Genomic DNA, 126,561 nt, shown 5'->3' on the forward strand with positions numbered 1-126,561 from the left:
TGTGGAATGTTACCTGCCGTATTCTAGCAGTGTAGAGTGAACCCTAGACTCTTCGTCCAGCAGATGTCCCGAATCCTTCTGCCTCCTGTACTTTCTCTGTGGTTTGTACACTTCCTGGAAACAACACCAGTGTTCCTTCAACTTTTTAATTTATATTCAGTACCGAAAAAACATACAATTGTCAGAAAATGGTTACTGTAGTTGAATAATACAAAGTAATCCTAATATTTTATATAATTGATTTTTAACCTTTAATGATGGAGTAGGTGTGGCTTCAGAAATGAGTCACTCCCCTTCATGTTTAAAACAAATCAATAAAAATGATCGGCGAGGTAACTTTCATTGGACAAAAGTGACATTTTTCTGCATCAAATAATTCACTCTTACATTGTGTGTGAGTCTTTCACAGCGAAACACTTGCACATTTGTTTGGTTCTTGCCTAGGGGTCCACACTGGGTATTAGCTGATCTTGCCTTGACAAAAATCTGAACCCTCGCCTTCCACACCAAGGTCTGTGGACTATACCACTGAGCTATCCCAGCTAATTAACTATCGCATTAAATGAAAAAAAAATAAATAAATAAAAAAAGTGTTATTTATTGCAGTGTGGTTGACTGCATGCCTAAGGTTGACTGGTGTTGAACAGATTTGCTATGAACAGGTGTAATACGTATTTAACGCATTTGCAGTTAGTAGTTGTCCTGATGACAGGATTTTTGGCAACTCTTCCCATGAGGAGAATAATTCCTAAATATTTATACCAGGTATTTAATGTTACCTGATTTGAGGGGAGTAGATGACGTTTTAAAGTCAGAGTTGCAGATGATTTCGAAATCTGCATTTATGAGTGAGATTGGACGATAACTGGATTGTAGTATTTGCTGCGTTTGGGGGAAGAATGTCCATTTTCCGATTCCCATTAGCATTTTATACAATATGGGTGCCAGTAGGGATGCAAAGGTATTCTGTATTTTACCGAACTGTTTGGTAAACCCTGTTCGGTTCAATACGCAACGGTAAACAATGGTATTTCGGTACGTTTCAGTTCGTCAAAATGTATTAAAATAGACAATGCTGCGTGATAAGATCCACTCAGGAGCAGAGACATGAGCGCAGCTGGGCACTCAGCACTGCTCATGCCGCCTTCAGCGTCGATCAGAAAAAATCTCTGAAAAAAGGAAGTTTGAAGCGGCACCGTCTTCGTATAAGTCCGCTGTGTGAGATCATTTAGGATTCAGCGTAGACTACGATGAGAATGAGAGAATGAATGTCAACAAACAAACCACGGTGTGCAAGCATCCGTTATGGAGCGCAGAGAAGTTGGTCTGAAGTTGGATATTGGACAGACACTCGCTCTACAGCGCCACCCAGAGCAAGCGTCATCACCCGTCTCTTTCATTTGGAGCAGCATGGTGTATTTGTAGTTGTAGTTTCTGTGAGTGGGTTAAAATGTTGTTTATTTATGTTGGATAGCACTAAACTTTATTTATTTTTAATCTGTGTGGTTTCACATTTGCTGTTTCATTTGATCTGATAGTGCACTATTGTTTAAATAAAGTTTGTGGTGTGATTATATCTATGCTTTTAACTATTTTTACAATGTAATGTAGTTTTATATTAAGATATCGAAACCGTACCGAACCGAAACTGAACCGTTGCATCCCTAGGTGCCAGTATAGACCATCATTTTTTGTAGAATTACACTGGAATCCATCTGGTCCCGGGGCTTTTGTATCAATTTCATTGGCTGAGTGATGCCGCAATTTATCTGCATCTCTCCTCTAGGATATGAAAATGCATTCATATAATGGGATAACTTGAGGTGTGCACTAGTTTGTTGTACAAACTCACCAGTACATTCAGAAATGCCTTCACAGCCTTGTCTTTCCCCTGTAGAAATGTTTCATCCTGCAAAACAAGGGTTTCATGTGAACACAATGCTTGGGATACTTACGATAACATGATTCATATGTGAAATAATGGTGAAAACAATGGCGAAAGACGGTTCCAATCTTCTGTTGCCATATTTTGGTTAGCCAGTGCAAAAACTTATTTGTAGGCTTCAATACATTTGTGGCTCCGTGCTCTACCTTTTTTCTTACCTCTGGGAACGTGTGGGTCTTCTGGAACTGAGATATAGAGTAGATTCTCACAAAGTCACCCATCTCTTCCCTCGTTTCTATGGCACGTTTCACTAGCCACTTGCAGGAGACACGACACAGCTGATTAGTTACAAGCTATCATGGCAGACAGCAACAACTGTGGAAAACCCTCATCTTATTCTTGACAAAAATCATGATTCCTTTGATGCTAAATAAGTGATATTTCATGTTTTTTAGGTAGTGTCACAGTCAGCAGTGCCTGAGCTGTGCAATCTGCTGGCCCTCTGCACCAAAAACCAAAATATGTATTATATTATAATATATATAATATATAATATATAATATATAATATATAATATATAATATATAATATATATATTATATTATATACCAAAATAACTTGATGCTCGCCAGCCGCTCGCTCCTTCAGCAGTGCGGTACTAAAAAAAAGAACCAGGTACTATTACTAATGTAAAAGCGACATTATACAGTCTCAACTCAAAAAATCTGAACTGTCCCTCTTTTAAATTGTGTGTGTGTGATATATTGTTTTACTTGTATCACTGGAAAAATGTGGATAAAATCCAGTCCTTGGATTTGATGGGGTTCCAGGCGATGAGGACACTTCATCTTGGGCAGCACAGAAACTATTTTCTCCGTCAGGGCTCTGCAACGAGACAGAACATTCTTGAACTGGGCCTTAAACAGTTGAGAACACTGAACATTACAAACTTGACAGCAAAGGGGATCTGATGTTGAACCAATAATGTCAAAGAATGTGGTTTAAGTTAACTTATTTTTGTGTGTTAGTGTGGTGTCAGTGACTTTTATCTGGTTAAATAAAGGCTAAATAAATAAAAATATTTTTTTATCACCATTTGGTTAAAGTGGAAATATGCAGGATTTTTACCCTAATGTAGGAGCTTCAGAGTCTTTGTGCTGGTTAATTGGAATAGAATAGAATATAATGCCTTTCTTATTGTCATTGCATTAGATACAACGAAATTGAAGCGCTGCTCCAGTAAAGTGCTTACGCCATATATTCATAGATAAAAACAACTGCAGTAAAAAGCATAAACATAAATATGTCACTCAATTAAACACACATGATATAAATAAATAGTGGCAATGGTAAGAAGATAAATAACCAATAATAAAATAATAAAAGTGCAGTGCCTTTGATTAGCGTGTTTTCACATTATTTTTATGACTGTTTATGACAGTCACTGCTGCTGGAAAAAAACTGTTTCTGAATCTGCTTGTTCTTGTTTTAAAGGGGAAGTAAGTAGTTTATAGTGACATCTAGAGGAGAGGCTGAAATTTACAACAGAGACCTGCTCCTCTGCTCACCCCCTCCCTTCCCTGAGCGCTACGGTATCCTCAGCTGGTCAAATGTCGTCCTCGTCGTCTTTCTCCGTGTCAGCAGATGAGGTTCGTGAGGCGAGGGAGAGGGCGGAGCTACCGCGGCCGTAGCAGACGAAGCGGAGAAAGTGGAGGCGGGACTTCCGCTACAAGTAAAGAGTCGCTTGATTTGTTCTCTTGCGTTTGTTCTTACAGGCTCCGGTAGAAACATGGCGTCTCGCTGCTAACAGTGGCTATGCAACCGCGGTCCGCGACCATGTTATTTTACATTACTTTTTGAAACACTACGAAAATGAAACACAAACTATTATACAGCGACTAGACAATGCAGGAGCACATATGTATAAAAAAGTGGATTTTGGGTAATATAAACCCATAAATACTACATATTGTCCCTTTAAGACATCTGTAATGCTTCTTCCGCAAACTTTATGATGGTGTTGCTGGGGAGGGACGAGGTGCAGTCATAGGTGTATATAATTGGCTTGTTTCAGGGAGATTGGGTGCTGTCTCCATTCCCCCCATCCCATGTTTTCATTATTATATAAAGTACTGTGTAAGCTTTGTTTTTATGTCTGTCAGATTCTCTGATCATTGATATTTGAATTGAAGTGAAGTGACAGAAAGGTTGTCTTAAGTATTAGCAAACTGTCAATATGTTATTTATTAGGTTATGCTATTGTTAGGTGGCTAAAATCAGTTTTTCCGATTGACCCCACCGACAGTCATGTTTTTTACTGAGAACATTACAGCAGGTCTCCTGCAGGTTCTAAGGGGGTGCAATCAGCACAGTCAGCTAAATGTAAGGCACAGTATCATTGGTTGAACAGGGCTCCAATAGACATCTCAAAGTGCCTTTGAAATGATGACTGAACACAAATAGGACAATTCAACTATCGCAACGCATTACTGAGCCTTAACAAACAGCCTGGCAGCAAACATCCACTTACATTTTCTGGCCAATGGTTGCGTTTTCTTGGAAAAGAAGATCCACATCAATGTCAAAGTTACACGTGGTAATGCACCAGGTCATACCGCCCACCACCTGACGTGAGGAAGAGGAGATAAAGTGAATGAGGGTGGAGGTTATGCTACACCACCTTCTATGAGAACATGTGTGCGCCAACCAAAATCTTCTGCACATACAACAACAATAAACCTTGGTTCACTACCAAACTCCTGAAGAAAGGATGCTTTGTCACTTTATATTTATATTCCTGTTACTAGGACAATTCAAATCATCACTGTAAATACACTCATATATTCATAATAGACCAGACCTCTGTACACTCCCCATATTCATTTTTATATCACTCTTTCTTAAGTGATATAAGAAAGAGTTATTGTCCTTGTTCTTTTGAGTTGAGTTTGTCATGTTATGTTTAATGTACAGCGTGTGCAAAAAAAAAAGCTGATTCTGATTCTTCTGATTCTGGGAGAAAAAAAAAGTGTAATTTGTGATAATTTTACTTATTATTGGTATCAGTGTTTTATTTTATTTTGATGGTGACTAATATTAATAAGTGATTACCAAGTGGCTCTGTTACATGGAGTCTCTTAGTGCTAATTATAGTATCTTTCCAAACTTGGAGAGATGTAAGAAGTGTTAAGTACTGATAAACACAAAAAGCATGTTAACAGTTTCGTGTTAGGGTTTGTAAAATTCAAACTTAACTATAAATGCAGTAATCAGCCATTACTAGTCTAAAAATCTATACCAGTTGCCCCCTGGCTATGACTGTCATTGTGATACAACTATGACCGTAATAAAATGAATGAGGTTCTTTGTACCTTATCAAAAGGTGAGAGTCCTTTGATTCTGGCTCTGAAGTAACCAGCTGCCAGCAGGAGCTCAAGGATCTCTGCCAACTTGATGATCTGCTCTTCATCTTCTCTGGTTTCCACCTGAGAAGCCAGACAATCATTATCATCATTATCATCATCAGCAATGTCAACATTCACTCAAACATGCACACGTTTAATCCATCTCACACTCAAATGCAGGCACATACACACGTCTTATTTTTCTTTGTTATGTGGAGCAAAGAAACGAAGAAAACATTCACATTTAAGAAGCTAAAACAATCAGAAATCTTGTTTTAATCATGAAAAAAGCTTCAAACCGATTATCGATATTCAAAATAGTTGCCGATTAATTTAGTAATCGATTAATAATCGATTAATCGATTAATCGTTTCACCTCTAGTTATATTAGAGACTCGTTTTAACGATCAGGAGTCACGTAAACATGGCGTAACGCGTGTATTTTTCCGGTCAGTCGTCATGGAAACGAGTCATGCGTTAACGCTGTTCATGGCCCAGCACTAATTTTACGTTAAATGTTTAAAAGTTGTTCTTATTTACTGTTTGGGAAAAGCCATGGTACTACGTTTACTTACCTGGTGGCTAGACTGGCTGTTTCATGTGCTCAGTGTGGAGCTAAAAAAGTAACTGTTCAGAACAGGCCACTTGATGCACTTTTTAAAGCGGAACTAGACCGGAAGTTCCTATTAACACTGTTTTTTTGGTGTGTATCTGCGTCATTACCTTGTTTATGAAGCCCTGAAGTTTCGAAACAAACAGTTCAGCCATTGCTGAGAACGCTGTGTTTTATTGTAATCTCGGGGCTCAACGAGATCTCTGAAAATCCCGTTATAGTTACGTAGACCGCGGTTCTCCGGAACAGCCGATCGTCCTGCTCCGGGCACTAGTCCGGGCACATCCGGTTGCGTACATTGAACCGCAGAAGAAGAATAACGTCCGTTGTGGAGGTGTTTCACGAGCAACAGTGTCTTCTGACTCTGGGTCTGACTCCGGGTCAAAGTCATAAAAGGGACTGCGACGGGGAGTCGTGACGAAGCTATTTTTAAACACTGTTAAAACAATGTTTTGATAATGAGGAGCAGTGCATCCACCGTTCCAGAAGGGGGAGCTGCGCTTCCGAGAGCGGGTGTGCCGAATGTCACTTCCTGGCCAATTCATATTATGTGCAACAGGACCACTCTATGTGACCTTTAACTCTCCATTGTTAATTGCAATACTGAACTTTGTTTACTTTTCAAGCTTGTAAGCTACAGTTTGCACTGTTTCAATAAAGGGAACAAATTTTTCTCATCACATTAAACACATCTTTAATTCATTTTGTCCAGCATTTGAAGATGTCACCAAAATCACTTTGTCCCCTTTAAATCTTTCAGAAAATGATGTAAGAGTATCGAATTATATCGAATTGTATCGAATCGTATTGTTGGCTGAATATCGTGATATATATCGTATCGTGAGCTGAATATCGTGTATCGCATCGTATCGTATCGTGAGATTAGTGTATCGCTACAGCCCTAGTTCACAAGTCCAGAATAAATGGAAGACCAGTTCCCACAAGTTATTAACGCATGACCAGGACATAAGTTATTTGTTCCCATGTCTTAGTAATGCATGGCCATTACATAAGTATGTTATTATATGTATATTATATTAAGTGTATCTTAAGTGTCTTTTTAATTAATCAATCAATTACATTGTATATTGTATATTATACATATACATACAAAGTTATTCAAGATAACTTTTAAAATGTGAAAATAACAATAACAATAAATATATATGCATTTATTAAAAGTATTTTACGTGTTCATTTGTCAAAACTCGGTAGATGGCGGTAATGAGGCTTAAGCACTCGGCGTCACCCGCCATTCAAACAGTAGAACAAGGAAGTACGCTGCTGTTAAAATTGCAATAATCGTACTTGTGTACTCCCGTACTTGGAGAGTATGTACTCCATACGTACTTCCCAATACTTGGGTATTGAGAAACGGTCCGGGTTCTCCCTTGGTTCGCGTTGCTAAGCAGGCTCTCTAAGCTAGCTGTTCGCGTTCAACAGTTGAATGATGAGTTTCAGGAGCGCTAACCCCCGCAGTAGCTTTCCACAGTTAGCTTAGCAAACCAGCCACATTATTCGCAGTACGAAAAGCTGTTGTTTACCTGAATAAGGTTGCCTTCTTGGTCATACTGGGCGCCTATTTTCGATCCAGTTCTCACTCTGTGGAAGACAGACGTCGACGCCGCCATGTTGAACGGAACTGTTGTGGATGATAACAAGTGGTCACATGACCGATCTGTCACGTGTGCACATGTGACATGTGACGTATGGACAGCACATTACTCATTATTACTCATCACTCATTACTGATACAGAAATTGAACGCATTGTTTTATATATTTTTGTTGTTGTTATCTTTGCCACCTGACAAAAGCAACACTTAAAGGGACACTGTGTAGTATTTATGGGTTTATATAACCCAAAATCCACTTTTTTTTATACATATTATGTGCTGCTGCATTGTCTAGTCGCTGTATAATAGTTTTTGTTTCATTTTCGTAGTGTTTCAAAAAGTCATGTAAAATAACATGGTCGCGGGCCGCGGTTGCATAGCCACTGTTAGCAGAGAGACGCCATGTTTCTACCGGAGCCTGTAAGGACAAACGCGAGAGAACAAATCAAGTGTCTCTTTACTTGTAGCAGGAAGTCCCGCCTCCACTCTCTCCGCTTCGTCTGCTACGGCCGCGGTAGCTCCGCCCTCTCCCTCGCCTCACGAACCTCATCTGCTGACACGGAGAAAGACGGCGAGGACGACATTTGACCGGCTGGGGACACCGTAGCGCTCAGGGAAGGGAGGGGGTGAGCAGAGGAGCAGTTCTTTGTTGTAAATGTCAGCCTCTCCTCTAGATGGCACTATAAACTACTTACTTCACCTTTAAGGCCAATATTTTACAGTCATTATTTAAAAAGGGGATTGGGTACCAATTGTCAAAAGAGAGAGGGTCTTTTGGGGGTTTAGGGATAAGGGTAATTAAACCTTGATTTAAACTATTGTAGGGTTAATGATCCTCTGCCAATGCTTTCTGCAAATGCTTCTCTTAAAAATGGTAATAACCTCTCACAACCATTTTTTTTTAATATATATATATAAAATTTGCTAGGAAAGCCATGGCATTTTATGGCAGTGATCCACCTATGCTGTCTCTCAGGATCACCGGTGAAGAAAGAAAGTAAGGTCAAGTCAAATTTGAAGAGAGAATCAGAATCAGAATCAGAATCAGAATCAGAATACTTTATTAATCCCTGGGGGGGAATTGTTTTTGTTCCAGATGCTCTGTGCAAAGTAAGAAGAAATACAGCACGAGGAAACAAGAGCTAGATATACAGATGTAAATAAAATAAATATGCAAATAAAATAAAATAAAATAAAATAATAAAATAAGACAGTGAAATAGACAATAAGCGAAATGAAATAAAATAAACAATACAATAAACAATAAAATAAACAAAAATAAAATACAACAATAAGTGGGTTAGGGTTAGAAAAGAAAGAAAGAAAGAAAGAAAGAAAGAAAGAAAGAAAGAAAGAAAGAAAGAAAGAAAGAAAGAAAGAAAGAGACCATGTTCATGTTTACTTTTTACATGTGGTAACAGTTTAATCCCTGTAGGTGGCAGCACTGCGCAAAACACTCACTGCCTTGAAAATACAGGCAGAAGAAGAAGAACGTTTTACGCCACGTCGTAAAGCTAGTCGTTTACGTCTGCGGCTCCATTCGAGGCACACGTGTGACGGTGCAGCGGTTGTTGTCGTGGTGGTGTGTGTATTCGAAACATGGCGAAAGTCTCTAAGAAGAACGCGAAGAAGGGGAAGAGTGTTAAAAAAGTCCCCGCTGTGACGGAGAGCAGCGCGGCGGCGACGGAGCATCGCGTTGTTTACGACGACGGAGCCGACGACGAAGATTTACTTTTACACGAGGTAAACATCAGCAGCGAGGAAGACGAGGAGGGCGAGAACGGAGTCAGCGATGAACGCAAACGACAGAAGCTGCTCGAGGCCATCAGCGCCCTCGGGGGTAAGAGGAAGAACACGCTGGGGGAGAGATCCGAGGCAGCCGTGCACATGTCCGAGTTCACCGTCAACGCGGACGGAGGACGCGTCAAAGTCGACCTGTCAGACCTGATAGGGAACATGGACAAAACCCACGCGGTTCCGACCAAGACCAAGAACCAGCTGAAGACCTTGCAGCAGAACGAGAAAACCATAGAAACGCCCCTGAGCAAGCAGGAGAACGAGAGGATCCAGAGGAACGTCGCTTTCCACAAGGCGGCCACAGAAGTCGCCCAGTGGAAGGGGATCATCCAACAGAACCAGCGAGTGGAGCAGCTCGTGTTCCCGCTCAACCAGGAGCCCTCTGGCCCCAGAGCCATGGAGACGGTGGTCACCGGCTGGAAGGCTCAAACCCCGCTGGAGCAGGAAATCTTTTCCCTCCTCTCTGCCAACAAGCAGCCCGTCCACAACCCCGTTCTGACCCCCGTCGAGGAAGCTTCGCTTAAGGCCATGAGCTTTGAGGAGGCCAAGATCCGCCGCGCTGAGCTGCAGAAGGCCAGAGCTCTGCAGTCCTACTACGAGGCCAAGTCCCGCAGAGAGAGGAAGATCAAGAGTAAGAAGTACCACAGAGTGCTCAACAAGGCCAAGCGCAAAGACTTCCTCAAGAAGTTTGAGGAGATGGTGAAGACCGACGCCGCCGCGGCCTTAGAGGAGCTGAACAAGATAGAGCTGGCTCGGATGAAAGAGAGGATGTCGCTGAAACACCAGAACAGTGGCAAGTGGGCCAAATCCAAGGCCATCATGGCCAAATATGACGAGGGCGCTCGCAAAGCAATGCAGCAGCAGCTGGAGGTGAACAAAGACCTGACCCAGAAGCTGGTGACGTCACTGAACACTGAGCAGGAGGAAGAGGAGGAGGAGGAAGGAGGAGGCAATCCAGAGGTGATGCCTGATTTTGTGAACGATGCAGAGCGAGGTGTAGATTCTTCAAATCCCTGGATGAGAGCAAAGCTCTTTGAATCTCCCGCAGAGGGGGAGGCGAGTGAAACGGTGGATCTTACAGAAGAGGGGGCTGGAATCGTGGTAAATACAGCTGTAGCAGAAGAAGACGACGACGATGAGGAGGAGGGAACAGAGGAGGAAAGGATGCTCCGAGAGTTTGACCACAGGAGGAGACGGCGTCGGGCAGAGGAGGACGACATGGTAGCTGTTGTGACTGTGCAGCATGAGGAGGAAAATAAAGCTGCAGGAACTTGTGTTTCGGTCCTGGAGGAAGAGGTGGAGGAGTATAAAGCTGCACCATGTGTTTCAGTCCGGGAGGAAGAGGTGGAGGAGTATAAAGCTGCACCATGTGTTTCAGTCCTGGAGGAGGAGGTGGAACAGGAGCTAGCCAAGTTGAAAAGTTTTTCCCAGGGAATAGCAAACACCCATCTGGATGCCGAAGTAGATAAGGCTGAGGCAATAGCTGACGCAAACCACGTGGACACTCGGCTGGAAGAAGGGCTGATGAGAATCAGAACTCTTGAGGATGTGGAGCTCCTCAGTCATATGGAATTATCCGCAGATCAAACACCCGTTCAGCACCTGGAACCCCTCACCACAGAAAACATGCCATCTACAACTAAGATGGCAGGAAAAAACAGGAAAAGGAAAAGAGGGATTGAGCTGAAACAAGTACTCACCAAAGGGTCAAAAGTCATTCAAGTTCCACTCGCTCCGACAGTGGAGGATAAGGAGGACTCGGATGAAATAGTGGATCAGAGAAGTCTCATCAAAGAGGCCTTCGCTGGAGACAATGTCATCTCTGACTTTCTTAAGGACAAGAGGAAGCACGAAGATGTAGGCAAGCCCAAGATGGTGGACCTGACCCTGCCGGGATGGGGAGAGTGGGGGGGAATGGGCCCCAAGCCGTCCCGCAACAAACGCAGGAAGTTCAGGGTCAGGTCTGCGCCGCGTCCTCCCAGGAAAGATCAGCATCTACCGGGTGTCATCATCTCGGAGAAGAGGAACGGCTCCATCAGCTTGCACCAGGTGAACTCTTTGCCCTCTCCGTTTGTGAACCACACGCAGTTCGAGAGCATCATCCGCTCTCCCGTCGGTCGCATGTGGAACACGGAGCAGACTGTCAACAAGATCACTAATCCTAAGGTGGTCACTCAGCTGGGGGCCATAATAGAGCCCATGGCTAAAGAGGAGCTTATGAAGAGCAAGAAGCAAGTATCCACTGGGAACAACAGTCGTGTGGAACCAATAAAAACAAAACAAACGAAACGAAACTGAAGAAAATGATATAAGTATTTCTGCCTTATATTATATGAGGACATGTGTGTGTGATGGTAATCAGAATAGTTATGGAGCGTAAAGTAATTTTGACAAATTCTGTATCTCATTTGATCTTTACTTTTTCTAATTAGTAAATAGTTAATTCCTTGTTTGAAGACCAGGAGCTGTAAATCTGTGACATTGTAAGCTCAAGCTTTTATTTGTTCATCTTGTAATTTACCGTCTTATATAGTGTATTGTTGCCACATCAGCAAACGCAAAACCGATCAGAATTACGTTATAACGCGATAGGTTTGTTGTTAAAACAATATACGTTTCACGTTTGTAACACACGTTCTTACTGTAAACCTGTGTTGTAAGAACAATATACGTATTCTGTTCTAACAATAAACTATCACATTACAAAGTTTATTATTTGTCGGTGTGGCAGCAATAAACGATATGTAGTCTCACACTGTGATAAAGACTCGTTTATTTTTGTAGTCCACACTACATATGCCACATTTATTCCCCGTTTTAAAATGGTTGAGTGCTCAACTCCCATGATTGGTCAATAACTTAATTTTCTGCAAAGGTCACATCTTAACAGCTCTTTATTTGATAACTATTAGTCAAATAAATCAAAAACATTCATAAATTGAAGTTGGAACTGTGTTGATATATTGAAGTTCTCATTCTTAAACTTGCATTAGAATATACTGTAGATTTGTTCAGTATGTGGGATTTAGGGAAATTGATCAGAGGTGTGGTGTTTACTCCCTAAAAGATTTTGGGTGTTCCCAGTATATCACATATACTCACAATGCATTCATAATGTATTTAGAGTATAAAAAATAAAGCTGTAGTTTGTGCAGAATGACTGATTTTCATGTTTTAATCATCACAATTGCATTTAATGTGTTTTTAAAGAGCATTTTAAGGCAGGGGTCTCAAACTCGTATGACCTGGGGGCCACTGTTCGCAATATTGCATCATGATATCACACATATACTTAATAATACTATTTATGATGCAACATGAATGTGTTAATATCAAAAACAGACATTCATATTAAATTATATAAATAATAGTGTGGACAACTGTAATTAAAATTCGTACCATGATACATTTTATAATGGGATAATTATGACCAAATGTCTTATTATTACTGTTATAAAAAACATTTCTAGCAAACATATATTATATTCTATCACCTCGCTGGCAGCTGTGCCTCAGTTACACACTATGTTTAAAAGACGAGGTCGTGGGTTACCGTTTTCACTATAACATGATATTAAGTGGGGGGATGCATTACATTAGTTTGAGTTGTTTTGCTGGTAGAGGTGTGAATTGCCGGTTTATATAATTTAGTGAACTGTAAAAAGATGCCCAGTAATATATGGACATATATATATATATATATATATACACACACATATTTAGTAATACAATGGCCATATTATGTCCATTCTTCCTTGTTGAAAATCTCTTCAGTCAGAAATCGACTTCTAACATCGCTAATATATTTTATAAACCACAAAAAGAAAAACTGTAGCTATACTTAATAATATGTAGATAAATTCATTTTAACAAACCAGTAACACTATCCCTTATAGCAGGGGTTTGCAACCTGCGGCTCTAGAGCCACATGTGGCTCCTCAAGCCTTCTGTTGTGGCTCCTTTGTATAGTCACTTTGAATAAAAAAGTTGATTTTTATTTAATTCAAGTGAACACCTAATATTTAGAAATCAAGGTGATAAAATGTGCATTTTGTGCATCACATCCAATGTCCAGTCCATCTTTGGACCCACATATTTACTGCATATGTACTGTACTCCAAATATTACATTATCTATTTCAAAGGGTGTTACTTTTAATTGAAATTTTTATTTACACGAACAATGGAATTCTGTATTTTTTTTCCTCCACTTTATAAAATGTTGGCTATATACAGCAATGCAATGTGAACAGTTTTATTTTTGTAGTTCTTAATGCAACAAACTCATTATTTTGTATGTAGTATATCTGTATAAAAAAGTTATATGTGATATAATCTTAATTTTATGGGTCAAATGGGTTTTGCAACTCCAGATTAATTTTATTTGGTTGGAGAGGGGACAAAAATGGCTCTTTTCATAATAAAGGTTGCAGACCCCTGCCTTATAGTGTTAGTTTTTGAAGTTGGAAATGAGCAAAAGTGTATTTGTGATGTGTGGTGAATGTTGAACATAAAGTACCTGTTAAGATGAAGATATTTCATTCATATTTCATTTCTAGTCCTGTTTTATTGATGAGGTAAATTGTTTCAGATATTGTTTGTTCAACAAGCCAATGCTTGTTATTTAGCGCCCTCAATGGGTGGTGTACCAGATCACATCTGTGGAGCACAATGCCACTTGAGGCTGGTATGCAAGCTGATCAGATGTCAGACCCCGTTTAAGCCTTAAAGTGGAGACATTGTGTCCGATTTAGAGCTGCAACTAACGATTATTCTCGTAATCGATTAATCTGTCGATTAGTTTCTCGATTAATCGATGAATCGTTTGGTCCATAAAATGTCAGAAAATGCTATAAAAAAAAAAGTTGGAGCTGGAAATGACGATGTTCTCGAACGTCTTGTTTTGTCCACAAACCAAAATGATTCAGTCTTAATGATTTCTTTGTTTATGTGGAGCAAAGAAACAAAGAAAATATTCACATTTAAGAAGCTGAAACAATCAGAAATCTTGTTTTAATCATGAAAAAAGCTTCAAACCGATTAATCGATTATCAAAATAGTTGGTGATTTATTTAGTAATCGATTAATCGATTAATCGTTTCAGCTCTAGTCCGATTATTTTTCCTTTATGCTAGAAAAATAAATTCACAGCATAATTTTACCTGCTGTAGAGTTCTCTCACTGCTCTGTACAGTATTATAAACTAAAGTTTATTCTCATTTAATGTGAATTATGTGATGTAAAAAATATATATATATATATAAGATGTAATATAGTAGAAGAGGGTTATGTTATCATCATGCAGATGAAAAAGTGATCGATAAAGAGTTGAATGTCTACACTCAGCCCCCCGCTTCACTGCAGTCGGAGGTTTGCGCATTGAAACCAACTGAAAAGAAAGACTCTTTCTTTTCTATTTCCTCCCGCAATCCAACGCTCAACACCATACCCTCCTGACAGGTGTAAGATTAACTTAGTTAGGCGGAGAGCTGCTCATGAGTGCCAAATTAAATTAATGGAACAAATTTACCCCCTAATTAAGATGAAAATACGTGTCAGTTGTAACCTTGCTGGGCCCTAATTATGTACAAATGATTTATCATCCGTTTCGTCCTGAATAGCAATGGGCTCACCTCTCCGATAGCCCCGGCTGACTGTTAAGAGATGGCCACTGATTAACAGTGACAGGTTGTTCTGTGGGGAAGCTGCACATTGCCGAACAGCCAATCAGAGCGGGGGCTTCAACGGAGACTCTCCTCGCTTCCATTAACTTACATGGAGTGTGCAGCTGAGCATCACTGTGCCTCAGCTTTCCTTGTTTTCACATTGCAAAATAAAGTGCATTCAAAAGGAGACACTATAGTGTGTGGTGTGTATGTGTATATATATATATATATATATATATATATATATATATATCAGTAAGTCTCTAGGGAATTAATGCAAATCAATGTAAACTCCCACCCCCACCCTCCGTGCTTTCACACTGGGATTAGCTCATGTCTGCATGATCAGACAGAGGGAGATGCGGCTTTTTTAAGACCCTTTCTACCTCGAAGAACACATTGAATACTGCACAATACAGTCAAATTCATACATCAATATTTGGCAGCAGAAATCGCTTCACAGTGCCCTGGAACTAAACCAAACGGTAACAATCCTGGTACCAGTTTACAACCAGCAGGTGGTGCAATAGGTTAGGATGCAAGAACACATATATTTCAATAGGCAGCAGCAGCATTGATTAGCATTAGAATCAGAGTCCCCTGTGTTGCTGAGGACACACTCACCAATCTGTAATCATTGTTCCGCAGGCTTGCTCACAAGGGATAGAGCCCACTTTGTCATTATCATTCAACGTGCCGCACACACATGCCGGCAAAGCTTTTCATAAGTGCTACAAGCAACGGGGCATTTGCATTTACATTTTGCTCAGACATTGAAGCAACACAAATAACTCCTCTCTCTCTTTCCACTGCCTGAAGATGAGAGATGCTTTTCTTCCTCGGCGGCTGCGAGACACACAGACACACTCCCTCATTCTATGTCTCATTTTCTCGTTGGTGGTTTATTCCTCAATTGTTGTTGTTGCTGTTGTTGTTCAAAATGACATTATGTACAAGTGCAAGCTCCAGCCAATAAGGACCATTTAAAGGTGAAGTAAGTAGTTTATAGTGCCATCTAGAGGAGAGGCTGAAATTTACAATAAAGAACTGCTCCTCTGCTCACCCCCCTCCCTTCCCTGAGCGCTACGGTATCCGCAGCCGGTCAAATGTCGTCCTCGTCGTCTTTCTCCGTGTCAGCAGATGAGGTTCGTGAGGCGAGGGAGAGGGCGGAGATACCGCGGCCGTAGCAGACGAAGCGGAGAGATTGGAGGCGGGACTTCCTGCTACAAGTAAAGAGACGCTTGATTTGTTCTCTCGCGTTTGTCCTTACAGGCTCCGGTAGAAACATGGCGTCTCGCTGCTAACAGTGGCTATGCAACCGCGGCCCGCGACCATGTTATTTTACATGACTTTTTGAAACACTACGAAAATGAAACAAAAACTATTATACAGCGACTAGACCAGGGGTTCTCAAAGTTTTGATACCTGAGGGCCAATTTAGGAACCCAACGTTGGACTGAGGGCCGCCAAAGGAAAAAAAAAAGGACAAAAAAACAGTAAGAAATCCCATTTGTAATAATTTTAATGACCAGATTGCAGTTTAGCGTTAAGTAATATAAGTATTAATATAATGTAATTTAAGCATTCATATAATAACGCTTTATAATTTATTGGGTAATTACCCAGTATTTTGGCCATTGTTCTTACCTTCTAATTACAGGTTAATACCAAGTAACACATTTCTGTTACCATATATTTATTGGGTAAATAGCTAGTAATTGGGGGCTGTAGCTACCTGCTTATTACCAGCTTATAACCCAATAATACACTAAAATTCACCATATAGACACCAGGTAAATACCCAGAATTTTGTTTACACTTATTGGTCTGTATCCAGTAATGTCCAATAAACATTTAACAAGCTTAGTAGCTCCTGGATTAAAACTATCAACTGTAATTCATTGCGGGGCCGCCAGAAATGTTTCTGCGGGCCGCCATTGGCCCCCCGGCCGCACTTTGAGAACCAATGGACTAGACAATGCAGGAGCACATAATATGTATAAAAAAGTGGATTTTGGGTTATATAAACCCATAAATACTAGTAGGTACTAGTGTACCTTTAACTCTCCATAGCATTTAACCAACACCTACCGCTGCCACAATTTGCTGGCTGGATTGAACATTGTTTTGTAAAATGTCAGTTCCAGCTCATTTCTCTCTTTCTTTAAAAACATTTTTTTTTTTTAAGATTGAAGCACACCTTGCCTGTCCAAACATAGCTATTCCCTTGCCACTGGACAAATGGCAGAGCTATTGCTACAGATTCAGAAAACACATTGTACAAGAGCTCTACATTTATCTTTTGTGCTGTGCACAACTGAATATAACAATGTATATTTTTTGAGAATATTGTAAATTTACCACTTTACGTGTCATCTAGTGAACTGGGCAGGTGTGTGGTGATAAGCAAACGTGTTTTAAATGTCAACAGTTTGGAAATACTTAGAGATAAACAATGATGACAACAGTAAAGCAGATTAGCCGTATTATTCATTTCAACCTAATTCAAGACTATCTGTTCCTATACTTTTGCTCACCTAACAATGTAGTGTTCCATTACAAATGAGAATTGACATATCTTGGAATACCTGGAAATAGAAGCTGATGCTGTTTAAAAATGTTGTATTTTGTTCACAGTCAAAGTGAGCCAAATAGAATTAGTTTTTAAAATATATATACAGTTTATCTTGGTCTTAACCATTGTCCACCACTGCTCTCTATCCCATTGTTGCGTTCAATCCATTCCCTTCAAATAATTTCTAGCAAGCGACTCATTTGCTCTTTTGTTGCTTTTTTTTATGCTTTTGCTTGTACAGAGAATGCATGCAGGGTGGAAGGTTTGAGCGGCTTGAGCGGAAAACGGCATCTCCCACATCTGCAGTCCGGGGATTGGTGGATAAGGCAGAGAAGAGCAAGGTTAGAGGTTAATTATAGACAACAGAGGGGTCGTGGGGGACTATTATGTTGGAGCCCGGGACCTGCAATGGTCCAATGGGGATGACATTTATGATGAGATCCTGGCCCCACCCCTCACCATCCACACACACACGCACACACAGCCCAACCTATGTATGCCATCACTCACATTTATACTGAAGGAAGCGACAGTAGGACTCATTCATCTGTAATGAAAAGGCCCAGAGGCAGGATGATGAACTGTACCCCTGGCTGTGCTCGGGTTGTGTCAGGGGGCTTCCAAGTGGCTCTTGACAGCTAATTGAAAGCCCTCATACCCTCCTGTTACCGACCAGACTTCCTTTATCACTCTAATTATTGGGGTTAAGTGAATATCCCATGGGACTGTAAATAGTATAGGTTGGAGATAAAAACATATATAATGAAACCTTAAATCATTGGTTCTCAAAGTGCGGCCCGGGGGCCAATGGCGGCCCGCAGAAACATTTCTGGCGGCCCGCAGGGAATTACAGTTGATAGTTGATATATATTGAGGTACTAAGCTTGTTAAATGTTTATTGGACAAAAATAAACAAAAATACTGGGTATTTACCTGGTTTCTATATGGTGAATTTTAGTGTATTATTGGGTTATAAGCTGGTAATAAGCAGGTAGCTACAGCCCCCAATTACTAGCTATTTACCCAGTAAATATATGGTAACAGAAATGTGTTACTTGGTATTAACCTGTAATTAGAAGGTAAGAACAATGGCCAAAATACTGGGTAATTGCCCGGTAAATTATAAAGCGTTATTATATTAATGCTTAAATTACATTATATTAACTCTTATGCAATCTGGTCATTAAAATGATTACAAATGGTATTTCTTTTTTCGTTTTTTTTTCCTTTGGCGGCCCTCAGTCCAATGTTGGGTTCCTAAATTGGCCCTCAGGTATCAAAACTTTGAGAACCCCAGCTTTAGACTCTTTATTTTTCTTGCTCTTTTTAGATTATTGTTCCAGGCAAAAACAGCAGCTTGCTTTGAGCTTTTTCAGCGAGGATTTCAAATCATAACTACGTTAACGAATGGTTTGACTACCGTTAACTGAGATAAATTAATACTGAGTTATAGTGGAGTGGGACTGTGGCAGTCCACTGATGTTCAAACCATTGTCTAGCAAGATATAATCCATGAAAGCCCATCGGGCAGCAGGCCTCACTATGCTGAATTCAATTTGGTTATAAATAAGGGAAATGATTAGGAGTGAACTGCTGTGCACTGTGATTTCTCACCTCTGCATCTCTGTGAGCTTATTTGACCACAAGCGCATATCAAATATGCCGAGGGGAAGGAGAAGAAAAATGTATGTGTATATGAACAATGGTTATCACTCCTGTGGGTGAAAGCTCAAATGCACTGTACAGTTATATCAATTACAGCAAAATGTGTGAGAAATAAATAAATAAATACATAATTGTTACTCTTTAAAGGTTAAAAGAATTCAAAAGTTTTGGAATATTATAAAAAGAATGAATGGGATTAAGGGATAATAGGGATATCCAGTTTTAACTGAAGGTGAAACAACAGGCATATGATAAGTAAATAAATAATTGTCAGCCTCTCCTCTAGATGGCACTATAAACTACTTACTTCACCTTTAAATTACTGAAATAAATTAACTTTTCCACGATATTCTAATTGCACCTGTATGTACATGTATGCATATACATGTATTTTATTATTATTATTATTATTATTATTATTATTATTATTATTATCATTATATTATAATAACACACACATACAGTACATGGCGTATTACTCCATACCAGATGGCGGCGGTAATGCACCAAATCGTTGTTTGCCAACCGCCATGAAACTTCAAAATGGAAGAAGAAGAAGAAGAACGCATGGACCGTAATCTCCGATCACGTGACACGTCACGGCTTTAGGCGCTGATTGGCTGTTCATTCAGCATACCCGGAAGTAGACCGGGGAAGGTGGGAGCAGATATTTTCGTAATATCAGGGAGCGAGTAAAATAACGTGTTGAGACGAGATGTATAATTGCAATTGCGGAAGGTCTTGACACCATGAGGTAAGACCTCTGCCGATGTGCTCCAAATGAGTCTGGTGTTATCACAGGCCTTTAGCTATTACGAGTAATCAGACTAAACAACTTACTGTAAGCTAGGTTAGCATAACCGCTACAGTTTATTGTTTACGTGTTGGTGAAGAGCAGAAGGCGCTGTTCGTGACGTGATTGATTTCCAGTTTTGAATGACGATGGAAATTATACTGTAATTGAGTGTTAAATCAACAAAGTGAGTGACATAATAATCTGATTCCTAGCCTGTATAACTGTGTTTCCCTCAATTACTAAAATAGCCAAACGAATACAATCCTATGAGTTGTATTTTTCTCTTGTTGTTAATAACCTTGTCTGCCCTTGTTTTTCCAGCTTGGTTTAGGATGTCAAGGGAGGACACTGAATGAATTAGTGGATAAAGGCATCTCACAACATCCCATATTTCCTGCTTACGAATGTCCTTGTCATAGACAGCGATGAGTGACAGCGGAGTGGCCAGCATACAGCAGCAGTGGTTGGGGTCTGGGCAACCGCAACCGTCCTCCATCTCCAAAGGCCCCTACATTTCAGCCATCACCAACAGGTCAGCTCTGTAACTGCTCCACACTACTTCACTTTAAGGCATTGGTTCTCAAAGTGCGGCCGGCGGGCCAATGGCGGCCCGCAGAAACATTTCTGGCGGCCCGCAATGAATTACAGTTGATAGTTTTAATCCAGGAGCTACTAAGCTTGTTAAATGTTTATTGGACATTACTGGATACAGACCGATAAGTGTAAACTGTACAACTGTATTTACTATGTCATCAAACGTTTGATGACATAGTGACACTATGTGACACTTTGTCAAAGTTTGGCATTTAAATTTTTTCCCCAAAAATGTTCACATTTTGGACGACACAGTAAAGTATGACGTTTTTGTCAAATTTTGGGCCGAATTTTTTTTTGAAAAAAATTGTCAAATTTGGGACGGCATATATGTCATTTTATTCAAATTTTGGAACAAATTTTGTTTTGAAAAAAATTGTCAAATTTGCGACGGCATAGTATTGCACAACGTTTTTGTCAAATTTTGGACCAAAAACTTTTTTCCCCAAAAATTTTAAAATTTTAAAATTTAAAAAAAAAACGACATAGTACAGTATGATGTTTTTGTCAAATTTTGGACCAAAATTTTTTTTTCAAAAAAATTGTCACATTTTGGACAACGTAGTATAGTATGTCCGTTTTGTCAAGTTTTGGACACCATAATTATTACAAATGGGATTTCTTTCAGTTTTTTTTTCTTTTTTTTCCCTTTGGCGGCCCTCAGTCTAATGTTGGGTTCCTAAATTGGCCCTCAGGTATCAAAACTTTGAGAACCCCTGCTTTAAGGAGACCACGTTATTCATCCAGTCTAGAAGTATTAGGACAGGTTCAATTATTTCGGTTCAGCATCTGATGTGGCACTCAAATATCATATTTGTGTGCCACACATTATTTTTGTGGTACACCACCATATTAAACTAATTATCAGTGATGTTGATGGATTGTGTAGTGAGTCCCGGAACCTACAGGTGATTTTTATCGGCTCATTTACAGCAACTAGGAGGTTTTTGACCATAAAACAGCCGTTTTCCCCTCCGCAAATAACATTAACGTGAAGCTTAACCATGGACAACCGAGCTGGTGTAGGGTCATACTATTTTCATACTCGAGGTAGTTCTCACAATCTGACAACAACCCTGCTTTCTTCTTGTGTCACTGTGGTCTAATGCTTGCACATGCACTCTATTTTAGAACCACCAACGTGGTAATACGAGGGGCCATGCTGTTCTCTGTGGGTGTCTTCCTGGCTCTGGTGCTGAACTTACTTCAAGTGCAGAGGAATGTCACCCTCTTTCCCCCTGATGTCATCAGCAGTATCTTCTCCTCAGCATGGTGGGTGCCCCCTTGCTGCGGCACAGCCTCAGGTATGTGAGCATGTGCTATAACGATAAAAAAAAAATATTACTTTAATGTTGCACAGAATTTATTTAATCTTTAAGTTAATCTCTTACAGTTGAAATGTTCTGTAAGTCTTAGGTTTCATAGAGCATGCGTCCTTAACACACAGCTGTGCCATGAAGCAACAACACCATCAGATCTTTTGTGACTATATATTTTAATCATACATTTTTTTCTATTATTAAGTGCCAACTCTTTGTAGATCCATATGAAATTGTTGCTCTGCTGTAGTATGACACACTTGACTAAATCAATCAAAGGCAGTTTCTGGTGGCACATATTTCAGCCCATACGATTCCCGGCTCCACTCGTCTACATGTCGTAGTCTTGGGCAAGACACTTAAGCCCAATTTATACTTCTGCGTAAAGTCTGTCGAAGAGCCTCTGCGTCATCTCCGACTGCACAAAATATTTTTTAAGTGTCCGTCACTCCGTCAAGGGACAACGGAGACTGGCTCTGTGCCGGCTCGCAGTGAGCACCGAGCGTCCACAGACGCGGAGCTGATCCCCGCCGATAACGTCGCTGCCAAACTATAAATACGTCATATCTTAACACACACGGCACATGTTTAGACTCTAAATGGCCAATTTCTCGCCTCAAATTATCTTAAAACTGCGTTCCGTCACACAGAAAAGTAAGAAACGGCCATTGTTTCAACAACAACAGTCTTTCTCTCTCTTTGTCTCTTGGACACCATTGCTCACTGTAGCCAGAAGCACAACAACCTTGCGCAGCGACACCTACTGAATCGGGCGGGAAATTGCAGCGCGTGTCCGTCACCACGACGCAGAAGTATAAAGGCTCGAGGCGTCTCCGTGGTGACGCAGACGGATAACGCATTACGCAGTCGGAGAAGTATAATGTGGCCTTTAGTCACTCCTGATAGCTGTGCTGGCAGCGTGTGAATGGGTATGGAAGATGAGTGATAGAAAATGCGCTGCACATAGATGTGCTGTATGAAAGTGTGAGTGAATGGTTGAATTGTAAAACTGTACTGTAAAGCAGCTTGGAGTGGTCATCAAGACTCGAAAAGCTCTATGTAAACACAAACCATTTACATGTCCGTATTGCAACGTGGTATGCAATTGCAAGTTTTATTTTACACTTATTATACCTGATCTTTTCCATTATTATCCTTATTGCTATCTGGAAGTGAAAACAAATTTTTGCAAACAAATTAAACATTGTTTTTCAACAAAACAAATTAGTCTCAGACTTTAAATAAACCCTATGACCCAGGAGTGGTGTGCCAACTCAGTGGGATGGGTGCCTATGCTTATCAGAACAATACCAGCTGACACATGGATGGTGGCACTACAGCAGTGAATGCTGCCTATGCCTTTTGTTTTTCCTGCTCTATTTTCATTTTTTTTCCCTTCTTCCCTCCTGCAGCAATGATCGGGCTATTGTACCCCTGCATTGACAGACGACTGGGTGAGCCACACAACTTCAAGCGGGAATGGTCCAGTGTGATGCGTTGTGTGGCTGTGTTCGTGGGCATCAACCATGCAAGTGCTGTATCCTTGTTCTGTCTAATACTTGGGCATTGGTGGGTAACATCCAGTCTGTCTGAGTCTGTCTCGGTTTTACAGATTACAACAATTCCTTTATTAAAGGTAGGGTTGGAGATCCTGGGAAAAACTGTTTGAGCAGGCTACATTTTGAATTCCAAAGTCCAAGCCCCTTTCTTCGGACTTCCCTCCGAACGAAACGGAGATTCACGAGCTCCTTGACGCATGTGTAACTTTCTGTACTTTTTGGTGACGCTGAAGTTTTTTGGATAGTTTTTCCTTTCGTTTCATTTCAATTGTAGCTATTTTAACTGGCAACCCATGGTTGCGCAGCAGCTGAGACTCTACTGACTGCTATGATTGGTAGACGGCGGTAGATGGCGCCTCGTGCCAAAACATAATTTTAAAACACAAACGTAACTTTGCGGTCCGAAAAAACATTTTTTTAATGCAAATATTTTTGTTGGTGAGTTCAGTTTGTTATATGAACATTATTCCTGGTCCTCTGTGACATATTAGGATAAACATTTTGTTCGTCATGTGGGAGTGTGCCTCCTGAACCCTTATATCCATATCTATATGTGTTCCTTGACCCTCCTCTGTCAGAAAGTGGATTTTGCCAACAACATTCAGCTGTCTCTGACTTTGGCAGCGCTCTCCATCGGACTCTGGTGGACGTTCGACCGCTCACGCAGTGGCTTTGGCCTGGGGGTTGCCATTGCTCTGCTGGCAACGATGGCCGCTCAACTCCTGGTTTACAATGGATTATATCAGTAAGTTGTTGACACATTGTTGAACAAATGGTGTTAAACGTGCAGGGTGAAAAACAGGAAGCCTTATACTGCCTGTCGGTGTGCTCTTCTTTCATGTGTTCTACATAAAAACTCACATTCTCTCGTCTTTCCTCGAACACATGACATCAGTGTTTCCTACAGGATTTTAGGAGACTGTGGTTGGAGAGTCTCTGACCCTCGTGTGTGTGTGTGTATATTTTGAGACCACTGAATTTAACACGTAACATCCATAAGGACTTTTAAAGGAATATCGGGAATCTTTCAGATTTAATCATGAAAAAACACACTTTCATTCATTCATTCAATTTCAATAGTTAATTTGTTCATTAATTTTCACTTGTTCTTGTTCATTTAAATCATTTAAAACTTGTAAAACTTAACATCGATCATGTGAACAAAATGTCAATCAAAAATGATGAACAAAGAACACTTGCATTTGCTGTCCACGCCCTTGGCACATGCATGCTGCACTAATCGTCAGCCAAGACTCAGGCAGCTTGACACTGACACCACTACTTTTCTAGGCTTGGTGAAAAACACTTCCAGAGTTCTCCCAAAGATGAACTCTTCAGGGCTTGGCCCATTGATTGAATAAATGTATTTAATGTGATATACAGTAAATAAGCACGTTATTTAAATAGGCGTATTGCTCCCTCACGTGATCGGATCATGATAGGTTATCAGTTTATTTAAACTCTTCAATCAGTGATCAGTAATCCTGATCATGTAAAGCAGTGTAAATTAGCCTAGGCTGTATTTGATTGTTACTGGGACCTACAGCTTCTTACTAATGAAACACTGGAATTCTGAGCATTTATTGTTTTCATACAATATTCATAAGCTGATTGAGAGAGAGAGAGAGAGATGGCACATCAAAAAACACAAATGCAAATCAAAAAAGAAAAAGCACATTTTGTTTTTTTGTTTTGCGTTTGTGATTTGCGTTTGTGTTTTCTTTTGTTTTGCACCTCAGGGCTACCATAGTTATTGGCTGAAGAACAACAGGAAATAGAATCAAGCTGCTGTGTGGCAGCACAGTCTTCAGCTCACACCTGTTACCCATACATTAAACAGCTACATCCTTTTCTAACCAACAATACTTGGCCAATACTTTCAAGATAATACACTGGATTTCTTTAGGTTAAGAGAAATCAAAAGATTTTGGGTTTTAAATTTCAGATTGACTTTTTTAACATACTAGTTTGTAGGTCTTTCTAGGTATTTCTGGTGTATTTTACTCTTTATTTAATCGTCAGCCAAACCTCGATTGAACAAACTGTGTTGAAAGTTAAGTGTGGGTGTGTATTTAAAAAAATAAAGATAAGATGCTGTCATGTGCTTCTGTTGTGCACAGGTATACTTCCCCAGATTTCCTGTACATTCGCTCCTGGTTACCTTGCATCTTCTTCGCAGGGGTCATAACTATGGGAAACATAGGACGGCAGCTGGCCTTGGTAAGTGATTTGTAAAGAGGAACGATATTACAATTAGTGCCGTCAAATTATAAAAAATATTAAGTTACGACTAATCGCATTAATGTCATAGTTAAAGCAGAACTAGACCGGAAGTTCCTATTAACGCTGTTCTTTTGGTGTGTATCTGCGTCATTACCTTGTTTATGAAGCCCTGCCGGTTCGAAACAAACAGTTCAGCCATAAAAACGCTGTGTTTATTGTAATCTCGGGCTCAACTAGATCTCTGAAAATCCCGTAATAGTTACGTAAGCAGCGGTTCTCCTGAACAACCGATCGTCCTGCTCCGGGCACTAGTCCGGGCACATCCAGTTGCGTACATTGAACCGCAGAAGAAGAATAACATCCGTTGTGGAGGTGTTTCACGAGCAACAGTGTCTTCTGACTCTGGGTCTGACTCCGGTTTAAAGTCATAAAAGGGACTGCGGCGGGGAGTCGTGAAGAAGCTATTTTTGGGGGTGAAAGTTCACTCTGAAATCTCGCAGCAGAAAAACACCGTCAGAAAAGAGGATTTCTATCAGCTCGTTTACAGCAACTAGGAGGTTTTTGACCATAAAAACAAGTTAATATATGTAAGTAGACCTCCATAACTAACATTTATGTGCAGCAGGACCACTCTATGTGACCTTTAATCTCTAAAATGGGTTTGTGTTAACGCATTTAATAATGGGTTAAATTGACGGCACTAATAACAATCTATGCATTAGTGTCCTCGACAGAAGTGCACTGAAATTAGATTCAGCTCTTTGTCTCTAATGTTTCTTCTCCTCATGCTTTTTTTTTCTCTCAGTATGAATATAAACTAAATCAAGAAAAGACCCATCAGGACTGAAGAAACGTTTGGCTCCATCAGGTCTCTGCTCAAAATGATATCGTCTTTGTACCATCCTCAAACCAGAGATCAGAGAATATCTGCGTGCAGCACAACGTAGACCAGACCAGGCTAAGCTAAGCTAGACCAGACCAGACCAGGACCCTGGACAAGTCGAGGCGTGTCGGCTACAGCTGAGCCATGAGCTTCTCATTAGCTGCCTGGTATTTGTCCACTGGACCAATCAAGTGTTTTGATGTTGGCTCTAATCAGGCCATGTGGATATGGAAGATCTTGCTGTTCTGCATTATTCTTCTAACTTGAGCTGAGGTGAAGCCTGAGAACGGAGTTGTTTTGGTGCAGTTTATCTCTACTTGCCTGCAAAGGGATTAGCAAGTGAAGTGTCTGTTGTTTTTAAAATCAGCTCAGGTATTTGAAGTCTTTCACTCCACGGTGCCAAAGCGAACAGGTGTCAGTTTGAAACTTTCTTTCACATCCTTCACGTATCATTGGAGAACATGTAGCCTAGTTAATGTAGAACGATGTGCATTTATACCCCAACTTTTTACTGTGTGCAAGTAGTTTATTTCTACACTTTTTTGTGATAAGGAAGTGATGTGTGTACTCTATATGCAGTGTTCACCTGCCGTGGGGTTTTATAATGACACACTGATGTATAGTTTCGCTGCATCCAAATGAGAGGATTGATTAGTAAAGACTCTGTAAAGCCTAAGTTGGAGGTTTCTTTTATACATGAATACTGATGTAAAATCTAAATACATTAGGACATTTTCTCTTGGAATTGCATATACAATTTTAAAAGAGCGGAGCCTTTTCACTTGCTTGTTGAAAGTGGTCCAAACCCAACATTCGTGAAATGTTTCTAATTTCTTCTTCTTTTTTCTGAAAGTATTGTACTGTACATAGTATTAATGGCACTGGACCATTTAATGGTATTTTTTGTACTCCTTTTGTAATCATCTGGTACGGAGCCCCTAAAGGGACATGGAGTAAAAAAAAAGAGAGAAAAAGAAATGTTTAGAGTGCTCACAAGATAGTTTCGCGTGCGAACGTGATCGTTTTGCGTGCTCACCAGATACTTCTGCGTGCTCACCAGATACTTTCGTGTGCGCACATGATCGTTTCGTGTGCGCACATGATCGTTTCGTGTGCTCACCAGATACTTTCGTGTGCGCACGTGATCGTTTTGAGTGCTCACCAGATACTTTCGTGTGCGCACGTGATCGTTTTGCGTGCTCACCAGATACTTTCCTGTGCGCACGTGATCGTTTCGCGCGCTCACCAGGTACTTTTGGGTGCGCACATGATTGTTTCGCGTGCTCACCAGATACTATATAGGCTATAGGCTAAGCCTTTTCTGCCACTAACACTATGGCAAATACTTTGAGACAACTGGGAAAGTCGGCGCGTTGGATTGCTTACTGCAGCATGTAGAAACTTCCGGTTTTCAATATAATACGTGGGTATTGAATGTATGAAAATAATAATAATAATTTTTTTTTTTTTCAAATAAAGAGGTGTGTGTCTTGTTAAGCAAGTGTGATCATGCATTGATTTGCTAATATTTACATAAAACATAGGAGTAGAACTAAAATTAGGGCTAGGCGATATTTTTCGAAAATGTGTCATTATCGACCTTTACGACGATAATCCACGTCATTTTGCCCATGTCGATATATATTTGACAATTTATAAAATAAATAAATAAATGTTGTTTTTGGCTGTGTGTGTAGGCAGGCTACGGTAAGTTCATGTCCCTTTAAAGGTGAAGTAAGTAGTTTATAGTGCCATCTAGAGGAGAGGCTGAAATTTACAACAAAGAACTGCTCCTCTGCTCACCCCCCCTCCCTTCCCTGAGCGCTACGGTATCCTCAGCCGGTCAAATGTCGTCCTCGTCGTCTTTCTCCGTGTCAGCAGATGAGGTTCGTGAGGCGAGGGAGAGGGCGGAGCTACCGCGGCCGTAGCAGACGAAGCGGAGAGAGTGGAGGCGGGACTTCCTGCTACAAGTAAAGAGACGCTTGATTTGTTCTCTCGCGTTTGTCCTTACAGGCTCCGGTAGAAACGTGGCGTCTCTCTGCTAACAGTGGCTATGCAACCGCGGTCCGCGGTCATGTTATTTTACATGACTTTTTGAAACACTACGAAAATGAAACAAAAACTATTATACAGCGACTAGACAATGCAGGAGCACATAATATGTATAAAAAAGTGGATTTTGGGTTATATAAACCCATAAATACTACACAGTGTCCCTTTAAGGGCTTTTTTTTCCTGTAAGATTGTCATGTGAATAGAGTAACATCGATCAGCTGTGTTGCCTACTGCAGAGCCATGTTATAGATTTTGTCCACACAGTAACAGAATTTACTTATACTAATTACTTAGAATATTTTTCTTTCTGGAAACACAAGAAAGACGAAGATTAGCGACAGTGAATGCATCATCATTTTCGCAAGTAGTGTAGTGGTTGTATACATGAGGGTGGTGATGTGGCCAGAAAATCTTAATAGACACGATGCAGCTGTTCTGCAGTGACACAATTTTGCATAATGCAGAAAGGAGTTTCTGTTGAGGGAAAAAAATCAAGGTCACAGTAAAACACCATCTATCGTATGCATTTTGTAGAAGTATTGTAGACCGAGGTGTGGACTCATTAGATCAGATCAGATGCCAGAAGTGAAGACACTGCAGCATGACAAATCTACAAAATGACTGTGCCCTTCCCTTTTGAGTCCATATACAGTGATGCAGGTTTTTTGAATATCAGCTTCCATATCTACAATGAATAAATTCATTTCAAATTCAACAGATAAATGGGGCCTTGGATTTCGGGGAGGCCATCAGACCCCTCGCCGTGTTTCTCATCCAAACCCATTTAGATGTGTGACTGGGAACGAATTAGGAAGAATTACTTCTACTCAGCGGAATAGCTATCTTGGATTTACACACAACGCACACCGATGCACAAATGGCACACAGCCAAGTGTGTCCACAAACATGAGTACATTGTGCGCTGATTTTCTAACTTATTCAGTCTCTGCTCGTTTTTAAATGATTGACGTCTCGTCTCAAATCATTTTACGCTATTCCTATTATATAACTGTTTAGAGATAATATAACTAAAATGGTGCTCATTTGCCTTCATCCTGGCCATGATTATCAAAAATAATTAGATCTGGTGGTTTGCAATTTAATACGTTATGACGTTTCAAATAATTCATCATAGCTGGAAGCTTTTATTGGTTTTGAAATACTGCTGAACTGAAATAGACCACAGGTACAGATCTGGTAAAAGGCAAACTGTAGAAAGTATTGAGCGTTTGGTTCAAGTCAAAGAAAAGGTCATAAAATGTTGTTTTTGGTCCGAACACATTTGTGATGTTTTTTACATCATGAACTCTAAGGATGGTACTTGATTTGTTGATCTTTTAAGACCTTTTAAGACCTTTTCTGGTATAAACATGGACGACGGTAGATCAGTGGTGAGTGTTGTGAGTTTGACAGGAAAACGCCGTTAGTCTTCGTGCTGGTGTGTCCCTGGCCAAGACACTTAACCCCATGTTACTCCTGTATGGAATGAGATTTGTGTTAAAGTGGAACTAGACCGGAAGTTCCTATTATCGCTGTTTTTTTGGTGTGTATCTGCGTCATTACCTTGTTTATGAAGCCCTGACGGTTCGAAACAAACAGTTCAGCCATTGCTGAGAACGTTGTGTTTTATTGTAATCTCGGGGCTCAACGAGATCACTGAAAATCCCGTAATAGTTACGTAAGCAGCGTTTCTCCTGAACAACCGATCGTCCTGCTCCGGGCACTAGTCCGGGCACATCCGGTTGCGTACATTGAACCGCAGAAGAAGAATAACGTCCGTTGTGGAGGTGTTTCACGAGCAACAATGTCTTCTGACTCTGGGTCTGACTCCGGTTTAAAGTCATAAAAGGGACTGAGGTGGGGAGTCGTGAAGAAGCTATTTTTAAACACTGTTAAAACAATGTTTTGATAATGAGTAGCAGTGCATCCACCGCTCCAGAGGGGGGCGCTGCGCTTCTGAGAGCTGATGTGATAGATTACGTCACTTCCAGATACCTGGCCAATCACAACACAGGTGGGAAGGCTCTACGCTGGCTGGCCAATCACAACACACTCTGTCTTCTCGGGCGAGATTTATGGCTGAAATAGCGCGACTGACAAGCGCTTCTAAAAGGAGAGATTTCAATCGGCTCGTTTACATCAACTAGGAGGATTTTGACCATAAAAACAACTTAATATATGTAAGTAGACCTCCATAACTCACATGTGCAACAGGACCACTCTATGTGACCTTTAACACTTTTCACGATTCAAACAACATTTTTCCAGAAGCAAAAAAAACCATTATATTATATTAATATTTTCGCACACCCTGAAGTGTTATTTGCCCTCACTGAAAGTGTTGCTCTGTGGTTTTTCTTTTGTGAGCAGGCCTTAGGGAGCTGCCCGCTGATTTTTGAGTGACAGCTCAATCGACCGGAAGTCGTCACAGGCTCAGAGTCACATATTTACTAGATTAAAAGTGGTAGAGGTAGCACGCACAGTCTGGGCTCTGGAACCCAACTCCTTGAGAGAGGCTGGACTCTCTCTACTACTCTGGAGTCGCCCAAGGTGAGAGGCGGGCGAGCTGGTGTGGGCTTGCTTATAGCTCCCCAAAAATTTTGCACCACTTTTTCAAACATTGTTTGAAGCTAAATGTGACAGAAGCGGCATGCAATGTGACAGCATGAGCCGCTTTACAGCACCCAACAGTTAGGTTAAGGTTAGTCATTAAGTGGTTATATATATAAAGTTTAAAGGTGACAAGGAGTGGTCCTGTTGCACATAAATGTTAGTTATGGAGGTCTACTTACATATATTAACTTGTTTTTATGGTCAAAAACCTCCTAGTTGCTGTAAACGAGCCGATAGAAATCCTCTTTTCTGACGCTGTTTTTCTGCTGCGAGATTTCAGAGTGAACTTTCACCCCCAGAAGACAGAGTCTTTGTGATTGGCCAGTACTATCCAGCACATCCGTTCTCAGAAGCGCAGCGCCCCCCTCTGGAACGGTGGATGCACTGCTCCTCATTATCAAAACATTGTTTTAACAGTGTTTAAAAATAGCTTCTTCACGACTCCCCGCCGCAGTCCCTTTGATGACTTTAAACCGGAGTCAGAAGACACTGTTGCTCGTGAAACACCTCCACAACGGACGTTATTCTTCTTCTGCGGTTCAATGTACGCAGCCGGATGTGCCCGGACTAGTGCCCGGAGCAGGGCGATCGGTTGTTCAGGAGAACCGCTGCTTACGTAACTATTAAGGGATTTTCAGTGATCTCGTTGAGCCCCGAGATTACAGTAAAACACAACGTTCTCAGCAATGGCTGAACTGTTTGTTTCGAACCGTCAGGGCTTCATAAACAAGGTAATGACGCAGATACACACCAAAAAAACAGCGTTAATAGGAACTTCCGGTCTAGTTCCGCTTTAAACACTTTATTTAGGCTGTCCAAATGAATAGAAGTAGGTGTGTGTGTGCCCGTGTGTATATGTGTATGAGTGTGTGCCATGCTGCTACAGTACGTTCCCTGCATTGTTGTTACAACCCAGCCAGGGCCCTCAGTGCCTAACGAGCTGTATGCCTGACAGGTGTGTTGACATTAGGGGGCAGGCTCTTCTCTGACACCCCCCTCTAACACACCCACCCACCAAATTGCCTTCATCCCTTGCAGTAAAGCATCCCCCCATCAGACTTGCCTTCCCACTCTGGGGAGTAAAGGAGAGAGTGAGAGTGTTTGACATAATTAATTGGCTCTTTCTATAAAATGAGTCAAAAAAGATGAAAAGGGTTACTGGGCTGAAATAATTAATTTGGAACTGAATTCGCTGACAGTTGGGTTCTTTCAACAACCTTTTTTTTTTCCTCTCTCTCTCATCAGCGCCTCTTGAATGATGACGGCCTGAGAGTGTTTCAATGAAATATGGCTGAAAAGGAATTCAATTAATTTTCAACCCTACAAAGGAGGTCTTGCTCTTTTAACACTTTTGTAGATTATTGCCTTTCACGAGGAGGCTAATGTAGCAAGCGTTTTTATTCCAATTAATTTGAAATGAAAGACGAAATTATGTGAATTAATAACGGCGGGGTGGTTCCACACGTCTCCGTATCTTACATCACGGTAATTAACAGTTTTCAGGCAGACTGCTGTTAGTCAATGTTAGTCAATGAAAAGAAATGACTATTGCTGCCCCGTACAGAGAAGCATTACTGGTATCAGTTGCAAGCTGAATGAAAGGCGGTGACCGGGATCAGTAAGGTTACTGATTGTACTCACAGAGGTTCATTAAGGCAGCGTCTTAAGACTGAGAAGAATGACAGCGCTTGCAAATCCAACCTGTTGTCGCTGTATATTCAACAGTGTAACAGGGTTTTAATGATGTTAAGACTCGATTTTAAATGTGTGTGTAAAATGGCACGGTGTATGTGTACTTGTAACCTATTTAAAGGGACAATGTGTAGTATTTATGGGTTTATATGACCCAAAATCCACTATTTTATACATATTATGTGCTCCTGCATTGTCTAGTCGCTGTATAATAGTTTTTGTTTCATTTTCGTAGTGTTTCAAAAAGTCATGTAAAATAACATGGTGTGGGCCCTCGGTTGCATAGCCACTGTTAGCAGAGAGATGCCATGTTTCTACCGGAGCCTGTAAGGACAAACGCGATGGAGAACGAATCAAGCGTCTCTTTACTTGTAGCAGGAAGTCCCGCCTCCTCTCTCTCCGCTTCGTCTGCTACGGCCGCGGTAGCTCCGCCCTCTCCCTCGCCTCACGAACCTCATCTGCTGACACGGAGAAAGACGACGAGGACGACATTTGACCGGCTGAGGACACCGTAGCGCTCAGGGAAGGGAGGGGCTGAGCAGAGGAGCAGTTCTTTGTTGTAAATTTCAGCCTCTCCTCTAGATGGCACTATAAACTACTTACTTCACCTTTAAATGGTTTGTATTTATATAGCACTTTCCTAATCTCGACGAAGCTTTCATACAGAGCATCTATGTGGAGCGCATTTTCTGTCACTCGTCTTTCACACACACTGGCCGGGAGTTGAACCCACAACCCCTCGAGTTGTACCGGTCTCCCCTGAAAAATCCTTTTGAACCTTTAAAACCTAATTTCTAAGTTGCTTTCCTTTCTATTCCCTCTCATTACAGACATGAATAAAAAATACATTTCCTGAATTGGAAGTGATTTCACCTCTGACCTTGGAGTTGCCACCGTGGTTATGAGTCAATGATTTGTGTTATTCAAGAACCCCCCGCTGCTGTGCGCTCACAGCCGGGATGTTAAACTGTGGGAGAGCTTGTGTTTCTACATGGAGCCCCAGCAAAGAGAGGTGAGAAGGGTGAAGGTTTTAAATGTACCCCCTGCTGCCACAGCACTTGACCCCAGCTGCCCCTCTGAAATCATAGCTCGTGGCTAACGTCATCCACGTTTTCACTGCTGTGAGTATTTAAGGGAGGGTTTTTGGAGAGTTTTAATACGCTGAGCTTGCATTAATTACAACCTTATTGTCTGCCTTGCGTTCTTACATCGTAAATCTTAAGCAAATGATTGCACTGAGCTAAAATAGCTACCTATTTACTGTTCCCAGGAAGGTTTGTTTATGTTTGAGTATTAACATCTGTGACTATGTACGGTGGCCGACAGGGGCAAACGCACTGCAAACCCCGAAACACAAACAAAGTAAGAAAACACCAGCAAGTAACAAAACGGAAGTGCTCCGGGTCTGTGGGGGGCGCTGTCTTGCAGGTCTTCGACCAACCTGCAACTTTTTTTTAAATAAACTTTATTTAAACTTTTCCAGTACACCATATACACATATCACAAACCGCAAAGGGAATATGAAATTACATCTCGTCGATCTATTCATCAACAATAAAATAATATAAATAAAATCTACGAGGCTTTGTTGAGAATAAATACAACAGTGAAAAGAAATCAATCGCAACAAGGCAACAAAGGCAAGGTTACAAGGTATCCAGGTCTCCTTTCTAAATGACGAGATGCAATTTTATATTCCATTTGAGGTCTTTTGTATATGTGTATATGTGAACTGGAAAAGTTTAAATAAAGTTTATTTAAAAAAAAGTTTTGGCCAACACTGCGAGTCAACGGGTCGGTCGAAGACCTGCACGACAGCGCCCCCACAGGCCTGGAGCACTTCCGTTTTGTTACTTGCTGGCGTTTTGTTACTTGCTGGTGTTTTGTTACTTGCTGGCGTTTTGTTACTTGCTGGCGTTTTGTTACTTGCTGGCGTTTTGTTATTTGCTGGCGTTTTGTTACTTGCTGGTGTTTTGTTACTTGCTGGCGTTTTGTTACTTGCTGGTGTTTTGTTATTTGCTGGCGTTTTGTTACTTGCTGGCGTTTTGTTACTTGCTGGCGTTTTGTTACTTGCTGGCGTTTTGTTATTTGCTGGCGTTTTGTTATTTGCTGGCGTTTTGTTACTTGCTGGCGTTTTGTTACTTGCTGGCGTTTTGTTATTTGCTGGCGTTTTGTTATTTGCTGGCGTTTTGTTACTTGCTGGCGTTTTGTTACTTGCTGGCGTTTTGTTATTTGCTGGTGTTTTGTTACTTGCTGGTGTTTTGTTACTTGCTGGCGTTTTGTTATTTGCTGGCGTTTTGTTACTTGCTGGTGTTTTGTTATTTTCTGGCGTTTTGTTATTTGCTGGTGTTTTGTTACTTGCTGGCGTTTTGTTACTTGCTGGCGTTTTGTTATTTGCTGGTGTTTTGTTACTTGCTGGCGTTTTGTTACTTGCTGGCGTTTTGTTATTTGCTGGCGTTTTGTTACTTGCTGGTGTTTTGTTATTTGCTGGCGTTTTGTTACTTGCTGGCGTTTTCTTGTTTGCCGGTGTTTTCTTATTTGCTGGTGTTTTGGTATTTGCTGGCGTTTTGTTACTTGCTGGCGTTTTCTTGTTTGCCGGTGTTTTCTTATTTGCTGGTGTTTTGGGGTTTGCAGTGCGTTTGACCCTGTCGGCCACCGTAGCTATGGGTTTAAGAGACATTCAGAAGTCTGACACTGACTATATCATAGTTAGACCTCTAATCCCTGACAGAGCCAAGTCTAGATCCCCCAGTACACCAGGAAGGCACCGTTACATCTGCTGTGAAAGTGTTGAAATGTCTCACGAGAGCTTGTTGACCTTGAACTGTGAACCGTGACACCACCCCCCCTTGTCAAAAACCTCCTCCTGCAAGGAAATGAGACCGAGAGCGATCAACTGGGATAAGCAATAGAATTTAGCAGGTGTGAAGGACAGACATCGAATAAGAGATAGACCCCAGAAAAAAAGCAGGACGAGTCAGAGTCATGTATAATTGAGCTCATGTTTATCTCTCACCAATAGACCCTGAACACAAACGTTGGCCTTTTTTCATGTGATGAAACAGAGGACAGCTTGGTCCATATGGGACCCTGAGGTGTGCGTTTGAGTGTATGACCAGACAACAGAACACAGGAGACCCTGGACACTGATAGGAACTCAGGAAGCCTCTTCAGCAGGTTAGTGGCAACATAATTAAAAAAGATAAACCTTATGAGCAGGGCACAGAGATAAGGATTGTAATGAGAGCAAGGAAGGAGATCGCCCAATGAGAGGAGACGAGGAGGCTTAGGAGGAGGGTCTCAGGGGAAATAAACGCCGACCTGTCAATCATTCGACAGAGATAAGTGCAGATATGGAGCCCTGGAGCAGATCTCTTAGAGCATGATACGTAGCTTAATGTAGTCAGTCTTCTTCTCGAATTGTGTTTTTATTATTAATGTTATTATTATGAGACGGATCAAATAGTGGTATCAAGTACGGAATCTATTGCTGACATATTATGTGTACAGTAAGGATTTCTTCCTCGCACCGTGTGAGACATGCGATTAGGAATTCTCCCCACAGTGCAGAGCTGTGGCCGTGGGAGAGGTTGTCGGGTACGACAGCGTGAAGTCTGCCTCGAGGATGAATGGGGCCATCGTATTGTGTCTGGACAGCAAGGCTAAGGTTAGCGATGTGGCTGAGAGAGGAGCGGTCACCAAAGACACTTTTACTCCCGTCTACCCTCTCGTTAACCCGGCCACAAAAATCATGATTTTAAACCAAGAGAGTGGAGGCGGGACTTCCTGCTACAAGTAAAGAGACGCTTGATTTGTTCTCTCGCGTTTGTCCTTACAGGCTCCGGTAGAAACGTGGCGTCTCGCTGCTAACAGTGGCTATGCAACCGCGGCCCGCGACCGTGTTATTTTACATGACTTTTCTGAAACACTACGAAAATGAAACAAAAAACTATTATACAGCGACTAGACAATGCAGGAGCACATAATATGTATAAAAAAGTGGATTTTGGGTTAAATAAACCCATAAATACTACATATTGTCCCTTTAAGCTGTAAGTGCTTTAAAAAAGAATAAGAAAAACAACAGCCTCCTGCTCTACTTCATACTACTTCCTACTGTATCTTCTCAATGCATGCATCATTTTATTTTCCTTAAAATAGCTATTTATGCATCTCTTTATATCTCAATGTACATCCATGTCTTACCCAATATACACTTTGTATATTAACACTACATCTCTTTCTACATCCAATCTTCCCATACAGCCTCATTTGGCCATAACTAAAATATTTTCTTCAGCTCCCACTATAGGAATACATCCTTCCTACGGGCACTGCACTAGTGTATATATACATATATATATATGTATATATACACACACACACAACATTTTACTGTGTTGATTGAAAGATGCCTCGTGTCTTAAATTACACAGACATGCGCGCGTATGTCCAATTACAAGTCCTATTAAATAAGTGGGCTACTTTTATTCGTTTTCAATTATTTATTTTAATTGTACTTCACGTTTTTCTCAAACAAAATTTAGGGAATAAGTCTGTGGTCGAAAAACAGGGGAGTCAGATTTCTAACCTGAAAGAAGAGAGAGCCACCTTTTAAAATTCGCTCTCAACCACAATCACAACCACAGCCTCTTTTCAAATATCCTGCCGCCTTTTCCTTGCATATTTGACAATGAAGTGCACAGCCTGTCTGGCGTGATATCGGAGGTGAATTGGTATAGGTGGGGTGTATAGTGTGTGGGGGAGGGAGGGGGATAATTGATTTGACTCTGGCGTTAGCAAAACCCCTGTGAGATTTGAGATGGAACAGAGGAGGAGCATCACAGAGTGTGTAATCACTGAGTATCCATGACGCCACAGACAATAAGTCCCCTTAATAAGCCTAATCTCCATCATTGGGATAGAGGAAGAGGCAAAGCCTTTGATGGCACTTAAATTGTTTTTTTTTTTCTAAGGGCTTGTAGCAAGGCTTGTGCAGATTGTTAAATCATTGAATACCTTAATATTCATGAAAGCTGTTAGAAGCTGCAGCTTTGTGTATGTTTGAGATTGTGCCCCGTGAGTTTGTGCGAGAGTGCGCTTGTGAGTCTTCCTCGCAGGCTGCGTGGACTTCCCGGTTTTCCCGCTTCTCACTTCCACACACCACTTCTGCTGATATTGGGTATAATCACCACCTTCACCACCTGCAGTATATCTTCCATCAGAGACCCAACATATTCACGTCTGACACCTCCGAGCTCCGCTACATGGTAGGATTTGCTCCTGGGAAAAGCACCTTTCCTGGGCAAAGGAGGTAATTGCAAGACAAGGTACGTTTTCTGTCTCCTACCGAGACGTTGAGCCAATTCCAATTCCTATCTTAACCCTCAAGCTCAACCCTTAATTTTAACTGGCCCTCGAAACCAAGTGTTGAGGGTTATTTTGTCACTTAGAAATGGGACACCCCTTAAATGCAGATACGTCTCCAGACTGTAGGGGGCAGAATAACGAGAAAGCTGCGTCCAGTCTGTCAACTCCAAAAAAGAAGAAGAAGAAGAACACATTTACGTCACGATTATTTATTACATTTGTCAGTCAAGTTATTAGGTTGTCAGTTAGTTATAAGATGATACTCATACAAATACCACAACCACGGACATATTCAGCTGACAGTTACCACACACCACGACACCAGCCGGCTATTGACAAAAGATCGTAAAATAAAAATAAATGTTACGCAACAATGACGTCAGTAATCCATAATATGGGTCTAAACTAAGATAATACAATGGTTTTCATCATTTTATATCTCTATTAACAAAGAAAATAGTTAATTTGTACTTGCACTCGATTCGCTGCTTTCGACGCCGTCTTTCTTATGTGAAAACACGCAATGCATTCTGGGTAGCCCTTGCTCCCAAGGGTGGTCTCGGAAAATCTCAATAATGAGGGCGATACAGCCCTTAAATTCGCCCCTCAACTTATTTTTTCTGAGAATCGGGTCAGCACTTGCACTAGAGGGAGCGCGCATTTTTGAGATTGAGGGTTAAGATTGAGGGTTGAAGCCCAATTTATACTCCTGCGTAAAGTGCTCTGCGTAGGCTACGTAGAGTCCTCTGCGTTGACGCAGAACCTGTCGAAGAGCCTCTGCGTCGTCTCCGACTGCACGGAATATTTTTTAAGTGTCCGTCACTCCGTCAAGGGACAACGGAGACGGCAAGAGCTGCGATTGGTCCTCAGGACAGGCCGAGCGAAGCTGCTCTGTGCCGGCTCACAGTGAGCACCGAGCGTCCACAGAGGGCGGAGCTGATCACCGCCGACTTCGTCACTGCCGAACTATAAATACGTCATATCTTAACACACACAGCACATGTTTAGACTCTAAATGGCCAATTTCTCGCCTCAAATTATCTTAAAACTGCGTTCCGTGACACAGAAAAGTGAGAAATGGCCACTGTTTCAACAACAACAGTCTTTCTCCCTCGGACGCCATTGCTCACTGTAGCCAAAAGCACGACAACCTTGCGCAGCAACCCCTACTGATCGGGCGGGAAATTGCAGTGCCTATCCGTCACCACGATGCAGAAGTATAAAGGCTTGAGTGGTCTACGTGGTGACGCAGACGGATAACGCATTACGCAGTCGGAGAAGTATAATGTGGCCTTAAGCAAGGAATTGGAATTCACCCTTTGATTCCAACTGAAATTTTGTGAAATTCAAAGGCCAAATTTGGGCCAAAAACTGAAAAAAAATGTGCCAAACAAGGTTATTCTCGAGCACGAGTGAATGTTTACGCCACACAATAATACGCAATATATTAACGTTCACGAGAATGAGAGGTCACTGTGACCTTGACCATGAGCCAGCCACATTCTGATCAGTTCACTCTCGAGTCCAAGTGAACACTTGGGCCAAATTTCAATAAATTCCTTTGAGGCGTTCTTGATATGTTGTTCACAAGAACTGCTTGGACACAAGGACAGATTGCAAACATAACACCTTTGTGCATTACATGTTGTTACCAAGTATGCATGGAGTCATAATATTGCAAGAATATCTAGTATACTGAAATAGTCTCTGTGATTGCTCTTCCTCTAGTTATAAAATTCAACTTGTAAAATTACCAGAAATAAAATGTCCTTTCCTTCTTCAATCACTGCCAAATAATGTATTCCTTCATTCACTTTGTCCTTTGTCTGCAGTCAGTGCTCTGTGGCTGTAACAGTAGACTGAGCAGAGTATAATGAAAAACCAATTAGCAGCATTTGGCACCAACCCTGCCCCCCCACCACCCCCCCCCCCCCAACACACTTGTCCCACCTGGGACCAGCCTCGCATTCATTCTCCTCAGCACTCGCAGCCCAAGGCCTCGTCCAAACTTTAACTGCTTTTCACGGCCATTTTGTCTTATTAAAAGACGTGCTGACCTGGCAAAGCATCTATTGCTCTGACTTGAAATATGACTGTGGGGCAGACCCCTACTCCTGCTGCTGCTGCTGCTGCTGCTGCTGCTGCTGCTGCTAAGCCACAAAAACTCCATTATTACGTCTATTCCAGCTCCCTGTTACAGAGCCGAGGAGAGCAGAGACACCGGTGAAGTAGGTGGCTGATTGTGATTGATGGCTTCCCATTAGCGAGTCTGTTATCTCTCCAGCTGGGGGGGAACGACCACTGACTTGTAACACAATGCATTACCAGAATCTCTCTCCCTGGCCCAAGCTGAGCGCTGCCTAAATACGATATAAACGCTCTCGCCAAGGATCCTCGTTCCCTGCTCAAGGAAATCCAACTGTTATCCAGTCAGCTTTGATTTGCTGAGCATTCCCACTCAATAAACACATCATTAGTATTCATAGTAACTGAAACCAGTGTTGGGAGATATTTGCACTCCTCTCTTTCTCTGTAAAACCCGACTGTGAGTCTATCTGCTCTAGCTTCACCGCGGTTTGATTTTCTTTCCTCCTCCTTCTTCCTCTCCTCTTTGGGGTACCCTGTCAAAGTGATTGATTGGGACCGGGCCACCGAGTGTCCTGGATTACCCCCAAACAAATGATCGGGTCCATGCTCGCAGACCTTGGGCCAGAAAGAAATCAATAATTCACCATTAAAATCTATCAAAGGAGAGTTAGGGCAATGGCTTTCAGAGGCGACACTATCACGCCACTGCAACATTAAACCCGACACCTTCCAGCACATGAGTAATCAATATCTGGTGATTCACAGATCATTTGTGGTCACCTTTTAAAGCGAGAGATGGATGTCTTCTGGGACAGTGATTCATGTTGTGACAGCATTTAACAGGGTTTTTATTCCGGTTTAGATGGCCGTCCTTCAGAGATGCGCTGTAAATTAAGTGCCGTAGCTCATAGCGCTAATTTTATAGCATTTGGTCTGTCCTCAGCAATTACTGCATGTCTTTTAATAGGCTGTGTGTCTTGTTACAGGCTCAAAACAACACAAACTCACCACACGTGAGGTCAAAGTTTAGGAGTAAGTGCCAATAGAGGAGCCAGCTTTTTGTCAAAATTAAGGCTGCGACAATTAACAAATTCATACATTATTATTCATTTACTAAATTAAATAAATAAATAAATGTTTTTTTTCAGCTTTTTCTTAAAGGTGACATAGAGTGGTCCTGTTGCACATATATGTTAGTTATGGAGGTCTACTTACATATATTAACTTGTTTTTATGGTCAAAAACCTCCTAGTTGCTGTAAACGAGCCGATAGAAATCCTCTTTTCTGACACTCTTAGTCAGCCGCGATATTTCAGAGTGAACTTTCACCCCCAGAAGACAGAGGCTTGTGATTGGCCAGTACTATCCAGCACATCCGTTCTCAGAAGCGCAGCGCCCCCCTCTGGAATGGCGGATGCACTGCTCCTCAAAACATTGTTTTAACAGTGTTTTAAAATAGCTTCTTCACGACTCCCGCCACAGTCCCTTTTATGACTTTGACCCGGAGTCAGAGGACACTGTTGCTCGTGAAACACCTCCACAACGGACGTTATTCTTCTTCTGCGGTTCAATGTGCGCAACCGGATGTGCCCGGACTAGTGCCCGGAGCAGGACGATCGGTTGTTCAGGAGAACCGCTGCTTACGTAACTATTACGGGATTTTCAGAGATCTCGTTGAGCCCCGAGATTACAATAAAACACAACGTTCTCAGCAATGGCTGAACTGTTTGTTTCGAACCGTCAGGGCTTCATAAACAAGGTAATGACGCAGATACACACCAAAAAAAACAGCGATAATATGAACTTCCGGTCTAGTTCCGCTTTAAATGTCAACGTGTTCTAGTTTCACTGCTCCATTAAAGAAATAATCAAAAACTATTAAATTGAGATTGGGGACCAAAAAATACATTTGGGAACCTCACTTCCGGTCGCTGCTCGTGTGGTCGACCAGTTTATCTTTTACGCGGGTGCGTGTGTTTTGTCTGCACCGCGTCTGTTTTTGTTTTGAATCGCTTATCGGGTTGAGGACGGAAATAAGGAATAAGCCGTTCCCATTCGTTCACGGGCAGTCTGCATTGGACCCTGTGTTTACCTGGACGAACGAATAACCAATAAGATAGACTCAGAAGAGTCATTGTACTTTCCTGGATTGATATTCGCGCAATCATACAGACTCTTCATCTATTGTGGATTAAGCGTCTGCAAATTGGAATAATGTGCCCGAAGGCAAAATCACCTACGCAAGAGATGTTCTGCTACAGCTCGGACTCACTTCACCCCCATTTCCGCTACAGATACTTTCCCAGAAGAATTACTTCGCAAGGATTCATCCAGCACAGAAAACAGCGCTCACAATGAAAAAGAAGGCAACTAGAAGGGGAAAGAAAAAAAAGGCAGCATCAAAGCCGGACTATAAAACAGGAGACAGGTAAACTAGGGGCGCTTCCGTCTATCATCCTGGCTAATGTGCGCTCCCTCCGCAGAAAAACAGATGAGTTACAAGCCAATGTCAACTAGGGATGGGGCCGATCCGATCCAGTATCGGTATCGGGTTCCGATACAGACATAATCGACGAATCGAAAATCTGTACAGTTGTATCGGAAATTTTCCGATCCGTCTGTGTGTGTGTGTCTGCTGAAATGTCTCCACAAGTGATTCCCTGACTTCTCTGCTAGCTGGCTGCTAAAAAGTGGAATGGGTTTCCTGAACCGAGGCGTGTCTCGATGAGACGCGGAGTAATGATGCACGACTCAGGAACGTTCAGGAAATCCATTCCACAGTTTACAGCCAGCTAGCAGGCGACCAGGAGTTAACCAGGAAGTTCAGCTCCGCAAACCTGCAGCCGAGCCGACGTAATCCCAGCCGATCACAGTTTTTAAACGCCTGCTCGCTGAGGAGAACGATACTGACAGCGGCATAAAAACAATGAAAATCACACTCCTCCAAGCCAGGGTTCACGTTAGCCGGTATATATGCAGGTTTTTGGCTAAACACGCTGGTGCTCCACAGTCATAGTGAGAGAAAAATGATGCCCCCCCCCCCCCCCCCCCGCCATCCACACACACACACCGGTGTGAACGCATGATGGGTATGATGGCTAAAGCACTGTCCGTGGTGCTGAAACAACGCCGGATCAATACAACGTTGGCTACGTCGCATTTACATATCAGACAAGCACTTACACACTTCAGCTATTCGTTTTTATTTAGAAACACTTTTGGATTTTTTGAAAAACATACAGCAGCATCAAGAGGGTAACTTTTCACGCGAGTAATAGAACGACAATTGTCGCTACATCCCATCGTATTGCTGGTAGTTGAGCCGGCCCAACCGCTCGTCGTCATTCTAACGTCTGATCGGACGGTGCATTAATTTAGATTTTTTTAAAAATGATTTTTTTTTAAATATTTTTCCAAAATGATTTGGTGACCCCCAGAAATCATCTCGCGACCCCAATTGGAGTCGGGACCCCAAGGTTGAGAATGGCTGATGTAGATAATCAAATCAACATCTGCTTTTGGATGAACATTTAAAAAAAAAAAAAGAAAATCAAAACATGAAAATATCACGTTTCTGAGGACAGCAGTGAGCGACTAGATCCTGTTTTATGTCTCTTCTTCAGAAAATATGCAAGAGTTTTGCGCCTTATCTCCTCACCCTGGGTAAGGAGATAAGATAGGAGGAGATAATTGCTTGTCAGGAATAAATAGAGAGATTAATTAATAAATGAATGTTGAGGAGTTTACCTTTTTGGAGAAGCGCTTACCGCTATGTCACATCGCGCCTGTTGTTTAAGAAGCTAGTTAGCCTTGAACAATAACATTCACACAGCAAATTGCCTTAAACACGTTGAGTGAAACTGGATACAAACAAAGGCTCTAAATCCAGAGTATTCATCTTCATTACTTTTGTGTATAATAGTATGTGTCTGTGAGAGCATGAACAGGACAGTGAACATTAATCCACATTAGTCTTCACTTAGTTGATGTGTGTGTGTGTGTAGCTTTTTTTAGTCAGGTATATAGAATTTCCACTAAATTTGATTTTGAATGCATCCTAGAGCTAATCATCTTTCATATTCATGTTATTATGGACAAACATACTGAACCCGAGTCGTGATGATTTTCATTCATACTTACGTTTCTTCTTATTGATTGAAATTTGTTCCAATTGTTGTTGTTTTTGTTAATTTAAAGATTGTATATGTATATACCTTTTCTGGAGTGCAGGATTAAAAAGAAGGCTTTATTCCTATATTGTATATTTTATACACCCAATTTTTATCCCCCCCATAGCAACTCAAAACGGTGTAGTATATATGCCAGGACTGTAAGTTACACTGTAACCGAAAACAGAGAAGAAGACATTGTACACATTAAAGATATACTGTAAAAACAGAAATGGCGAGGTCCAGATCTTTGATTTCCTTGGCTCTGTCTTCAGGAGAAAAGGCGTTCATCACCTCCACTCTGTTGGAGGCGATTTTGTGGAGACGCAGATTAGAGAGAGCGAAACTTTTTTGAGCTCTCTGCAGGACATTGACAGCCTCAGATTCAGTTGGAAAGGATTTCAGGGCATCATCAATATAGCCGGCTCACAGCCGATACCTGCCACTCACAGCTCTCAGGGCAAATAAGGTCCAAGAAGTGTATTCTGCAGGGTTCCTATGTATGGAATTTAATTTGAGTAAGGATGGAAAAGAGGGGAAAAGAGTATGGAAAAATGTTTGTGTTGTTTCCAGACTATTATCTTACTTTCTAAAATATTGTGAACTGTATTTACTATGTCATCAAATGTTGGATGACATAGTGACACAGTATAGTATGACGTTTTTGTCAAAGTTTGGCATTTAAATATTTTCCCAAAAAATTTTCACATTTTGGACGACATAGTATAGTATGACGTTTTTGTCAAATTTTGGACCAAATTTTTTTTTGAAAAAAATTGTCAAATTTGGGACAGCATATATGTCATTTTTGTAAAATTTTGGACGGAAATTTTGTCTGAAAAAAATTGTCAAATTTGGGACGGCATATATGTCATTTTTGTCAAATTTTGGACCGCAATTTTTTGGGGAAAAAAATTGCCAAATTTGGGACGGCATAGTATTGTATATCGTTTTTGTCAAACTTTGGACCAAAAACTTTTTTCCCCAAAATTTTTAAAATTTTTAACGACATAGTATAGTATGACGTTTTTGTCAAATTTTGGACCAAACATTTTTTTTCAAAAAAATTGTCACATTTTGGACAACGTAGTATAGTATGTCCATTTTTGTCAAATTTTGGACCAAATTTTTTTTGAAAAAAAATGTCAAATTTGGGACGGCATATATGTAATTTTTGTCAAATTTCGGACCTAAATTTTGTCTGAAAAAAATTGTCAAATTTGGGACAGCATATATGTCATTTTTGTCAAATTTTGGACCAAATTTTTTTTTGAAAAAAAAATTTCAAATTTGGGATGGCATAGTATTGTACAACGTTTTTGTCAAATTTTGGACCAAAAACTTTTTTCCCCAAAAAATTTTAAATTTTTAACGACAGTATAGTATGACGTTTTTGTCAAATTTTGGACCAAACATTTTTTTTCAAAAAAATTGTCACATTTTGGACAACGTAGTATAGTATGTCCGTTTTGTCAAATTTTGGACCAAATTTTTTTTTAAAAAAAATGTCAAATTTGGGACGGCATATATGTAATTTTTGTCAAATTTCGGACCTAAATTTTGTCTGAAAAAAATTGTCAAATTTGGGACAGCATATATGTCATTTTTGTCAAATTTTGGACCAAATTTTTTTTGAAAAAAAAGTTTCAAATTTGTGACGGCATAGTATTGTACAACGTTTTTGTCAAATTTTGGACCAAAAACTTTTTTCCCCCAAAAATTTTAAATTTTTAACGACATAGTATAGTATGACGTTTTTGTCAAATTTTGGACCAAACATTTTTTTTCACAAAAATTGTCACATTTTGGACAACGTAGAATAGTATGTCCGTTTTGTCAAATTTTGGACGCCATAATTATTACAAATGGTATTTCTTTCAGTTTTTTTTATTTTTTTTCCCTTTGGCGGCCTTCAGTCTAATGTTGGGTTCCTAAATTGGCCCTCAGGTATCAACACTTTGAGAACCCCTGGCCTAATGGGTCCTTGTACAATTTTACACTGCTTTTTGAGTATCTGCATTTCAAAAAAAATTAATTGGATTTTCCCAAATGTCTCATATAGATTTCATATCAAACTGTTCGCAAGAGTAATTTCAAGTGATATGGAATACAGTATAAACAAAATGTGTTTATTTTAGGTGTGTAGTAGAACAGTATATAGTAGAAGATAACAGAACTTACACAGTAGTGATAACGTCACTTACACAGTAGTGAACTATATATGATGATTCTTAAAAAGTCTAAAAGAAAACATGTAAATCACTGAAAGTAATAGTTTGCACATTTTTCGATGACAGATAGGACTATGATATGAATGAGAGAGCTCCAAAATCACTCAACTGATGCACCATATCAGACGGTCATTAATCTCAGGGGTTATTGTGCTGAGTGAAGTGTGTTTTGAATGACCAGTTGTACTACTTGAGTATTTTCCAGTTGACAACACCTACCTGTTTTTGCCATGACGCCTGTCTCACCAGACTTAATGCAAAAGGATAACTGATTAACACTACTAATAAATAACTTGCTCTCAGGCAAATTCCTTTTCAATATCCTCATAATTTCAATTCAAGTGTTTTTCAAATTTTCATAAGCTAGTTTTGAGTGGGCAATTTGTGCTCGACTAATCACAAGTGCATTCCCTCTAATTGTACAAGTTGAAATGGGATTTGACAGGATTCTTTTTTTTCAAGCCGTTGAATATTATAGCCACCAGCACCAGGCCTTCAGCACTGACAGCAATAAAAGCCCCCATTACATGGTGCACAAATAAAAGTGTGTCGTTTAATTAAGGTTAATGTTTCCTCTCATAATGAGGCAGTGCATTGGAAGACCGTGGCTGACGTATCAAGAGATTTGTTTATACATTGCTGCATATAATTAATAAGACGGCAATATCGCACAGTGCCTGTGGCTCTGAATTGGAACGGAGGTTCTATCAAACACAAAGCGACTAATCATAAACAATATGGAAATGAGACTCCCTAATGACCTTTCATGACCAGTAAGTTTGTCAGTTTTTTTTTTTTTTTTTTTTTTTAATGAAAAACAGTGAAACGTGAATGGGGCGAATCAAAGTATCTGGAATCTGCCATTACAGATGGCAGGCCAATGTGTGTGAGAGGGGGAGTGAATCAATCACACACATTCACATACAGCGATAGAAAATATGCATAATTTCTTTCTGATTAGTACGTATCAGGATTTTACCAGAGTCTGAAGAATAAAAGTGTGAATAAAAGTGTGGTGAAAAAACGTTTTTTTGTGAGGAATGGCTGCATGAGTTTACCTGGCTATGGTACCCCAAGTAGACTAAATTCATGAGCTGAAAATTACAGTGGCCCTGAAGCTTGAAACACAAACGCAAATGACAAAACACAAACGCAATTACAAACACAAATCAAAAAACACAGAAACAGATCACAAAACAAACGCAAATCAAAATACACAAACGCAAATCAAAAAACACAAACGCAAATCAAAAAACACAAACATAAATCCCAAACGCACACAAAACTACAGATACTATTTTGTGAGCTACACTGCTACACTCGCGGGCCAATGGCGGCCCCCGCAGAAACATTTCTGGCGGCCCCGCAATGAATTACAGTTGATAGTTTTAATCCAGGAGCTACTAAGCTTGTTAAATGTTTATTGGACATTACTGGATACAGACCAATAAGTGTAAACTGTACAACTGTATTTACTATGTCATCAAATGTTGGATGACATAGTGACACAGTATAGTATGACGTTTTTGTCAAATTTTGGACCAAATTTTTTTTTGAAAAAAATTGTCAAATTTGGGACGACATATATGTAATTTTTGTAAAATTTTGTCTGAAAAAATTTGACGAATTTGGGACAGCATATATTGTCAAATTTTGGACCAAATCTATTTTTGAAAAAAATGTGTCAAATTTGGGACGGCATAGTATTGTACAACGTTTTTGTTAAATTTTGGACCAAAAACTTTTTTCCCCAAAAATTTCTAATTTTTTAACAACATAGTATAGTATGACGTTTTTGTCAGATTTTAGACCAAACATTTTTTTTTCAAAAAAATTGTCACATTTTTCAAATTTGGGACTGCATATGTAATTTTTGTCCAATTTTGGACTGAAATTTTGTCTAAAAAAAAAATGTCAAATTTGGGACAGCATATATGTCATTTTTGTCAAATTTTGTACCAAATTTTTTTTTGATAAAAATTGTCAAATTTGGGACGGCATAGTATTGTACATCGTTTTTGTCAAATTTTGGATCAAAAACTTTTTTCCCAATTTTTTTTTAGAAATAACTGCTCCTCTGCTCACCCCCTCCCTTCCCTGAGCGCTACGGTATCCTCCGCCGGTCAAATGTCGTCCTCGTCGTCTTTCTCCGTGTCAGCAGTTGAGGTTCGTGAGGCGAGGGAGAGGGCGGAGCTACCGCGGCCGTAGCAGACGAAGCGAAGAGAGTGGAGGCGGGACTTCCTGCTACAAGTAAAGAGACGCTTGATTGGTTCTCTCGCGTTTGTCCTTACAGGCTCCGGTAGAAACATGGCGTCTCACTGCTAACAGTGGCTATGCAACCGCGGCCCACGACCGTGTTATTTTACATGACTTTTTGAAACACTACGAAAATGAAACAAAAACTATTATACAGCGCCTAGACAATGCAGGAGCACATAATATGTATAAAAAAGTGGATTTTGGGTCATATAAACCCATAAATACTACACAGTGTCCCTTTAATGCACACATGTTATTTGTTTTGGTGAGGTTGGGGTAGGATGGAGGAGACCAGAAACAGATGGTACACTCCCACTCATTTGAATGTGAAAGTATTCTTTAGATATGTAGGTGCCCGAGCTCCCTCAGTGCCGCCTGGCCTCAGTCTGTCTCACTTGGCTCTATGACCCTTCCAATTACAGCCGGGGTCAGGGGTTCAATCTGGGACAACACCTCCAATCACATTTGGTGTCACTCATGATGTGACATTCCTCCCTTAGCCGCACGAGCGACATCAGCCCGAACAATAATCTAATTTGCTATCAATGAGCTTCATAGCCCCTTGATTTAATTGGCTTTTCATGAGCAGGTTAAATCAGGAGAAGTGGGCGGCGGGGTTTAGCGAGCATGCAGCTGGTGACAGTAAATCAGACTGAATGCAGCCTCATAAATGTTAACCTGCACTGACATACAAGTGATATGCATACATATGTACATACATACAAACATTTACAAAGTGCCATGATGTGGATTTAGTCTCTCGGCTGTTTTATAGGCTGATAACAGAAGATTGTCACGTAAACCGGAGGTGTACTGTACTCACTTAGATGATTGACTTGATAATATGATAATACAAACTGCTTTAACAACTGCACTTATCTTTCATGCTGCACAGCAGCTGAGTGGCTGTCACTGGTACACTTCAATCTTGGATAATGTTAAAACAAACAATGAGTGTTTTGCGAAGGTCCCCTTTGTCCCTTCATGTAGTGATGTACAAAAAAAAAATATTTGTCTTGATGATGTAAACAAAAACAATAAGGAAAGCGGTTTTCATGCTATGAAAAACCCCAAACTGCTACATAGAGGATGATTTATACATGGCTGTAAAACTGGTTATCATGTTCCCAGAAGAATAGTGAATCAGTAGACATTGAAATGATCTTAAAGGGACACTGTGTAGTATTTATGGGTTTATATAACCCAAAATCCACTTTTTTATACATATTATGTGCTCCTGCATTGTCTAGTCGCTGTATAATAGTTTTTGTTTCATTGTTCGTAGTGTTTCAAAAAGTCATGTAAAATAACATGGTCGCGGGCCGCGGTTGCATAGCCACTGTTAGCAGAGAGACGCCATGTTTCTACCGGAGCCTGTAAGGACAAACGCGAGAGAACAAATCAAGCGTCGCTTTTACTTGTAGCGGAAGTCCCGCCTCCACTCTCTCCACTTCGTCTGCTACGGCCGCGGTAGCTCCGCCCTCTCCCTCGCCTCACAAACCTCATCTGCTGACACGGAGAAAGACGACGAGGACGACATTTGACCGGCTGAGGACACCGTAGCGCTCAGGGAAGGGAGGGGGTGAGCAGAGGAGCAGTTCTTTTTTGTAAATTTCAGCCTATCCTCTAGATGGCACTATAAACTACTTACTTCACATTATCATCGATGTAAAATTTGCAATTTGCAGTGTATATTTGGCCTGCATCTGTTTTGACTGTAGAGCTGTGTATGTCCATGATTGAGCTCATGGTTTGATTAGAGCTTGGTGTTACTACAAAACAATGTGACTAAAGAGTGATTACTGCCTTATAATTTTGTATATTATGTATGTATGCATTAATTCTGCAAGCTAGGTCACGGAGGGGGTCGTACCTATGTTCCCCGGGTCCTATCTTACCCGTTTTTCCCAAAAAAGGTCCACTTTGTATGTGACAGGGGAACATAGGACCCTTTTTAGGCGTTGTAGGGTTAGGATTAGGGTTAGAAAAAGGGTCCTATGTTCCCCCGGTCACATACAAAGCGGGGAACATGTAAAACCCTGTCATCGGATCACTGACATCAAGTTGTATCAGCAAGGTCAATCTCTAGTTCTTGGATGAGTAAATCTGACCTCCAAAACACAGAGCCGCCTTCCTTTCCCACCCTGAAAAGGGGAACAAGAGTTTTTCAAAATCATATTAAAATAGGCTCAGGATCTCCTGTGAAGTGTTGATGTCTAGACAGCTCCTCTACCATGAAAAGCTCAGGGGCCTCATCCTTCACACTCATCCTCTCCTCCCTTTGTCTTGTTTTCAGAGTCCCTGTTCCTTCCCTGCTGGCAACGAACAATTACCAGCCAGCACTACTTCCTAAACATGTCATCAGGGGCCAAACATTTCCCCACTGGACCCCGTCAGCCAGGGTTCCGATGGCAGGACCCCCATGATCAACCATGCAGAGCCTCCAACACAAGAGAACTGCTGGGTGCTCTCCCTGGCCTTGGCGGATGCAGGTGTCAATCATGGAAGGAGACGAGGACAGAGGGGAAAAATGACCCCTGACGATGACAGTATAGACTAAATTTTAATCTGTCACTAATACTATGGACAATATTCATGTGTCTGAGGTCCCAGTGATACAAAGTTTAACCTCGAGTCTTCATGTAAGAGGAACATAGGTTAAAAAACTCACATGATCTGCCTTCACACAACTTTCCCTCCCAAAGTGAATCTTGAAAGCCATATGCATACGCTTCCTCCCAGGGCTTATCACTGGCTAATGACTATGTCGACACACCAGTGAGGGGGAGGTTCAACATTGTGTCTAGGTCTTTTCATGCAAGAAGGGCCTCTGCGACAAAAGGATGTCCACAAAAGACCCTCTGTTATTCTCTCATTATTGACAACCTTAATTGTTTGTGCTGTCTGATAATGGCTCTCAAAGCTTCACATATAAGCAATAAGCTTCTGTCTTGATTGTATGGGTATATGGGGGTTGGGTGTGTGTGTGTGTACTTGTGTTACCTCTTTAGGTGTCATGATTACACACTGGCAGACACAGATTAAAGCCCAATTTATACTTCTGCGTAAAGTGCTCTCCGTAGGTTACGTCGTCTCCGACTGCACAAAATATTTTTTAAGTGTCCGTCACTCCGTCAAGGGACAACGGAGACGGCAAGAGCTGCGATTGGTCCTCAGGACAGGCCGAGCGAAGCTGCTCTGTGCCGGCTCACAGTGAGCACCCGAGCGTCCACAGAGGTGGAGCTGATCCCCGCCGATAACGCAGCTGCCAAACTATAAATACGTCATATCTTAACACACACAGCACATGTTTAGACTCTAAATGGCCAATTTCTCGCCTCAAATTATCTTAAAACTGCGTTCCGTCACACAGAAAAGTGAGAAACGGCCACTGTTTCAACAACAACAGTCTTTCTCTCTCTTTCTCTCTCGGACGCCATTGCTCACTGTAGCCAGAAGCAGAACAACCTTGCGCAGCGACCCCTACTGATCGGGCGGGAAATTGCAGCGCATGTCCGCAGTCGGATAACGCATTACGCAGTCGGAGAAGTATAATGTGGCCTTAAGAATTTGACTTTTAACTCACAAAATGTGTTTTAATAACTCAAACTGAGTTCATGGTTTGGGAGACATGTAGTGGAGTCTTGAGGGTGGAGGGCTGCATGAAGCAAAGTGTAGGCACGAGGCTGGAGAAGTAGTTGGAATGCATCCCGGCTGGCTTGCAGATGAAGACTGTCCAGAACGACAGAAGTTCACTGGTCCTCATTTATTAAACTTACTGGTGGAGATTCAGAAACACCACCTGTGTCTGAGCCGGATAACGGTGAAAATGTAAAGGTGCCATAGCCACACCTTTTCAAACTGTTGAAAATGTTGTATTTATTATCAACACAGATCCTTAAAGGGTATAGCACCGTGTAGACCATTGGTTCGCAAAGTGCGGCCCGCGGGCCAATGGCGGCCCACATAAACATTTCTGGCGGCCCGCAATGAATTACAGTTTTAATCCAGGAGCTACTAAGCTTGTTAAATGTTGTTAAATGGACATTACTGGATACAGACCTGTATTGAACTGTATTTACTATGTCATCAAATGTTGGAAGACATAGTAAATACAGTGTAGTATGACGTTTTTGTAAAATTTTGGCATTTAAATATTTTCCCAAAAAAATTTCACATTTTGGACGACACAGTATAGTATGACGTTTTTGTCAAATTTTGGACCAAATTTTTTTTTGAAAAAAATTGTCAAATTTGGGACGGCATATATGTCATTTTTGTCAAATTTTGGACGACACAGTATAGTATGACGTTTTTGTCAAATTCTGGACCAAACATTTTTTTTCAAAAAAATTGTCACAATTTGGACAAAGTAGTATAGTATGTCCGTTTTGTCAAATTCTGGACGCCATAATTATTACAAATGGGATTTATTTCAGTTTTTTTCTTTTTTTTCCCTTTGGCGGCCCTCAGTCCAATGTTGGGTTCCTAAATTGGCCCTCAGGTATCAACACTTTGAGAACCCCTGGTGTAGACTGTAGACTTGATTGATGAAATGTTGTGCGCTCAGTAACTGGCCTTGAGCTCCACAGAGCCAGGTGACCACCAGCTGAGAGACGGGTTTATGTCTTTCACCTACACATCCAAGACCCTGGATTCTCACTGCAGAAGTCCTTGAAAATCAGGCAGAAATGTGGCAGTCAATTACCAATATAAATTGCTCTCTGTTTGCAATAGATGGCCAATTAAAAGAGGTCAATAAATAAAATTGAATATGAATTTGAAAGAGATTTAAAAAATGGTGGGGAAAAAGTTTTTGGTCCAAAATTTGACAAAAACGTCATACTATACTATGTCGTTAAAAATGTAAAGAAATTTGGGGGAAAAGTTTTTGGTCCAAAATTTGACAAAAATGACAAACTACACTATGTCGTTAAAAATTGTAAAAATTTTGGGGGAAAAAGTTTTTGGTCCAAAATTTGACAAAAATGACATTCTATACTATGACGTTAAAAAGTTTAAAAAAAATTGGGGAAAAAGTTTTTGGTCCAAAATTTGACAAAAACGTCATACTATACTATGTCGTTAAAAATGTAAAAAAATTTGGGGGAAAAGTTTTTGGTCCAAAATTTGACAAAAATGACATACTACACTATGTCGTTAAAAATTTTAAAATTTTTTGGGGGAAAAGTTTTTGGTCCAAAATTTGACAAAAATGACATATTATACTATGACGTTAAAAATTTAAAAAAAATTTGGGGAAAAAGTTTTTGGTCCAAAATTTGACAAAAATGACATACTATACTATGTCGTTAAAAATTTTAACATTTTTGGGGGAAAAAGTTTTTGGTCCAAAATTTGACAAAAACATCATACTATACTATGTCGTTAAAATTGTTTAAATTTTTGGGGGAAAAATTTTTGGTCCAAAATTTTACAAAAATGACATACTATACTATGACGTTAAAAATGTAAAAAAAATTTGGGGAAAAAGTTTTTGGTCCAAAATTTGACAAAAATGACATACTATACTATGTCGTTAAAAATTTTAACATTTTTGGGGGAAAAAGTTTTTGGTCCAAAATTTGACAAAAACATCATACTATACTATGTCGTTAAAATTGTTTAAATTTTTGGGGGAAAAATTTTTGGTCCAAAATTTTACAAAAATGACATACTATACTATGACGTTAAAAATGTAAAAAAAATTTGGGGAAAAAGTTTTTGGTCCAAAATTTGACAAAAATGACATACTATACTATGTCGATAAAAATTTTATAAAAATTTGGGGAAAAAGTTTTTGGTCCAAAATTTGACAAAAACGTCATACTATACTATGTCGTTAAAAATGTAAAAAAAATTTGGGGAAAAGTTTTTGGTCCAAAATTTGACAAAAATGACATACTACACTATGTCGTTAAAAATTGTAAAAATTTTTGGGGGAAAAGTTTTTGGTCCAAAATTTGACAAAAATGACATACTATACTATGTCGTTAAAAATGTAAAAAAATTTGGGGGAAAAGTTTTTGGTCCAAAATTTGACAAAAATGACATACTATACTATGTCGTTAAAAATTTTAAAATTTTTTGGGGAAAAAGTTTTTGGTCCAAAATTTGACAAAAATGACATACTATACTATGTCGTTAAAAATGTAAAAAATTTTGGGGGAAAAGTTTTTGGTCCAAAATTTTACAAAAATGCCATACTATACTATGTCTTTAAAATTGTTTAAATTTTTTGGGGAAAAAGTTTTTGGTCCAAAATTTGACAAAAATGACATACTATACTATGTCGTTAAAAATTTAAAGAAAATTTGGGGAAAAAGTTTTTGGTCCAAAATTTGACAAAAACGTCATACTATACTATGTCGTTAAAAATGTAAAAAAAATTTGGGGAAAAAGTTTTTGGTCCAAAATTTGACAAAAATGACATACTATACTATGACGTTAAAAATTTAAAAAAAAATTTGGGGAAAAAGTTTTTGGTCCAAAATTTGACAAAAATGACATGCTATACTATGTCGTAAAAAAAATTAAAATTTTTGGGGGAAAAAGTTTTTGGTCCAAAATTTGACAAAAATGACATACTACACTATGTCGTTAAAATTGTTTAAAATTTTTTGGGAAAAAGTTTTTGGTCCAAAATTTGACAAAAATGACATACTATACTATGACGTTAAAAATTTAAAAAAAATTTGGGGAAAAAGTTTTTGGTCCAAAATTTGACAAAAATGACATACTATACTATGTCGTTAAAAATTTTAAAATTTTTAGGGGAAAAAGTTTTTGGTCCAAAATTTGACAAAAATGACATACTATACTATGTCGTTAAAAATTTTAAAATTTTTGGGGGAAAAAGTTTTTGGTCCAAAATTTGACAAAAATGACATACTATACTATGTCGTTAAAAATGTAAAAAATTTTGGGGGAAAAGTTTTTGGTCCAAAATTTTACAAAAATGACATACTATACTATGTCTTTAAAATTGTTTAAATTTTTTGGGGAAAAAGTTTTTGGTCCAAAATTTGACAAAAATGACATACTATACTATGACGTTAAAAATTTAAAAAAAATTTGGGGAAAAAGTTTTTGGTCCAAAATTTGACAAAAACGTCATACTATACTATGTCGTTAAAAATGTAAAAAAAATTTGGGGAAAAAGTTTTTGGTCCAAAATTTGACAAAAATGACATACTATACTATGACGTTAAAAATTTAAAAAAAAATTTGGGGAAAAGTTTTTGGTCCAAAATTTGACAAAAATGACATGCTATACTATGTCGTAAAAAAAATTAAAATTTTTGGGGGAAAAAGTTTTTGGTCCAAAATTTGACAAAAACGTCATACTATACTATGTCGTTAAAATTGTTAAAATTTTGGGGGAAAAAGTTTTTGGTCCAAAATTTGACAAAAATGACATACTATACTATGTCGTTAAAAATGTAAAAAATTTTGGGGGAAAAGTTTTTGGTCCAAAATTTGACAAAAATGACATACTATACTATGTCTTTAAAATTGTTTAAATTTTTTGGGGAAAAAGTTTTTGGTCCAAAATTTGACAAAAATGACATACTATACTATGACGTTAAAAATTTAAAAAAAATTTGGGGAAAAAGTTTTTGGTCCAAAATTTGACAAAAACGTCATACTATACTATGTCGTTAAAAATGTAAAAAAAATTTGGGGAAAAAGTTTTTGGTCCAAAATTTGACAAAAATTACATACTATACTATGACGTTAAAAATTTAAAAAAAAAATTGGGAAAAAGTTTTTGGTCCAAAATTTGACAAAAACGTCATACTATACTATGTCGTTAAAAATTTTGAAATTTTTTTGGGGAAAAGTTTTTGGTCCAAAATTTGACAAAAATGATATATATGCTGTCCCAAATTTGACAATTTTTTTCAGACAAAAATTCGGTCCAAAATTTGACAAAAATGACATATATGCCGTCTTAAATTTGACAATTTTTTCCAAAAAAAAATTCCGTCCAAAATTTGACAAAAACATCATACTATACTGTGTCGTCCAAAATGTGAAACATTTTTGGGAAAATATTTAAATGCCAAACTTTGAAAAAACGTCATACGATACTGTGTCACTATGTCATCCAACATTTGATGACATAGTAAATACAGTTCAATACAGGTCTGTATCCAGTAATGTCCAATAAACATTTAACAAGCTTAGTAGCTCCTGGATTAAAACTATCAACTGTAATTCATTGCGGGCCGCCAGAAATGTTTCTGCGGGCCGCCATTGGCCCGCGGGCCGCACTTTGAGAACCAATGCTTTAAATACATACTCATTCCATGATCAGAGGAATAATGTCACTACCTGGGCAGCTGTCTGTTACATACATATATTGACAATGGCATTATAATGCAATAAATTATTATGACAGTCATAGCTATTATTCCGTTGTCTAATTGTGAGGACCATCATGCATTCTTACTGTCACATCATCATCTGCACAGACGTCAGGTCACTGATAGAATCAGCTTTTCTGACAGAGCTGATCTTCACAGGGTGATTTATGGCAAACAAACAAAAAAATTGGCCTTGCCAGACTGTAGACAGCAACAGGCGTCTGCTTCTGTCTGGGAGGATAAAGGGAGGAGGATGCTGAGCCTCGCTGTGACCGTCCCTAACACGAAAGAAAGTATATGAACGAAAGGAAGGAAGGAGTCAAGTCCTTTATGAAGGAGGAGTGGAAGCCCTGTCATTAGTAAAGGTACCAGGAAGACATTACCTGCCCCTAGTGACCCACACAGATACTGTTCAGATAAGAGATGAAGAATCACTTCTCTGTCCCTGGAAGCCTGTTTTTTTTTTAACTGGGGGGGGGGGGGGGTTGCTGCTGCATTTTCTTCTCAGTTTGTGCTGCACTATCATTATTAAGTAGCATTTTTCACTCGTTCATGATGAAACAAGAGCCAGCACCAGAACAATTTATATCTTAAAGCCATCTTAAAGCGGAACTAGACCGGAAGTTCCTATTATCGCTGTTTTTTTTGGTGTGTATCTGCGTCATTACCTTGTTTATGAAGCCCTGACGGTTCTAAACAAACAGTTCAGCCACTGCTGAGAACGTTGTGTTTTATTGTAATCTCGGGGCTCAACGAGATCTCTGAAAATCCCGTAATAGTTACGTAAACAGCGGTTCTCCTGAACAACCGATCGTTCTGCTCCGGGCACTAGTCCGGGCACATCCGGTTGCGTACATTGAACCGCAGAAGAAGAATAACGTCCGTTGTGGAGGTGTTTCACGAGCAACAGTGTCTTCTGACTCTGGGTCTGACTCCGGTTTAAAGTCATAAAAGGGACTGCGGCGGGGAGTCGTGAAGAAGCTATTTTTAAACACTGTTAAAACAATGTTTTGATAATGAGGAGCAGTGCATCCACCCTTCCAGAGGGGGGAGCTACGCTTCTGAGAGCTGGTGTGCTGAATAGTACTGGCCAATCACAAGACTCTGTCTTCTGGGGGTTAAAGTTCACTCTGAAATCTCGCAGCAGAAAAACACCGTCAGAAAAGAGGATTTCTATCGGCTCGTTGACAGAAACTAGGAGGTTTTTGACCATAAAAACAAGTTAATATATGTAAGTAGACCTCCATAACTAACATTTATGTGCAACAGGACCACTCTATGTGACCTTTAACAATAATTAGATGATAATTAGATGGAACAATCTTGAATTATATTAGGAAAAGGTGCAGGTGAGTAAAAATTCAGCTCCAAATCATTTTGAGCACAACAGCAGAACATGTGACATCTATGTGGGCAATTCTGTTGCAGGAGGAGAGTGAGAAATACATAAAATTGTGGGGCTTATTTTCTTGCTCATCGTTCATCCACAAGCAATTGGTTATATGCTTTTTTTAGCAAGAGTGAATGACCGGCTTTGTTGATCCCAATTTATCATCTGCCTGGATCAGGCAGTGACACTGACTGAGACAATGACTGATTAACTTACTGCAGGTGCATTTGCCAGCATGCACAAGCTCCCACTCAGCAGCAGTTGCTCTTCATCATCAGTGTCTGAGAGTTTCTCAAAAGTGTTTATTCTGATATATGAAGGAGCACATAATCCGTCAGAGATAAAATGTTAAACAAGTATAAATGTTTAGGGCATTTGTTGCAGAGGTTTATTATTATCCTGGCATCATGTCTTATATGTGTTTTGTATTTATTTTGTATGTTGTATTTTCTGATCATAAACAGCTTACATCACCAGTAGTCCTCTGTAGCTTACGTTTATATAGGATTAATATTTACATGTTGTTAGGTTAAAGTTAGGCATTAACTGGTAATGGATAAGGTTAGCGATATGGCTTTGTTTAGGCCAGGGGTTCTCAAAGTGTTGATACCTGAGGGCCAATTTAGGAACTCAACATTAGACTGAGGGAAAAAAAAGAAAAAAAACTGAAAGAAATCTCATTTGTAATAATTATGGCGTCCAAAATTTGACAAAACGGACATACTATACTACGTCGTCCAAAATGTGACAATTTTTCTGAAAAAAAATGGTTGGTCCAAAATTTTACAAAAACGTCATACTATACTATGTCGTTAAAAATTAAAAAAAAATTGGGGAAAAAAGTTTTTGGTCCAAAATTTGACAAAAACGTTGTACAGTACTATGCCGTCCCAAATTTGACACATTTAAAAAAAAAAAAATTTGGTCCAAAATTTGACAAAAATTACATATATGACGTCCCAAATTTAAAAAAAATTTCAAAAAAAAATTTGGTCCAAAATTTGACAAAAACGTCATACTATACTATGTCGTTAAAAAAATTTTAATTTTGGGGGGAAAAAGTTTTTGGTCCAAAATTTGACAAAAACGTTGTACAATATTATGCCGTCCCAAATTTGACAATTTAAAAAAAAAAAAAAAAAATTGGTCCAAAATTTGACAAAAGTTACATATATGCCGTCCCAAATTTGACAATTTTTTTCAGACAAAATTTCGGTCCAAAATTTGACAAAAATGACATATATGCCGTCCCAAATGTGACAAATTTTTTCAGAAAAAAATTCGGTCCAAAATTTGACAAAAACGTCATACTATACTATGTCGTTAGAAAAATTTAAATTTTGGGGGGAAAAAGTTTTTGGTCCAAAATTTGACAAAAACGTTGTACAATACTATGCTGTCCCAAATTTGACAATTTTTTTCAAAAAAAAATTTGGTCCAAAATTTGACAAAAATTACATATATGCTGTCCCAAATTTGACAATTTTTTTCAGACAAAATTTCGGTCCAAAATTTGACAAAAATGACATATATGCCGTCCCAAATTTGACAATTTTTTTCAAAAAAAAATTTGGTCCAAAATTTGACAGTAACGTCATACTATACTGTCATCCAAAATGGGAAAACTTTTTGGGAAAAAATTTAAATGCCAAACTTTGACAAAAACATCATACTATACTGTGTCACTATGTCATCCAACATTTGATGACATAGTAAATACAGTTCAATACAGGTCTGTATCCAGTAATGTCCAATAAATATACAAGCTTAGGAGCTCCTGGATTAAAACTATCAACTGTAATTCATTGCTTTGAGAACCAATGGTTTAGGCTGTCTAAATAAATTAAAGTTTTTAAAAGGACACAAACCTCTGTGTTTGTATGTGAGCAATGTAATATTTAACAGCATTTCTAATTCTGAACATGCTTTCTTTTGTCTGCCAGCTCCTAATCTTTCAAGGGGTTGGGTAAATGGTGATAAAAGCAATACCAGTGTCTTGTGATCACCACTTGTTCACCGGGCTGAACTCTAGAAACTGCTGGATGTGCACCTCAAATGTTTATAGACTCTCTTCGTGGTAGGAGTCCCATATGGAACTGATTACACTGTTGCAAATAAAACAGATTTACTTTCAGCTCTACTTTAGTATGGAGGAAAAAGAGGTAACTCATGTGTTTCCATTAGTAATATAAAAAATGCAAATGAGTGTTTTAAGATAGTTCTGTAGTACACATACTGATAGAGAGTTTGTGATTGTGACTTAAGATGATGATGTAGCATAAATCAATTAAAGCGGACCTAGACCGGAAGTTCCTATTAACGTTGTTTTTTGGTGTGTATCTGCGTCATTATGAAGCCCTGAAGTTTCGAAACAAACAGTTCAGCCACTGCTGAGAACGTTGTGTTTTATTGTAATCTCGGGGCTCAACGAGATCACTGAAAAAACCCGTAATAGTTACGTAAGCAGCGGTTCTCCTGAACAACCGATCCTCCTGCTCCGGGCACTAGTCCGGGCACATCCAGTTGCGTACATTGAACCGCAGAAGAAGAATAACGTCTGTTGTGGAGGTGTTTCACGAGCAACAGTGTCTTCTGACTCTGGGTCTGACTCCGGTTTAAAGTCATCAAAGGGACTGCGGCGGGGAGTCGTGAAGAAGCTATTTTTAAACACTGTTAAAACAATGTTTTGATAATGAGGAGCAGTGCATCAGGCCACAATAATGAACACACAAACATCAAATGGAAATCAACTAATCATGCATGATGTTGCAGGCTACATAAAAGAGTAATTGAAATTGCTTGACATACGTTTGCAATATTTTAATATATTATATAAGCAAAGCCCCACTGAACTGCACATGGAAGTTCATATACGTCCCAAACGGTTAAAAAACAGTGGACACTGTCAAAACCATTAACAATGTTGTAATGGTACAGCATAGGCAGATTTACATATGTTTGTGCGACATGTGCAGGCATGGATCATGCCAGGAACTCCTCCTGTGAAATGTCATTGGAATTTCATAGGCCTATTGACACAGTTTTACTCTCACGTCAGATCTAATCGTCAAACTCAATATTTATACAGTGGGTAAAATAGTGAGAACCATTGAGTTTCAAACTGAGAAGCGATGTTCCTTTCAACACATAATTCATAACAACATGCAAACCGAGGCCGAGAAAAACACCTCCAATCACAGCAAGCACCGACATGCTATAGTTAACAAAACTGTGGACCTGATGTACAGCTGGTGAAGAGGATCTCGCCATGGCTCAGCTCTGACTTCACCTCAAGGGATTGAACATTCCTGTACAATCAGTCACAGTAAGGCAGGAGTTCAACTTTACCTGTATGTCTCAATCCAGTCACTCTGACAAAAACCACCACCAGCTCATAATTAATCAAACACACAAGTGGATACTTGAGGCAACAACAATGCAGTCAAGTAAGAAATCTTTATGAATGTGGCATCTGGAATACATCTCTGTGTCTTTTAATTTCTATTTTTAAGTTTCATCAATACACTTTTTTTGTAAGAGAACAGTTTTCTCCATGTAATGTTTTAGTTTTAAAGCGGAACTAGACCGGAAGTTCCTATTAACGCTGTTTTTTTGGTGTGTATCTGCGTCATTACCTTGTTTATGAAGCCCTGACGGTTCGAAACAAACAGTTCAGCCACTGCTGAGAACGTTGTGTTTTATTGTAATCTCGGGGCTCAACGAGATCTCTGAAAATCCCGTAATAGTTACGTAAACAGCGGTTCTCCTGAACAACCGATCGTCCTGCTCCGGGCACTAGTCCGGTCACATCCGGTTACGTACATTGAACCGCAGAAGAAGAATAACGTCCGTTGTGGAGGTGTTTCACGAGCAACAGTGTCTTCTGACTCTGGGTCTGACTCCGGGTCAAAGGTCGTCAAAGGGACTGAGGCGGGGAGTCGTGAAGAAGCTATTTTTAAACACTGTTAAAACAATGTTTTGATAATGAGGAGCAGTGCATCCACCGTTCCAGAGGGGGGCGCTGTGCTTCTGAGAGCGGATGTGCTGGATAGTACTGGCCAATCACAAGACTCTGTCTTCTGGGGGTGAAAGTTCACTCTGAAATCTCGCAGCAGAAAAACACCGTCAGAAAAGAGGATTTCTATCGGCTTGTTTACAGCAACTAGGAGGTTTTTGACCATAAAAACAAGTTAATATATGTAAGTAGACCTCCATAACTAACATTTATGTGCAACAGGACCACTCTATGTCACCTTTAATATTAAATATTAAATACAAGCAGACAAATACGTATCACAATCATCAGAGACAGAGACAGAGACAGAGACAGAGAAACCCCACCCCAGGTGGAGTATACTCTGGAAAGGTCACCAGTCCATCGCAGATCAAACACAAACGGAGACAAACAACCGTTCATTCTGGGTGAAGGTGAATACAAACACATTTAAGCATCAGATGGTGCGAAACCAAATAACATAGATCTTCTTGAAAATGCTTTTGTCTGTGAACTTGCTAATTCCTTTGCATGGTTTGTCTGGGAGAAAACGAGGCCTAAGAGGAGGTGGACTCCTGGTCAAGTATGCGTGTTTGTTGCACACATGGAGCACTAAAATTCAATGGGCAATTTTAAATTGACTCTAGTCATATTTTTATTAATGTAGCCCAACATCACAAATACAAGGGATATATCAGATTCCTTCAAAACATGATATTGAATAAAAGATGCGCCAGATCTGCTGTAATGTAATCACTGTTCCTTGAATGCAGGTATAGCTTGGTGACACACACACACACACGCACACACACACACACACACTTTGTTAAGCAGCAGAGGAGGCGTTTACATCTCAATGCCACGTTTGTTACTCAGCCATGATAAAACAAAGGTGAACATGTGTTGCCACAACTGCTCTGCTGCCCTCACAGCTCACTTGTTGACAGGCTGTGAGACCAAGGGAGGCATGTGGAGTTTGCCTCCTCCCTCCACCACCCACCACTACCAACCAGTGTGTGTGTGCGTGTGTGTGCGTGTGTGCGTGTATTTATGTGCCTTATTATCTAATTTTCTGTCTGACATATCTGTGGGTGTTGCTGGGACAGACATAATTTTTGGGTGCATTATTGGGTTTGTAATAATTATGGCGTCCAAAATTTGACAAAACGGACATACTATACTACGTTGTCCAAAATGTGAAAAAAAAATTGAAAAAAAATGTTTGGTCCAAAATTTGACAAAAACGTCAAACTATACTATGTCATTAAAAAATTTAAAATTTTGGGGGAAAAAAGTTTTTGGTCCAAAATTTGACAAAAACGTTGTACAATACTATGCCGTCCCAAATTGTAAAAAAATTTCCCAAAAGAAATTTGGTCCCAAATTTGAAAAAAAAATTCAGACAAAATTTCTGTCCAAAATTTGATTAAAAATTACATATATGCCGTCCCAAATTTGAAAATGTTTTTCAAAAAAAAATTTGGTCCAAAATTTGACAAAAACGTCATACTATACTGTGTCACTATGTCATCCAACATTTGATGACATTGTAAATACAGTTGTACAGTTTACACTTATTGGTCTGTATCCAGTAATGTCCAATAAACATTTAACAAGCTTAGTAGCTCCTGGATTAAAACTATCAACTGTAATTCATTGCGGGGCCGCCAGAAATGTTTCTGCGGGCCGCCATTGGCCCCCGGGCCGCACTTTGAGAACCAATGGTCTAGTCGCTGTATAATAGTTTTTGTTTCATTTTCGTAGTGTTTCAAAAAGTCATGTAAAATAACATGGTCGCGGGCCGCGGTTGCATAGCCACTGTTAGCAGCGAGACGCCATGTTTCTACCGGAGCCTGTAAGGACAAATGCGAGAGAACAAATCAAGCGTCTCTTTACTTGTAGCAGGAAGTCCCGCCTCCTCTCTCTCCGCTTCGTCTGCTACGGCCGCGGTAGCTCCGCCCTCTCCCTCGCCTCACGAACCTCATCTGCTGACACGGAGAAAGACGACGAGGACGACATTTGACCGGCTGAGGACACCGTAGCGATCAGGGAAGCGAGGGGGTGAGCAGAGGAGCAGTTCTTTGTTGTAAATTTCAGCCTCTCCTCTAGATGGCACTATAAACTACTTACTTCACCTTTAAGTGAAAAAAGAACAGTTGCAACTTCTTGGTGAAGTTGACAAAACACACTGCTCCTATACAGGAGAGTAGGATCACAATGCTCTATTCTTTCAAATTAAAATATAATGGATCCACGCAGACAGTTATATGTTGAATTGAGGTGCCCTTTTTTATTCTATACCCACACATTTCTTCATCAGCGGGGAGGAAGAACAGCAGTAGTGTTGTCTCTCTGTTTATTACCTTCATTTGCATGTAAATTAAATATGATTTGTAGCTGAGAGAGAGAGAGAGAGAGAGAGAGAGAGAGAGAGAGAGAGAGAGAGAGAGAGAGAGAGAGAGAGAGAGAGAGAGAGAGAGACCTGCATAGTTGTATGGAAATTAATTAATTCCTCAACATGTTTTGAATCACACTCTGCATTGACACATACACACACGTGTGTGCACGATGCTTTAATCATGCAATTGCACATGCATGGAATGATAAATCAGGAGTGATGCAAATAAACTGTAAAATCCTCTAACTGTTTCTGCTGTATAATCAGAGACGAAGCAAACCTCCACTTCTCTTCCACACTGATCCGAGGCCAGCAGCATCAGCAGAGTGGAATAAAACAGGTAGAGGCAAAAAAATCCAGTCAGTCTGTCACAACATTACCTTTGAATTTGACAAATTGATCTTGGCCAATTGCAAGCTTCTGTTTTCTTTCTTATTTAAGAGGACTAGGAGGGGACATGTTCTTTGGACAGGCTCAAGAGTGATTATAGAAGAGGCAAACTCTTGCTTTTAGAGAAGCATGAAGCTCCGGATGACAGATGACCTGTAGGCTGAAGGAAAATAGGGTTTTATCAGGAAGATGCTTACTCGATAAGTAATTTGGTCCAAAATAATTACATAGTGCAACAGCAGCAACATAGCTTTACCATCTGAGACTCCCTGAGCAGCTTTAACACTACACATAACATTAAAAAATTATCTAGAACAGGGGTTCTCAAAGTGTTGATACCTGAGGGCCAATTTAGGAACCCAACATTAGACTGAGGGCCGCCAAAGGGACAAAAAAAGAAAAAAAAACTGAAAGAAATCCCATTTGTAATAATTATGGCGTCCAAAATTTGACAAAACGGACATACTATACTACGTTGTCCAAAATGTGACAATTTTTTTGAAAACAAATGTTTGATCCAAAATTTGACAAAAACGTCATACTATACTATGTCGTTAAAAAATTGTACATTGTTTTTTGTACATTTTATGCCGTCCCAAATTTGAAAAAAAAATTTGGTCCAAAATTTGACAAAAATGACATATATGCTGTCCTAAATTTGACACATTTTTTCAGACAAAATTTAGGTCCAAAATTTGACAAAAATGACATATGCCGTTCCAAATTTGAAAAAAAAAATCAAAAAAAAATTTGGTCCAAAATTTGACAAAAATGACATATATGCTGTCCTAAATTTGACACATTTTTTCAGACAAAATTTAGGTCCAAAATTTGACAAAAATTACATATATGCCGTCCCAAATTTGAAAAAAAATTTCCATAAAAAATTTGGTCCAAAATTTCACAAAAACGTCATACTATACTGTGTCGTCCAAAATGTGAAAAAAAATTTGGGAAAAAATTTAAATGCCAAACTTTGACAAAAACGTCATACTATACTGTGTCACTATGTCATCCAACATTGGATGACATAGTAAATACAGTTGTACAGTTTACACTTATTGGTCTGTATCCAGTAATGTCCAATAAACATTTAACAAGCTTAGTAGCTCCTGGATTAAAACTATCAACTGTAATTCATTGCGGGGCCGCCAGAAATGTTTCTGCGGCCCACCATTGGCCCGCGGGCCGCACTTTGAGAACCAATGATCTAGAACATCTAGAACACAAACTGCTTGATTCAATTCATGATCTATCTATCTATCTATCTATCTATCTATCTATCTATCTATCTATCTATCTATCTATCTATCTATCTATCTATCTATCTATCTATCTATCTATCTATAAAACTGGTTTTATTTGAGAACAATTGCTGCAGAATAAACAAAGTAGGATCGAAAACGAATCTCAAGTACAGTACTTGAGATTCGTTTTTCCTACTCATGGTCACTTTATTTCCATCTCATATAAATATGACGGGTTTGTTAATGGTTGCAAGTGATGATTGATTTCATTTCTCAAAGTAACCATCACACATTTCACTGTTCACTGTGTACTTTTTCCTTATTGGCTTATTAGATTCAGAGATGTGTCACTAAATGATGATCTACTCAGGGTTGAGGATGTGTCAGAAATGTATACAGAAATTAAACTTTCTTATTATAATATTAAACAATATAAAATAAAAAATCTAAAAACTATAATTAATAGAAAAGTAAAAATACGTTGTTCTTTCTTATTTTGTTATTTTACTGGAGGTTGCTGTTGTCTTTTTCGATTTTTTTTTTCGAACAATCAAGTGTCTTCTTTTTTTCTTTCTTTTTTAAAAAAAAAGACAGATGAAAGACAGTGAACAATTCAAATGTCAAATTTTTCGTTTCACCTGCATAAATACTTCAGATGACGTGTAAAGTTTTAGATACTTCTTTGTAAACGATGTTAAGATAAGGAATAATTTCATATTCATATATTTCATATTTTCACCAAAATGAGACATAAATACATGTACATGTTTTTGTTTTTTTTCATAAGGCCTTGTTTTAGACACTTTTCTTTATTTTATTGTTCTAAGGAAAATGTAAGATGTTGGAACCTGCAGGGCGCGTAATGTGTGGCCTTGACCTGACTGAGTTTCGTGCGGGTTAGAGACAGTTTCCTTCTCCAGAAGCTCCATCTCTTCTGTTTACAGCCTGCAAAGAGCTGCCATGATGACACGAGTGAGCACAGAGAGCTGGAGCAATTTCATGCTCTGCAACGCTTTGAACAGCATTGATATCACAGCCGTAAATCCACCTGGTTTCTGGAGACCGAAGAATATATAGATTCATATGTCCCTCTGCACGTGCACACAATAACTCAATTTAGTAATTGGATATCAGGCCTTTGTATAAGAAAAATGGTCAAAGTGCTTCCTGAGGATTCTTTTCATTTATTTTTTTCGATATAAAAGTGTTTATGTGGCAACATGGTTTAAATGTACATTATGCATATGCATCCGCTCCGTCTATTTGACGCGTGTCTGTAGTTTCACCTGCCGAAATAAACCACAATCTATGCAGCTTAGAAAGTGACCCATATGTAAAATGCGTGTAAATGTAAGAATGAAAAACACAGAAGAAACACGTTCAGCATTATCGTGAAGATGTCATATAGAGAGACTTAGACAGAGAATGACTTTTAAAATTAACTCGTCATTTTTTGAGAATGCGAAGAATAAAATGAACTGTCCCAGTTTGGTGGACAAGGCGGGGGGAGGATAAGGAGGAATTAAAAAAAAAAAAGGAATATGAATGATTGATTCCGGAATCAATCAAAGAATAACTCCAAGACATTCAACTACTTCATTTTCCCACGTACTTAAATGTATTTTATTTACTGTAACATGTATTTATCTGAATTTGATTCGTGGTCAAATGAATTCTAATTTGTCTCCACAATTCCAGGAGTTTAAAAGAGAGACCGATCTTCTTTCTTTCTTTCTTTCTTTCTTTCTAGATTTAAAAAAAAGCGAATATTTCTGTTGTTTGGGCATTTATCTCCCCTCCCGCAAAATAAATAAAAACAAAATGCATAATAATAATAATAATAATAATAGGTCTTGACTAAACGGTGTCTCTATAATATTCCTATGATATTCCTGAAAGCATTTTACAGACACGGTCATAGTTATTCTACGTAACTGTTGTTTCCTTCAAGGACTTCACCGTTGTAGTAGTAACTGTGTCAAACTGACCGTATATAGGATTATTACAGTTCTTAGAACTCTGTTGCTCCTTGAAACCTGTTATTAAAACGGCCATGTGTGGTGTTGATGGGGCTGCAGTAGCGACGACGGCGGCGGCGGCGGCTGCAGCAGATGCAGCAGCTGCAGTATAGTGTCATCCACAAACAAAGCAAACACATTAAGCTGCAAGTGAAGTGCAGTTAACCTGGCCAACATCATCATCATTATCACAGGATGAAATGTTGCCTTTGTCGTTGTTGTTATTATTATCATGTGTACGTGTCCAGGCTCTGGTTTCCAATCAAATCTTTGGTTTTTGCGCGGCAGATCACCCGAGTCTGTAATTAAGGAGCGATGGATCCGTCCAAATATTCCACCCACTGTCTTCATTATCTGTATTTACAGTGTGCAGAGTGTCTGAATAGGAGCAGTCAGTCAGTCAGTCAGTCAGTCAGTCGCTGTCCTCCTTGTCCTCTTGGATGGTGGTGGTGGAGTGGTTGTACAGTCCCTGCGCCATCAGCTGCAACGCCAGGCCGTTCTTGAAGCCGCTGGCCTTTTTGATCTTGGCCCGCTTGTTCTGGAACCAGATTTTAATCTGGGACTCGTTGAGGTTGAGCTCCTGCGCCAGAGACTGGCGCCGCTGCTCCGTTATGTAACGATTCACCTGGAACTCCGTCTTCAGCCGCTGCAGCTGCTCGGCCGTGAAGGCCGTGCGAGGCCGCTTGTCCTCTTTGCCGCTTTTCGACTTTTTTAGTTTCCGTGTCCTTGGGCCTGCAGTATGAGCGAAAGGAGAGTGGAGACATGAATATTCAGCTAGTCATCAACAGGAAAAAACAACAAGCACCGGCCGCGAATGTAATATTGACATTGTTATTATTATTATTGCTGTTATTACTATTATAATTATTATTATATAATATATTGTAATAATAATAATAATAATAATAATAATAATAATAACAATAATAATAATAATAGTAATATCAGCAATAATAATAATAATATTAAATAATAATAATAATTATTGCGGCTATTACTATTATTACTATTATAATTATTATTATTATAATAATAATAATAATAGTAATATCAGCAATAATAATAATAATTGCTGTTATTACTATTATTATTATTATTAGAACCCTCACACTGAACTCAAGCTGTGCATCAGCCGTGAACACACACCGACTTGCTGTGCGCGCACACAGAGCACAGCGTGTAGTCACGCAGCAGCAACAATTTAGTGACGGTAGAAGAAAACACGGTGATAAATCAAACATCTATTCTACAGGAATCAACACAGTATAAAGCCGCAGAAATGGTATTGCGCGAAACGTTCACACGTGTATCGTTGTTGTATTTTCCTCAGTTGTACAACGTGTAACTGTATAAAGAGAAGAACGGGGTTCATAAAAAAAAACACACAAGCTTTGATTAACATGTATTTACTTTATACTGAAATAATTCATCAAAGCAATCATAAAAATATACCATAAGTAGCAGTTTCTAACTTTTCTAACCAACTAGATTAATAGTTTCGACTCAGTAAAAAAGGTTATCATTGTTTTATTTATATATATATATATATATATATATATTACAAGCAATTAAAACCATTACCTGCAGCAAATGATATAATGTATTGTATATTGTTTTAATTCATAAAATATATATATTTTTTAAAATTAAACCCTGATTTTCGTTTCCTCTTGTTAATAATTAAGTTACATATGCTTCCCTGACTCCTTTTCGTGTTAATATGTCGTGGTTTGGTTCAATACTATCAAAGTAATAATAATACTAATAATAATAATAATAATAAAACAATGTTTTGTACATCCCTATTTAGTAAATGCTGGTCAAACGGAGATTCCACATCTTGTATTGAGTCTCCAAATCTTCATTCTCAGCTGTCTCAATATAAATGCATGCTAAATACATGTAACCTTTTATTAAAAAAAATAAAATAATAATAATAATAATAATAATGTTTGATTGCAGAATTAAAATGGCCTGGAATTATATTATTATATTATTTTTATTCGTTAATTTGGGGGAAATAGATAGTATCAATATTGTTGAATTTGCTTTAACATTTTGTGACAGACACTTATTTAAGTATTTATCGAAACTGTTAATTATTAATCATCATCATCAGAATAACCGGACGTTCGCAGTTGTTGCAGTTGTTCATGAATCTATTGCCTTACCAGATGAGGGCCTGTCTGAGTACCGGGTGCAATAAACCCAGGCAGGCCACAGCAGCGGCTGGCTGTCCGGTGCCGGCGCCGGCGCTGTGGTGCCGTTCAGCATCACGCCGCGCGAAGAGGCGGTGTTCTCCCCTGTCCCACCGCCGATCCTCTCCTCGGCTTTTACCGCGCTGCTCCCGGTGGAAACAGCGTCTGCGGCTCCGGCTCCGGCTCCGTCTCCGCTGCTGTTTTTGGGACTGGCCAAAGAGTTCGAGGACGCGGTGCTGTCATTGCTGCAGTTGGAGTCCTGGCACGGCGTCCCGGGAAGGCCCGGCCTGCTGACCGCCGAGTGGACGCGCTCCCGACCGGAACTGTGCGGCCGCTCGGTTCGTGTGCCCGAACCGTGCTCCTTCTTGCAGCCGAAGTCGGGTCGCAGGATGTTGTCGATGAAGAAGTTGGTGGTCCTGTGTGCCTGCTGAGCGACCTGTAGGGGCAGAATGGGCGGCGAGGGCAGACTGGGAGCCGGGGAGACGCTCTCTCCTTCACTGTCCGTGCTGTTCACGCGCCGCTGTTCCTCCATCACTGCTCTTGCGAAGAACGCGCGGCTTTTCTTCTCTCAATCCACTTCCACACCCAGTGGGCCTCTGCGTGTATCCAAAATATTACAACAGCCGAAACATTAAAACATGGCTATATTCTATAATTATTCTCAAACTGCGGATATCCTGTTTGCGTTAATGCGCTCCCGCGCGTCATGGTCGGCGACTTGGCACAAGACTGCGCTATGGTTCCTGGGGTGCTGTGCTCCACACACACCAGCACCACCTTTTCTTCGCTGACAGTCAGATCTTCACAAAGTCCTTACATCATATTACCATGTGGACAGACACGCACGCACGCGCACACACACACATACACACACAGGTTCGCGCAGCTATTCTCATAAGGATACTCCATTGATTCCCATTCATTTGGAGACCTATAACCACAAATCGATTATCAGGAATGGAGTTCACTAGAACCCCGATTTTAGGTCTCCACGAGGACTACAGGTTCAGAAATTCAACAAATTCAAGTACACACACACACACACGTCGGAGACATGACACGAGCATATAACGTCTATAAAAGGTCACTCGGCCAATCACAGTGCGGGACGCTTTTGGACATGGGGCGACGGCGTCCAATAATGTCAGGCCTCTCTGAGCAGAGAGTGGTGGCGCTGTTGGTGGTGCAGGGGGGGCAGGCCTCACACACTTACTGTGTATCCAGATTAAAGATTATCACTGCTCCGCACCTTCAGCTTTGTTCCACCCTGTTACAGCTGAGGAGGAGGAGGAGGAGGAGGAGAAACGCACCGACACACGGATTATGTGATTGTGCGTTTTACGGCTCAACTTTGATTCCCGCATTTTCTGCTGAAAAGTCCACATTTATTACCCCCCCACCCCCACCCCCACCCCAGCCCTTTTTAATGGATGTACACCTGTATCTGTTCCAGTACTGATCCTCCTCCTCTCTGAGCTGAAGAACCAGTGTCATTGTTGCATTGTTTTCCAAGCCGAGCTCTGGAAACGCGCCCTCTTATCTCTCCACGAGAGAGAGAGAGAGAGCTGCAACCGGCGGATAATTTATGGCTTTTAATTACTCCCTTATTCTGCCTGATAACTGGGAATGTTCGTCTCCCGGTGGTGTGTGAGAATGGCCTCTCGAAACCTGTCACCGTCACCGCGCAAAACACTCCATCAAATTGAGCGCAAAGTGAGACCAACAATAATATAATGGAGGACAATAGACAGCGCGCACAGCAAAGGGATATTTCCAGCGTGTTACTGTAACAGAAAAAGCCGCAGTGCAGCCTGGGATGCAAACTGCACCGAGACACACTTTAATCGGTGTAATTCATCTTTAGAAGCCTTTGTTTGATTTGATTGTTTTAGGCAAACAGAGGCTCACGTGCGCAAAGTGCTCACCGTATTGCGTAATTAAGAAGTGACTGGACCGATGCGTTATTTTAATGGCTTTATAGTCTCATGAGAATATGGTTTAACATGGGTGTGATTGTGTTACAGTAGCATGTGTTTTTTCCTTCTTTTCTTTTTTTGTGTAGCCTTTGGCTCTACCTGCTGATCATATACAGCAGGGGTTCTCAAAGTTTTGATACCTGAGGGCCAATTTAGGAACCCAACATTGGACTGAGGGCCGCCAAAAGGAAAATAAACAGAAATAAATCCCATTCGTAATCATTTTAATGACCAGATTGCAGTTCTACAGTTTACACTTATTGCAGGGGTCTTTAAAAGTCTTAAATCCAATAATTTGAATTTAAGGCCTTAAAATGTCTAAAATTCTACTAAAATCTCATAAAAGGTCTTAAATACAATTTTGAAAGGTCTTAAAAATCCATCAACGTTAGTTTTATTTAAAACATGCATAAACTTCAGTCTCGCTTTGAAATGTTTCTGTTTTTGAGGATGCGATAACAACAATAACTACAACACAGAACTAAAGTAGGTCACCTGTGCTGCCCATTTATCGAGCACCACTAGCTAGTGGTGTGTTACAGCTTAGCATAGCAGCGGAGAAAACTTAATGAAAGCCCACAGTTAAGCCCAATTGCTTGCATAAGATGAGTAATTGCAAGTTCAACGATTTGTGGCTCCAAATTTCCTTCATGTCTTTTGTACTTTTTTGCCAGTGTGGATTTGAAATGAGTCTTAAATTGTATTCATTATGGTCTTTAAAAAAGTCTTAAAAAGTCTTAAATTTGACTTGTTGAAACCTGCAGAGACCCTGTATTGGTCTGTATCCAGTAATGTCCAATAAACATTTAACAAGCTTAGTAGCTCCTGGATTAAAACTATCAACTGTAATTCACTGCGGGGGCCGCAAGAAATGTTTCTGCGGGCCGCCATTGGCCCCCGGGCCGCACTTTGAGAACCAATGCATTAAAGCAATAACATCACAGTAATAAACCATTATCGTTCTGCTCCGAACTTCTGCCCTGATCACACACACACACACACACACACACGCACATACACACTCCGGCATCTGCACTTTATATATATATATATATATATATACACACACACACATATATATATATACATATATATATATACAGTATATATATTAAATAGCCCATTATAGGCTATATCGTGTTGTAGTATTTTCTTTTGTGCAACCAAAAATAAATAAATAAATAAACAAACATTTCTGAATGATGATCCACCTCACGTGCACGCACACTCACAGTGATTTTAATCACAAGCATTTTTAATCTTTTATTCCTCAGATTATTATTTTTAACCGTCGGTTAAAGTTTGCAGAATAAGAAACTATATAAAATATATAAAATATAAAACTGTTAGTACGTTAACATGAATAAAACGTGCTTTCCGTTTATCCTCCCGAAGATACTGTGGGGGCTATTTAAAGAGAATCGTTTTACTCTTTTAAAAGTAAAATAAATGACTGTGTCACTCTTGTAAAATAAACGCATCTGACTCCACAGAGTATATTTTATATATCGTGTATTTTATAGGATTGCAGTGGTGTCTAATTGTTCATGTCGACAAGATACACACACCGATACGGCCTGACGCTTCACTGAACAGTCAATCAAAATAGTATTAGAGCGCCATCTAGTGATCAACCCGAGTACCGCGTATAAAACAACAGTTAAAATTGCCAATTTTATATTCTCATTGTGTGAAACTGAGGAAATCTAAACACACATAAGAGTTAAAGGGTAGAAATGGTGTTACAGACAGTAGGGACTGTAAATATATTTAAAGTTGAAATAGCTGCATCAGACACCACCCTGTGGCTTTTGTTCTTTTGAGATGTTTAATATTGTTTTGTTATTATATTGTTGTATTATTCTCATAGAAATGCACTTTTTATATTTAAACCCTGCTACAGACCTGCTATTTCATATTGTGCAATAAGAATTTGATGGCTGTTTATCCTTTTAATGTAGTACGCTGCAACTGAAAACCCACCTCACGTTAACTAGGGTCACTTTTTCTTTTTAATGTCCTTGACCCATACTCTGGTTGTTGTTGTTGTTGTTGTTGTTGTTGTTGTTGTTGTTGTTATTGTTCTTCGTTGTTAGCTGTATGCACTTTCAAGGTGAAGTCAAGTAAATCTCGTTGTACAACTTGTATAATGACAATAAAGGCATTCTATTCTATTCTATTCTATATTGTTTATTTTCCACCAGAAAAAAAAGTCATAATTATGAGATAAAAAGTCATAATTATGAGATAAACAAGTCAAAATTATGAGATGAAATCATAATTATGAGATTATAAATCGAAATTATGAGCCAAAGAGTCAGAATTATGAGATACAATTTGAAAATATGAGATGAAAAAGTCGTAATTATGAGATAAAAAGTCAAAATTATGAGGAAAAAATTTAATTATTATAATTATTAATATTTATTTTTAATTTCGAGTTTTAAATTCGCCTTCACCCCACTCTGTGGAAGTATTGTTTTTAGTGGATCTGTCTGTCTCTGTCTGTTTTTGTTTGCTCCTCCACACTTGCACTTGCCAATATGACCAACAGAGGCCACCAGAGGCTTGTTGTGTGAATGGGGTGAAGTCTGCTATCTCTGATTGCCTTGCTTACGAAGCATTACTATCAGACTCAGAATGGTATAAGTGCATATACAGGAAAGGAATTGGACCAGGAAAGAATAGGTAACTAAGAATAGTGCTGAAGCATGTCATGTGCACATGCAGCCTGTTCTCACGAAGGATGCACGGTTTGGGTTGTACAAAAGAAACGTGCTTGGATCCATCTGAATTTATTTGTGCGTACAACAGTTTCTGGGTTTTGGCGTACACGTAAGTTTCAGTAGGAAATCCACGCAAGTCTTTGTACATGAGGCCCCAGGTCCTTTTTTCGTATAGTGTATTGTATATTGTGTATTGTATCTAGCCTGCACCTTCCTGCCACACCAGCAGGGAGCCAGCTCCCCGATGCCTACAGTAGACAAAGCGGTGTGAAAGCGCCGTCTGAAGGTAGGGTCTTTGTCTATTGGAGGAATGCGAAGGGGTAGCTGCTCAGGCATAAATTTCTCAGGCGGAGAAATTTCCACAACACATTCAAGAGGGATAATGGGCAGAAATTGAGTATACTGTGTGTTTGTACAAGTGTAACATTGCTTTAAAATTAAACATGTTTGTTTTTTTTTCCTAATATAAGAATAAGCTTTTTATACATGTTCTCGACAAGGGCCTCGCGTTATAGAGGCCACCGTTTTTGTGGTGCCATGTTTCTACAGCAGCCCAAACAGATGCATGTTTAAAATCAGCAGCTTACCATTGCCAACAAAGAAGAACAGCTCTGCCGACATAAACCTGATGTATCGACCAAAAAAAGAAGAAAGAAATGGCTGAGAGTGGAACATTGGAGAGAAGAAAAAAAAAACATAGTTATATGATGCACATGGGAAAGGGAGGAGCCTTTGGTGTAAATCTGAAAGGTGACCTTAGTTTCCATCTTTGAGTATACAACCTAGAAATGATAAAGTAGCACTACAGCTTTGGAAGCCACTGGGAAAAATAATGATACAAGCAAAAATATTGATATTGATAATAATAATAAAAATAAAAATAAATAATAATAACCCAAACAATGTCAGTATCTTCAAAACACTCTGTCCCGACATGTGCAAGTGCAAAGAGGCAAACAGTGACCAAAACTGTCCTGAGCAGTGATGCTGCGACCCGTCAGCTCTGGGTCAGTACTTTTCAGCAGACACGGTTCATGTAATGAATCGTTCAAGAACGGAATGAGATGAACAGCAGCCTCGACAGTAACGTGATTATCCGAGGTACGTGGAGCGCCGTGATGGTGGCTGAAAACATCCCACGTCTCAGAGCCTCTTCCCAATTACCTCAAACAGAAGTTCAGTTTTTGAAAGCTCCACAGCGGCCGGCTCGACATATAAAATCTTTGAGCAAGTCGCCGTCGACCTGCCAGAAAGCAGCAGTCTGGGTCACCTCAGTCAGGTGATTGACACAGAACTTAAAGCAGAACTCCTCCAGGTCCTGAATGACAGAGAAGAAAGCAAGCGTTATTTGTTTTGGTCAAAACTAAATTAAAGAATGAACGCCTAGGCTGTCGCTTTGGTCCTCTAATTGACAATGCACATAATGTTTACTCAACTTTTTATGTGGGGACCCAATTTATTGAGATAAATTATTGTGATGAGAGTAAGGCCCCGTCCCAATACCTCCCCTAACCCAAAATGCTGCGCGTTCACGTGTAGGTGGAGTGTGATTTTGCCCTTATAATCAACCATCAAAATGTAGCGAGTTCTGATGCAGGCTTAAAACGAAGTGGAGGATTAAATTACCCATGATGCTTTGCGAAATCAGCGAGCAGGCTGATATTTTCAACAAAAATGGCGGCCACATCTGCCAAGAACAATTCTGTTGACATACTTTCACAAATAAGCACGTTACAATGTCGAAATGTGTTGGAATGTGTTGGTTTGATACACATCCAAAGAACCGTTGAGCTTTGAACACTAATGTCAGAAAATAACTGACGATTTATGAAAGCAGCTAGCTAACTAGCTGGCTGGTGGCCGTTTGCCGGTGCTACGGGAGAGTATGCCCGTCATGTAGAGCTGCATGGCGGGCATACTCTAGCCCAGGGGTCTGCAACCTTTAGAATGAAAAGAGCCATTTTATCACTTCTCCACCCAAATACAATTAATCTGGAGCCACAAAAAACTTTGAATCTTAAAATTAAGTTAATATCATGTATAAAGTTTTACACATACACTATATTTAAAGAACTACAGTTAGTCCCATTTATATCATTTTAGAACTACAAAAAGAAAACTCTTCAATAGACTTTGAAATGAAATAAAATGATTTTATGTAGTTTATGACTCAGAAAACCTGCATGGCATACGTACCATATTTTCCGCACTATAAGGCGCACTTAAGGCCTTTCATTTTCTCAAAAAACTACAGTGCGCCTTATAATCCGGAGTGCCTTATATAAGGATTAATTGGTAAAGTTTGACTTTATCTGTTTTGTTGACATTCCCTATAGCACAGCTCCATCTAGTGGATGCATAACGCAACCCCAGTCAAACGTTTGACTGCAATATCCAATATCCAATATCAATATCAATATCAACTTATTATATAAATACTTAAATGACATTATATTAACGCTTATATTACTTAACACTAAACCGTAGAACTGCAATCTGGTCATTAAAGTTATTACAAATGGGATTTCTTTCTGTTTTTTTTCCTTTGGCGTCCCTCAGTCCAATGTTGGGTTCCTAAATTGGCCCTCAGGTATCAACATTTTGAGAACCCCAGCACTAGAGCTTTAAATGATTAATGGCGATGACTAACCTCGGCATCATAGCGCACAGCAGCCGACAGCAGGGAGAAAGCATTTTCAATGGTGATTCCTCTCTTGATTATGTGTTGACAAAGGCGTTTCAGGCGGTTTTCACAATACGATGTGGCCAGATCCAGCAGCCCTAGGAGAACGAACACACACACACACACACACACAGTTACACTGCCAGTACAAATAACTGAATTGTCTGAGATCACATGTGCTTTTTTTTCTAACCAATGGCATCCTCGGGTGGTAACTCCACGTCATCCGTGTAGAGGAACTCCAGGAAGGAGCGGTAGACTGGGTAAGAGAACTGGTCGATTTCAATGACCTCCTTCATGTCTTCATTCCAGTGAGACTGAAACATGGATCTGAAATGTTCACACCTGCAAAAGATGCATCAAAAATATAACACTGTTGAATATTGCCATGACTATATAATAAAATTGCAATGTTTAATTGACAATCAATTGCTAGAGTAATAACAAAGTATTTAAATCAATTAAAATAAGCTCAGATTTTTTAAGCTTCTTGAATAGGAATATTTTCAATTTTTTTTTCTTTTGAGAACATCAACATTTTGAATAGCAACGGTGATATGATTCGCGATATCATGGTCATTTTTTTTACATCATTATTCACATTTTCATTCAAAATGACATATTTAAAAGGATTACTGTGTGAAACCGTGTAGAATAAGATGATATTTTCACACACGTTTTGGCTGTAGCAAATATTGCGCCTCCTGCGATTTATAAATCAAAAGAGGCTGTATTGCAATTTTGATAAAATTTCCATTAATTGTTCAGCCATACTCTACTACCTGGTTTGTTGAAAGAAAAAAATGAAAATCTGAAAACATAAACGACGATGTCTCTCATTGCAATTTGTCTAACCACTTCTTCTCCCATCTCTGCACACCTACTAAAGCAGGGTATATGTAGGAATCCTGAAGTTAATTTCAATACCTTTTTAAGACGTTTTCTATGGAAGTAAATCTGTGCCATCTGAGTTTGAATTCGAATTTCTAACACTGAAAAGTTTTTGCATCGAAATTAGACTTTGAATTTTAAAAACCATCAAATTTCAAGCACTGTTTTTTTTTTTGCCATTTATTTTTTTTTCAACGTTGAAATAAATTCAGTGTAAAAAAATTCGATGTCTCAAAAAATTCAGTTGTAAAAAAATTCAATGTCTCAAAAAATTCAGTTGCAAAAAATTCAATGTCTCAAAAAATTCAGTCTCAAAAAATTCACTTGCAAAAATTCAGTCGCAAAAAATTCACTTGCAAAAACTATTAATATCCAGGTCACCAGAGAGAAGCAATCGATCCCTGATTCGATTGCTTCTCTCAGAATTTTTGCGACTGAATTTTTGCAAGTGAATATTTTTAGACTGAATTTTTTGAGACATCAAATTTTTTTTACACTGAATTTATTTCAACATTGAAAAGAAAAATCAATGGCAAAAAAAAAACAGTGCTTGAAATTTGATGGTTTTTAAAATTCAAAGTCTAATTTCGATGCAAAAAAATTCAGTGTTATAAATTCGAATTCAAACCCAGATGGCACAGATTTACTTCCATAGTTTTCAAGACCATCTCAAAATATTTTAAGACCTTATCGTCAGTTCAAGCTGTAATCAGCAACACATATTTAACTTTCACGCCAGGAGGAGCGCGTTCGCGGTCGCAAGACGCATGACGTCATGACGCCCCGAGCCGATCTTGCAGGGCGAGCACGTCTGTGCATTGTTGTTTTTAACAAACACGGGGAGGAAAATAAATACATTCATGTTTACTTTTTGCAGTCAAAGCCTATGGTCAAAATGTAATACCTCATGAAATCGTGATTAAGACTTAATACTTTTTAAGGGCCTTCATTTTCCCAAAATGTATTTATCAACTTGTAATACTTAAGACCCTGCGGACACCCTGTAAAAACAGAAGGAAAACGATTAACCAAGCGTTTTTTTTGTCCAAACAAAACTAGCACGAGGAACAATCTATATTCATGACAGTATTTGTAATATGTACATATCTATTTGCAACATGTATATTACTCATGTTGAAATTGCAATGACAGTAAAATGCGCAAGCAGCACACGTTAAGTGACTTGAAAATCTTGAGATAAAACTCCTGACCTCATTTTGAGCACCGTCTTGTGAACGTAGATATATTTGCCATCGATGCAGAACTTGACGTCAGCCGTATCTGGGTTGTCAAACTCTTTTTTCAGACACTGAGCCACAGTCAAGAAGTCATCATGCTCTGGAGCAGGAAAACACACCCACATACGTGTCACATATACACGTCCCCCGGTAGAAAGAATTGAACTGAAACTAAATATTTCAAAATAGGGCTGGATATCCAATGTCAATATATATATGATATTCATTCTGGTTTGCCATTCTCTGTTTCTCGATTTACAGACACACAGAACATATTTGTAAACCATAATATCTACAGTAATTGTAATGATTTAACCGTATTTAGATGTGAAATGTTACACAACAGTGCCACCTAGTGTATAAATGCATTAACATTGAAAGTGTGTAAAGCATTGGTTCTCAAAGTGCGGCCCGGGGGGCCAATGGCGGCCCGCAGAAACATTTCTGTCGGCCCCGCAGTGAATTACAGTTGATAGTTTTAATCCAGGAGCTACTAAGCTTGTTAAATGTTTATTGGACATTACTGGATACAGACCAATAAGTGTAAACAAAAATACTGGGTATTTACCTGGTTTCTATATGGTGAATTTTAGTGTATTATTGTGTTATAAGCTGGTAATAAGCAGGTAGCTACAGCCCCCAATTACTAGCTATTTACCCAGTAAATATATGGTAACAGAAATGTGTTACTTGGTATTAACCTGTAATTAGAAGGTAAGAACAATGGCCAAAATACTGGGTAATTACCCAGTAAATTATAAAGCGTTATTATATTAATGATTAAATTACATTATATTAACGCTTATATTAGCTAACGCTAAACTGTAGAACTGCAATCTGGTCATTAAAATGATTGGAAATGGGATTTATTTCAGTTTTTTTTCCTTTGGTGGCCCTCAGTCCAATGTTGGGCTCCTAAATTGGCCCTCAGGTATCAGAACTTTGAGAACCCCTGGTGTAAAGTGTACTTTTGTACCATCATCACAATGAAACAAGTTAGATATAGAACACATGGTTCTATAACACTTTTATCTGTAAGCCTATACAACCCCATGGCATAAACCCGATGATGCGTGGCAAGGCAGCGCTGCACTTGTGTCAGTACACAGATATCGTAGGGGCAGTGAGGCAGGTGTACAGTTGCCTTGGTGTGGTTATGTATCTTGTGCTTCCTCAAATTGGAGTCTTGAGTTCATGAATAAAGTGTTCCTGGTATACAAGCTAACTTCCTGCTTGGCTGCTACGCCGCCGATTTCGTCGCGACGCGGCGATGGCCGCATTTCGCCGTCGCGTGTAGCCTCAACTGACGAATCTTGTAAATCTCGACCGCATTGTGCTCCTGGTCTTACCCATGGAAAGAAGCCGCCACATGACGGAGGGGCTGGCGAAGCACGCAAAGACGTCGTCGGTGCAGGTGAAGTGCGTGAGGTGAGGCAGCACAACGGACTGGCCCCGACACTGGCCCCACATGTACACCTGACCGCTCTGGGTCTTAGCAGCCGACGTGTGCGTGGAGTGACAGGCAGCGATCTCGACAACTCTGTCGGAATCCAGAGAAAAGAAATCAATGTTGGTGCCACAAGGGGGGGTTATGGTGTGATGTCACATATTAGTGAATTTACCTCTCATTCTCAGTCATGATTTGAACTGGACTCAGCTGGTTGCTCTTGTTGCCAGTGCCCAGTTGTCCATACGTGTTGGAACCCCATGCATAGAGTAACCCCTCATCAGTCAGGGCCAGGGAGTGAGCATAGCCTGAGACAATCTATCAGGGAGAGAAGATAAACCCCCGATTACAAAAAATAAAAAAAAGGGTTGGATACGTCACATTTTGCTATTCTGTTGTTTTTTTTTTATTTTAGCAACAATACCAAGTGTAAAACTGTGCCCGATGCTTGCTTTTGGCCCATCTGTGGGTTCATGATTTGTGTACATTTACTTCTCCATCTTGTTTTACTTTATTATACTTTAACAGACTAGAACCCGACTTCCAGCTGCTAGCTGTATTACTCCAGGAATTAAGCACAATTTGTTTACTTTTTCTGTTTATTTGTTTGTGAATGTGCCTGGCTAGGTAAGGATATGTTTGGGGGTGGGGTTAGGGCGAGATAAGTTCTCTCACTTTGTGCTTTTGTCTTGTACTGTTATTTTCTCTGTTTATTATAATTTCTCTTGTCCTATGGGTCGATTGTACACTTTATAAGCTCCTGTCAACATTTTACAATTTTATATTTGTGTGAAAATTCAATAAAAATATTGTTGAGAAAAAAAAAATAAAAAAAATAAATGAAATTTAGAGCCAGCTTATTCAAATGGGCATGGACATGCAGCCTCAAGGCACCCTTTTAAGCCCTTTTTCCACCCATGGTCCTAGCTAACCTTGGCATGGTACAGGTTGGTTTTCCACTAAAAAAAAAAAAGTACCTACTCATCGTGGGTGGAGTCATCACTGCACGGCTGCATAAGGATATAGCACTTTTGTGTAGCCTGATAGGTTTGATAGAATTGATGGTTCTTTTGTATTCTGTGAAAAGTTACTTTGAGATGGTCGTGGGTCATATTTCACATTAACGTTAAATGAGTGAAACCCCAAAAGCTTTTGCTAATATTGTAAAAAATGTTCACTTTATGCACTTTGCACTCGTGTCAAATATGACAAATGCGTTTATTTTAAAAACAATTACAGCTAATACCTTGCACTTTTTAAGAGGTACAAAAACAAGGTCGAGTGACGAATACAAAAATGTAAAAGTGGATAGTTGGATTAGATTTTTAATTCGAGTCATTCATTAAATGGGAGAATTTCTTTTTGGCGATTTTTGGTTTTTACTTTTGGTAAAATAACCTTACTTCAGGTAGGTTGTTTTATACAAATTTTAAGGAAAATCACAGGGATATGTGGACAAAAACTAAATAGCAGACTTGGATTAACAGTACATCAACACAGTAAATGTGGACAAAACTTAAATTGAAAGTATCGTTACCATTTAGATGGAAAAGGGTGAATTAAGATATAAAAATCCACAAGGATTCTTTCAGTGTTTACATTTATATTTCAAAAATACATTCACAGTAGTATCAGCTGATATGATTCTACAATACAGGGTAGAACCACGACAGGGCTTAGTTTGCCTGAAGATACAGTTGCTTAAAAAGGCCTCAATTGTTTATTGTTCCTTGTCAAGACTGAGCTCTTATCTAAAATTAACATGTGTGTTATGTTGTAACATGTTTTTGCAAATGTTTGATTTCAAACCTGTTGCACGCATAAACCCTGCAAAGCCGCGAGTCGACAGGGAGTGAGCTGGTTCCCGTTATTTCCAAGTCCGAGTTGTCCATTCCCATTATAGCCCCAACCATACACCTGCAGAGACAAGAGAGAACTTAAGTGGACTTGTTTTTTGGTCAGATATTGCTGGACAATTTCTTCCAGAGAGCCACTGTGACTCAATCACCTCTCCGTTGTCGACGACTGCCAGTGATGTGGTCTGACCGCAGACGATGCTGACGGCCACCTTGTTCTGCAGGCAGCTGGTCACTCTGCGAGGGGTGGGCTGGTTCGCCGTGGAGCCTGAGCCCACCTGACCGCAGTTGTTGTAGCCCCATGCATACACCTGGCAGAAAAACAAGAGAGTCTCGGAAGCTACATTCCAATTTCCAGCTTCTTTTTTTTGGACAAAAGAGACAAGAAAATGGAACCAACCATGGAAATATGCTTGAGGTTACATGAATAAATCTGCTGAACCTTTGTTACGCACACAAAAGGAAAAAAATTCAAAAACAAGTGCATGTTTTGAGTGGTCCCTGCTGCGACAGTTATATTTGTACACAACAGACCAAAAAGGAGGTCTCATAAAACGAACTCCTCACCAGTTAGCCCACGTTGTGTGGCGTTCAACATGCCACCGTGATTAAAACGAACACTTCCATGTTCCTCACACCTAGGCTCTATGAAAGTCCGCAAAGCATCCAGGGCTCAGTGGCGCACACACAGCATTGCATGCAGATGTATTGGTGTGATGGGGTCTTCCACGTGCATGCAGCATCATGGCATCTGTTAGCATTTTTCACCTCAGTGACTTGGGGCCAGTGATATCCTGTGGCAAGCCTGACCATCCTCTGCATTCTGCCCCTCATCATCCTCACTTTCTGCATCCTGACTGTCTGTATCTCCATCATCCTCAGCTCCTATGTCTCTGTTCTTCTCTGGCAGCAGCCACTCATCATCACTGTCGTCACTACACTCATCACCGGAGCTGGACGGAATTTCCTGGACTTTTCTGCAGGCTGCCTTATTCTTTGCTGCGTTTGAAGTCTTCAAAATAAGATACAATTATTATTATTATTATAGTAACTCAAACTAAAGCTAATCTGCACAAAAATGTATATTTTAAATGAACAGCTTATAAATATAACAACTATACACCGACTTATACCCAAAACAGTCACAAGAAACAGTGAAGCAATTATATGACTTTTATTAAAAAATATACTGATGCATGATGTCCACTTCATTGGACACATGGTTAATCGTAATTTTCATAAATTTCATATACCAAACAGATAATATCCTTCCCTAGATGTTACTGTATATCATATTTTTCTTACCACTGAGGCTCTTCTAGTATAGAAAGATTGACATGAAATGCCAGCAGTGGTTGGCAGGTGTAGCCATCTTGGATTCAGAGGAAATTTAATTTTTTTTTTCTTTACAATTACATCGACTGACCACTGAATTGACTTCAAAGGACTGTGGCAACAGAGAGCACTCTAGAGGCTGATATGCAGTTCCGCCATAGAGACCAATGCATTAGAGAGAAAGTTGCTTTTTATTAGCTATCCACTGTAGTGACTGCTATGCATAGTCTTTTTATTCTATTCACCTGCAAAACAAATCGTTGATACAACTTTGGCAAATAAAGGCAGCCTGGTCATACAGTGCATGAGATGATGACCACATTTGTTGCAGCTGGAAGCACATTGACTTCTTCTGAAGTTGTACTTAAGGTCCTGTAATGGTCTCTAAAGTCGAGTCGTGTATGTTTTTAAGCAGGCCTACATTTTGCTGTTTGAATACCAGTGCAGTAAAACTTTTTTTTTGCTACCCTGGACACTTACCTCTCCCGATACGGTCAGAGCCATTGAGTGATGAGACCCACAGGCCACCTCTGTGACCTTCTTATTGAGCAGGTTGGCAGACACTGGAAATGGAGCCACTCCTTGATTGGTTGTTCCGTTTCCCAGTTGGCTGTAGCCATTATGTCCCCAAGCAAACAGCTCTCCGTCTGAAACATAAAACAGATTGGTCATTCTACAGCACTTTGTAGACCAACTGTGACAGAGAAGTAAAGAGAAGTTTGGTGCAGCTACCCTCTGTGGCCAGCAGGATGTGGGGTCCACTGCCGTAGCTCAGGCTGACCACTTTCTTCCCACTCAGGGAGTCCAGTTTCTTGGATACAATGGTGCTCTGGCTCTCTCCTGTACCCAGGCAGTTACTGCAGTTCAGCCCAAACACATACACCTGAGTGAGTGGCAAGTCGAGGGAGAGAGAAAAAAAACAGAACACATGTAATGTGGATCAGTGATAAGTAGGACTAAGCAGAGGCTGCCTGAGTCAGCTGAGGAGTAACAGGTCACATAACATCAACGTTGTCTATTCAGTCAAGGCACTGTATATAGACAACATCATGCAGAGCAGAGAAACCCAACAATTCAAACAATGAGCAAACACTAGGCAACAGTGGAGAAAAAAAACTCCCTTTTAACAGGAAGACATCACTGACAGAACCAACTTAAAGATGTACAGCCATTTATTTATTTTTGTTATAATTCAGACTAGTGTAAGAAGTTCTTCCATTTTGCCTGTATCTATTTAGACCAGGGGTTCTCAAAGTTTTGATACCCGAGGGCCAATTTAGGAACCCAACATTGGACTGAGGGCCGCCAAAGGGAAAAAAACAGAAAGAAATCCCCTTTGTAATCATTTTAATGACCAGATTGCAGTTCTACGGTTTAGCGTTAAGTAATATAAGCGTTAATATAAAGTAATTTAAGCATTAATGTAATAACACTTTATAATTTACTGGGTAATTACCCAGTATTTTGGCCATTGTTCTTACCTTCTAATTACAGGTTAATACCAAGTAACACATTTCTGTTACCATATATTTACTGGGTAAATAGCTAGTAATTGGGGGCTGTAGCTACCTGCTTATTACCAGCTTATTACCCTATAATACACTAAAATTCACCATATAGAAACCAGGTAAATACCCAGTATTTTTGTTTACACTTATTGGTCTGTATCCAGCAATGTCCAATAAACATTTAACAAGCTAAGTAGCTCCTGGATTAAAACTATCAACTGTAATTCACTGCGGGGCCGCCAGAAATGTTTCTACGGGCCAGCATTGGCCCCCGGGCCGCACTTTGAGAACCAATGATTTAGACATTGTAGACTGGTTTGAAAACAAATGTTTAGGTTTTTGTATTCATGGATAGTTTAAGAGATGAATAAGGGTGTTTATTTTTGGTCTAAATGCAACAATCGTTTAATAAAATCCAGACATTTTTTCCTGGAAGTTTTCCGAACAGTTTTTCAATATGTTTTTTAAAAAACCAAGTTTTAAACAGAACCGTGAGTTAAAAAACGGAAGTTGAGCTGAATCGTGTGTGCCTGGTAACTGAAGAAAAACACACAATAATTCTTGCACTAGTTCACCTCTCAATACAGAACAATACCTCTGTTTTCCTTTGACCTCTCACCTCGTCATCTTTGGTTATGTAAATAGCCTCATTAGCAGATGTTCCAAACACTAATGCCTTCTGTATCATGGAGAGCTCTTGAGGCCCGATCACGCTGAAAAGTGGCCATTTGGTTACATCCACCATGATGCGCTTGGTGTCAGTCTGTGGAGAGAAACCAAATTAAATCCTCACTTTTTAACTTGAATTAAAAATTCACTTGCAAAAACGTCAGTTAATATCCGGGTCGTCAGAGAGAAGCAATCCCGTCTTTTTGCGACTGAATTTTTTAAGCCTGAATTTTTTGAGACATCGAATTTTTTGCAACTGAATTTTTTGAGACATTGATTTTTTTTTACACTTAATTTATTTCAACGTTGAAAAAAAAAATGGCAAAAAAAAAAAACAGTGCTTGAAATTTGATGTTTTTTAAAATTCAAAGTCTAATTTCAATGCAAAAAAATTCAGTGTTCGAAATTCGAATTCAAACTCAGATGGCACAGATTTACTTCCATAAGAAGTGTCCAACGCGCTTCACATGCTTATGTCAAAACACATTTATATATGGAATATAACATTTGACATGGGACAATTAACTAAATACATAAAAAAATAAAAAAAATAAAAATAATACAACTATTTCACGTAATTGGAAACAAAATATTGAGGACTGTGGTGTCAGGGTTACGAACATTGTTAATAGTTACTAAATAACACACACCTGTGCAATAATTAGTGACTTTAATCACCGAACACAGAAGACTTAGAGCGACTCGCTGCTTTTTTGGGGGCTTTTGTTACAAAAAAACATTATTCAGCAAACTGTCAACAAAGCTGACTCAGCACAGCGAAGTGAACTGATTTGATACGAGACTGGTTTGTTTGATACGTCTCTTTAATCTGAGCTAACACGATTTAACCAGGCTAGGTTAGCATTAGCAAACTAGCTCCAAACTATTGTATATTACAAAAAAACACACAAGAATGTTGTCCCACCTGTTATCTAGTCCGTTGAATTGTCAGGTAGCGTCCGGCGTTTGGTGTCGTTAACGGCTTCGGTAAACGGGTCGGTTACGGGATTTATTTGGGTTGCTCCGCTCGAGACAACATACAAAGCTCCTCTATCGTTTATGTGCGGAAATGGGGAGAAAAATAAAGTCACGTGTTCAAAGGCCCAAAACAATCGATCGCAGAGTCCAGACCGGAGAGAAAGGTCTACATTCTTCTTCTATTGGCTTTTATTGGCTGTTGGCAACGCGCTTTTAGGTGCATTTACTGCCACCTAGTGGACTGGAGTGTGGAACATGAGATGGTCAGTACTAGATTAACTTAAAAAAAAAAAAAAACGGTCATTCACTATAGTCTATATCAGGGGTTCTCAAAGTGTTGATACCTGAGGGCCAATTTAGGAACCCAACATTGGACTGAGGGCCGCCAAAGGAAAAAAGAAGAAAAAACATAGAGAAATCCCATTTGTAATAATTGTAATGATATAATATAATATATATATATAATATAATTTACTGGGTAATTACCCAGTATTTTGGCCATTGTTCTTACCTTCTAATTACAGGTTAATACCAAGTAACACATTTCTGTTACCATATATTTACTGGGTAAATAGCTAGTAATTGGGGGCTGTAGCTACCTGCTTATTACCAGCTTATAACCCAATAATACACTAAAATTCACCATATAGAAACCAGGTAAATACCCAGTATTTTTGTTTACACTTATTGGTCTGTATCCAGTAATGTCCAATAAACATTTAACAAGCTTAGTAGCTCCTGGATTAAAACTATCAACTGTAATTCATTGCGGGGTCGCCAGAAATGTTTCTGCGGGCCGCCATTGGCCCCCGGGCCGCACTTTGAGAACCAATGGTATAGAGGAAGACCAACGAGAATGGATGTAGTGAAAGAGGAAATTAAGTTAGTTTGTGTGAGGGAGGAGGATACAGAGAACAGGGTTGGATGAAGGAGGTTTATTCGCAGTGGCGAACCATGAAGGGAACAGCCGAAAGGTCTATCTATCTATCTATCTATCTATCTATCTATCTATCTATCTATCTATCTATCTATCTATCTATCTATCTATCTATTCTGGAGACAGTGACCAAGTCTACATTGCCAACTAGGCAGGTCATTACAATTCAACCTACTGATAGCAAACTCTGTAGATAAAGATTATTAATACTGATTTTCTATGACCGATGCTGTTGGTCATCCGTTTGTTGCACAAGTGTCCAATAGGTCGCTTCCCAGGCCATTCACAGGACATTACATTAGAATTTTCACATAGACCAACAAGGTGGGACCTTCCGATTTGTTAAAATTTAAGTATTGCCCGAAGGTACCTACCAATGAATGTCTTTGTACATGCTCCCAGGCTGTAATCGGGTTTCAACTGATTACCATACAGCAAACCTAGGGCCCGTTTAGCTGTAGATCTGGGTTGAGCCATGTTAATGTTTCACTTAAAGGCTTGACTTCACACAACGCTGTTCTTTTTTTGATCACACAGCTTATCCAAAAGGCCCCAGCATTCACTATCTATAACACACACGCAGCAAATTCAGTCCACACTGGGTCTTACAATGAGTTTTTTCGGTGGTAACTGTGACCTTATTTTCAGTCGATACAAGTGTATCCGTTTGACAAACAGTCTGACAGAATCACAACACTTTTGCAAGCTCGGAGGATCCAGTGGCTGAACATCAAGTTTATTTTGGTTAGGATCAGAAACACAGATCATGTCCTGAGGGTGAGATGATGAGGCAATGATATCAAAATCCCCTGACTGAAATATGGCAATGATTGCTCGCTGTGTATGGGGAGAAGAGGTTTGTTGAGGGATAAAAAAAAATGTGCATTCAATGTTCCATGGGTTAGACTGCATCTCCCACATCCCTAGTTGCTAGTTGCAAGAATACCTTCTATTCAATAAAACCTATTTTTTAGTTGAAATGAAAAACAAAAGGCACAATGATTTTCAACTCATTCTTTTTCTTTAATATGCACAAGAGTTGAAAGCGTCAATGAGCCACCTTAAAGAGAAGAATTCAATCTAAAATTTATAAAAAGATATAAACAATCAGAGGCCAAAACGCTGTCTGTTGCTTTTCTCCCACTATTATTATTTTTTTTATTATTATTTAAAACAACTTTTTTCATTAGCAAGTAAAAATCTTGCAACAAACATAAGCTTGTATCCAATTCAGATACAAGGCAACAAAATTGTAAATCTTTAAAGTGGCTCGGTCTATTCTGCTAGTTCAAGACTGTACACCCTCTCTATGGTTTTGTTCAGTAATAAACAGCTAGTCCCACAAAAAAACAAGCCTGGGCTGCTCATAACAACCCCACACAGTATTTAAATCCCCAGTTTGATGCCACTCCCAGCCCTGCTCTGACGCCCTCTCAGTAGTTAGCAGCCATCCAGAGGATCAGCAAGTCTTCGACACCTCAAACCCGAGCCTATACACCAACTGGGACATGGGACGGTACATTTTTTTTTTTAAACAGCCCATCACCGCTAAAAGAAAAAAAACAAAAAACCAGCCTGATCCAATTCATCAGCGTGTCATCACAATACATATTGCAAATCAAACATGAAAACAATAAAACAAAGAAATATTGCTCCGACAAAAAACCCTCCCCAGCCATCTTTGACAGTAAGGTTATCGTCCATCCAATGACTGTCAGCTGCAGCAGCTTTGTACAGGTTTTATGTAAATATATTCATTTGATGGCAAGGAGAGATGCACACGTCGCATTTTTGTACAATTATTCAAATTGAATGACGATGTGACCTCTTCATCAAAAGTAGTTACGTGCTGTAAATGTCAGGACCTGTACTCCTTATACAAGTTTTAGTCTTCATCGAGTAAAAGGTCCCTTCCTGCAGGCAGACATTAATATGCCTCTCGGATGTGTGTGCATAAGACTAAAGAGAAGGAAAATGCAAAAAAAAAAACAGACCTGTGGAAGCTCCACAGACTCAACTAGAAGAAGCTGAAACTTGAAAATATCTGATTGAAGAGAGAATAAAAAAAACAAAAAACAATTTAGATAAGCAATTCTGGTTGATTTTTAGTTTCAACTTGTATTTTCTTTGTAACCCTCATGGTTTCACAGTCCCGGGCACACAGTTCAAACGATCACAGGGCTGTGACAACGATCATGCTGCAGACATGGATGTCCTGCGAGGGGATAAACACTACAGCTGACATCGTTTCCCTTCGTTCCTCTCAAGTCTCCGTGTCCCCCCCCACCCCCCCCGGCCATCAAGTATCAGCGCGACGAAGTGGTGTGTCGATGTGTGTACAAGAATATTAGTGCGTGCACGTGAATCAAGGGGAGGGAGAGCACAAAATAAACCACAAACAAACAGCAGTATTTCTTCCCCATAAGTGATATAATGGCTTCAAACAGAAGTATGCACACATATTCTCGGGTGTTCGTAAGTGTGTACGTAAATATGTGGGTATCTGTGCATGTCAGTATAAATGTCCTTGTGTTTTTGTCTTTGTGAGGACTTGACATTTGGCAATTAAATCTTGCCCTGAAGATTTTTTTTCCCCCTCTGGTTTTATTTTTGTGTGATATTTTGATTTCGAAGCACTGGCCGAGATTGCCGACAATCTTTCTGATGCAGGTTGGTGCCAGGTGGTGACGGTGCCCAGTGAGTGAACAGGACTCCAGATTGGTTTGCGGTGTTCTGTGAAGGATGACCTTTTAGAAAGAAATAAACCCCGCAGTGCAGAGGTGGGTAAATCCTTCAGTGGCAAGTAGAAATGATTCTAAGTAAATCCTTCGGTACCAGGTTGGAGGAGAGATGGATGAATGTCTGGGGTGATTGCAGAGTACCCGCGCAGCTGGTTGAACCAAACATCCTGGCTTTTAGAAATTGAACTCCTTTGTTTGCATGTTGGAAGCTGGATCGAAATTGAAGGTTCCTCCTTGAGTGGTATCGGGGATCAAACTGGGATCTTCGTCAATCTAAAAATAAAAATAAAAATACATTGGATAAGCAATTGGGAAGTTATTGACTGGAAAACTGAAAAATTATTAAAATTAAAACAACTGTTGACAAACTTACATCATCTCCTGAAAAGTACTGATCAATAATCTCAAAGGCTAGTTTGTAGATATCTTCATTCTCATGCTGCTGCAGATTTTCTATCTTCTCCAAACCTGAAAAAAAACAAACAAAAAAAAAAACAAGGAAGTTTTTGCCAGATACTCAACATGCTGCTGTAAAATGTTATAGCAATCATATGGACTATAGTTATGCAGTAGTCTAAGGCAAAGTGGAGACCCATATGTTGGCCCATAAACTTCATTCACCCTTCCCTCGACCTCTATTAAAGCGGACCTAGAGCGGAAGTTCCAATTAACGCTGTTTTTAGTGTGTATCTGCGTCATTACCTGGTTTACGAAGCCCTGAAGTTTCAAAACAAACAGTTCAGCCACTGCTGAGAACGCTGTGTTTTATTGTAATCTCGGGCTCAGCGAGATCTCGGAAAAAAACCAGGTCCGGTTACTTAACCAGCGTTTCTCCTGAACAGCAGATCCTCCTGCTCCGGGCACTAGCTCGGGCACATCCGGGTTGCGTACATTGAACCGCAGAAGAAGAATAACGTCCGTTGTGGAGGTGTTTCACGAGCAACAGTGTCTTCTGACTCTGGGTCTGACTCCGGTTTAAAGTCATAAAAGGGACTGCGGCGAAGGTCGTGACAAAGCTATTTTTAAACATTGTTTAAACAATGTTTTGATAATGAGGAGCAGTGCATCCACCCTTCCAGAGGGGGGCTTGCGTTTCTGAGAGCGGGTGTGCTGATTATGTCACTTCCGGGTACTGGCCAATCACAAGACGGTTGGGAAGGCTCTACGCTGGCTGGCCAATCACAACACACTCTGTCTTCTGGGTGTGAGAGTTCAGTCTGAAATATCGCAGCTGAGGAACAGCATTAGCGAAGAGAGATTTCTATCGGCTCGTTTGAAGCAACTAGGAGGTTTTTGACCATAAAAACAAGTTAATGTATGTAAGTAGACCTCCATAACTAACATTTATGTGCAACAGGACCACTCTATGTGACCTTTAACCTCTTCTTCACGGTTGCGTCAGACGCAGCGACAAAAGCGTCGTAAAACCATGGCTAACTTTAACAAACACAGACATGCTGCATACCCACAGAAAGGTCAGAAACTCAGCTAAAAGCTCATATAAACCATTCTTATGTTCACGAAACACAGTTAAAACACCGATGGATCTAACCAGCAGGAGTGAAAAAAAAACATTACATCGCACACATTAAAAAGCGGCACCGGAGGGTCAGCGTGATTATGTTAACAAAGAAAACACATATCGACTGGACAGCAGAGAACCGACTGATTCCAGCGGTACCATTTATCATCATCATTTATCACTCTACGACCAAGATTCACGGATCCAGCCCCAAAATAAGAGCAAAACAACTGACTTTCAAGAAATAAAAGCGGGATGTTGTCTTACCTTTGCTGTTTATCAAAACAGTTATTTCCACCAGAACAAAACCACTTTTAATGAAGAACTACACTTTCCAGCATGCTTTGGGAACAAATCCTGGTCTGATTGGTCATTACAGAGCGTCATTAGATTGTTCCGATTAGAGAAGGGCGAATGTCCGCACAAATGTGTCATATGCATTTATGTCCTTTTGACTCGCTAATGAAGTCATTCAAACGCATTTGGAGACCGGTGTCTGATTCTACCGGTTTAGAGGTTTACAACGAGCCGTCAATCACCCTAATTGACCAAGGTAAGCCAGAGCTATGGCGCTGCATAACTGAAGATGCTGCCGAGTCACCAGAGTTGTTATTACGCACCGCACAGGGAGCATCGATTTACAGCGAGTTATACTTTTTTTCAAAACAAGTTCTTTTTAAACCAATAATGACATATAAATAAAATTAAATGGGTTTTTAATAATTTGGTACCTAAGAAATCTCAAATGGCACAGATGGTGCCAAACTGTGCCAAAAGAGAGAACGCCCAGACATCTCTTTACTAAAACCTGTTATTTCACTCTGCTTCATTTCATCAGACTTTGCACAGCTCATGTCCACATGTTGTTACATGACCTCCATGTGTTTTTAAGCTCCCACTGACTTGAAAATAATTCACTGCACAGGAGGCAAAAAAACATGTTTTGTGATGACAATCATCTTGGCTTTTGACCAAAAAGTAATTAGTAAAACAGATGAAAGAAAACCACAACCGGCACGGAACACACCTCCACACTCCTCAATAATCTCAGCAATAGTGCTGGCTTCGTCCCCTGCCATGATCAGGACATTCTTCAGGCCGTCCAGGACTACCTGCACCACCTGCGAGTCCTTCACTGATAACAGGTTACAGAACGGAGGGATCACATTCTGCTCCACCAGGAACTCCACCTACACAAACCCACACATACACACCACATCCATACTTTATTACAACACAGGTACATGGTTACAAATGTGCTCATTCACGCACAGATATACAGTGGAATGCAAAAGTCTGGGCATTTTCATGATTTTTTTTTATAAATCATTGATTGTTTGAATAAGAAATTTCAGTTAAATATGTCATACAGGAGACAAACAGCGATATTTGAGAAGTGAAATAAAGTTAATATGATTTACAGAAAGTGTGCAGGAATTATTTGAACAAAATTAGGCATGTGCAAGTTTAGGCACCACAAAAGAAACATTTTGTTCATCCTCCTTTTGCAGAAATAACAGCCTCTAAACGCTTCCTATAGCTTCCAAATAGAGTCTGGATTCTGGCGGAAGGTATTTTGGACCATTCTTCTTTATAAAACATCTCCAGTTCAGTCAGGTTTGATGGTTTCCGAGCATGGACAGTCCTCTTTAAATCACACCACAAACGTTCAATAATATTCAGGTCTGAGGACTGAGATGGTCATTCCAGAACGTTGTATTTGTTCCTCTGCATGAATGCCTTAGTAGATTTTGAGCAGTGTTTAGGGTCGTAAGATTCAGCCCCAGCACAACTTCAACTTTGTCACTGATTCCTAGACATTGCTCTCCAGAATCTGCTGATATTGAGTGGAATCCATGCGACCCCAACTTTAACAAGATTCCCAGTCCCTGCACTGGCCACACAGCCCCACAGCATGATGGAACCACCACAAAATTTTACTGTAGGTAGCAAGTGTTTTTCTTGGAATGCTGTTTTCTTTTTCTGCCATGCATAAGGCCCCTTGTTTTGCCCAAATGTGCTTTAGCATATCTCAAGCAACTCAAGCATTTGTGGCAGGTGCAGAGAAAAGGCTTTTTCTGCATTACTCTTCCATACAGCATTTCCTTGTGTAAAGTGTGCAGAAAGATGATGTTGTAGGTCTTTGGAGCTGATTTGTGGGCTGACTCTGACTGTTATCACCTTCCTTCACCTCTGCTTGTCTGATATTTATCTTGGTCTGCCACTTCAGGCCTCAACTAGAACTGTGCCTGTGGTCTTCCAATTCCTCACAATGTTCCACACATTTTAAATTAGGGCTGGACGATTAATTGTATTTTAATTGCGATTTTGGCTTCTCACGATCATAAAAACATTATAATTGAAGAAAAACGATTAATGCGCAAGCACAGCGCGGCGTGTATGTAAATTCCTATGGTAGAAAAACACCTTGAATGCACCTGTGTAAAATGTAGCTGCAGCAAGCGTGTGGATCATAATAATATAATAATAGTATGAGGAGCGAGCGATTGAAAACATGGCAGAAAGAATGGTAGGACAATATCAGCTGACTGGAAACATTTTGGCTTCAATTTGACAGACGTCAAGCAAAAGGAAGTTGTTTGCAAAGTTTCTCGCGCTGTCGTGTTTGCTCCTCAAGGCAACACGACCAACTTATTCAAATTCAATCACGTAAAGTTCAGCCATAAAGTGGTCTATGACCAGGTGATAAAGCTCATCAGTCAGCGACACTGCAACACAGTCCTCTATTAAAGCGGACCTAGACCGGAAGTTCCTATTAACGCTGTTTTGTTGGTGTGTATCTGCGTCATTACCTTGTTTATGAAGCACTGAAGTTTCGAAACAAACAGTTCAGCCATTGCTGAGAACGCTGTGTTTTATTGTAATCTCGGGGCTCAACGAGATCTCTGAAAATCCCGTAATAGTTACGTAAGCAGCAGTTCTCCTGAACAGCCGATCGTCCTGCTCCGGGCACTAGTCCGGGCACATCCGGTTGCGTACATTGAACCGCAGAAGAAGAATAACGTCTGTTGTGGAGGTGTTTCACTAGCAACAGTGTCTTCCGACTCTGGGTCTGATTCCGGGTCAAAGTCATAAAAGGGACTGCGGCGGGGAGTCGTGAAGAAGCTATTTGCTATTTTTAAACATTGTTAAAACAATGTTTTGATAATGAGGAGCAGTGCATCCACCGTTCCAGAGGGGGGAGCTACGCTTCTGAGAGCTGGTGTGCCGAATAGTACTGGCCAATCACAAGACTATGTCTTCTGGGGGTCAGAGTTCACTCTGAAACATCGCGGCTGACGGCGTCAGAAAAGAGGATTTCAATCGGCTCGTTTACAGCAACTAGGAGGTTTTTGACCATAAAAACAAGATAATATATGTAAGTAGACCTCCATAACTAACATTTATGTGCAACAGGACCACTCTGTGTGACCTTTAAGGGGATATTTCACCGTTGAGAAGATGAATGTCTATTACAACTAGGTAATCTATGTAGTTGAAATGTGAAGTAATATTTGAAGCAAGTGCCTTCTTGGCTGAGAAAGTCAGAAAAATGTATTTATCGCTCATGTACACGAATGACAACAACTCCCAGAATGCTCTGCTCAGTTCCCATTATTTGCCGGTCAGAGAGTAGTGCTGAAGCTTGAAAGCTAAGCTAAGCTTAGCTTGTTTGGAGTGTTGTGGAAGACACCAAAGACAAACCTGGAAACTAGGAGGGCTCACGGTCTACTTTTCCAGCAGGAAGATTGTATTCCTTGTCCAAATTCTGAAGTGTTTATCAACCATTTTCTACAAACACTCTAATGGAGGAACACTAAAGGCTAGAAAATAAACCACAACATATATTAGTTTAAATGTTTAATATTAACAATCATAAAAAGAAAAAAATCAAACTTGTTATAGCTCATCGTGAACACCAACAGTCTTCATATACACCATACTGCTTTTCAGGATCTGCGTATCTTCCTCTGATATCCTGAACAACACAGGCAGGTAAAACAAGACAATTGTCTTTCCCCCAGTCTCTCTGGATCCACTCCATGAAGTGACGGTAAGCTGTTAGGTAACATTACTGTCTGCAAAATAACGAGCACAACGTTGACGAATCAAAGTATCTGTTCTTAAAGTAGCACGGATGTAAATGAACTGTAGAGATGCTAAAGTTAGCTCTGCTGGCGTTACATATAAACATGGACAAATGTGATGGTAAAAATAAATATAAAACAAAGTACTCACTTTATAATCAGGCGACCGTTTATCCCGTTTTCTTCATCCACCGGATGGCTCTGGCTCCGGAGCCCCGCTGCGATCGGCGCCTGGAGCTGCCAGGGAGCTCCTCTTGTCCGGCCGCAGTGGGTGGCGAAAAGCAAGTATTTTCCCTCCGCAGCCATATCAGTTTGAAAACTACATTGTCTTCTCAGTTTACGAGGCCAAATTGAAGGAGACAGAGCCGGTCATAACTGTTAGCAAAGACGGCCGACACCGTGTTTACATTCTGGGAATGAAGTCTCGTCTATTCTGGGAAGTCTCGTCCCCCTATGGGTGTCTAAAAAGTGCAGAACCGGTGTTGTAGTTTCAGACACTGAAATGAAGCTTGCCCTTGCCAGTAGGGCAAGCTTGGAAAAGGGAGATCAGTGAAGTATCCCTTTAAGGACACTCTTTACAATGCTGTCCCATATCAGACCACATCCCGCAGACATCAAGAGATAGCGGAGGCTGTGATGTTAGTTAAAAAATTATGGTAGCGAAGGACATGTAAGCATCAGAACCGTAAGCAACCCAGAATTCAAGACACTTGTTAAGACTTTGGACAAGCGCTATGTGTTGCCGTCGCGTAAACATTTCAGCAGGGTTGCCTGTATGATAAATGTTGTGCTAAAGTTGCAAAAGACGGGCTGAGGGAGTATAGCGCTGTTTATTTTTTTGGAAAAGAAGAGTATTTTGTTTTGATTTTGCCTGCGTTATAGTGTTTTTAGCATGTTGTACATTTTTGCAAGTTGTGAAACAGTGCAAATAGATTGAAACTGAAGGAGTTATTATTAGGGTTCGAGCACAACTGTGCAAAAACCCTCTTGAAACTGTAGGGATTATTATTAGGGTTCGAGCACGGATTTTTGTGACAAAAAAGCAAACTGTTATAACTTTGCGAATCTTGGTCCAACTTGAACCAAACTTCCTTAGATTGATGATAGTCCGACACTGAAGACGTCTATATGTAAATATTCAATTTATAAAACAGCGCCCCCTGGTGACAGCAGACAGAACTACATTTGGTATTTGAACGAACTTGTCGTAGAGCTTTTGTGCTATCACCTTCAAACTTGGTGAGGTCAATGTGGACCAGTTGAGGATCAAAAGTTATCGAAGGTTTTTTAAAATGTCGCATGGCATACGAGCTAGGAGGGCGCCAAAGTTGGCAAACATTCTGATTTGTAAAAACAGACAACGAAACGCTTATAACTTTGCAATGGAGGATCCAATGTCCTTCACTGGATTGATGCCCTGGAGAAGTCTATATGACAATATTCAATGTCTAAACAATGTCTGGTGACGGCAGACCAGGCCATTTACTGTGCAACAAAAAACAAACTGTTATAACATTGCAAATCCTGTTCCAATCTGAACCAAACTTCCTTAGATTGATGATAGTCAGACACTGAAGACGTCTATATGTAAATATTGAATTTAGAAAACGAACTTGTCGTAGAGCTTTTGTGCCATCACCTTCAAACTTGGTGAGGTCAATGTGGACCAGTTGAGGATCAAAAGTAATTGAAGGTTTTTAAAATGTTGCATGGCTTACGAGATAGACAAAACAGCGCCCCCTGGTTGCTGGATATAACATTACATTTCACACTTCTTTATGCTGCTATGACAGGGATTGTTGTATCCTCCTAATACGCGATATGTGAGACCACAAAACCGCTCTGACCATGTCTGCAAAAGCTAAACTCCCAACAGGAAGTGGAACAGCCGAAACAGGAAGTAGAATGTAACTTTAATGTACATTGACCGATCTCCACGCAACACGATATGTGAGTCAAAGGAACTTCCCTGAACATGTTAATGGACACGCCTTTGACCCAACAGGAAGTCAGCCATTTTAAACAGGAAGTGCCCTCTAACTTTACCGTACATTGACTGATCTGCCCAGAATTTGATATGCGAGAAAACGGACCCACCCCAAACATGTCTGCAAAATGTGTCCTCCCAACAGGAAGTGGAACGCATTACTCTCCCACCACAGCCCGACATGCACAGGGACAGCGCTGACAATAACGAATACCGCGGACAGAGAATGAACAGGAGACGAGCTCAAGACGCATGTGTCGAGGTTGCCCTAAGACGAAAGGCGCGCTTCAAGCTTGAACCCGTTAATACCGCTTGTGGTACTAGTGTTTTATTGCTATCATTATTTTAACTTACTATTATAATTATTTATTTATTTTACTTGTTTACGTGTTACAAATTTACTTCTGTCTGTTCTTTTAAGTTATATTTAAAGCTGAGTTTTGGTGGTTCAATAATCAACTTTTGAAATCAATGAATAATCGTGTTTATTAATCGTGATTTCAATATTAATCAAAATTGTTATTTTTGCCATAATTGTCCAGCCCGAGCTTAAATCTCCGTGATTTCTGTATCCTTCCCCTAAACCATGATCTTGAACAATCAGTGTTTTCAGGTCATTTGAGAGTTACTGAGTTCTGAGGTTACCAAATCAATTTTGAGTTCCAATAATAAGTGCTAAAGGTATTGAGATCAATAAAATGACAAGGGTGCCTAAATGTATGCACATGCCTAATTTTGTTAAAATAATTCTTGCACACTTTCTATAACTCATATAAACTTTATTTCACTTCTCAAATATCACTGTGTTTGTCTCCTATATGATATATTTAACTGACATTTCTTATCAAAACAACCAATGATTTGATTTATAAAGGAAAATCATGAAAATTTACAGTTGTGCCCAAACCTTTGCATACCACTGTATATAAAAAAATAAAATAATAAAATACAAAAATTGTATGTGACAGCAAGCACCAGATTTCTACACCACTGGCTGTAAAGCTCCACTCACCTGGTCTTTCCTCCCACTGATGGTAAGGTTGCTGATCGCCCATGCTGCCTCCTTCTGAGTGCCAAAGTCACCCTGCAGAGTGACAGGCTGTTACTATGATGTGCACACAGCAGATATTTTCTACATAAGCAAAAGGCACACAGTAACTGGGTTACATGTACATTCAGCATCCACTTCATTCATCAGAAGTTGTGTTTCATCTCACAGTACAAAACAGAATGTGCTGATGCAGCTGAATATACATAAATCGGTCAATGACAAATAAAGCTTAAAAGCTCATTAAAGATGTAATGCATATTTTTGAGTCCAGAACAATCTGTTTGAACATGTCTCACATATTGAATAACTATTGTAACCGTTTTGACTAATTTTGTAACTTGTGAAAAAAAATTTCAGTTAATTTAAAATTAATTATTTGGCAAATATCCCTTAAGGTTTCTACATTAGATAAACATTATTATTTTTATCATTAAAAATATCAAAACTAATAAACACACTAATAAGCACTAGAAGTATCATGGATAACCTTAGAGCTTTGAATTAGAGTTTAGATTCTCTGCCCGGGCCCTTGATCAAGCATTTGTGTTTTTTCTCTCTCGTCGTGTTCGTGTGGTATGTTATAGCAAGTCGTATTGTGTGAACTCTGAATACATCATTTAAAAACCAGGAAGCGTATTGTCATTAGCAACATATGTGTTCATGGAGGCAGATCTCAGAGGCTCGGTTATTGTTGTAAATTAGACTGTGGCAGCAGTTACAACAAGCTCCCGCTGTGGGGAGGGCGTGGACGTACGTGTACATTTAGGGCTCACGTATTAGAAATTGTCGGGTGTAAATAGGGCTCGTAATTACAATTAATGTGTCTGGGCTTGATTTTTTTGGGCCCGATCTAAGCTCTACTTTGAATAGCATTATATAGTGACATTCCTTGCAGTTGTGCCACCTGATTAACGGTTGCACCACCTGATAATTGCAACTAAACTCAAATTAAACAGCTTCTGTTTGGATGCAATCATTATTTTCTACCCTTGTCATGCAGTTCAAACAGACCACTTTTATAAGAGTTATAAGTTTTATGATAACATAAATGTTTTCTAGTTTTACATTGGTTGTACCACCTGACATTGAAAGTGTACCAACCTTCATATTGTTGAAAATAGTTATCTTTATCAGTATTTGACAGATCTACAAACCTTTTAGCTTAATCTCAAGGGTCTGGGGGTCCTCTGGCTGATGCAACATTTAGTTTACAGCTATTGCGTCTTGACTTCAAAATAAAGTCTAATGTCTATGGTTGCACCACCCTGATACTTAGGAAATATAAAGTGCTGGACTAAAGTTTTGCAGTTATTTTAGCAGCTTTAAAACTACTGATATTAGGGAAAAACATTATTCAAAAGACTTCAAACATAAAACAATGCCAGTATTTTATTTTGAATTTATCATTATCAAAATAACATTTTAAATAGTTTTCTTAGTCTGCACACTTGCTCGGACAGATGCACCACCAGGGGTTTGAGAAGCCAAAACATAAACTAATAAAATGATTAGAATTTACTGAAAAATGAATGAAAATGAATAGGTTTTATGGAACAAAGTGATAGATTAAAGAAGTCTATGGTTGCACCACCCTGATACTTAGGAAATATAAAGTGCTGGACTAAAGTTTTGCAGTTATTTTAGCAGCTTTAAAACTACTGATATTAGGGAAAAACATTATTCAAAAGACTTCAAACATAAAACAATGCCAGTATTTTATTTTGAATTTATCATTATCAAAATAACATTTTAAATAGTTTTCTTAGTCTGCAGACTTGCTCGGACAGATGCACCACCAGGGGTTTGAGAAGCCAAAACATAAACTAATAAAATGATTAGAATTTACTGAAAAATGAATGAAAATGAATAGGTTTTATGGAACAAAGTGATAGATTAAAGATTAAATTATGCTTTGTTTTTTGTTTTTTGAAATAATGGACTCGGACACAAAAATATGCATGTAATGTCATTGACCCATATCAATGCTAAAATTACTCTCAATTTTAGAAGATATCATCTGTTGAGACACTTCCACATACAGAGTACAGCATTTAAAGCTCAAGGAATTTGTTTTCTTTGCATCATTTACAAACCTTTGCCAGTTGGTGAATGATCATAGGAATCAATCCAGCGTTGATCACAGCTTGAACCTGCTGCTGGTTCCCAGCTGTAATGTTGGAGAGGAACCAAACTGCTTCCTGCAAAACACACCAATCACAAATTCCAATTTAATTTAATTTTCGATGCAGTTCCATTTCAAAGCCTTTCTTTCAGTGTTTTAGTCTTGAAAGGTCCTATTTCGTCTTTGAAAAAGTAAGGGTATGCATACATGAACAGACCAGCCTCTGATATATTATACACCCCAAGAGTGAAACAGAAAGCTCCCATAAATACCATGAACTTCAGTGCAGTTCCCCATGCAAAAACCTTACTCAAAGTGGCTTGTTAGGCCATTTAAAAAAAGTCAAAATAAATGAAAACAATAACATGGAGGTTATCATACCTTGTTAATCTTTTCTTTAGGATGTGTGAGAAGGTTGGAGAAATGCGAGAGGACGTCACAGTTGAGCACAACCTGCGTTTGTTCGTCTGTCCCTGTCACAATATTCCCCACTGCCCTCAGAGCTGCCGTCTGCAGTTTTTAGGACAATAAAAAAAACACAAAATACAAATAAAAACTAAGAATTAGCAAAGAATCAAAGTGAAAATTGTGATCTAACGATGTCAATAGTCAATAAAATAAAGACTTGCCTGGACTTTCACCTCCTGATGACTGAGAAGAGGCACAAGAAACGGAACAACTCCAGAGTCGATAACCATCTGGATCTGCTCATTGCCTCCGTCCGTCAGATAAGATAGAGCCCACACTGTGTCTACTAGGATCTTAACACAGACGCATACAACTTAAGTTCATACACGGACCATGTGCACCAATGATACTGGCAACAATTACAAAAATGGCATGCCAATAATAACCAATTCTTCTCTCCGATACTTACATTTATGTCAGTGTGATATATTAGCACACAGAGGGCTGGCAAAATCTGGAGGGAAAGAAAAGTAGGTTGAATGTAGACGGAATAATAGATGGGATCAGATTAAGTCAAAAGCAGGACAGAGTGAAAAAGATAAAAAACTGTCAAAACCAGACTTCAAACGGTGCTACAAAAGCTTTACAAGTCACCAAGTCCTCTGGGAGGATGAGGCTGATTTGGTGACTGAAAATGTGTGAGGCTCAGCCTGCAGAGACACAGTCAACTGCAAAGCAACACATCCATCGTGTCTGGCACATGAGGGTATGAGGCATGCAATCACACACACACACACACACACCTCTTGCACAGTCTCCATGGGTGGTGGTGGATCCTTGTTGCGGCAGAGGTTGACAATGACCCAAGTAACATTGCGGAGGAAAGTAATGGGGATTGATGGATTAATGAAAGAGAGCAGGGGCTTGACCACGCCCAGCGAGATGACATAATCTCTGCACTGTGGGCCGTCACCTGGGCAAGCAAAGGGCAGAGGTCAACATTACTCTGTCTGCGGAATCACTTTTATGCCATATACAAACATGCACAAACTTCTGTGTCTCTCCAAACTTACCTATAATGTTTCCTAAAGCCCATACAGCTTGTTCACAAACATTTTGGTGGAGGGATTGTAGGAGCCGCAGGAAGAGGGGCACAGCATCTGGACATGCAAACATCAAGACATCAAAAACTAAACTAAAATACTTTTTTTTTTTTTAAATATCCTTCACTGGTCCTTGACATTCAGTGCGAGAGTGTGTGTGTTCACCGTTGAATGACGACAAGGAATATAATAAGACAAGGAAAACCGGAGAATAACTAAACTGTGGCTGTACTTCTTAAAGTGGAACTAGACCGGAAGTTCCTATTATCGCTGTTTTTTTTGGTGTGTATCTGCGTCATTACCTTGTTTATGAAGCCTGAGGGTTCGAAATAAACAGTTCAGCCACTGCTGAGAACGTTGTGTTTTATTGTAATCTCGGGGCTCAACGAGATCACTGAAAATCCCGTAAACGTTACGTAAGCAGCGGTTCTCCTGAACAACCGATCGTCCTGCTCCGGGCACTAGTCCGGGCACATCCGGTTGCGTACATTGAACCGCAGAAGAAGAATAACGTCCGTTGTGGAGGTGTTTCACGAGCAACAGTGTCTTCTGACTCTGGGTCTGACTCCGGTTTAAAGTCATAAAGGGACTGCGGCGGGGAGTCGTGAAGAAGCTATTTTTAAACACTGTTAAAACAATGTTTTGATAATGAGGAGCAGTGCATCCACCGTTCCAGAGAGGGAGCTGCGCTTCTGAGAGCTGACGTGATAGATTACGTCACTTCCAGATACCTGGCCAATCACAACACAGGTGGGAAGGCTCTACGCTGGCTGGCCAATCACAACACACTCTGTCTTCTCGGGCGAGATTTATGGCTAAAAATAGCGCGACTGACAAGCGCTTCGAAAAGGACAGATTTCAATCGGCTCGTTTACATCAACTAGGAGGATTTTGACCATAAAAACAACTTAATATATGTAAGTAGACCTCCATAACTCACATATATGTGCAACAGGACCACTCTATGTCACCTTTAACAAAGACAGAGACAGACAGATCTCACTTCTGCTATGTGAGTGGACTCTTTAGAATTTTAAGCTAGCGATCTTTATGCTAACGTGTTAGCATAAACGGGGGTCGTACCCATTTTCCCCCGTTTTTCCCAAAAAAGGTCCTATGTTCCCCACTTTGTATGTATGTAATACTGTCTTGTATATATTGACTTGTTCTGTCTGGAGAAGGAAAAACTTATAAAAAGATTGGTATAAAAAACATAAGCTTGCTTGGCAGATTGCAGCTATACACAAACACACACACACACACACTTACTAGATTTAACCACAGCCTGAGTCTGTGCTGAAGTCCCAGATGCAATGTTGGTCAAAGCCCAAGCTGCTTCAAACTGAAGTGAGGGGCTGTGGAAGAGAAAACAGCAGCATGTAAAAGCAAAGAAAGCTTGATTCAAGTCCACAGTAGATGGGACTTTAAAAGTGGAATAAATAACTTACATCAATATCCTCCTGTTTTCCTAAGCTCATTGAGCCCCTAAGCACCAAACACACTAAGCCTTTTTAAGTATGTTGCTCATGAGAGGATGGTTGAGTTTCCTATAGTTAGTTTATTTAAAAAAATTAATGAATAATCAGTTTTCCATTCTCTGAAACCCCAGTGAAACAGTCTGTGTGGTGGATGCTGCAATAGACACATCACTCAGGCGGAGTGGAAAAAAGGACAGACCATGACCAATAACACTCTGGTCTTCACATCGCCCTCCACATTACTGCTAGTAAACCAATACAAATGATCGTCAGTCCATCTATCCTACTAAAAAATGAATCACTTCTTTGCAGTTTCTCAAGTTTTAGTTGTGGATAGAACAGATTTATTTTATTATCTATTGTTCATTCACTGATTTAATTTGAATACTACATTATGTCTACTTAAGGGTAGGCGTTATGACAAAAATAATAGTAAAGCACATTATTATTTCTTGATTAAGGTGACAAATTATAGTTGATTACTTCAATTCCTGAACAAAAAAATTAGTTTTTAGTGGTTGAATGTTATGCTTGATTTCTGAGGAGCCCAGTGAGTTGGCTCAAATTTGGGAATACGATGAAATTGGTTTGTTATTTGCCAAATAACAACAATTTTTGTTTTCTAAAATATTTATGTTTTCTAATTTTTATGACAGGTGGTCTAATAAATGTGTTAAGCACCGTATCACAATTTTTTTTACATTGACTGAACTGAATTTTGGTTTACTATTTTGCAACCAAACTATTTACCTATGTTAAAAACATAGGTGTAAAAGAAAGAAATGTAAAACATTTAGGCCAAATAACATTTCCGAAGTACAATGGACGTTTTTATTTACAGGTTAAACACCAATGCACCGGTTGTGAGAGTGCTGTGGTATTTTTTAGGTTTAAGAGTGTAACTAACACAAGCAAATATTTTGTTGCACTTCAAGGTAAAGAATATTATCATCTCCAGAAACAGCCAACTACCCCGTGCGCCTCAACACACTTTTTCACGTGTGGACACAGTAGGATACACACTGTGTCCACACACCTTCGTTGCTGCAAAGATGGCAAAACTGTTTTGGAAGCAGACTTACTTGTCATCCCTTTCCAGGCATTTGACTAAAATGGGCAGGATACCAGACTTTATCAAGTCATCGATTGGAGGGTTTCTGTCACTCGAGAGCAGTTTTCTGAAGAAAAAAGCAAAGGGAAAACAATATATGTATATATATAAATACATACGTATATATATTAGGGCTGTCAAAAGATTAAAATGTTTAATCAGATTAATCACAGGGTAGATGTGGATTAATCACGATTAATTACCATTCGTAAATATGCCAGAAAAAAAATCAAATTTTCTCTTTATATTGTTGTAGGAAAGGAGAGATAAATAAAGTATGTGAAAATATAAATGTAAAGAACAATAAAATACTGTAAATAACTTGTAAAAACCTATACAAACTTAGTAAAAAATAAACATTACATTGTAAATAACCCACATATAGAAAAAATAAAATACTGTAAATAACTTTTAAAAAACCTATACATTGCACTGTAAATAACTCACATTATAAACAAAGTATATAAGTTATAGAAGCACCTTTGAAGCACTGCTTCTACTAGTTAGCGTCAGCTGCTGTTCAAGTCTGTGTCCCCGTTCGTTAGACAATGACTGTTATGTTTATATCATTATCTGCGCCAGCAGCGCCACTTTCAACTGGGTCTTTCTTTCTTTTTTCTACATCCTCTTTTTTCTCCCTCTTCTAACTTCCTGATTGATAACTCCTCCTCATTTTCCTTCAGCTTCATTTACAACTTGCAGAATGATAACTTCACACCGTTGTTTTTTTAACGTGAGGTGATGTGAGGCCCCTTTAGGGAGGTTTTCCTACTGAGATGTCATTGCAAATCAACCGTTGTTGTTTGTTGGGGGAAGGGGGATGCGGCTGCTCACTGATGCATTTAGGCTTCGAATGTCGGGTGCCACCCTATCGGCTCGGGGCCCCAAGCAGTTGCCTGCCTTGCCTGTTCATAAACTGCATGTCTACCCGTATCGAGATGAAAGTGAGAAAGTGTGTTAATGTGTTACAAAAAATTTATTCATTTTGACAGCCCTAATAAATATGCACGGAACATCTGTATCGCACAACTGTCATATGGATGTGTACTGTGCGGAACATGATATAGCTTGGAAATTAACTGCAAGGGAAAGGGTACGAGCAGTGCACTAGTACTCTATAATAATAATATCTGTTGTCTTTGTGTGTATTCTATCGGTTACTTACCTGGCTGCCTGCACAGCACTGAGCTGGATCACCGCGTTATCACTGGTAGCATTCTATTGTGACACAGAGCAAAAGCAATTATAAACTAGAAGCACTCGAAGAGTGCAGACCTCTGCCAAGGCAGCTCAGTGCCTACAAAATACACCCTGCTGGCGCGCAGCATGTACGGATCACGCCCAAAATTTAATCACTCGTTTCTGGTTCCACTGCGGACATTTCAGCCAAATCCGTCCGTGACTTTTCAAGTTGTGTTGCTAAAAGACAAGTCAACCAAACACTGGCGAAAACATATACCTCCTGACGGAGGTCAATAATATAAAGTAATTAGCCAACAGTTGAGAAGCTGCAGCATAACAACCACAAACATGCAGCTGCAATCAGACAAAACCTTCAGCAACACAACAATTGTGCCACAGTAAATGGCATTGCTTTTAGTGCCTTAAATGTTTGCACAGTACTGTACAGAGGACAGCTCAGGCATTTAGCCAGCAGGGCGTTCGGGCGTCCTGGGGAAAATACTATTTAGGACGCCCTATTTTTTTCATCCCGTTTCCCCCTGGACTATACTCGCTTAGAGTCTGTCCAAGATCAGTTTGGAACACCAATAAAACGATTCCAAGTGTGAAAACAGTGAAAAGTGCGCTCTTGAGAGTCTGTCAACATGTTTTACTAAGATCTACTCAGATCCCCCGTATTTCATCACGACTACTCGATCCATGAGAGCCCCGTTTTGACCTAAAATTTTCAAAAGCTAAGCATGCCCCGCAAATTTTCAGGGGTGGGGGGGGGGGGGGGTTGAAAGATATAAACTCTTACCTGTAAGATGGCATCAAGTGTGACATTTTGCTGCACAAAGAGAAATGAAAAAAAACATTAGCACTGTCATAGAGTGAAAAGTATATCTAACAACATCAAGAGCCATGAGTTTAGACACATGGACACAACCAGGGCAAAAACAGCGTATTTCCTTTAACCCATTGACGCTGGGAGAGCGGCTGCACGTTTTATACTCTCATAGACGCCAGTAAAGCGGATACGTACATTTTCGGGGGTATAAGGGTTCCTCGCGACATTGTTTTGAAATTACTTCGTGCGAACATGGAGGACTTTGACAGCGGAGAGAGTTCTGAAGGCAGTGATTTTGAGGAGTTTCGTCTTCGATGACGTCATCGCTGATAACTTCGAACGCGCTGAACAAATCGACCGGGATTTATGGTTAAGACATAATTATGTTTGAAGACGACGAGGTCGGCGACAATGACGATAAACACCACCGTAATCGACGGAGTGTTTACAACCGCGCACCAGGGGTGACGGTGGATTTACCCGCAGATGCCGCAGCGCTGTAAGCATCATCACCGTCACATGTGAAGCAGACTGTTACAGTCATTACATGCTGTTCTTGTTCTTCACACTCCATCAGGACTAAATCAAGGCACTGACACAACTTGATATTACTTTACTTTTTCTTACTGTTTTTTACTTGAAAATAGTTATTCACTTTAATTGTACATTTTTGTATCTAAATAAACTTAATTTCACAGGAAAGCCACGAAGTGAGCTCTCAAATACTTTTTGAATTGTGTTCCTATATCTGCTACAGAGGCTGAGAAATCAGTCATTTAGTAGGCATTGAAGCTCAGGTTTTAGAGACATTTTTTCCAGGCGCTTCAGGCCTTAATGAGTTAAGTCAATGACAGAAAGAAAGGGAACACAGATACAAGTGGCTGAAATTAGTTTTCTCTGCAATGGAGGTGGTTTGGGCATCTAGTCAGGATGCCTCCTGAACACCTCTGTGGGAAGGTGGTTTGGGAATGCCCAACTGGAAAGAGACTCCAGGGTAGACACAAGACATAACAGAGATTATATCCTACCTAGACCCTAAATCACGACTCTGATTAATACACAATTCCCATTTATTTCATTGTTTAAAATTTAAATGAACAAATACATTGAGTGCAAAACTGAAATATTAGGCCTGTATGCTGGCTGGCTGATATTGGATACTTGCACATATCACAGTGTTGCTATATAAACAGAATACCTGCTATACTAGGTCATAAGTATAAAAATAAAATAAAAATAACACATAACTTAAGTACCACGGCTTTGCTTTATTCCTGTTAGCTATTTCGTATTTTAGAGCATTTTTTTGTTGATTACAAATGATTACAAAACTGAAAATAGAAAAATATTTTCACTGCACACTTGCAGTACCGCCACAGCCCACTAGGCGGCCAAGGCCCAAATACACACACACTGATGTAGATGATGAACATGTTTTATGACCTAAAGCTCCAGAACGGGCACTAAATAAGTTTCGTCATCTACTTTTCCCCAATATCAACTGGGCAAAATGTTTTTGTAATTTGCGTGAATTTTGGCCTTAGAAGACAAGACATCACTCTCTTCTTCTAATAATGATAATTTCCTGCAGGCTCAAGCATACACCCACACTTACTCCTTTGAAGTCCGAGTCGACGTCTGAGTCCTCCAGACTCTCTTCCTGCGGGACGTTTCTCTTCTTCAGTAGATGTTCATCTCGTTTGTTCTGACAGGAGGGAGACAAGGAGATCAAAATGTTCATTGATGCATTCATGACTTCTTCAATAACTTTAAAAAAAATCTCCCTTTCAAATAATGTTCCAGAGCACAGCCTAGATCAGGGGTCTGCAACCTTTAGTATGAAAAGAGCCATTTTTGCTGCGCCTCCACCCAAATAAATTGTATCTGGAGCCGCAAAACCTAAAATAAAGATAAAATATATAATGTTTATAGATTGTTGTATTCATGAAATTTAAGAACTACAAAAAGAAAAATGCTGATATTTCAATGCTGCTTATACACAACACCTTATGACGTGGAGATAAAAAGGACACAAACACAAAAACACAATGTAGACCTTCCATCGTTTGTGGAAAATTAATGCAATTGGAAGTCATCCATTCATAATTGAGAAAAACTGCCTAGCATAAATAAGTATGTGGATCCAAAGATGGACAGGACTTCAAATGGCTTTCCAATTTCAATTATTTTACGTAGACATTGGATGTGACGCACAAAATGTTAAAACACTTTTATTTATCGCATTGATGTTTAAAAAAACATGTTTTGGGGAAAAAGAAAGGAGCCACTGCAGAGGGGCTGAAGAGCCACATGTGGCTCCCGAGCCGCAGGTTGCAGACCCCTGGCCTAGATGTTTGAAAAGTCATTCTAGGCAGCCAAGTCTCAGAAATCTGCAAATCTGCCTGTCGACTAATCTACTGAGCAAACAAACACTCATTTTTGAAGGACATTGAACCTCGAGGCACTCCACTATGACGTGCATTAAGGCTCCGCCATGTGAAAGCAGAAAGACCCACACGCCCATTAGAGTGCACATGTGAGTCATTGGTAGGAGGAGATTCCCTTGTCCTACATTCCTGTGCACCATTCAGATGTGCGTCACTGATGACTAATCGGCTAGTGCGGTGCTTCTTGCTGCTCTGATCCTGTGAAATGGAAAGTGCTCGACTTCAGACTCATCACTCCAACAGTGGCATACACACATTTTAGTACATGCTTGTTTGTCTGCAGACCTCAGTATTAACTTACACCTCAAAAGGGATGATGTGATGATTCAATGCCTTCTACACAGTAAGTTTTGCATGTAACAATATTAGGGGTGTAATCAACCAATGAAACTCTTGGTGGACTAAAGCCCTGAAATATCGACTACATATCGACTAATCGGGGTGCTTTACGGGTGCGGCTCTTTTCAAATTAAAAGAGGCTCTTATTTTGAAAAGACCCACAGCCGCGGCTGGAGTTCAGCAGAGTCTGACGGCTCTGACAGCATTTGGCATTACGTGCAGCTGCGCAATACCATAGCCCGTGATATACGAAAATAACTAGTAATATCAGCCCAATAACTGTTGAGGAATATTTAGATTATTTGGCTATGTGCATGTCAAACTGTGACTGAGACTGAACATAGGCACAAACAGACCGTGGGACGCTGTTGCGGGCAGGTGTGCCTGCAGTTATAAAACCAATCAACGATTATTAGACTAAAACATTGAAATATGCTAATAATTCTCATATGTTTATTAGATCCAAAACGTGACAACAAGCAGTCGGGGACCAGGAAACAGAGTTGCAGTTAAACACGCTTCTCTGTGCTTCCACTCGTTCAGTCGCCCCCTATAGATAAAGATTTTGCTAGATCTAAAGATGTATATGAACATAGATTTAGGATCAACACAGTGTCTGCCTCTAGGGCTCCAAACATTAGACAGTCACGGAGAAACAGGAGAGGAGTTATTCATAGTAAGTGCGGTTTATTAAAGCGGAACTAGACCGGAAGTTCCTATTAACGCTGTTTTTTTGGTGTGTATCTGCGTCATTACCTTGTTTATGAAGCCCTGACGGTTCTAAACAAACATTTCAGCCACTGCTGAGAACTTTGTGTTTTATTGTAATCTCGGGGCTCAACGAGATCACTGAAAATCCCGTGTTACGTAAGCAGCGGTTCTCCTGAAGAACCGATCGTCCTGCTCCGGGCACTAGTCCGGGCACATCCGGTTGCGTACATTGAACCGCAGAAGAAGAATAACGTCCGTTGTGGAGGTGTTTCACGAGCAACAGTGTCTTCTGACTCTGGGTCTGACTCCGGTTTAAAGTCATAAAAGGGACTGCGGCGGGGAGTCGTGAAGAAGCTATTTTTAAACACTGTTAAAACAATGTTTTGATAATGAGGAGCAGTGCATCCGCCGTTCCAGAGGGGGGCGCTGCGCTTCTGAGAACGGATGTGCTGGATAGTACTGGCCAATCACAAGACTGTCTTCTGGGGGTGAAAGTTCACTCTGAAACATCGCGGCTGAAAAACACTGTCAGAAAAGAGGATTTCTATCGGCTAGTTCACAGCAACTAGGAGGTTTTTGACCATAAAAACAAGTTAATATATGTAAGTAGACCTCCATAACTAACATTTATGTGCAACAGGACCACTCTATGTCACCTTTAAATATTCGTTCTCTCCGCTCAAAAGCATTGCTTGTGAATGAATTGATAGACTTACAGGATTTTGACTTGCTCTGCTTAACGGAAACATGGCTTCAAGTTAACGACTACGTATCCATAAACGAAGCAACGACCCCTTCCCACACCAATGTCCGTACCCCCAGAGGAAAGCAGCTGTGGCTAGAATTGCAGCTGTAATTGCATGATTGTGTATCCCTTAGTGTGCGTCTTTCACACAAAATTTCAATTGAATACATTTAATGTTTCTGGTCATAGCATGGCAAAATGTTGAAAAGTTAAAGGGGTGCGGATATTTATGCAACCCACTGTATCCATCAAATTTCTACTGCGTTGCTCACACCAGATCCCTTAATAAGTCACCTGTCAAGTTTGAAGCCTGTTGGTCACAGTTGCAATTAACACACAGACAGGTGTCTCTTGAGTTAATATGGGTGACATCATGCGCCTTCCATCACCTGTGATGTCACAATTTAAATCGAGGAGTTTAAACACTACACTTCTGGTGCCCCTAGCCACCTGCCAAGTTTGAAGCCTGACAAGAGACCTACTGAACAGTTATCGATTAAGTGATTAACCCATTTAAAGCTGTTGCGTAATTCTACCATTGATGACGGGAAAGCGCATACAAGCAAACGGACGACATGGACAGCGAAGAGATTTCTGAAGGCAGTGATTTTGAGGAGTTTCTCGGCTTTGTCGACAATAACGACGACGAGTTTGAAGGTTTAGAAAGCGACTGTTACAGTCATTACATGCTGTTCTTGTTATTCCCAGTCAATCAGGGCAAAATCAAGGCACTGACAAAAGTTGATATTGCTGACACAAGTTGATGTTAATTTATTTTCATACTGTTTTTTAACAGTGCTGTTCACTTTACTTTAAAACATTTTTGTGTGAAGGTGCATCTAAGAGTGCTTTACAGCATTTGGTGCACAACAAACATGTTCGCTTTACTTCAGTGCGCACCAAATCAACTTTATCTGCCCTACTTTGGTACCACTGGTTCCTCTGGTGAGAAGCCAAATGGGACTAAACAGTCTGATAAATGCACGCATCACAACATCACTCTTATTTAAACTTTGTTTATTCACATGCCACGAACTGACAACAACACAAACACTTCGCCTTCCCCTGACGTCACACCCGCTTTGATGGTCAATATTGGACATTGTTTTTGAGCCTAAAATGAAGTAGTACAGTGTAGAACATGCTTTTAATATTAATGACATAGTGTAATGCAATGTGCACCTTGTCTAATAATCGGCAGCGCCCCGCATTCTATTTGTGTCTCGGCCACGAAGCTGAGCTCCTATGTTCAGCCTTGCTCTGTGTGAGGACATGCACAGATACACCAAATAATCTAAATATTCTTAATATTAAAACAGTTATTGTGCTGATATTACTAACGGACATAGAACATTATTTTGAGATATCACGGGCTATGGTATTGCGTAGATGCACGTTACGTAAAACGCTGTTAGAGCCGTCAGACTGTTCAACAGACCTGTTGAACCCCTTTAATTTGAAAAGAGCCGCACACTTTTAATTTGAAAAGAGCCGCACACTTAGTCGATTTTTAGTTGAAATTTCAGGGCTTTAGTCGACCAAGAATTTGTGACGAAGACAGGAGCAAAGCGCGGGACGTCCTAAAGACGCCCTATTTTCCTCCCGTTTCCCCCGGCAACCACGGAAACAATGTTGCGATGACGCACGCAAAAACTGCGGCCAGCAAGCGCCTCTCTATACCCACTTAGAGTCTGTCCAAGATCAGTTTGGAACACCAATAAAATAAATTAAATGCTGGAAAGTCTCTTTGCGCAAAAGCGAAACTTGGCTGATTGGACAGATTATGAACTCCCCGCGACAGAACTAACTTCTCTCTCTCTCTCTCTCTTTGAACAGTTAACCAAAGAGATCAGCTCATCTGATGCATCGGTTATTCCTTAATTACAGCGTTAAAGGTCTTCTAGATTGAGACTGGAGTGAAAACAATGAAAATTGTTATTTCATCGCGACTGTACTCAAACACAGACATGCTGCATACCCACAGAAAGGTCAGAAACTCAGCTCATATAAACCATTCTCATGTTCACCAAACACAGTTAAAACGCCGATGGATCAAACCCGCAGGAGTTACAAAAACGTTACAGCGCACATGTTTAAAGGCGGCACCGGAGCGTCAGCGTGATTATGTAAACAGCGGAGAATCCACAGATTCTAACGGTACCATTTTTTATCACTCTACGAACAAGATTCACGGATCCAGCCCCAAAATAAGAGCAAGAAATACAAGCGGAAATGTTGTCTTACCTTTGCTGTTTATCAAAACAAGTTATTTCCACCGGGAAAAAAAACGCTTCTCATGAAGAACTACATTTCCCAGCATGCTTTGGGGACAAATCCCATTCTGATTGATCATTTACTTTGTATTTTTCAACAGTATTATTTTGTTACAGAAAAGAGAGAAGTCTTTGGTTATTTATTTATTTATGTTCAAATCTGTTCACAGTGTTCCAAAATATTTGTTATTAAATGTTACATTAATTTGCTATATAAGTAAATGTTGTTTAAATAAAAAATTTAAAAAAAAATTAAAAAATCGTGGAATGTATCGAACCGTGGGTCAAAAATCGTGATACAAATCTAATCCTGATTTTGTGTATGGTTACAGCCCTAATTTATATTATACAATTTCAGACTGGCCATGTGTGTGCTGACTTTATGGAAGTTTGCTTAGATGCAGAATATAGTACGACCAGGGATTTCTATTCTTGGACCAATGAAACTCTGGTGCAACTTGGACCTAAAGCTAGTACATATGGTGCACTTAAACCAAAACCTGAGTCTGGATGAAGTCCAGGGCTTAGTGATTGTGTGTGCAGACAAACGGTGCATCTTCTCTCACCTTTCTCAACTCAACCGTCACCTCATTTCGATGTCTTCTCATAGTCTGCAACACAAACAAAAAGAAACATTTAAGAAAATCAGCAATTACCGCAGTGGAAAAAATATACATCATACGTTTTTTTTGCAGAGATAGGAAAATTACCTAGATTTCAGGAACAATTCAAAAAACGCAAGTTTAAAGGCGTTGGGACAAATAAAAGATCACCATTGTTCTTCAAACCTCACAAACAAGTGGATTTGTGCGTGTTGAGTTTCTAGTTCATCCTGAACAGTTTGAGGTGCTCTGACATCTTGTGACTGAAAAGGTTCATGTTGCCTTCCTAAATAGCCTGTTAGGTAATCTGGGACTGTCATAACTCAGGAGGCTGCAGAGTGGTGTCTCCCAACCACTGCTCGAATAACAATAATGCCACTATATTGACCCAAACAGAAAACACCCTATTGCAAACAACATTAATGTAATAGTACAATCTGGGCATTAAGATAAAATAATGCAACTCGTTCAATGAATGTATTCAATGCAGTAGGCTACATACATTTAACATTAGGTTACATATGCTTAAATAAAAAATAAAAACTCCTAGAGCCCACAGAGGCACTAGTAGATAGTAAAAAAAAAGACATTCTTTACAAATCGTACCGTAAATCATATTGGGTTAATGTTACATGCTTAACCTTAACAGTAACCACAAATTTGTATCCAGAAAAACAGAAGGATCTTAGCGATGTGAGTGAGACTTTACTGCTTTGGAATGTAAAGCTGTTCCTTTTGCTAATGCTGTCAGAAACAAGGGGTGTTGTTGTGTCTGACCTAAATATACAAACGGATTTTCTTCTGTGTTAGTACGAGTCATCCCTTTATAGGGAACATTTTAATTCATACAGAAGAGCACAAGAGGGCCTAAGTCGGATATCCAACATGCCTGATATAGCATCAGGAATGCACTTTGCTAAGTCTGCCTGTTGCAGTAGTCATGTGCTTGTCACACCGACTACGTTTCAAAACAACCGGATCCACCTCTGGGGTACCCATAGCCCATCACAACAACCAAACAAGAATGTGTCTTCAAAGATAAACAATTAAGCCACATATGTAGTCTGAACAAATCTAGGTATTCATGTCTTATGTTGGTCACTCATCTGGTTCTGTCTGAACATAACCTTTTTTATAAACGACCCAGTCACATTGAGCATTACTGTATTCCTGAATACTCAAAGTGAATCATTATAATGTATGATGATAACTTGTCAACAAGTATTTGCCAATCGTTCAAACTGTGGATTTGCAAGTAGGACACATGAGGTTTTCATGTCACACAACCCTTTCACCTGTCACTTTAACAGCATGGCCGTTACGGAATTTGACAGCTCACCCAACATAATTAGGTCAAGTTATAGTCGGAATAGGAAATTTAATAAAAATCCAACGTTCTAATTTCGCACAGATAGATTATAACAAAAAGGTGAAATGGTTTTACTGCAAAACAACCAGCCGTTTTCAACAGCGACAGCACCTTCGGAGATGCAAGCCTACATGAGGGAGACTCCTCCCTCTTGAAAGACTTGAAATATTATGGGAATTAAGTTGAACATAAGTTCAGTTCGTTTTAAAACACAGCCTAAGAAACAGATTATTGCATTTCTGTTAAAAGCTGTAGGTGATTTCCATTTCAGGGAGTGTTTTATCCATCCAACTCTTCTTGTCAATACTGTTAATAAAGTAACACTTGTTGAAATTGTTCATAAAGTAATAAAACTGACTGTGGAACAGGGAGGGGGTGTTCAAATATATTTGAACAAATTACAGGTCATTACATGGACGTGACTAGAGCTACAGACAATGTGACCAAATAAAATGTTATTTTATCCGTAGGAAAATTCGTAGGCTGATATGCTGCTGCGTGTTGCTCGTGTTGCCGCTATACGTTAGCAGTCTCTTGCAATATTTACATGCCGTTTTGGTTTTGTCTGTCCATTTCTCACCGGTTGTATTTGTGTATATAGGGAATCCAAAATTCCACCACACAGGTGATTTTAAACAACTCGGTGCATCCTCTATCTCAAAGTTGTTGCCTACCGTCGCCATGTCTTCCCTCCAGTGACTTTTTTTAAGATAACGTAACCTATTTCTGAAAAAAAGAACATATCCTACAGTGTGAATCGTCACGCATTTGTACCGATTTTTAATAGTGTCACGATGCATCGTTACATCCCTAGACGTTACACGTTACAAAGCTCAAACTTGAGTTATCCCAATTATCCCAAACTGGAGTCTTGAGCATGACAATGTTCATGGCCTCCACGGTCATCAGATCTCAAACAGAGCACCTTTGGTGTGGTCAAACTGGAACCTCTAGCATCAATGATACGTTTGCCTCTGAGATACCTGCTGCTCATGGTATATTTTTGGAGTTGTTCCGACTCTGGTACCAGTATCAGAAAGGCCTCCAATACTGCCGAAAATGCAGGTATTGGCGAGTCCTGGAGTACAGGCACCGATCGGATACCACGTAACTTAGGGGAATCCATTTAATGGTTATCTCCGTTAGCTCTGACACAGTTCTTCTTCGTCGCTCTGCCACTGGCAGCTGCTGTTTTAGAGGCACGAAGAAGAATCGATCAGCTGAGTGATTGAACTGATGTGGTGCTTCATCCTTAAGGTATTTTGACCAAAGCATGCGACATGTTCATTAGGACACCAGGGACCTAGGTTCACTTGGTGAAATAGGCTATAATATGTCTACTTTAGCAGCAGCACTTAAGTTTTATCAAAGGAATTTATTTCTAGATATTTTAGTTAAGTTGCAGTTGCACTACTGTTTTATACTGTTCAAGTTAAAAAAAATAATTGTACATATAAATGGCTTCCATTTGCTGTATTCATTCATGTTTTTAAGAGGGTTTAACCTGAGCCAGGCCTCACCACAATGATAATCATATTACGGTCATGCAGGTGCAGTGTAATTTTTTTTTTTTTTAAAGAATGAAAATTACAACACATTGGTATCAGTATCGGCCTGATACCCACTGCAAGTATCAGAATCGGGAGGGGAAAAGTGGTATCGGAACATCTCTAGATATTTACTTTTTTCTGATCAACCTCTGTAAACCTGAAATATAGTTGATTGTAAAACCTGTGGTTGAGCAGTTTCCTGAAATATTCCAGCTCGTCTAATGGTTAGACCTGACAACCATGTCACCTTCGAAGTAACTTTAATAACCCGTCTTCTCCATTCTGATGCTGAACTTCATCAGATTGTCTTGACCATGACCACATGCAATGACCTGAACAGGTGAATGCATGCATCAATCCATCTCAAGTACACGATTCTTCAGTGTTAGTGTACTTTGCTACTTGTTTTCCCTGCTTCACATACACATACTGTTCACTATATAATCTGCGAGAGCAAATACGTCTACCTCATTTATGTTACTCCCATTGTACCACTCTAAATTGAGCTCTCTGCACCACTGTTAATTCAATGTCCATCGTTTTTGAATGGCTACGTATGCGTAAAGTACACGGTTCAGGAGTTATTCTAAACACTTTAGGTGTGAGCCAGCAGCTAAGTGTTTGCTAGCTCACCTGTTTTTACACGCTGGCGCTCTACTTGACAGCGTTAGCAAGCTAACAAGGAGGGGCAGCGTTTAGTTTAGTGTGGATGTAGACCAACCGTGTAGCTTTAGTTAAACCTATAAATTGACGTTTTGCTACTAATGTCAATTGCACGTAATGTTCGCGAGTTAACGCAGGTATTAACGGAGGTCGGCTGGTTTGTATAAACATGTCACATCGGGGTGCCGGAGGCCCAGCCTCGCTTGCGACCGGTGTCCATCCAACTTGCTAGTTAACGTTAGCTGACAGTGACAGCTACATTGGCTGTCCTTAATGTTATTATTTCAAAGGGTGAAATTGTAATGTTGTGCCTTCTCGTACATACGTTGACTCGGGACACTTGGTGGGCCACCGGGCGTTCGTTCGAGATCTATCGGGTAATTATGGAGCGACATTGCCTACAAACAGGCCAATAAGCACTTCTGATGGCGAAATGCTCACGATAAGCTAGCTAGCTAGCAAGCAACTGCAGCCGGGGCCAGGCTCCCCCAGCGAGGCCCTCGGACTATCACTTTTCCACGTAAAAACCGATCCATTTTGGACTGTTTACAATAGCACCACAACGCTGACTCACCTCGACATCGCGACCCTTGTTTTTAAAGCTCTTGATGCGGTGGTTTTCCAAGCCGGCGTTTTCTGCCATGGCTGTACGGTGTTTCTCTACTGCTCCGGCTTTAAGGATCTCCTCAGTGAAAGACGAAGCACGGCAGCTCCTCCGCTGCTGCTGCTGCTGCTGCTGCTGCTGGACGAGGAGAAGTGGGCGGGTGTGACAGGGTGCAGAGTGAGGGGAGGAGCTTATCCATGAATAATATTATTATTATTATTATACATATTATTATTGTTGCTTTTATCATTATAAGTTTAAGAATTTGTCGTAGTTAGTTATCTTGTGATCTACTGTCTTGCTTGTACACTAAAATACAGTTTCACGAATTCCTTTTTTTTTTTTTTTTTCGAGACTTTGATCATTTTACATCAAAGGATCATACAAGCCGTTTCTGCTTTTCTTGGTGTTTTCAGTGTGTTTTTACACAAAGAACAAGAAAATAATATGAATTCTTCTCCTAAACATAATTTCGACTGAGAGGCGTAATGCTGCCCTCCACAGTTCAAGATTCAAGATTCAAAGTGTTTATTGTCATATGCACAGTAAAGAAACACGTTTTCCTGTACAATGAAATTCTTACTTTGCTGTCAACTCAAAAATACCAGCATAAAGTAGAAAGAAATGTTTTAAAAAGTATAATATACATAAGAAAAAATAGTAAATAAATATTACCAAAAAAACTAAAATAATATATATGCATGGAATAAGTATAAACATGTGTAAGAAGAACTGTACATAAAGTGCACACTGGTTGTGCAAGATGCTCTGCAACAGATTTAAAGTGACATGTGTTAGGTTTAAAGTGTCAATTGTAGTCCTGCTCAGCTGTTCAGGATTCTGATGGCAGTGGGGTAGAAAGAGTTCTTTGTTGTTCGAACATGTTCCGTCTTTCTGTTTTCCGTCTATTACCGAAAAACGGTGCCTTTTGGTTGGTTTGAACATGCATGAAAAATCCCAAAACTCAAGAAACGCTGAATATTTTTTCCCATATTGTATTGTCGTTAGCTATGAATGTCGTGAAATGGCTCAACAGTGCCCCCTAAAGTCAGCCACTGGAACACGTCGGTCCCGACTCCTAAAGGTCGCAAATTTGCGAAGCTTATGAATGTAACAAAAACAAACAAACATTGAAACCATATTTTAAATCCAAAAGAAAGCTCCATTTTTTAAAATTTTGTGGTAATTTTTGAAGTTTACATCTTGTACTTCCCCAGGAAGATTTGAAGGCCCTATTGTTTTTGCTTTTTTTGCTTGGATCATTATTTTGCCAAAAATAGTGCCTTAAAGGAGAAACCAGAGATGGCATGTCAGAGATCTGACATGTGATTGATTTGTCACGCCGATCATGCGCACTGTGTCTTATACAATAAAGGCTCGACAAGAGGTTTAAAGGGACACTGTGTAGTATTTATGGGTTTATATAACCCAAAATCCACTTTTTTATACATATTATGTGCTCCTGCATTGTCTAGTCGCTGTATAATAGTTTTTGTCTCATGGTCGCGGGCCGCGGTTGCATAGCCACTGTTAGCAGAGAGACGCCATGTTTCTACCGGAGCCTGTAAGGACAAACGCGAGAGAACAAATCAAGCGTCTCTTTACTTGTAGCAGGAAGTCCCGCCTCCTCTCTCTCCGCTTTGTCTGCTACGGCCGCGGTAGCTCCGCCCTCTCCCTCGCCTCACGAACCTCATCTTCTGACACGGAGAAAGACGACGAGGACGACATTTGACCGGCTGAGAACACCTTAGCGCTCAGGGAAGGGAGGGGGTGAGCAGAGGAGCAGTTCTTTGTTGTAAATTTCAGCCTCTCCTCTAGATGGCACTATAAACTACTTACTTCACCTTTAACTCTATTAACAACCAGGGCCTTCACAATGCAGTCAGACTAACTAGCTAAGCTAAGTAGCAGTGTTCTTTTAGAGCTGGAATGTAACGGGACCGTATCTATGTTCCCCGGGTCCTATGTTCCCCGCTTTGTATGTGACCGGGGAACATAGGACCCTTTCTCTAACCCTAATCCTAACCCTACCCTTTTTCAAAAAAAGGGTCCTATGTTCCCCTGTCACATACAAAGTGGACCTTTTTTGGGAAAAACAGGGAACATAGGACCCGGGGAACATAGGTACGACCCCAATGTAACTGTTGACCGCAAAACAACAAGCTAGGTTTTTATTTTTCAAACAGGGAGCACATGTTTATTAATTACATGGGTCTTTCTGCTGTTAGCTGTTAGCTGTTAGCTGTTAGCTTGGGGCTGGAGCTAACTGTCTGTTACTACCACCAGTGATGAATACTTACTTTGTTGAAAAACTTTCTGATATGCTTTCTTCATTCACGTTATTCTGCTAAACTGCTGTAGTCGCTCCTGTGCTTCAAGGTGCACACGCGCTGCAGGAGTGCAAGCAAGGTCGCAGGGAAAACGTGGACTGGATTTTCAGTGATGTGGGCATTCCCTATATGAACAAGTGGAATGGATTGGATAACTCCGCACTGAAGGGGCTCTCGACTGCGTAACCACGGAGACCCCTCGATCCTTCATACTTCTGCGTCATGGTGACGGATACGCACTGCAATTTCCCAGTAGTCGGAGACAGATTTGGTACCAAATTATTAAAAAAAAACATTTAATTTTGTCACTATTGGTCTAAAAAGAACTTGTTTTGAAAAAATAAAAATAAAAGTACGATTACTCGCTGTAAATGAATGCTCCCTGTGCGGTGCGTAATAACAACTCTATGACTGCAGCGTCTTCAGTTACGCAGCGCCATAACTCTGGCTTACCTTGGTCAATTAGGGTGATTGACAGCTCGTTTTAAACCTCTAAACCGGTAGAATCAGACACTGGTCTCCAAATGCGTGTGAATCACTTCATTAGCGAGTCAAAAGGGCATAAATGCATATGACGTATTTGTGCGGACATCCGCCCTTCTCTAATCAGAACGACCTAATGTCGCTCTGTAATGATCAATCAGACCGGGATTTGTCCCCAAAGCATGCTGGGAAGTGTAGTTCTTCATTAGAAGTGGTTTTGTTCTGGTGTCGTGCCGATGTAGGTATGTGAGTACGCCCTCTTTCAGTATGAAAACTGCGCACTCTCTTATACATGAGGCCCCTGGAATTCAAAGAAATACTTCAAGACACAAAAGGTTTATTGAGTCAACGATATTTGGATTTGCTTGTACAGTAGCTTCACTTCATCAAAAAACAAGCAGTTGAAATATTTAACTTCAGCAAAGGATATGCAATGCCAATACAACACAACAGATCTACATTTCAACCCACACATCTCTAATCAGAGACAATCGGCACCCGCTCAGGTGATATTCTGATATTTAGAATAAATCATCTTAAAAATATGCCAGGAAAGTGTAAACTAAAGGGCTTTTCAGAAAGGAGACCTCAGTGAAAAGTCAGTCATAGACTCTTGCTATCCCCTGGCATGTGCACTGATGTCAAATGCAGTTAGTATTTTAAACCCTGCTGTCTGGACGAATTCAAATCTAAACCATCCTGCAACATCCCACTTTAATTGTGTTTTTTTTGTTGTTTTTTAATAAAGAGCAAAAGTGAAGAGAAATTGTTGACTGATTTAAAGCTGATCCTCAAATCAAGATGGTGCCATATTGTTATTTCTTTTCAAAGCAATACATTTGTAATTCAAATAAATAAAAATAAATATAGAGCGTAAGCCGAGATGTCAGTTTAGCTGGTGGGAGAATTGAAGAATCGAGAAACATGTTCATATAACAATATAACAATGCCAATCAAACAAAAATAGAAATAGAGAGAGAACGTAGGCAGCAACTGAACGTATTTCAGTTTAATACAGGATTCATTTAGCATTCACAGAAGGTAATAACTTGAGTTTTCCCATCAGCAGAGACTGAAGGCCATTCATAACCAATCCACGATTGGAAATCCCGACTTCTTCGAGGATACTCCATCATCAGTCCAGAGCAGCGGAAGAGAGGCAAAGGTAATCGGGGTAAAACCAAAGAACAGGCGGTCAAGCCACACTTGAAGATAACATTCAATTAAGGTTGAACTGTAGTGCCATAGAGGGTGCAAGAGGATATACAGGATGACGACATCAAGTGGAGTCGAGGCACCAAGTGCTTCCTTAGAAGATTTGTTGTTCAAAGAGGATCTTCTCAAACCCTTGTGGAGCAGTGTGATAGAAGTCACTGAACTGACAGTCTAAGATGGCACTGTCATCCACTACAACAACAAGAGGAGAAACAAGCTTAGACATCATTTACATGTTCATCCTTTTTCATTTTCTTTACATTTACCTTTGAGCCACTGCAATTTTCTTTTAAAATTCGAGCATTTCTTTTCAAACGGAAACATCCTTAAATATCGTCAACATGTTACACAATAATAATCTGAAGTTGAGAGATTATATTATAATACATCTCAATTTCAGATTGGGAGTTACAGTCCGATTAGAAGTCAAAATGTCAAATGCATAAATTGATTGATTTGATCGTGATGAATTTGGAATACTGAAAATGTAATATCGTGTATCTCAGAAATATATGTAGCTTTTTGTTGTGTGTAACCAAAACAAAATTTAAAGTTGTCCTTTGGAAAGCTTTGTTTAGATTTGTCTGAGACTCATCACTGTTGTTGGGTACATAAAAAAAATCTGTGGTCAAATAAGAAAATGTAAAAAACCCTTCTTATGACTTGCGCGGATCACTGTTATGTAAAAATGCACAAATACCGCCCTCTAGTGGAATAAAAATCTAACTGTGACACGAATGACAAGTCAGAGACGGCGCTTGAGATACAGTGAGGTCCATAAATGTTGGGACATCGACACAACTCTGTTCTTTTTGGCTCTAGACATCACTACAAAGGATTTGCAATGAACAAGATGTGCTTTAACTGCACACTTTCAGCTTTCATTTGAGGGTATTTACTAGGGCTGTAACCATACACAAACTCACCATTCAATTTGTATCATGATTTTTGACCCACGGTTAAAATTTAAAAAACATTTTATTTAAACAACATTTACTTATATAGCAACTTAATGTGACATTTAATGACAAATATTTTGGAACACCGTGAACAGATTTGAACATAAATAACCAAAGATTTCTCTCTTTTCTGTAACAAAATAATACTGTTAAAAAAATACAAAGTAAATGATCAATCAGACTGGGATTTGTCCCCAAAGCATGCTGGGAAGTGTAGTGCTTCATTAGAAGCAGTTTTTGTTCCAGTGGAAATAACTTGTTTTGATAAACAGCAAAGGTTAAGACAACATTTCCGCTTGTATTTCTTGAAAGTCAGTTGTTGTTTTGCTCTTATTTTGGGGCTGGATCCGTGAATCTTGGTCGTAGAGTGATAAAAATGTAACCGTTAGAATCTGTGGATTCTCCGTTGTTTACATAATCACGCTGACGCGCCGGTGCCGCCTTTAAACATGTGCGCTCTAACGTTTTTTTTTCCGTTCCTGCGGGTTTGATCCATCGATGTTTTAAGTGTGTTTGGTGAACATAAAAATGGTTTATATGAGCTTTTAGCTGAGTTTAGACGTGGTTTTATGACGCTTTTGTCGCTGCGTCTGACGCTGCCCCCGGTACTGAAGACATCAGTAAAGAAGAGATTAACGCGATTAAAAAACATAACGCGATGATGATGACTGTAATCAATTAATAGACAAATAGATTATACATCATTGAGGAAAAGAAAGATTTTGAAAATAGACACAGAAGATCCAAAGTAGTCAAATACATACATATATTCTGTGCAAAAGACTCACCATAAACAACCGGGTATACAGTGCCTCGAATCCCTGAGGCTGGACAATGCATGTTCTTCCCATTTAGATAGAGATTCATCTCAACGTGGTCATATGTAATGCCCTGGGAGAATCAGACAAACATGGAATTAAAATTTCTTGTGTTACTCAGAAATGGAAAGTATTACTTTCTACATTCTATTTGTGCACCATTAAAAAAATATATATACAACACTAAAACAAACCATGTTTTGGAGATATGCTAAATTCCTCCAAACCAGTCTACAGTGCATTCGATCCAGCCGTTAAACTGTCTGTGCTAATAAAGATAACATATTTCTGACAGCTTTATATTATAAACAGCTGGAATATAGACATTTTAGCCTTATTAATGCATGTATTACAGCATTACTGTTGCAACAGAATATCTATTGTGGGTCAGTGTGCTCCAGCAGACCTCTGACAGAAGATTGGATCTGTGGAGTTTGTAAACACTCACAAAGGTCACATGTGTGTTGGAAGCACACGCCCCATATGTACACAGACAAGACGGATATTAAGAAA

At 39.8% G+C, this 126,561-nt stretch overlaps 7 protein-coding genes across 9 annotated transcripts in view; 2 read left to right on the forward strand and 5 right to left on the reverse strand.

Moving 5' to 3' along the window:
• The window catches only part of ccdc93 (CCC complex scaffolding subunit CCDC93), a 26,325-nt gene extending 18,758 nt beyond the window's left edge, over nucleotides 1-7,567 (reverse strand). For both annotated transcript variants that reach the window (XM_083890486.1, XM_083890485.1), the window contains exons 1-7: nucleotides 7,447-7,567; nucleotides 5,257-5,370; nucleotides 4,416-4,510; nucleotides 2,659-2,770; nucleotides 2,104-2,202; nucleotides 1,853-1,909; nucleotides 14-114 (exon numbers count right to left, since the gene is read on the reverse strand). In XM_083890486.1, the coding sequence (XP_083746612.1) occupies nucleotides 14-114; nucleotides 1,853-1,909; nucleotides 2,104-2,202; nucleotides 2,659-2,770; nucleotides 4,416-4,510; nucleotides 5,257-5,370; nucleotides 7,447-7,533 (665 nt within the window). In that variant the 5' untranslated portion in view covers nucleotides 7,534-7,567. The remainder of the gene's footprint in view (nucleotides 1-13; nucleotides 115-1,852; nucleotides 1,910-2,103; nucleotides 2,203-2,658; nucleotides 2,771-4,415; nucleotides 4,511-5,256; nucleotides 5,371-7,446) is intronic.
• Nucleotides 7,568-9,099: 1,532 nt separating this feature from the next.
• Nucleotides 9,100-12,338, forward strand: LOC310927617 (U3 small nucleolar RNA-associated protein 14 homolog A). Its single transcript, XM_083889963.1, has one exon. The coding sequence runs from the start codon at nucleotides 9,117-9,119 to the stop codon at nucleotides 11,610-11,612; it is 2,496 nt and encodes an 831-aa protein (XP_083746089.1). The 5' UTR covers nucleotides 9,100-9,116; the 3' UTR covers nucleotides 11,613-12,338.
• Nucleotides 12,339-21,768: 9,430 nt separating this feature from the next.
• Nucleotides 21,769-26,632, forward strand: insig2 (insulin induced gene 2; the record flags this gene model as incomplete). The annotated part of the gene is made up of 5 exons (XM_083889080.1): nucleotides 21,769-21,913; nucleotides 23,341-23,465; nucleotides 24,066-24,232; nucleotides 25,608-25,707; nucleotides 26,516-26,632. 5 exons carry the CDS (start codon nucleotides 21,769-21,771, stop codon nucleotides 26,555-26,557), a joined length of 579 nt encoding a protein of 192 aa, XP_083745206.1. The 3' UTR covers nucleotides 26,558-26,632.
• A 42,656-nt stretch (nucleotides 26,633-69,288) lies between these two features.
• LOC310926900 (homeobox protein engrailed-1a-like) lies at nucleotides 69,289-71,606 on the reverse strand (the record flags this gene model as incomplete). The annotated part of the gene is made up of 2 exons (XM_083889108.1): nucleotides 69,289-69,608; nucleotides 71,048-71,606. The coding sequence occupies 2 exons, from the start codon at nucleotides 71,604-71,606 to the stop codon at nucleotides 69,289-69,291; spliced, it is 879 nt and encodes a 292-aa protein (XP_083745234.1).
• A 5,347-nt stretch (nucleotides 71,607-76,953) lies between these two features.
• On the reverse strand, nucleotides 76,954-88,414 carry rcbtb1 (regulator of chromosome condensation (RCC1) and BTB (POZ) domain containing protein 1; the record flags this gene model as incomplete). The annotated part of the gene is made up of 12 exons (XM_083889101.1): nucleotides 88,329-88,414; nucleotides 87,354-87,497; nucleotides 85,959-86,109; nucleotides 85,707-85,873; nucleotides 84,044-84,202; nucleotides 83,845-83,952; nucleotides 82,211-82,353; nucleotides 81,938-82,128; nucleotides 80,562-80,688; nucleotides 78,653-78,804; nucleotides 78,427-78,557; nucleotides 76,954-77,094 (listed from the first exon to the last, which is right to left on the reverse strand). The coding sequence occupies exons 2-12, from the start codon at nucleotides 87,477-87,479 to the stop codon at nucleotides 76,954-76,956; spliced, it is 1,596 nt and encodes a 531-aa protein (XP_083745227.1). The 5' UTR covers nucleotides 87,480-87,497; nucleotides 88,329-88,414.
• Nucleotides 88,415-90,045: 1,631 nt separating this feature from the next.
• On the reverse strand, nucleotides 90,046-120,355 carry kpna3 (karyopherin alpha 3 (importin alpha 4)). 2 transcript variants are annotated; one of them, XM_083889102.1, is made up of 17 exons: nucleotides 120,214-120,355; nucleotides 116,022-116,066; nucleotides 110,556-110,645; nucleotides 108,911-108,940; nucleotides 108,095-108,147; nucleotides 106,901-106,996; nucleotides 105,610-105,695; nucleotides 104,311-104,397; nucleotides 104,041-104,210; nucleotides 103,707-103,751; nucleotides 103,459-103,590; nucleotides 103,211-103,339; nucleotides 102,801-102,905; nucleotides 100,669-100,740; nucleotides 94,609-94,771; nucleotides 92,433-92,527; nucleotides 90,046-92,332 (listed from the first exon to the last, which is right to left on the reverse strand). In XM_083889102.1, the coding sequence occupies exons 1-17, from the start codon at nucleotides 120,280-120,282 to the stop codon at nucleotides 92,234-92,236; spliced, it is 1,566 nt and encodes a 521-aa protein (XP_083745228.1). In that variant the 5' UTR covers nucleotides 120,283-120,355; the 3' UTR covers nucleotides 90,046-92,233. The 2 variants fall into 2 exon arrangements, with proteins under 2 accessions (XP_083745228.1, XP_083745229.1); XM_083889103.1 differs by lacking the exon at nucleotides 120,214-120,355 and adding an exon at nucleotides 116,166-116,276.
• Nucleotides 120,356-123,413: 3,058 nt separating this feature from the next.
• Nucleotides 123,414-126,561, reverse strand: part of spryd7b (SPRY domain containing 7b) — a 6,075-nt gene continuing 2,927 nt past the window's right edge. The window contains exons 4-5 of the mRNA XM_083889109.1: nucleotides 126,019-126,121; nucleotides 123,414-124,463 (exon numbers count right to left, since the gene is read on the reverse strand). Coding sequence (XP_083745235.1) covers nucleotides 124,366-124,463; nucleotides 126,019-126,121 — 201 coding nt within the window. The 3' untranslated portion in view covers nucleotides 123,414-124,365. The remainder of the gene's footprint in view (nucleotides 124,464-126,018; nucleotides 126,122-126,561) is intronic.

The sequence above is a fragment of the Microchirus variegatus genome, assembly GCF_963457635.1.
Source record: "Microchirus variegatus genome assembly, chromosome: 5".
Classification (NCBI taxonomy): Eukaryota; Metazoa; Chordata; class Actinopteri; order Pleuronectiformes; family Soleidae; genus Microchirus; species Microchirus variegatus.

Bases quoted from the DNA above. Each gene is read 5' to 3' on its own strand.
- LOC310927617 (XM_083889963.1), top strand. From the start codon at position 9,117: ATGGCGAAAGTCTCTAAGAAGAACGCGAAGAAGGGGAAGAGTGTTAAA.
- kpna3 (XM_083889102.1), bottom strand. From the start codon at position 120,282: ATGGCAGAAAACGCCGGCTTGGAAAACCACCGCATCAAGAGCTTTAAA. The intron at 110,646-116,021 runs GTGAGAGAAGAT...CCCTCCTGTCAG, and splicing joins TGACGGTTGAGTTGAGAAAG to AACAAACGAGATGAACATCT. The intron at 103,752-104,040 runs GTGTGTGTGTGT...CTTTCCCTCCAG, and splicing joins CCATGGAGACTGTGCAAGAG to ATTTTGCCAGCCCTCTGTGT.